This window comes from Mobula birostris, chromosome 8 (genome assembly GCF_030028105.1).
Source record: "Mobula birostris isolate sMobBir1 chromosome 8, sMobBir1.hap1, whole genome shotgun sequence".
Taxonomy (NCBI): domain Eukaryota; kingdom Metazoa; phylum Chordata; class Chondrichthyes; order Myliobatiformes; family Myliobatidae; genus Mobula; species Mobula birostris.
Genome location: NC_092377.1, coordinates 30309968 through 30411760, shown reverse-complemented (window position 1 = coordinate 30411760; position 101793 = coordinate 30309968). Strand labels below are relative to the sequence as shown.

General features: G+C 40.1%; 1 protein-coding gene across 1 annotated transcript; it reads right to left on the bottom strand.

The window, feature by feature from the left end:
- Positions 1-18624: 18624 nt before the first annotated feature.
- LOC140201992 (lutropin-choriogonadotropic hormone receptor-like) lies at positions 18625-94915 on the bottom strand. The gene is made up of 9 exons (XM_072266859.1): positions 94863-94915; positions 87717-87788; positions 67874-67948; positions 58222-58296; positions 51663-51740; positions 38519-38587; positions 29815-29889; positions 26284-26472; positions 18625-19897 (listed from the first exon to the last, which is right to left on the bottom strand). The coding sequence occupies exons 1-9, from the start codon at positions 94913-94915 to the stop codon at positions 18625-18627; spliced, it is 1959 nt and encodes a 652-aa protein (XP_072122960.1).
- Positions 94916-101793: the final 6878 nt, after the last annotated feature.

Below are 101793 nucleotides of genomic sequence, written 5' to 3'. Positions count from 1 at the left end.
CTTCCCCTAGCTTATCCTCTGATTTTAGTGTGCCATGCTGCCAAGAGGGCATATTGCCCATCATCTGTGCTAGATCAAAAAAAGCAGGAATCTAATAGTTCAGGAGTCCCAGTACTTTTTTTGTTATAGTGCCAGGAATTAATTTCCTATGAAGGTGTGGCATACATTGATATTTTGCTTATCTTACAGATTTGTTTTTGATTGCTCTTGACATAAAATGATGAACATATTTGCGATTTTCTTTTTGTCCATTTAGAAGCAGTAGTGCTGGGATCTTGCATTGAAAATGTCATTAGAGTTGTGATGCGTGTTGATTGTTTGCCATCCCTCCATAATTCGCTGTTTTTTTCCCCCCCCCCAACATAAATACTATTAATGTTAGGATCATTTTGGTTTTGATTCATTTCTTGAGGATCATTTGTAAATCATTGACCTTAGGAAATATTTAAAATAAAGTTATATTTGTGTTTTATTTTAGTGAATAAAGTACTCAGTAGCAAAATAAAAATGCAAATTTCTTCACTTGATATTGTGCTTAATTCTGTGAAAAATCAAATAATAACAGGTAGCAAAGTAGATTCACTCTTGGTTTTGCAGCTGGGATTTGGGTGCAAATCCAGATCATGACAGAACATGTATTTGGAGCACAATTACAAACTGAGAAATGGCTGCTTTGCTTATTTAAGTTGATCTTCTACTTTCATAACAAGATCCACTTGCAAGGCATGGAGCTTTCAAGAAGAAAATGTTTGAATCTTACCAATATGATGTAGTGTATTTAAATGAACTGCTTTAGTGCAACCCATAACTTCATCCAAAATCCTCATAAAATTGGAGCCATCTGCAAATTTGTTTGAAATCTTTTATTAATCAGAATTTTAAATAATACAAATCTATATTTAAAATTTATCCTTGTATCTACTCCACTGAGCATGATATTTATTTCATCCTTGGATGTGGCTGAGGTTATTAATTTTATAATCTATCTTTCATTTGGGCTATTTTATTTTAATGTCAAATGGACTATCCCTTATTAATACCCTTACTGAATTTTCAAAGTTAGTTTGATTAAATCCTATTGAAAACTGATTCTTATACACCTGAAGGCTGATGTATTGCATTTTCCAATTTGATTTTTTTTTCCATTGTTTAATCTTCTCTGCCCTTGATCCTTTGATACTATTTGGATGTGGATAGGGTTGGCTGCTGTGGGGAGATCAGTTTTGAGATAACCCTACATGAACGCATGAATTATGTTATCTTCAATATTTCTGTGGTTTGGGAATTCTGCTGTGTCCATTTCAAAATGTATATCATGTTTGATGCATGATCATTGAGGACTTGAGTCACCCCGACTACAAACTGTTCCAGCTGCTACCATCTGGGAAATGGTACCGCAGCATAAAAGCCAGGACCAACAGGCTCCAGGATAGCTTATTCCATCAGGCCATCAGACGACTTAGTTCGTGCTGATACAATTGTATTTTTATGTTGTATTGACTGTCCTGTTGTACATACTATTTATTATAAATTACTATACATTGCACATTTAGGCAGAGATGTAACGTAAAGATTTTAACTCTTGTATATGAAAGATGTAAGTAACAAAGTCAATTCAATTCAGTATTTATTAACGTTTACAAAATGGCAATAATATGTTATAAGAGTTATACTGAAGCTTAAATTTTTTAGACTAGTATATTTGTTTAGTTCAGATTTCTTTGAATGTTCTCCACTTCAATAACAAGACTGTGGAACGGTACCACAGGACTTGAAGACCTCAGATGTAATACGGTCATTCAAGAAGAGTGTAGCGGGAAGCCAGAAATCAAGGGGTATTTAATCTAACAACAGGATTAAATTTAATAACAGGACATTTCAAAAGTGATGATTCGAGTAGGATCAACATGGTTTTATTGTGCTTGACAAATTTGCAGTTCCTTGTGGATGAAATAAAAACAAGATATAAATGTTAGACATAATATATTTGTACTTCAACGATGATATTACAAAAGGAGCTGGGCAAGAAAGGTGGATCGAACACAGGATAAGACTGTATAGCATTTGGGGGCAATGTAGTCATCTGGATAGAGATTTAGCTAACTGAAAAAACAGTTGGAATATATTATGATGCATGGGTTATTATCAAAGAAAGAAAATGCAGGAGTCGCTTAGTACTTTTGTGCAAGGCTATTTATTTGGTGCATCAAAAAATGAAACTTACAAAAATTAGGACAATAGCAAAATGAAAACTACCAATACTTACAAGAAGGTATCTACCAGAAAACATTTTTACAGAAAAGTATCATTTTTAATTACCCACAAAGTTAACTTGAAACTACACATGTATTAGAATATGATATACTGTACCCCACAATGTAGTTACAATCATATTATAAAATACTATGTAAACAATATATGCATGTTTACACATTGTGGCAACCCACTTTCTACACAAGCGAACTGGCTCACAAAGTAGCCCGCGTGCAGGGTGAGACTTTTGTAATGCACCTCTGACGTCATTTCCACCTGGAGAGGGCTGGAAGGGAACTGCTTATAAGCCAGGGCCGTGAAGTTTGAATAAACGAGTCTTGAGTGTGATTTACAGACTGCTATCATTATTTCCAGCTCTGTGTGTAGCACATCGCTACACTGGTGACCCCGACGGTCCAAATGGGATTTGGACAAAAGATGATCAACTCTTCATCTGTTCGCGCAGTTTTCCTAAAACTGCCAACTTTCTGGATGCTTTGACCACGCGTGTGGTTTGACCAAGCAGAAACCCAGCTCCAGATTTGGCAGATATCTTCTGATGCCACGCGTTATTATTACGTGGTGAGCTCCCTTGACCAGGAGACAGCCGCACGGGTTGGGGATTTCATACAGTCTCCCCCCGAAGAAGGCAAATATGCAGCATTCGAAGCACTGCTGATAGTGACCTTTGGCCTCTTACGACGTGAGCGAGGTGCCCGCTTGCTGCACCTGGACAGTTTGGGAGACAGGCCGCTGTCAGCATTAATGAATGAGATGCTGGCCCTGGCTGAAGGACACCAGCCCTGCCTCATGTTTGAGCAGGTGTTCCTAGAACAACTACCCGAGGACATACATCTACTGCTGGCCGATGCAGATTTCAGTGACCCCCGGAAGGTGGTGGCCCGGGCAGATGTGCTGTGGAAAACCAAGAGGGAGAGCGGGGCGGCCGTTGGACAGATTACCAAGCCACGCGCCCAACAGCAGCCCAGACCAGGCCCGGCAAAGGAGTGCACACAACCCCCAGAGGCAGGAGAGAGGAGGGCAATGAACAGTGGTGTTTCTATCACCAGCGGTGGGGCACAGAAGTCCGCCGATGTTGCCCGCCCTGCAAGTTCCCGGGAAATGCTAGGGCCAGCTGCCGCTAGTGGTTACGGCAGCTGGCCATCAGGACAGCCTCCTGTACGTCTGGGACAAACAGTCGAGACGCTGCTTCTTGGTCGACACCAGAGCAGAGATCAGTGTCTTACCCCCGACGGGGTATGACACCCGCAACAGGGAGCTGGGACCCACCGAGGGCCACAAATGGCAGCACTATTCGGACCTACGGCACCCACACAGTGCAGCTACAGTTCAGCGCCAGCCAGTTCACGTGGAACTTCACACTGGCTGCCGTGGCCCAACCACTCCTGGGGGTGGACTTCTTGCGAGCTCACAGCCTGCTGGTTGACTTGCAAGGGAAAAGACTGGTCCATGACAAGATTTTCCAGATGTTCTCCCTGGGTGAAGCCAAGTGGCCGGCCCCACACCTGGACTCCATCACGCTGTCTGACAATGAATTCACCAGAATCCTGGTGGACTTTCCATCAGTTCTGGCACTGCAGTTCACGGCAGCCATGCCCAGACACGGAGTACGGCACCACATTCCAACCCAGGGACCACCCCTCCATGCCCACGCATGAAGGCCCCCCCCCGGACAAGTCCGCCTGGCGAAGGAGGAGTTCAAGAGGATGGAGGAATTGGGGATTGTATGGGCCTCCCCCCTGCACATGGTGCCCAAAGCAGCCGGGGGCTGGAGACCATGCGGCGACTACCGCAGACTGAACAAGGCTACAACTCCAGACTGCTACCCTGTGCCGCACATACAGGACTTTGCAGCAAACCTGCACAGGGCAAGCATCTTTTCCAAAGTAGACCTCGTCCAGGGGTACCATCAAATTCCGGTACACCCTGAAGACATCCCCAAAACAGCACTCTTCACCCCATTCGGCTTGTTCAAATTCCTCCGAATGCCGTTTGGCCTGAAGAATGCTGCACAGATGTTCCAGCGACTAATGGATGCGGTGGGCCACGACCTGGACTTTGCATTCATCTATTTGGACGACGTCCTCATAGCCAGCAGTAGCCGTCAGGAGCATCTATCCCACCTCCGCCTGCTCTACTCCCACCTGAATGATTTCGGCCTCAAGATCAACCCGGTCAAGTGTCAGTTTGGACTCGACACCTTCGACTCCCTGGACCACAGGATTACCAAAGACAGGGCAACACATCTGCCCGCCAAGTTGGGCGTGATCCGCCACATCACCCGGCCCAACACAGTCAAAGGCCTGCAGGAGTTCGTTGGTATGGTGAACTTCTACCACCACTTCCTCCCCTCAGCAGCCCGTATCATGCACCCTTTGTTCACCCTGATGTCCGGTAAAGGCAAGGACATTACTTGGGATGAAGAGGCCGCGGCCACTTTTGTTAAAGCCAAGGAATCCTTGGCAGAAGCCACGATGCTGGTGCACCCCAGAACGGACGTTCCAACTGTCCTCACAGTGGACGCATCCAACATAGCAGTCGGTGCGGTGCTGGAGCAACTCATCGAGGGGCGCTGACAACCCCTGGCGTTCTTCAGCAGGCACCTACAGCCACCCGAACTCAAGTACAGTGCTTTCGACCGGGAGCTGTTGGCACTATATCTGGCAATCCGGCATTTTAGGTGCTACTTAGAAGGCAGGCCGTTCACCGCATTCACGGACCACAAACCGTTGACCTTCGCGTTCACGAAGGTGTCCGATCCCTGGTCGGCCCGCCAGCAGCGACATCTCCGAGTACACGACGGACATCCAGCATGTCTCGGGAAAGGACAACATCGTGGCGGGCGCACTCTCCAGACCAGCTATCCCGGCGCTGTCCCAGGGGGTGGACTATGCAGCACTGGCGGAGGCGCAGCAGGCAGACGACGAGATGCCCAACTACAGAACCACAGTCTCTGGTTTGCAGCTGCAAGACTTCCTTGTAGGCTCAGGTGAGAGGACCCTCCTGTGTGATGTGGCTACCGGCCAACCTCGCCCCATCGTCCCGGCAGTCTGACAGCGGCGAATTTTTGACTCCATACATGGCTTGGCACACCCATCTGTCAGGACAACCGTCCGGATGGTCTCCAGCAAGTTTGTGTGGCACGGACTTCACAAACGGGTCAGCGAATGGGCCAAAACATGCACTCAGTGCCAAACAGCCAAGGTGCAGCGGCATTCCAAAGCCCCACCGCAGCGGTTCAAACCCACCCGCCGGAGGTTCGACCACATTCATGTGGTTATCGGGGGGGGGCCCCTGCCATTGTGCGAGACGGTGCACGAGATGGCCAGAGGTGGTCCCGCTCACTGACACCACCTCCAAATCCTGCGCCCGAATGCTGATTGCAACCTGGGTAGCATGCTTCGGGATACCGGCCCACACTACCTCTGACAGAGGTGCCCAGTTCATCTCCAGCCTGTGGTCGGCTGTGGCCAGCCTGTTGGAAACACAGCTACACCACACAACTGCCTACCACCCACAGCCGAACAGACTAGTGGAACGCTTCCACTGTCACTTGAAGTCAGCTCTCATGGCCTGCCTGAAAGGGCCTAACTGGGTGGATGAGCTTCCCTGGGTCCTGCTTGGAATCTGCACAGCGCCCAAAGAGGATCTGCACACCTTGTCGGCTGAGCTGGTGTACGGCACATCCCTGGTCGTCCCAGGAGAGTTCATACGAGCCCCAAGGGGGCAAGAGGAAGAGCCCGCAGCAGTCCTGGACAGACTACGCAAAAGGCTCGGCAACCTGCCCCCCGTACCGACTTCACAGCACGGACAGATCCCGACCTGCATACCCAAGGACCTGCAGAACTGTAAGTTTGTATTCGTACGAAGGGGCGCACACCGGGCACCGCTACAGCGGCTGTACAAGGGGCCAGTCAAGGTGATCAGTAACAACAGATCCATGTACGTTCTGGACATTGGGGGGAAAGAGGAGGTTTTCATGGTGGACCGACTCAAACTGGCCCATGTGGACTTGGCGCAGCCGGTCGAGGTTCAGGCACTGCGGCGCAGAGGCAGACCGCCCAAACAGAGACTGATCCAGACTGGACATTGGGGGGAGGGAGTGTATCGCTGGATCTGGGGGCGGGTTGTGGCGACCCACTTTCTACACAAGCAAACCGGCTCATAAAATAGCCCACGCGGGGGTAGAGACTTTTGTACTGCACCTCTGACGTCATTTCCGCCCGGAGAGGGCTGGAAGGGAATTGCTTAAAAGCCAGTGCCGTGAAGTTTGAATAAACCAGTCTCGAGTGCGACTTACAGACAACGTGTCGTTATTTCTAGCTCTGTGTGTAGCACATTGCTACAACATCCCCATTACTAAGGAAATGGAATATTTGAAGTGTATGGTGGGAAAGGCACCATAAAGCCTTTAGGATTAGGATATACTGGGGAAGACATTGAAGTGTTCATACTTAGTGCAATGACATCAGAATGACGTGTGTATATGTGTGTACATTTTTCTGTCACAGAATAAATAGGCAATTTTTGGATTCTCAATCAGTTGCTGGTAGGACCTCGGCTATTTATTTATAATTTGAGTGAAGATACTGATTGTCACCAGATTTGATGATGATACATAAAGGTGGTTTTAGCCAGAGGAGCACATCCTACAAAAGGATATAAGTGAGTGGATAAGCAGTTTGGAAATTAAATGTGAGAACATGTCATGTTATTCATGTTGGAAGGAAGAATGAAAAAACAAATTGTTATCTAAATGAAAGTCATATGATTAAAAATTGCAGTATACAGTGGTCTGCAAGTCTAGTGAAATACAGAGTAACCTTCCAAGTATGAAAAATAATTGGGAAGAATCATATGATGTTTGCTATGACTCTATTATACTCCATTACAAGCTGCATGGAATATATATTTTTAAAAAAAGCTAAATCCTGATACACCCTTGCAGGGCAAAGCTGAGACCACTAATGTACAGGTTGTCTCCAAAAGTAGCACAGTGAAGGTTCACTTGGTTAATGCTGGGATAAAGAGATTTTCATATAAACAGGTTAAGGGGTAGAGCTTAGAAAAATTAAAGTTAATTGAAACCTAAGATTCTTAGGGTTATTTATGTGGATGTTGAGAGGGTATTTATCTCGTGTCTGTATCTGGAAATGGGGTACATGATTTTAGAATAAATAATTGCCTGAGTATTATGACTCTTTGGAATTCTACATTCCAGAGAGCTGGTGAAGCTCAATTATTGAATATAATCAAGGAAAAAAAATTGACAGATATTTGAACTATAAGATGGTTGATGGGTATATGAAGAAGTGTGGCAAATGGTGTTAAGGCTAAGACTGGATAGGTCATAATTTTAATGAACGATGGAGTATGTTTGAGGTGCTGATTGACTTATTCCTATTTCTTGTATTCCAAGGCCAAATAGATGATACTATGAGTCATTTTTTTAATATCAGGCACAAGTTAAAGCAGAAAGTGTGTTTTAAACCTGCACCAAAACGTGTTGATATAGAAGAGTACTCATTAGCATCCTGTGTGACTCTAGACAAATTCTTCCTTCTCGTCTTATGCATTTTTTCCCCTTTTTATTTCCCCCAAAAGCAGCAATACATGTTAGGATATAGTCTTGTAAATCTTTACGATCACTTTATTTCATGTCAATTGAAATTGCAATAGTTAGTAACATATGTTTTTATCTAAGCAACAAGATGTGCTATAAATGAGTGCCTCGGAAAGGCAGCATTTCTCATGAAAATATCAATTACATTTTTTATAGACAGTGGATATTGCCAATTAGCTGCTTTGTTCCCCTGGCAGGATTTAATAGTGGACTTTATTTTTTGCTGAGTATATGAAAATTTTTTAACTTAATACACAAAGTGTAAAATTTAAAAAGTATATACTTTTTAAAGTAAAAGTGCTAAATGTGTTAGATTGCATCCATTGAAGGCGTAATCAAATTGTGAACATGTTTTTTGTGCCCATGGATTCTTTAACCAGATCATAAAATAATTCGTGACGGGTCAGTTACCAGAGAATAGTTTCACTTCTGTTACTAGTTAAAGACAGTATTGTTTCATTTCTTTCACCTCCATGTCTGCTGACCCTTAAAGCCTTCCTTGATTTTTGAAGTATACCACATTGTTGTAGTTTAAAAGTTTGTCTTCCACTTTGAGAAGGATATTGATAAACTTATGAATAACAGCTACTTGGCTGAAATGTCTCCCCTACTAAACAAACAGTAGGCTGCCAGTAAACAATGCTATTAATGCTGGTAGTTTGATTGGGTGAGGCCCAACCTGTGAAATTGATTGTACGCTGATATTACTATGCTCATAAAGTCCATTATTATTTCAGCAATGGGACAAACCATCATTACCTCATACTGATATGTAAAGTGACTAATTATGATATTGTATAAATTGTTTGGATTTTAAAAATGACAATTGTTTAATTAACAAATTCACACTTTAATGTACAAGTCTGCCACTTGATCACCTTTGCAAAATTATTTTGCTTTTTAAAAAAACATGCAAGCTTTTTAAAAAATCTTCACAAGAAAAAAGCAACAAATTTCAACAAATTTTATCTAGTTCATTTGTTAGGTATTACACACTCACACTCTGTAGTCAACGGTAATGATAAAATACAATATATACAGGTTTCATATCAAAAATGTTGATTTGTAATCCAATAAATTTCACATCCTGCAAATCAAAATTAGTGTTGCTCCAAAGGAAATTGCAAAGTTCATTAGTTATAATCTGTTAACATAACCAGCTCAGTATTTTATTACCCTGATATTATTTTGGGGATTTCTGTTTTGCAAATTTGTTCTTGGTGGGGAAAAAAATTATTAACATTGCATGAAATGAATGAGAGGCATGGGTATAGCTGTAACAGCTGTTTTATACTGATCACTCAATCAAGTTGGAATGTTCCAGCTTGTCATGCCAAGCTGCATTACTAAATAGTAATACTACGTAATATGGAATGGATTATGTCACTTCCATGATATTTATTCTATTTTGTTATTGACATTCTTTGATTAATGCTTAATTTTTAGTATGTGTATAGTTAGGAATTGGGAAACTATGACTAATTTATTAACCTTTGATACCATTTCTACACGTATTTTAAAGGCATTCTTCATGATCTCAAATGAAAGTCAATGGGGGGTACGCAATACTGTCACTGACTGATTCTAAGAGTGAGACTCTAAAAGCTGCCCTTATATTGGCATCATCGCTGCTCCTGATATCCGGAATACATGTACACAGTCATATCTAATTAGGTGGAGCTGATGGCTCAGAAAAACTGAACTTCACCTTGGTCCTCATCTGGCATTTTACTTTAATGACTGTGAGCTTTGTGAAATTATTCTTTGGATACCAGCTGCACCAGCTCAGCATTTGATAAGCATTGATCATCTAGGAGTTAGAAATCTTATGATAATTCCAACACAAGGAGGGATTACTGCCAAAATTAAGCTGTCTGCTGTGACTCTTAAAATTTAAATCTGTGCCTGCTAATTATAATGCTTGAACATAAAGAGACATGCAACATTAGGCAATCTCAAATTCAAATTACACTACAGGTTAAGGAGCTATATATATGCAGAAACCTAGACTATTATGAATGTAAATATAGATGTAACTATAAGCCATTTGCACCTTCTGGTTGATTTACCATTCAGCAGAGTCATGGCTGATCTTCCCCCAACTCCATTTACTTAACACGAGAAAATCTGCAGATATTGCAAACACACAAAATGCTGGAGGAACTCAGCAAGCATTTATAGAAATTAATAAACAGTCAATGTTTCAGGCCGAGACCCTTCTTCATGACTGAACTTCCTCCAGTATTTTGTGTGTTCCGTTTACTTAACTCCATTTATTCCACTAATATTCAAAGATCTATTGACAGCTGACTGGAATGTACTCAGTAACTAGGCCTCCACTGTCCTCTTGGGTAGACAAACCCAAAGATTCCCTACCCTATGGATCATGAAAAACTGTTACATCTCATTATTGAATAACTGACCCCTTATTTTGAAACTGTGACCCTTGGTTGTAGATAACCCAGTGAAGAGGAATAATCATTCCCATACATACACTGTCAAGCGCCATAAGAATTTTGTACATTTCTCCCAAACTTCAGAGATGGTAGATCCAGTCTGCTTACTCTCTCATAGAATAACCTCCCTATTAATAGGTTATCAGTCTGAAGAACCTTTAATTACAAGCTTGTCTTTCCTTAGATAAGATGCCCAAGCCTGTACATGTGGTCTACCAGAGCTGTAAGTAACTCTGCTATAAAATTTTACTCTTGTATTCAAATCCTCTCAAAATAAAGGTTAACATATCACTTGCCTAATTGATTATTGTGCATGTTAGTTTTCATTTCTTCATGGATAATGATGAGCAGGTCCCTATGAATACCAACACCTTTAAATTTAACTCTTTTTAAGTATACTTTTTCCATCCAAGGAGATGATATTGTTCATATTTTCATCAGCTATGATGTTTTCATCTAAATTCTTTAACCCATCTGTGTCTCTTTGCATACTCCTCAGAACATACACTGCTACCTGGCTTTGTATTAACACAATGATTAAGTTTCACTAGTGAACTATTAGAACCCTGAAATAAACAAACTGACAGGCATCATAATATTCAAACTTTGGGGAAATAGAATTATGCATTGCAAGAATTTTTTACAAAGAAATCTGAAATAATTTCAGAATGACTGACTTAGGATTTAAAAGGCATGAGACAGACACACGAAATAGAGGGATGCAGGCACAGTGGGCAATAGGGCCTGTTCCTATGCTTGCTGTTCAATGTCTATTTTGAAAATAGAGATCACATTTTTCAAGCAATTTTTGTATTCCTACTTGAACCATAAGTTAGGGAATCTTTGGGTTTGTCCACCCAAGAAAGCATCTACTAAATTTGTAATAGTAGTATTTCTGTTTTACAAAGTTAGTAAATACTTTCTAGTGAGTAGGTAGAAAGCGTAATAGTCACTTTAGTAATTGGAAAATCTTTACATGAGAGACTGTCACCAAGATTTTTCTCTTGAGCCCCTTTCCATATTTAGCTTAGTAACCCTAGTAATTTCTAAGGTAGAGACATGTTCGGCACAACTTTGTGAGCCGAAGGACTTGTATTGTGCTGTAGGTTTTCTATTTTTCTATTGTTGTTAATATCTTGCCAGTGGATCAAAAAGCCTAAAACAAACATATAATATGAAAATCTTGAACAATTCCTAAGGAGTGTTGCCTTGTTACAGTTGTTAGCCTCAGATAAGATGTTAACATAGTATCCTGTTTGGCCATTCCAGCTAGTTCAAGTGACTGTCAAAGAATTTGACTCAAGGGTAGCACAGAACTCTCCATGCATCCTGGATAACATTCCTCCTTAAACCAACATTAAGCAGGCTTCAATTATATCGGTGCTCAAGAAGAGCGTGGTAACCTTCCTCAATGACTATCACGTGGTGGCACTTACATCCACAGTGATGAAGTCTTTGGAGAGGCTGGTGTTGTAGCATATCAGCTCCTGTCTGAGTGGTGACTTGGATCTGCTCCAATTTGCCTACCGAAGCAACAGGCCTACAGCAGATGCCATCTCATTGGCTTTTCCCACAACCCTGGAATATCTAGATACCAAGATGCATACATCAGGATGCTCTTTATCGATTACAGCTCAGCATCTAATACCATCGTCCCCTCAAAACCATTCAGTAAACTCCAAGACCTGGGACTCTAACCCTTGTACAACCAGATCCTGGATTTTCTCACTTGTAAACCCCAGTCAGTTTGGATTGGCAAAAACGTCTCCTCTAGTCTCCATCAGCACAGGGGCACCACAGGGATATGTGCTTAGCCCTCTGCTCTACTCGCTTTACAACTATAACTGTGTGGGTAAGTACAGCTCCAACACCATATACAAGTTTGCTGATGACACCACTGTTGTGGGCTGTTTCAAAGGTGGTGATGAATCAGCATACAGGATGGAGACTGAAAATTTGAGTAGTGTGATAACTTCTCATTCAATATCAATAAGACCAAGGAACTGATTGTAAACTTCAGGAGAGGGAACCCAGAGGACCATGAGCCAGCAATTATTGGAGGATCAGAGGTGGAGAGGGTCAGTAAATTCTGGGTGTCTCCTACAAAAGGTAGTGGATTTGGCCTAGTACATCACAGGTAAAGCCCTTCCAATCATTGAGCACATCCACGTGAAACATTGCCATAGGAAAAACAGCATCTACCATCAAAGATCCTCACCAGCCAGCCGGGCCATGCTTGCTTTTTTTTTTTTTTTTTTTGCTGCTGCCATCAGGTAGAAGGTGTAAGTGCTTCAGATCTTGTACCACCAGGTTCAAAAACTGTTACCACCCCTCAACCATTAGGCTCTTGAACAAAAATAGGGGGATAACTTCACTCAGTTTATTTCTGGTATTCTCACAACTGATGGTCTCACTTTAAGGACTCTATCTTGTTATTTCATACTCGTTATTTATTATTTATTTATATTCACATTTGCACACTTATTCAATGATCCTGTTTACAGTTACTGTTCTATAGATTTGCTAAGTATGTCCACATGAAAAAAGAATCTCAGGATTGAATGTGGTGATATGTATGCACTCTGGTAATAAAGTTTACTTTGAATTTCGAACAAACAATGGATATGGCTCAAAGATGTGACTTTTCACCATTACGGACCCTCACTATCTGGGACATGCCTCCCTAATTACTATCAGGAACTGGGTACAGGAGCCTGAAGACCCACACTCAAAAGATTCAGGAGCAGCTTCTTTCTCTCTGCCTTCAGAATTCTGAATGATCCATGAACAATGCCTCATTATTCCATTTTAGCCCTATTTATTTATTTATTTTTAAGTTTTACTTATTTTACATCTTTGGACTATACTGCAGCTGCTAACAAATTTAGTCATATAAGATGAAAATAAACTTGATTCTTATATAAGTCGGCATTCAATTGCATGGTGCCTTTTGTTTCTTTGTCTATTCTAAGCAAAACTACTTTCATATTCTGTTTGAGATGTCATGCTGTCTTCAAGTTTCAGCATTCCAAAACCACTGCCTGTATTCTCCATGGGACAAGCCCACTCCCTATCATCCGCCTTCCAGACTCAACACTTCCAGCATTTCTCTTTACGTTTCAGATTTACATCATGTACGTTTTTTGTTTGGAATTTCAATGATTATTCTGGTTGTTCTAATTTAGATTGATCTTTCTTTTCCTCTTCTAGTTCTGCAATTTCTCACTTAATCTCAAATGCAACCAATCCATTTGTTTTGTTCTTATGCCCCATTTCTGTTGTTAAAATCCTTATCTTAATTTTACCCTCAGCATGATGAACTGTCATTGATCCAAACTACTGTTAATTTCTTCTTTCACAGATCGTTTTTATTTCAGATTTCCAGATCCATATTATTTTGCTTTTGCATCACCTCACTTTTTCCAGCCTATAATTCTTCATGCACCTAATCTAAACTGCTTAACAAAATAATGGTATTTTGTTATTTGCATAAACTCTTTCAAGCTTCTTGAACTTTTTTCTAATTCTGATTTTGTGTTGAAGATCTTGAAACTATTATTTCTTTTGTCTAAACATGCAGAATGATTGGTACATTTGTCTACTAACCTGTCAACACACTTCAAGACTAGTTACTTTATACAAAACCTTTTCAATCATTTCTTAAGTGCAGAATCCATTCCCCCTGTGAGTATCATTATAGTGTACTGTAAACTGCTGAAGAATTGTTTCTAAATGTATTTAAATCTAAAGAAGTTGCCTATTTGTATTTAATCTGAAAGTTATTGATTATAGTAAATTCTACCAGCAACATTATAGTTGTCAATGTTGGAAATCTCAAATAGTCAATCTGGCTTTGGGGCAGGACTTCCAGCTGCCTGTTTGCCATTGAATGATCTGTGCTGGGACCTCTGCTGTTTCTGATGTATATAAATGACCTGGATGAAAATGTGGGTGTGTGGGTCTTAAGTTTGTGGATGATACCAAGATTGGTGGAATTGTGGATAGTGTAGAAGACTGGCAAAGGATACAGCGCGATATAGATCAATTGCAGGTATGAGTAGAGAAATGGCAAATGGAATTTAACCCAGGTAAATATGATGTAGGGAAAATGCAAGGAGACAGTACACGATCCTTAACAGCGCTGCTCAGCAGAGACATCTTAGGGTCCGAGTTCATAGCTCCTTGGAAGTGGCTACACAGGTCACTAAGGTGGTTAAGAAGGCTCATGGAATGCTTGCTTTTATTAGTTGAGACATTGAGTTCAAAAGTCAAAGGTTATGTTCCAACTTCATAGAACTATGGTTAGGCCACATTAGACACTAAAATACTACAGTGCAGTACAGGTCCTTTGGCCCTTGATGTTGTGCCAACCCATATAATCCTTTTTTTAAAAAAAAGTACTGGGAGTATTGTTTACAGTTCTGGTTGCTCCACAATAGGAAGGATGTTGAGGCTTTGGAGAACGTGCAGAAGGAGTTTACCAGGATGCTGCCTGGTTTAGAGGGCATGTGCTGTCGTGAGAGGCTGGATAAACTTTCTTTTACTGGAGTGGTAGAGGATGAGGTGAGATCTTATAAAGTTTTAAGATTATGAGGGGCATAGATAGAGTAGACAGGGAATATCTGTTTCCCAGCTTTGAAATGTCTAATACCAGAGGGCATGCATTGAAGGTGAGAGGGGGTAGGTTCAAGGGGGATGTGAAGGTAAAGGATTTTACCCAGTGGTACATGCCTGGAATGCACTGCCTGGTATGGTAGTGGAGGGAAATGGATTAGAGGCTTTTAAGAGATGTTTGGATAGGCACATGGATGAGAGGCAGGTGGAGGGACATGTACATTCTGTAAGTAGGTCGGATAGTGTTTGGGTGTTTTTGATTTGCTTATTAGCTAGTTCAGCACAACATTGTGGGCTGAATGGTGTGTTACTGTGCTGTACTGTTCTATGAGTTCCACCCAAAACCTGGGAGAAGTGTCATTTATGTAGTTATGCCAGTATTCCATGACATTTATGATATTCCTCATGATTCTGCTCTGTGGACCAAGCAATACATGTAATCCAACATTCCCATTTGTTACTCTTACAGTAATGAAGGACTACACTGTTCATGAACATCACCTGGTGGACTTATCGGCAAGTTTTCTTGTTGGTGTCATGGTTGTGCACTCTGGAGGAGTGGGCTGCTTACCAGGAGGTTCTTGATTGGGGTGTAGTAATTGATCAGCTCAGAGGGAGTTGGTATGTTTCATGGTATCCTTGCTGGCTCAGGAAGAAAACTTGTGTGTCTTCTGGCCTGTAAGGAATCATTCCAAACTTGTAAAAACAAACAACACCTTATCTCCGTGACCTGAGCCATGCTACTGCCAGCTTTTGACAGATTGAAGCCTGTGTATTCCTTAATTGGATCTGGATTAAAATGGAATGTTCATTCATCAGGACTTCCAAAAAATGAATTTTAAAGTGTCGCTAGTTAATCAAAATCTGTTGTATTTTGGTTCAACTGTATCATGTTCTATTAGTCAATTAACTGCAGTAAATCAATTTCTAGAGATTATCTTAAAAACACTGCAGAATCTGGAATTCGGAAATAAAAATAGGAATTTATTGGAAACACAGCAGGTCAGGCAGCATCCATGGAAAGAGAAATAGAGTTGATGTTCAGGTCAGCATTTTCTGTTTTTATGTTAGTTGAAACACCTAGACTAGAACCAGGAGACACCCTGTAAAGCAAGTAAGAGTATTAGTACTTATGTCAGGAAATTCCACACACAGAATGTCAATATGCAGAGTAGATTTGTTGGAATAATAAAAATTAAAAGCAATCAGTAATTATGTCAAATTGGGTTCATCTGAATGAAATAACTAAACTATTGGAAAAAGACAGCTTCCATGATTATCTTGTGAGCGGTGCCTCAGAAAGGCGGTGCCTATTATTAAGGACCCCCGTGCCCTCTTCTTATAGTTACCATCAGGAAGGAGGTACAGAAGCCTGAAGGCACACACTCAGTGATTCAGGAACAGCTTCTTCCCCTCTGATAGCTTATTTCTAAACGGACATTGGAACCCATGAACACTAACTCACTTTTTAAATTTCTGTTTTTGCACTACTATTCCCAATTTAACTATTTATTAGACATACTGTTATTTTTTTTATATATTATCACATATTGCATTTACTGCTGCTGCTAAGTTAACAAATTTGATGATATGCTGGTTATATTAAACCTGATTCTGAATCTGACCTTGTGATTTTTAGCTGTTCTTGGAATAGCAAGTTCACCTATCTTCAACAGCAAAGTCAGAATTAATATATAAATATTATTTTGGTTAATTAATCAGTCATTGAATCCAATTCAAATTCCTGCCTCTTCATTCCCACTGCAAGTAAATTATACCTCTTTAAAATTCCAGAATTTGGTGGTGCGTATATGTTTAACCAAAAGGATTCCATGGACCTCCCTTTAGACCACCAAATCCCATATTATGTTTAAGAGTGTAGTTAAGAGTAAAACTATATTAAATCTAATATGATCAGGTCTTCTAACTTCTTAATATACAACATCCATTAAAACTGGAAGCTTTCTCAATCCAAAGGTGGAAAATAATGTTCCTTCAAAAACTTTTACTGTGGTTATAATGACTGTAGTTCTGAGGTTTTTTGGTTAATATTCACAGAACTATGACTTTAAAATTGTGACAATGTCAATGATGCACTTACGTTTGTAATTAAAAGATCCAATTATGGTATCCAATTAAATCTATGTACACTAGTCGAAGTTACGCAAAATATATCAGAGGATGGAGAAAAACCTATTCTAATAAAGGGACACTAACCTAAAATATTAACTGTTTTCTCATTGACGCTGTCTGATCAGCTAAGCACTACCAGGATGTTTTTTTCAAACCACACTGAAGCAAGTTGTACAAAAATTAAGATGCTGTGTGGTTTGGATTTCTCATCCATTCTGGCACATTTCAAGTTGGAATGAATATAGACATTCTACAGTAGTATTCTCTACTGTCTTTCATTGTGAACACATTGTTTCATCCAAATTCATTACCCTCTTCCTGCTTTCTTTCCACCAATCTAAGGCTAATACCAATTTCCTTTTTAGTGTTCACAGAAATAGATAGGAAAGTAACCATAGCAATTGTATTGCCATTTATATTAATTACATTTAACTCGTGCTGAACAAGGAATTTGCAACCTCTTACCCCACAAGGCTCATTTACTCCCTTACTAATATATCTACTGGAGAAAATTATTTTATTACTTCTGGTATTGGAAAAACATTGAAAACATTTAATTGTGCCAATTAAAAACCTCTTCTTGCAGTTTTAGTGTTCCTAAAAACAAATTTAATTAAATCTTTATAAAGTAGCTACCACATCAATAGAAATGCAAAGCTGTTTTACACTGCAGGAAATTTAGTACCTTTCATTTTCCCCACTCCTTTGTTTCTTTCAGTACCTTTTAATATGTCCCATTTGTTATATGTCATTGCCAGGACAGTCAGAATCACGTGTAATCATGAGGATATTATAAGAGCAGGTAAAATCTTTTGTTCAAGGGATTAGAAAGAGCAAGAGTGCTTCTCATGTGCCCAGAAAGGAAGTGTCAACTTAAATTTGTACTGATATCCAGAGCCTTGCAGCACTGATAACTGACCCCTCCACAGACCCCACTCAGTAACTTACCATGGACGTAACTGCCCAACTCCTGTGACAGACATAATTCTATCAGGAGATGATAATGAGGTTCAGTTAGGCATTCCACCTTACCCTGCAGGACAGGGCAGTCTACTTGCTAAACTGCTTTACCAGCGAAGGGTGAACATTTCTCCCTTGAGTGTAAAATGCATTAAAATAATATTAATGAAAAAATATTTCCTTATTTTTATTCTAAGTTTTCAGTTAAAATGTGCATGTATTTTTGTAAATTATGTTGATGTCAAATTGGGAATGGATTTAGTAGTGATTTCAGACTTGAATGTTTTATATTTGGTTGATAATCTTCACTCACTCTGCCATCTGGCAAATTGCTCTCCTGGGTTAGGAACTGAAAAATCAACCAGGATTCCTTTCTCTCTTTGCTACATCAATTTTCAGTTCTGGAACCCTTAACTACTGTACCAATATTTACTTCTAAGGCTCACATTGATAAAATGGACACCAAGGAGAGGGACCAGATTGTTGCTGATATCTGTGGATGTAGCCCACATGAGATAGCACCTTCAGCGGTGAAAGACAGAGACTGTAAAATATTAAATGTTACTAACATTCTTTGCAACAATATTTAGCAGGTGTGTTGGCTGGCAAATCTCGTTCATTAAATTTTGCTAGCTTGATTACTGCACCTGAACTTTCTTTAGTGCCGCTCCTTGAATTTGAGTTGTCAGTTTTATAAACTTGAGCTTTTATTTCACAATAGCCAAACTTGCTCAGCAAAATGAAGAAATCCCTTCTGAATGCTTTTGTAAAGATGGCATAGAGAAATGGATTAGCACATGAGTTCAATGGGTAAAACAATACCAGTAGAATTTTAGCATTGGTAACTGTAATAAGTGGAGACTTAAAAGCTGCTGAAATAGCAAAAAATGATATAGGAGCCATACAGACAAAGTCTGTAAAGATTAGTATTGCCATGCGTTTGGCAATCTTTGTGTCACTACTTTTAGAAACGAAATCAGGATTTTGCACAGCTATATATATTTTGATATAGCATATACAAATGATAATAAAGGCTATAACATTCAGTACTAATAGGAATATAACATAGCCCTGGGAAACTGGAGTTTCTATATCCATTGGCAAGCAGATGCTAACTTTCATGTAATTGCTGATACCAACAAGTGGCAATATTGCTACAACTAGAGAGAACACCCAGCCTCCGAACATAAGCATAACAGCATGCCTCAAACGTATTTTTCTGTCCAATTGCATAGCGTGGGTAATTGTATGCCATCTTTCAAAAGTGATCACCATTAGTGTATACACAGAGAGCTCACTTGCAAAGACAGTGAAGAAACCAGCACTGGCACACCCCGCACCAGTCTGCCAGTCTATTGCGTAGTTGTAATACTGACTCTTAGTGCTCAGGTCAACAGATGCAATGAGTAGCAAATAGAGACCCATACAGAGGTCTGCAAAAGCAAGATTACACATAAGGAATCGCGGAACTGTAAGCTTATTCTGACTAACCACCAAAACAATAAAAACAACAAAGTTACCCACAATGGCGAGAATGTTAATGAACCATATCAGAACTCTTAGAAAATTGTATCCCATTATATCTTCACAGGGATTGAAGGCATCCGGTTCTGGAGTGCAGACAAGCTCTACCTTGGCATGGCAAAATCCATAATCAAATGATACTCCATTTTCATAAATTTCTTCTAACTGTTCATATTCATTGTCAAGATTGTTGGGGAAATATGAATAGTTCTGTGAGGAAGAGTATTTCTTCATGCCAGCAGAAAAATTCTGTATGTTCCATTGTTCCATTTTCTGTGATGGTGGATTAGAATGAGAATAGTCATCCCCAAAACTAGAAGCAGATAAGAAGAGATAGTTTATTACTAAGTAAATGTTATTTGAAGAATGGAAAGACACAGTAAAACAAATACATCTTGCAGTTCCATATCAACATGTCACTAAATTACAGAACAACAAATAATTTCATACCTTTCTCCATCCACAGTATTCTAATTGAAAGACTCAACATTTTGCTCACCATGCAATGAACGGACAAAAAAGGCCATAAATTATATGTTCTTGTGAAGATGGCCTCAATATAACAAACCGGAGCAAATGCTTTTGCCTCTTTGGCTGCTTGTTTATTTCTTCAAGTCTTCCTCTCTCTAATTCCATATTTGCTTTATTCAACTTATCATTTTAAAAGGTAATTATTATTCTAATATGACAGATGATCTAATCACATACTGCCATTGTTACTGTGTCTGTAATGTTGGAAATCTAAAGCTGTTTTGATATTCAGCTGCATAAAGTTAATATTTAAGTTTCTTTGCACTTCTCAACCTTTTTTTTAAATAGATCTAGGAAAAATTAGAGTAACGTTAAAAGCAGTAAAACTATAAATACCAGGCTCAAGCAATGACCTTTTTAATGCTTCTTTTCTTTAGTAGTAGTAGTAGTAGTAGTAGTCGTCACACTTTATTGATCCTGAGGGAAATTGGTTTTTGTTACAGTTGCACCATAAATAAATAGTAATAAAACCATAAATAGTTAAATAGTAATATGTAAGTTGTGTCAGGAAATGGGTCCAGTACCAGCCTATTGGCTCAAGGTGTCTGACCCTCCAAGGGAGGAGTTGTAAAGTTTGATGGCCACAGACAGGAATGACTTCCTATGACGTTCTGTGTTGCATCTCGGTGGAATGAGTCTCTGGCTGAATGTACTCCTGTGCCCAACCAGTACATTATGTAGTGGATGGGAGACATTAAAGCTGGACTAACCACAGAGAGAAATAGTCCCTTTGCAAAATTCTGACATTGCTGTTCTCCATTGTGCCATAGGGTCACAAAGCACAGAAGCAGGCCCTTCAGCCCCACATGTCCTTGCCAACTAAGGTTTCCATCTAAGCTAGTCCCATTTACCAACATTTGGCCCGCTGAACTGTTCTCATCCATGTACCTGTCCGAGTGGTTTTTAAATGTTAGTATAATTTCCTCTGGCAGCTCATTCCATTAACTGTCTACATCCTGGGTTAAAAACATTGTCCATCAAGTGCCTATTAAATCTCTCCCCTCTCACTTTAAACCTATGCCCTCAAGTTCTTGATTTCCTTACCTTGAGAAGAAGCTTGTGCACATTCACCTTATCTATAGCCCTCATGTTTTTGTTATGGGAGGTGTTAGTTCAAGTGTGAATTTAGTACTGAAGTCTTGGCCATTCTAGGTACTTGCTTAGCAATAACTTGCCGAGAGGAACTCAATTTGGATCCCACTTGACTTCAGACCTTCTTACGGCCTTGGAACAAAACGTGGACAAAAGAGCTGAACTTGAAGTGAGCGTAACAGCTCATGACATCAAGGCAGTGTTTGACATAAAGGAGCACTGGCTAAACGGGAGTCAATGGGAATCAGGGAAAACACTCAACTGATTGGAATCACCTCATACAAAGGAAGATGGTGGTAGTGGTTGGAGGTCAATCATCACAACCACAGGACATCTCTGTAGGAGTTCCGCGGGAGAGAGTCCTAGTCCCAACCATCTTCAGCTTCAATTCAAAGGTCAGAAGTAGCGATGGTTACTCATGATTGTACAATGTTCAGCACCTTTCACGACCCCTCAGGTAACAAAACAGTCCATTCAAATGTAGCAGGACCCAGGCTGACAGGTGGCAAGTAACATTCATATCACACAAGTGCCAGGCAATGATAATATCCAACAAGAGAAAATCCAGCTATCACCCTGAGAGTCAATGGTAATACCATTGCTGAATTGTCCATTATTAATATCCTGGGGGGGTTACTATTGACCGGAAACTGAATGGAGTAGCCACGTACACTACGTGGCTTAAAGAGCAAGTCAGAGGCTAGGAGTCCAGTGGAGAATAACTCACATCGAAACTCCTGTCCATCATCTACAAGGCTGATGAAATACTCTCTGCTTGCCTGGATGAGTGCAGTTTCAACAACAGTCAATAAATACAAAATCATACAGGACATGGCAGCCTGCTTGATAGACACCCTAACTACAGCCATTCACTCACTCCACCACTGATTATATTGTAGCAGCAATTTGTGCTCATTGGACAACACCTTCCAAACCCACAAACTCTACGTATTATAAGGACAATTGCATAGGAACATCACCACCAGTAAGCCACCCTCTGAGCCAAATGCATCCTGATTTAGAAATGTAGCACTTCACTATAGCTGGGTCAAAACCTGGAACTGCCTCCGAGCAGCATTGTGGGTATATGTACATACACCTCAGGGATTGCAGTAGCTAACACCTTCTCAGGGGTGATTAAATGGTAGCTCAACCTCGAGTGCTCATCCTTTGAATGAACAATAAAAAATGAATACAAATGAACTGACTATGCAAATAATTTCACATTACAGGGACACAAGCTTCTCACAAATGAGTGTTTTAACTAAGACACCCAGCATGAACTTTACACTATTCCATTTCTTCAGCCAAATACTGTGAAGCATGGACATCTCATCTGTGAACTGTGTCATAAATTCAGTTCCTTAGTCATCAATTTAAATGCTGTCAGAATAACCATCTGATGACTGGCTCGTGAATGGATAATTCAGACTTTCAAGCCATATTTCACTGCAGGATCAGATATCCACATTGTTAGCAAGATAACAATTTTCTTTGACTTATAGAACTCACCTAACTTGATTCCTGCCTCAGCTCGCATGTGGCTGAAGCCCTCATCAATGTGAAGCGTGATAGAATCTGATTATACTGAAAAGATGCTTCCAATATTTGGGGCACTCCATAGACATCCTGCAGTATTTTGCAGACTGGATGCCCAAAATCATGGTAGTCTGATGCATACTGCAGTTACTCACTGATGTCAGATCATACCTGGCAATAGCTATACTGTGAATAAAAGCAGAGTCTGAGGTGGTGAAAGAGGAAGAAGGAGAGGAAGACAACTCAAGCAGCTCCTTTCTGTTTGGATTGCATTGGAAGGCATCTAAGTGTACAAGCAGTTACCTAAATCCCAATTTGCCAAAGGTTCATTATCTTCCCTTTCCATCTGTCATTTAACATCAGTGTCCACATGCGAAAGTAAAAGATAGCAAAAAAAAAAAAAATTCAAACCAGGTGTCACCCCAAAATGCTTTACACCCACGGATGCCATATTGGAGCTATGGACATAAAGGGTCCAAATATAAAGAGTACCTTCAAAGTAAGGGTGGCCATTGCTTTTCCAGGGGGCCTCAGCCAACTCTGTAAGCTGTAGGTGGATGATTATGGGACTAGTGTGGCACCCAGAAACATACATTGTGTATGTTAATCAGATATAATGGCAGTAAACTAAGGGTGAAAGACAGAACCTGAGGTTCTATTGTTGCACCTAGATTTGGGGCAGATGTTATTGTTTTTTTTAATCTATTGATTTACTGAAATGCAGTGTGGAATAGGCCCTTTTGGCCCTTCAAGCCACACCACCTCGCAGTTCCCTGATTTAATCCTAGCCTAATCATGGGACAATTTACAAAGACCAATTAACCCAGCAACCAGGCCAACACACACAAAATGTTGGAGGAGCTCAGCAGGTCAGGCAGAATCTATGCAGAGGAATAGGTGGTCGATATTTTGGGCTGAGTCCCTTCTTCTGGACTGAGAAGGAAGGGGAAGATGCCCGAATCAAAAGGTTGGGGGAGGAGAAAGAGGCTAGCTGGAAGGTGATAGGTGGGTGGGAAAGTCAAGGGCTGGAGAAGAAAGAATCTGATAGGAGAGGAGAGTGGACCATAGGAGAAAGGGAAGAAGGAGGAGGGGACCCAGGTGGAAATAATAGGCAGGTGAGAAGAACTAAAAGGTCAGAGTGGGGAATAGAGGAAGGGGGGGGGGCAGGATTTGTTCACCAGAAGGAGAAGCCGATATTCATGCTGTCAGGTTGGAGGGTACCCAGATAGAAAATAAGGTTTTGCTCTTCCACCTGAGGGTGTCCTCATCTTGGCACAAGAGGCGGCCATGGACTGACACAACAGAACCTACCAATCAGTGTATCTTTTGATGGTGGGCGAGATCAGAGCATCCAGAGGAAACTTATGCAGCCACAGGGAGAATGTACAAACTCCTTACAGGCAGCAATGGGAACTGAACTTGGGTCTCTGGTATTGTAAAACATTGTGCTAACTACTGTGCAGCTTCAGTATAAAGCAAGTAGAGAGAAAATTAACAAAACTAAGAAAGGATTTCATGCAAAGTATTATGTTTTTGGGTCTACAAAGAGTCATACTGGTATCCATTTTGTTGTCCACACACTTGAAACTGGCAAGTGTGCTTTCCATAGTTGGTGCCTTGGTAATGGGCACTCACATCTTATTTATCCTACCACCTTTTGCCATCCTCTAAATTAGTCTGCTACTCATGGAGTTCTTCACTTCTGAAAGCAGATTATACAATTTGCATATTTAAAAAGAGTGTCATCTGGCATTCTTGATATTAATCTAGGCAACCTTTTGATTAACATGCAAAAAGAAGTTTATGAAGTTGAAGATGACTGGAAGGCGAATGTAAATTCTGCCTGAAATGCACTGTGAAAGAAAAAAATGCATGGATAGCAGTGGCACCATTTCTGAAGCATACTGCTAGACAGAGGGCATGCAGCTGCAGTATGAAGCAAAAAAATGGAAAATTAACAAAAATAAGAAAGGATGTCATGCTTGTATTATGTTTGTGTGCCTACAAAGAATATCACTGGAGGTCAGAATGATCCAATTAAATATGTTTAGAACAATACTTACTATATTTTATTTTGTTCTTGGCTGGTAATGAAGTCATAATCTGTAGTTACTTTTCTTGTTGGAACTTCACATGACTTCGAAAAGTTGTATAAAAATATGGGTATGGAATTCTGTCTGAAGGGAAAGTAACAATCAACTATGTTCAGAATGATCTTCTTTCCCCCTATCACTTCCTTACTAGTAGATATCAGGTTTTTAACAGATTATGTTTCTGTTCCTGACCACATTATTGAATCAATCCACCTGCAAGAAACTTTAGTGATGGCATGCAGTGATGGCACAGCCAAATTTATCCAAGTTCCTCCCATCTTCACACATGGACTCTTTCTGGAGAATGACTTACAACATAAATTTTAGTCAGCCTTTCTTCTTAGAGATTAATTCTGCTTCTTCACTGGCTGAGGCTATCAATTCGGATTGAATTTGATTTCATCAGAACATATGAGTCAGTTGTTTAGCACCTAAAATCTCCAAGTACCTGGAGGTTTATCAAGGATTATTTGTTTAGGCTTCACAACAGAACTTCTTTATGCAACACAATAAAATAGGAAGAGCTAAAACAAATATCATCTTTGTTTAATTACTCTTTACTACTCTGGACTACTCAATGCAGGTACTCATATTTTAAGATTGTAGGTGGGAACTCGCAACAGATTAAAAGAAAAATCTCCAAAACTCTTCTCTCCAATTTGATCCAGTAAAATCACAGGATTCTAAGTTAACTACAAACCACACCCACAGGACAACTTGTATTTCCTTGATTATATCATTTAGGAGGATACAAATAATTTAAATGCCTCTCCCTTGAATGCCAGAAAACTCTAGTTAATATACCTAGGTAATTAGATCCAAGTTAGTTGTTTACACTACCAAAGGCTTGCATTTTATTAATTGTAGTTAAAGTTACTATATATTTAATTACTTTGAAAAGCAACCAGCACATAATTCAAAACAACACCACATGACATGTCAGAGTATATTCCTTTGAAGAGAAAACAGATATGCTGGATAGAAGAAAGGCACTGTATTTGGTGTACTTGGACTTTCCAAAGCCCTTTAAGTTATTTTGCAAGAATTTCTTGAACAAAGGTAATTTTAATTTTAAGGATGGAGAATAAGATGCATGGCTGATGGAACAGGTACTTTCTAAAGACTCAGTTGGATTTACAGTACTCCTATCTTAAATAATTCTACAATGTATGGCACTATACAATTAGTCACTTATGAAGAAAAAAACAACTAAAAAGAGAAAGGTTTGAAGGGCAAAGAAAAATTATTTAAACTGGATGAATACCTGAGTTTGTAAAAACTAAGTATGGAATAGACCTATGATGTCACCCATGGCACTCCTGATATGATACGTTTTATTTGATAAGCGCTTTCTCTGAAAGATGGTTAGTTTTTTTATTATCATAAGAGACACATTGGTGAGGGATTGATGAGGGGTAGGTGATAGATAGACACAAAAACTTACCCGTTTGATTTCTCCCAGTTTTTGAATGCACAGCAATGGCTGGGATACGTCAAATTTGCTTCCATCAAATTGACAAACTTTTCCAGAGCTGGGAATCTTTTCAGTGAGTACGTAAAGCGCGCAGTAAGTTTTTGAATAAACTCCAACCCATTAGATGGAAGGTACTCAAGTGCAGTTGAAGAAACATCTCTGTAGCAACAAAAATAGTTCAGATGCTTCACTTTCATTTATCTGGGCCCGATCACGAAAAAAAATCTAATATTTGCTGTCTTGGTCTCCTGCATTTCCTTGCAACATTTTTGTTCTCATTTAATAACATGGGACTTTTGTAAGTTTACCCCTTATTTCTCCTCTACGACAGCTATGGTTCCTAAACAGCCAGGAGCTAAATGCTTGGGTATACTTACCCTAGAACTTCCTTGTGACTTTCTACTTGTGCAATACTCCCTTCATTTTTATCTCCAATGTGCAGTATAATTGCAATGTTGTGTGCCATACATGTCATTATTCACCATAATTTTTATTAGAGTCATTGGCTTGTTTACTGCCAAGAGATTGTTTGGAATAGCATTTAGAACAGGAAAGGGAACACAGAGCATGGGATGTGACCTTAAATTAGAATATTCTAAGTACAAACATATCCAGAAAATAGAACTCATTATTCTTCTCTACATCTGCAAATTATTAAAATTCATTAGTGTGGTACTCCAGATTATTTTCCCAGAAGAGTTTCAATGTTCATTTCATTCCAGTTAATAATGAAAGGCTTTAAAAACTAATTTGGTGTAACCTTGCCAATATTTACTTTTTATCTTTTGCTTTTCTTTTCCTTTCAGAAATCGAGTATGTCTATTTACCCGGATTTCTAAATGCACATGTCCAGAAAAGCTCCAATGAGTTATTTCATAGATGAGAACAATGGTGTGTGCTATGACTTTATATACCCGAGAGATTTCAAATACTAAAATTTGCAACATAGCAAATTGAGAACAATGTAATTCTATTTTAACTGCATAGTAAACCAGCCCAAGATGCTTAGCAAAAGCAAAAGAATGTCAATCATTCTCTATTTTTAGTCCTAAACACTTGGTTACAAAAGGGAAGCGAACATACTCTATGTGAGTATAACTAGCAGCTGATACTTCAATATTTGTTTAGTCCTGTCAGACAAAGACAAACTTCTCCCCCAACGTGAGCATAATCTTGTACACAACAGCTACTAGTCAACTAAGCTGAAGCTGCAAGGAAGCAAAGGCCTGTTTCTTGGTTTTATCTATATAGTATGATGCTTTGATAGGAAGATTTCTGGAAGGATCCAAATTCTACTAGCTGAGTCAAAAATTATTCTGCATGCCTTTCCTGATTAATGTAACTGTACTTGGAACCACTAGCATTAAGTGTAAGAGTCCTTCTGCCCTTCATGTCTCTTAGTTATTATTACATTAGATAGGTAATAGTAATAGATTTTTTTATTTGCTTAAAGTGGGTTAGGACTCAATTCAGGATTTTTGGATTTGATCCCTGAAACTCATACCTTAACAGCATCCCTCAGCTCCATGTTAAAACTTTCAATTTAATGACTCAGGAGAGAGTTTCAGTTTACAGTGATTTTGTTGGAAGATTACTTTCTGGATATATTTGTATTTAGAATATTCTAATTTCCAGGTCACATTCCATGCTCTGTGTTCTCTTCCCTGTTCTAATTTCTGTTCCAAACAATCTCCAGGTAATAAACAGACCAATGAATATAATACAAATTATTGTGAACAATGACACCTCTAGCACAAAACAACTTAATTACACTCACACTTGGGATTAAAAAACAGCATTGCACAAACAGTACAGATAGTTACAAGACAGTAGCCACAGTAAGTATATCAAATCATGACTGTGCGGAAACCAGAGCTGATATCCATCTGATAGTAAGTTTATATAGCCATTGAATGTGATGGTGGAGGCTAACTCCTTTGGCGGGCGTCAGATAATTGTGAGGTAACACCGATGCCTCATTGACTGAATTACCATCATAACAAGTTTACTATTTTAAGGCATTAGAATTAATTAATTAAGCAGGAAACCATACCACCTTCATTAAATTGGGGATGATGTTAACTATTTCCCACTATATTACATTGATGGACGCAGATAGTTTTTATTAGGTTTATTTAAATGTTATATGAAATATTTTTAAGTATATAATTAAATGTGGAATCTCATTGGGTCAGAACATACTTACTCAGGTCTGCCACTCACACCTGGTTCTTGCAGTCCTGATAGAGCTGCATGCCTAGATTGTGTGGCCATTATGTGAATGAAGGCTACCTGCAGGTTGTGTCAAAAGCCTTTAAAATATTTTTAAATTTCTGTGACAAATAGAATTATATAATCAAAATAACCAGGAATATATAACTTAAACCCTGAGAAAATAATTAACAGTATAAATCCACTTGGAGTACTGTGCTCAGTTCTGGTCGCCTCACTATAGAAAGGATGTGTAAACCATAGAAAGGGTGCAGAGGAGATTTACAAGGATGTTGCCTGGATTGGGGAGCATGCCTTATGAGTATAGCTTGAGTGAACTCGGCCTCTTTTCCTCGGAGCAACGGAGGATGAGAGGTGACCTGATAGAGGTGTATAAGATGATGAGAGGCATTGATCGTGTGGATAGTCAGAGGCTTTTTCCCAGGGCTGAAATGGCTAGCATGAGAGGGCACAGTTTTAAGGTGCTTGGAAGTAGGTACAGAGGAGAAATCAGGGGTAAGTTTTTTACGCAGAGAGAGATGAGTGCGTGGAGTGGGCTGCCAGCGACAGTGGTGGAGGCCGATACAATTGGGTCTTTTAAAAGACTCCTGGACAGGTATATGGAGCTCAGAAAAATAGAGGGCTATGGGTAACCCTAGGTAATTTCTCAGCTCAGGACACATTCGGCACAGCTTTGCGGGCCGAAGGGCCTGTATTGTGCTGTAGGTTTTCTATGTTTCTATGTTACTATAAAGTAAAATAAGGGAAAATAAACAAAACATATCCTCCTTTCAATCAAATCTGGCAACACCATACAATTGAATTAAGTCATGCTGAACATGCCAGACATCCCTGACTTAAACTGAAGGGCTAAGACGTGAAATTCTGCCATTGATGAGTCCAGTCATAGAGCAAAAGTTCAGTTATGTCTACATCTGGCCTTCAGCAAATTTCTGAGCTCTCTGTTGCAATGCACACATGTTGAACTTGGAGATAAAAATTATCTATGCAAAGGACTTTGCTGGCAAAATGCACATACATCCAAGTTTAATCCCTGGATGCTGAATCTCAATCAAGATTAGGAAAATGAAGCAGGGGCAAAAGAGACAATAGAAAATAAAATAAAGACGTACAGTGTTAAAATTAGGGATTTCTGCTGTTCAAAAAATGTTAATTAGCAATTTTAATGTAATTTACTTTGCAAACAATAATTAAAAATATGATTAATATAGTTAAATCTGTTGTTTAATATGTGTATTCCATATGTAATGAAAACTTGCTATAACTTACAATACATCTGGTCCAATAGCTCCCTTGAAAGCATCATTGTGTATTATTCTTAGATTTTTATTATCGTTAAGTTCTCTGGGGAAAAAATAACATGATTTTTATTTTTTTAATTTTCCAATACTTTTATTATTAATTTACATATAAGAATACAGAGTGCAATAAAAATATATATATATCAATGCATTATACTAAATCGCATATAAAGACTCCTTACCCTATATTCATACAGATTAATGAATTCATAACATTGAAATTTAGTAATTTTATTATATAAAAAAACTAACCCATTACCAAGACCGAAGCTAATTAGTAAAGAAAAAAAGGAAAAAAAATTATTAGTCATCATCTGTGCTTTAATAGCAAATCAAAGGTTTTGAAAATAATTCAAAAAAGGTCCCCACAATGTTTTAAAGTCTTGGCTAGATTCAGAGACTGAACATCGAATCTTCTCTAAATTTAAACATGACATCACATCACGTAACCATTGAGCATGAATAGGAGGGGCCGCATCTTTCCATTTAAGCAAGACTGTCCTTCTGGCCATAACAGAAATAAAAGCCAAAATGTGCAAGTCAGATGGCTCCAAAATAATATCCTTTCCTCCAACAATACCAAATAAAGCAGTCAAAGGATTAGGCTTAAAGTTTACTTTGAAAAGTATTGAGAAAGTTTGAAATACTTCTTTCCAATATTTTCCAAGACTCAGGCATGTCCAAAACATATGAATGAGTGAAGCTTCTCCATTATTACATTTATCACAATACGGAGATATATCTAAATAAAAATGAGACAACTTATCCTTGATCATATGGGCCCTCTGGACCACTTTAAATTGTAGGAGAGCGTGGTGAGCACATAACGATGAAGTGTTAACCAATTTAAAAATTTGATTCCAAGTTTCCTCAGAAAATGAAGTCTGTAAATCTTGTTCCCAAAGATTTTTAATTTTATCTAAAGGAACACTTCTCATTCCCAACAGCATATTATAAATATTAGATATAGATCCATTATAAAAAGGTTTCAAATTAAAAATTACATCTAATACAAACCTCATTTCTAGAAAAGTTGGGATATTTTCCAAAATGCAATAAAAACAAAAATCTTCGATATGTTAATTCACGTGAACCTTTATTTAACTAACAAAAGTACAAAGAAAAGATTTTCAATAGTTTTACTGACCAACTTAATTGTATTTTGTAAACATACACAAATTTAGAATTTGATGGCTGCAACACACTCAACAAAAGTTGGGACAGTGGCATGTTTACCATTGTGTTACATCACCTTTCCTTTTAATAACACTTTTTAATCGTTTTGGAACTGAGGATACTAATTGTAGTAGATTTGCAATTGGAAATTTTGTCTATTCTTGCTTGATATAAGACTTCAGCTGCTCAACAGTCCGTGGTCTCCGTTGTCTGATTCTCCTCTTCTTGATGTGCCATACATTTTCAATAGGAGATAGATCTGGACTGGCAGCAGGCCAGTCAAGCACACGCACTCTGTGTCTACAAAGCCACGCTGTTGTAGCCTGTGCAGAATGTGGTCTGGCATTGTCCTGCTGAAATACGCATGGACGTCCCGGGAAGAGACGTCGCCTTGATGGCAACATGTGTCTCTCTAAAATACACCTCAGAGTCAATGGTACCTTCACATACATGCAACTCACCCATGCTGTGGGCACTGATGCACCCCCATACCATCACAGATGCTGGCTTTTGCACCATTCATTGATAGCAACCTGGATGGTCGTTTTCATCTTTGGCACAGAGAACTCGACGCCCATTTTTTCCGAAAACTAGCTGAAATGTGGACTCATCTGACCACAGCACACGGTTCCACAGTCTTTCGGTCCATCTGAGATGAGCTCGGGCCCAGAAAATTCGCCGGTATTTCTGCATAGAGTTGATGTATGGCTTCCTCCTTGCGTAATACAGTTTCAAGATGTATTTCTGGATGCAGCGACAGACTGTGTTGAGTGACAATGGTTTTCCGAAGTACTCCCGAGCCCAGGTGGCTATAATTGTCACAGTAGCATGACTTTTCTGTGCACTTTTCATTCTCATTTTAACTCTGTCCCAACCTTTGTTGAGTGTGTTGCAGCCATCAAATTCCAAGTTTGTGTATATTTACAAAATACAATTAAGTTGGTCAATAAAACTATTGAAAATCTTTTCTTTGTACTTTTGTCAGTTAAATAAAGGTTCATGTGAATTAACATATCACAGATTTTTGTTTTTATTGCATTTTGGAAAATATCCCAACTTTTCTGGAAATGGGGTTTGTAAATTCTTGTCAGGACTTTTAGGAAATGTACTTATTTGAGACCGTAAAAAATCTCTTATTTGTAGGTATCAAAAAAATGAGTTTTGGGTAAACTATATTTAGTTGACAGTTGTTCAAATGAAAAGAGACTTCCCTCTACAAACAAGTCCTGAAAGCATTTGATACCTAATCTATCCCATTCTTTAAAAGCCATATCAATCATAGAGGGTTTAAAAAAATTAGAAAAAATGGGACTTGAAAGAGAAAATCTCAATAAGCCAAAGTATTTTTGGACTTGTATCCAAATTCTCATAGTATGTTTAACTACCAGATTATCAGTTAGCTTACTCAGAGATAAAGGAAGTGAGGATCCATGAAGAGAAATAATAGAAAATTTAATGACAGAGTTAGCTTCTAAAAAAATCCACATCGGGCAATGCTCACGATTAATGTAATATAACCGAAATGTAAGATTTCTTATATTAACTGCCCAATAATAAGATCTAAAGTTTGGTAAGGCTAATCCTCCATTCTTTTTATCTTTCTGAAGATGAATTTTATTTAATCTAGTACGCTTATTCTTCCATATATAAGCAGGTATAATACAGTCAAGAGTATCAAAGAAAGATTTAGGAATAAAAACAGGCAATGCCTGAAAAAGATATAAAAATTTAGGTAATATATTCATTTTAATAGAGTTAATTCAGCCAATCAGCGATAACGAAAGAGGCGACCAATTTGATAGTATCCTTTTTACATGATTCAATAAAGGTAAGAGAATTTTCTTTAAATAGACGCTTATCGTTTTTAGTAATTGTTACACCTATGTAGGTAAATTGGTTTCTTACAATTTTAAAAGGAAGGTTAGAATTTGTTAGTATCAAATTATTCAAAGGGAAAAGTTCATTTTTATGTAGGTTTAATTTATAACCTGAGAACTGGATAAAACAGGAGAGTAAAGAAAGCACATGGGGTAACGAAATCTCAGCATTAAAAATAAATAGCAGCAGATCATCAGCATACAGCAAGACTTTGTGAATAGTGTCTCTCCTTAAAATACCGGTGATATCATTAGATTCTCGAAAGGCAATGGCTAAAGGTTCTAAGGCCAGATCGAAAAGCAAAGGGCTCAACGGACAGCCATGTCTAGTGCCACGTTGAAGGTTAAATGGTTTGGAATTATGAGAATTAGTGATAACCCTAGTGGAAGGAGCTAAATGAAGTAATTTAATCCATTGGATGAGAACGGGTCCAAAACTAAATTTTTCTAAAGTTTTAAATAAATTCTATTCAACTCTGTTGAAAGATATCTCAGCATCTAGGGATACCACATATTCTGATATCATGTTAGAAGGAGAATAAATAACATTTAATAACCGGCGAATATTAAAGTAAGGTATCGATTTTTGATAAATCCAGTTTGGTTATCGGAAATGACAGATGGTAAAATATTTTCAATCCCATGGGCCAAAACTTTAGATAGGATCTTAGTATCAACATTAAGTAAAGAAATGGGTCTATAAGAAGAGCATTCAGTTGGATCCTTATTCTTTTTAAGGATAAGCAAAATGGAAGCCTCATAAAAAGATTGAGGGAGTCTGCCCAACTTGAATGAATCCGAAAAACTGAACATAAATGAGGTATAAGCAGTGAGGAAAAGATCTTATAAAACTCTCCAGAAAATCCATCTGGACCCGGAGCTTTCCTCAAATGTAATGAGCACACTGCCTCAACAATTTTCTCAAAAGAAATAGGTTGTTCCAACAACTTTCTGTTGTCGGCAGAAATTGTAAGAATGTTTATTTGGTCTAAGAAATTGTTCATTGCAGTGTTATTCTTAGAAGATTCAAAACTATAGAATTTAGAATAAAATTCTCTAAAAGTATCATTTATTTCCAAATAATCAGTTGTCCTATCACCATTAGCTTTGCATATTTCTTTAATCTGCTATTTAGCTATATAATTTGATCAGCCAATAATTTACCTGTTTTATCTCCATGAATATAAAATTGACTTTTATCTTTTAGGAAACAACACACATCAAAGTTGCTGGTGAACGCAGCAGGCCAGGCAGCAACTTTGATGTGTGTTGCTTGAATTTCCAGCATCTGCAGAATTCCTCGTGTTTGCGTTTATCTTTTAGGAGTTGGGTTTCAATTGGATAGGTTAAAAGGAGATCATTTTTAGTTTTAGTTTCAACACGTCTTTTATATAAGGCAGGTTCTGGACCCAAGGCATACTCTTGGTCTAATTGTTTCAACTGATTAGCTAAATCACTTCACTCTTTATTAGCTTTTTTCTTAATAGTTGTAGTATAAGAAGTAATTTGTCCTCTAATATATGCCTTAAAGGCATCCCATCTGATAAGACTAGAAGTCTCCTCTAATATATTCTCTTCCAAAAAAAAGAGTAATTTGTCTCTCCATAAAATTTAAAAAATTTAAAGTTAAATTAAATCACCAAAACCTATTTGTTTGAAGAAGACCAGGGAGATTTAAAGATAGGAGCACAGGAGCGTAATCTGAGACAGCAATCTCTTTATATTCACAGGATCAAACTGATGGAATCATTTGGCTATCAATAAAAAAAATCAACATGATTAAGACAATAATAAATGTTCAAGAAAGTAAATAAATACATTTGTTATGAAATGTAGAAATATGTTTTATAAAGTATTTTTCTTATTCTGACATTAGGTCCTAAGCAAAATATATAACTCATACATAATCCTCGGGAAATCAAATATACTGGATATAAAAGGAGTAAAATTTGGATACATTCTGCAGGCAGGGAAAGGAATGGCCCTTGCTGATCATTTCCAACATACTTTATCTTTATTTGACAACAATTATTTATGGGAACAGAGCACTTCCTGTTCTTAATAATCAAGCATTCCTGAGTCAGCTAAATACAATTATGTCTGGACTTTGCATCCTCCTTCAACAGTGTTCCTGACCTCACTTTAGAAGAACATCTTCATTATCTTCAGGTAATGTTTTCAGGCCAACCATGCCTGTAAACCATATCTACCGGATATGGACTCTAAATTTTCAGCAGGCTCACCCAGCATTTTTTCGGTGATTGTGCACAGGCTTTCTCAGCCAGATACTGGGAGACGGAAGCTATTTTCTTCACTTGGTGACATAAACTTTGTTTCATAGGCACAGCACCATCTCTCTCCCTGATTATCACTGAGACTAAACCTAATGTTCACAACTTTCATATACATTCAACAATGCCTTCCCCAAGTTGAATAACAAATATTATTGACAAATCCATAATTTACCCATGAACAATGGCTTGGTAAGTCATTTCAGATGACACCCAAGAATCAACCATGTTTCTGTGTGTCCAGAGTCACTAACAGGCCAGGCCAAGTGAGAGCATCAGATTTCCTTCCAGAAAGGACCTGAGTGAACCAGACCTTGCACTGATTTTAAGTCTAAAGTAATATCACATTTCACAAGAACAGATTTTGTCTTTGAATACAAATTAAATCCCTTATTTCAATATTAATTATAGTTTTGCTATTTTTAATTTTCCCTTGTGAATGTTTTTGGGCCAATGCCTGTTTAAAGATAGGTCATGATGCCATGTGTCGATTATTAGAATAAAACCTGCCTACTGTGTAATTCAAGAATCCACACTCCAAGTTTATTGGTAGCAAAATAAGTTGGCATAAAAATACTTCAAGAAGTTTTAACATGTTGAATAATATTGCATGGGCTCCTTGACCAGTTTGTTGTAAGGCTTCTGGGGGTAGATACAGTAACACACAAAGCATAAAAATGCACCCAAAATGCTGGAGGAACTCAGCAGGCCAGGCAGCAGCTATGGAAAAAAGTACAGTCGACGTTTCCAGCCAAGGTCCTGCCGAAGGGTTTCGGCCCGAAACGTCGACTGTATGTTTTTCCATAGATGCTGCCTGGCCTGCTGAATTCATCCAGCATTTTGTGTGTGTTGCTCAGATTTCCAGCATCTGTAGATTTCTCTTGTTTGTGATTTAAAAAAAAAACACACCCTTTTGGGTTTCAGCTGATGATGCTGAATGTGTGCATAAACAGGCAAAAGTTACATATGAAGGTGGGTTTAGTTTCATGGTCTTCAACCAATGAAGACTGGAGTTCAGGGAGAGTTGATGGGATATATGATGAACTCTCCACCCCAGCATCAATCCTGTTGCATTCCTGTACTGAAAATCTTTCTCCAGTAGAGAGGTTAGAGTTGTATACAATATTCCAGATTCAGGTCTCATCGATACTCTGTATTATTGGAGAAAAGTATCTTTACTTGTGTACTCAAACCATATTGAAATATATGTTAACATGGTGCTTGCTTTCTTAACTGCTTTCTGAATCTGTCTATTATATTTCGGTGATACATGTGTGAATTCACACACATCACTCTGAACATCAGCAACTTCCAATTTCCCACCTTTTAAAAATACTCTACTTTTCCTAACACTTTTTCCTAGATTGTTTTCCATCTGCCATTTCCTTGCCTAGTTACGTAGCCCTCCTGGGGCCCCTTAAAACCTCGCTGTATCATTCTCACTTCCAAACTGTCACCTAGCTTTATATTACTGTATCAGGAAACTTAAGACATGTGATACCCGATCCCCTCATCAAAGTTATTCTTTTTTCTGAACTGCTGGGAGTTCGGTACTGATCTCCATGGGAGTCCACCAGCCACAATCTCCCACCCCGAGAGTGACCTGCTTATTTGAGTATTTTAACCTCCAATATCATATGCATTAATTTTTAAATCTCTTGGGATTTTAAAAGTATATCTGCAAGTTTAATTGCATCCACCAATGATTCACTTTATCCATTCCATTAGCTACAAACTGAAAAATGTTAATAGTCCATATCAACTCTGTCCAGTCTTTCCAAGTGCCCTGATACCACTTCCTTCATAATAAATTCCATTTTTCCCCTTCCTCTGATGTCAGGAGAACATTGGAATCACTCCAGGAGTTGAACCTGGGTCTCAAAGGCAAGAATTCAGCACTCTACTCCCCAGTGTTCATGCCTGCAGCCTCCAGGCATCAGTACATCATAGGCACAGTACTACTGCAATCCCTGCAACAGCACCTTGTATGCAATGTTCACAATCACATTTAACACTTGATTTTTAGATTAAATCCCTTCTAGAGCATTATCACTTGACAATGTAAAACAGCATTGACAGTTAAGACTGGGATTTATTTTCCAAACTGTGTTAGTTGATTTTAGATACCTGGTTAATAAGTCATTTGAAGAAAAAATTTAACTGGATTTTCTACTGGATGGTTATCAAAAAGAAAGGACCTGAACTAATTAATTCAGAGTGCCTTTGATGTTGCTTTTCAGGAAAGGATGATGATTGCTTACAGGAAGGTCTTTTGAGACTCCAAGGAGAGGGAACTTCCTTTAACCTTGAATGTTGAAATGACTGCATTCACTTATAAAATAACCTAAAAGATCCATGAGGTTATGTGTTTCAATATTCATGTTGCTGAACCAGATCGAATACCAGTTGATTTTGCTAAAAAAAATAGGTGTTGAGTTCGACTGCACAAATCTCCTAACACTGGTGAATAGACTGGACAGTACTTTCTTTATCATCTTTCCAACCCTTCGTTCATTGATGCTGCCTGGCCTGCTGCGTTCCACCAGCATTTTGTGTGTGTTGCTTGAAGTTCCAGCATCTGCAGATTTCCTCAATGTTTACATTTGATTAAGATCACCTTTTCTCAAGTACTGGCCTCCATTACTGGAGATTTTTTTTGTACAAGCAAAAATAGAAAATGCATTTTTAATAGTACAGTGAGATTTCCTGTTTGATAAATGTGACAAAATTGAAAACCCTTTTATAAATAAGATCTTCAAAGATTTTGCACGAACAAAATCTTCACCTGGTGTAGTCTCTAATTCTGTAACATTCACCAGATAATAATATTAGCCGAGGCTAGTTCTATTTTGGAAAGTTCATAAGATGTGATACTTATTTTTCACAAGCTATCATAACCTTTTGCAAAAACTTATTGATAGCAAGACACTAGTTTTTTTTCCCCTGCACCTTTTCAAATGATAAATTTGTACTTTCTCTGATCATGGCATCAATGTTTTTCTTAAATTCAAAATAAGAATGGTTACAGTTAGAATTCAGAAAATGAGTAATTTTGTAATGGAATTTAATGTATAACACTTGCTTTTTTCATTTTAGTTATCTATGATTAAGAACCTTGGAGTTATCTTGTGGTTTACAAGTTCCATGGATTAAGGCTCTGTTTTTCTGTATTGTCCTTCAAAGACGCCAAAATGAAATGCTAAATGTGTGCAACAAACTAAAAGTATTACTGTTTTTGACTTTACTTATTTAAACAAGTATTTTAAACTATTCCATACATGGCATAGATCAGATCAACATTGTATAATGATGTAGTAAATAATCGTACAACTTATCCAGTTTTGTTGCATTGAATGCATGACTCCGCACATCTTCAAATCCATTTTTATACAGCTTCCTGAAAAGGCAACATTATTAGAATAAGTTACTTTATTAATTAAATTCAAAATGAAGTGAAAACCTATAAAGTCAGGGTGTGTTTGTTTAGATTATACAAGGCAACATTGACAGTATAACAACATCACATAACAGTTGTCTTATCGACTGGTTCATGTTATTTTGAAAGCCAGTGAATGGATACAATGAGAATTGTAAGATAATTGTAAAATTTCATCAACAAGTTGAAACTATTATAAGCTAGTTAATATTTTGTTTTCTATGCTCATTTTAAATCAACTTTTCATTCGTTTCTAAATTTTCTGCCATGCTGCATAGATTGTTCAATTGTTTTCCAGAGGAACTTTTGGCAATGAAGACATTTTACTAAAGGTTCTTAGGTGGACAACAGTTTTATCGATCATGAGTCCGAGAGAGTTTCAAGAATGTCAACAGCATCACACTGAAATTGTAATATTCCATGTAAAGTGGTACAGCAACATAATATTTTGTTCTGCTTTTCCACAACTCCTGTCACTCATGTCACAGCATAGTTTCCTTCAGGGGAAATCCTGCCTGATGAACCTTTTGGAATTCTATGAGGAGATTACAAGTGGGATAGATAAAGGGGATGCAGTAGATGTTGTATATTTGTACTTTCAGAAGGCCTTTGACAAAGTGCCACACATGAAGTTGCTTACCAAGTTAAGAGCCCATGGTATTATAGGAAAATTATTAAGATGGTGAGAGAATTGGCTGATTGGTAGGAGGCAGCGAGTGGGAATAAAAGGACACGAGGGCACAGCTTCAAGATAGAGGGGTGCCCTTTCAATACAGAGATGCGGTGAAATTTCTTTAGCCAAAGGGTAGTGAATTTATGGAATTTGTTGCTGCATGCAGCTGTGGAGGCCAGATGATTGGGTGTATTTAAGGCAGAGATTGATAGGTTCTTGATTGGATATGACATCAAAGGTTACGGGGAGAAGGCTGGGAACTGGAGCTGAGGAGGAAAAGGATAAAGGATCAGCCATGATTGAATGGCGGAGCAGACTCGATGGGCCAGATGGCCTAATTCTGCTCCTATGTCTTATGGTCTTATGTTTAATTCTGACCTGGTGTGCTGTCCGCCTGGAGTTTGCACATTTCTCCGTGTGGTTGCAAGGCTTTCCCACACATTCTCTGATTTCGTCTTACATCCTAAAAGAGTTGTGGGTAGATTAACAGGCTACTGTAAGTAATGTCCAATATAGGTGATTGGCAGAAGAATGGATGCATACGATAGAATAGACTACAAGGAAATGAGGAGAATCGGATTAATGGGGATATTCTAACAGTCAATCTAGATTTGAAGCTTTAAGCAGCCTCAATCTATGTCATGAGAAACTATGATATTAGTAGTACTAGTTATTGGAAAACAGTACTGTATAGATGAGTCTGACAAACCAAGAAACAAACCAGCCATTGTTAATGGACTAATACTAATGTGGACATGTAAACTAATCTACGGAAGCACTTGACTAACAGCTTGCACTCAATTTCCAAAGACACAGATTTTTTCTTGAAGCCTCAGAGTTGTTTACCTATATGAGTAACTTCCCTTATTGCACCTGAAATGTCACTGAAGAATTCTGAACACAAGGCAGAAAATATAAACACAACAAAGTTCAGTGGAAAATAGTTAAGAATTGTCAGAGATTTTTTATTGTTGATTTAAAAGCTTTTTCCATATTTTTTTCTTGCCATTAACATCTGGGAGAAAAATGAAGAGAGCACAAAACACATGAAAAGTCAGTCTTCATTTGTAATCTTGCCAAATACTTAGGAAAACAGTAATCTTGCCTCTTGATTGTGGGTCCCTCTTGCTTTCAAATTGTCTACTGTTCAAAGGAACAGCAACAAGCTGCCACACTAACAATTAACAGGTGTGTCACTTATCAATATCTGAAATGATGCAGTATCGATAATGATATAAATTAGCTGTTTTCTGGTACCTGGCTAATAGGTTTTGGAATACTTTGAAGGCTTATTATACCCTCTTCTCCTTTAAGTAGCAGAAAAATAACCTAGTTACAGTAGCCAGTCCATGTGCCAGCCTGCATCTTTTGGGATGTGAGTTTCATTAGCCTGTGTCCCAAGCCCTATGAGCTGGAAAATCCCAAGGCAGTTGTGTGAAATCTTCCATCCCTTGAAACTGTTAGCAACTCTTCCTTACCATAATGCAAACCCTATGGAGTTCTGTCAAATTAATCATTCCTTTACCCCAGCCCTTCTGTGATTAATGGAAGGATATATACACAAGCCAGGCTCCAGCTTAATGAAACTTGGTAATTTAACTCATTTCTTTGCATTATTCATTTTTCATGCATCGGACACAGGTGACACTAAATAAGTATTCTCTAAAAAACTCCAAAGCATTAATATTTTTGATATTATAGACTGGAAAATTGGTGATTTTGCAGTGGAACACAGTAAAATTATTTTTCATGAGGAATCATGTCGCTCTGGATTTTCATCCAACCAATTCCTATTCTAAAATGACATGCAGAAATAGGGGACAAGTGCTCACTTAAGGCATATTTATTTGTACAATATTCATTTGGACGGTTGCAGGGGGAAATTAGGTCAATAGGCTCCAAACCACACCAATCATTAGTCATTCACGAGATAACCATTTGTTGGCTATGCAGCAATGTGATTTAAAAGATCACGTTTTACTCAGGTACAGCAGTCTGCTGCTAAAGGCCTTGAAGCCAACAGCTGATTCTGAACCCCGTGCTCACTAACAAGAGTGACCTTGCTTGAGGTTCACACTTGAACCTGCCTTGCTGTTACTCGCTGCTTCCCAGCCTCCAAATTATTTGAGATGGCGGCAGTACCTGAGCCAGACCATGCTTCACCTCACAGCTGAAAGGCACTCACCAATACTCCCTGTTCAAAGAAAGGAGACCTCCCCCTGAGTATGTCAGTATGCTGGCACAGTATTTAATGCTGCTCAGCATCACACACAAAATGCCGGAGGAACTCAGCAGGCCAGGCAGCATCGATGGAAAAGAGTAAATAGTTGATGTTTCGGGCTGAGACCCTTTATCAGGACTTCATCACACTGCAGGGGCCCACTATCAAACTGTCCATGCAAAGTTTGCCGGTCTCTATGTGAAGGCATGCATTTCTGAATGGTGACACAGCACCTGGTGTTGATGTCTCATAGCTGTATAAGCCCAGGTTCAATCTATCCATGCATGTTCTCTTTGTGAATGCACGGGTTTCTACTAGATGCTGCAGTTTCCTCACATGAACCAAAGATGTGCTGATAGGTTAACCAGCCATTGTGGGATTCAGAGTAGGTTAATGGCAAAAAGAAAAATCAAAGAGGAACTGATAAACCTATGTGAAAGAAAATAACATGCAGGAATGCAGCGGGAGAAAGGAGTGGGGAAACTGGACCAATAGAATTAATCATTTGTGAGTTGGCATGGGCCTAATGAACCAAATGGCCTCCTCTAGTCAATTGGAATTGGTTTATTATTCTCACATGCACCAAAATACAGTGAAAAGTTTATGTTGCATACTGTTTGTACAGATCAAATCATTACACAGTGCTTTGAGGTGGGCAAGGTAAAACAATAACAGAATGCAGAATAAAATGCAATGGCTATAGGTAGACAATAAGGTGCAAGATCATAATGAGGTAGATTTTAAGGTCAAGTTCCCATTTTATTATACTATGGAAGCATTCAATAATCTTATAAAAGTGGGGTAGAAGCTGTCCTTTATCTTGGTGGTACATGCTTTCAGGCTATTATATCTTTTACTTGATGGGAGAGGGGAGAAAAGAGAGTACCCAGATTGGATAGCTGCTTTCAAAGTTCAAGTGAAATTTATTATCAGATTATACATATGTCAATATATAATACCCTAAGATTTATTATCTTGCGAGCAATAGTAAATACAAAGAAACACAATAGAATCAATGAAGAACTGCACACAGCAAGATGGACAACTAACCAATGTGCAAAAGACAACAAACTGTATAACAAACTATATAAATAACATGAGACAATGTGTTAAAGAGTCCTTGAAAGTAAGATAATTGGTTGTGAGAACATTTTAATGATGGAGCAAATGAAGATTAGTGTTATTATCCCCTTTTATTCAAGAGCCTGACCGTTGAGGGGTAGTAACTGTTCTTGAACCTGGTCCTGTGAGCCTTGAGGATCTTCTACCTTCTACCTGATGGCAGCAGTGAGAAGAGAGCGTGACCTGGGTGGGGGGGGGGTTGGAGATCATGATGATGGATGCTGCTTTCCTACAAAAGAGTTTCGTGTAGGTGTGCTCAATGGTTAGGAGGGCTTTACTCATGATGTACTGGGCGGAATCCACTACTTTTGCATGATTTTCTGTTCAAAGATATTGGTGTTTCCATACCAGGCTGTGATGCAGCCAGTCAATATACTGTTCATTCCACATTTACAGAAGTTTGTCAGTGTTTTAGATGCCATCCTGAATTTCACAAACTGCTAAGAAAGTAGAGGTGCTACAGTGCTCTCTTCATGATTGTACTTTTGTGCTGGGTCCAGGACAGGTCCTCTGAAATCAGGAATTTAAAGTTGCTAACCCTTTTCATCTCTGATCCTCCAGTGAGGACTGGCTCAAGGACCTCTGGGTTCCCTCTCCTGATATCTATAATCAGTTCCTCGGTCTTGTTGATATTGAGTGAGAGGTTGTTGTTATGACACCACTCTGCCAGATTTTCAATCTCCCTCCTATATGGTGATTCATCACTGTCTTTTGATTCGGCCAGTCACCATGGTGCCATCAGCAAACTTGAATTTGGCAGTGGGGTTGTGCTTAGCCACACAGTCATAAGTGTAAAGTCAGTAGAACAGGGGACTAAGCACACAGCCTTGTAGTGCACCTGTGCTGATGGAAATTGTGGAGGAAATGTTGTTGCTAATTTGAACTGTCTGGGGTCTGCAAGTGAGGAAATTCAGGGTCCAATTGCAAAAGGAGATATTGAGGGGAAGATGGTATCAAATGCTGAGATGTCATCAATAAAGAGCATCCTGATGTAGGCATCTTTGCTGTCCAGATATTCCAGGTTTGAGTGAAGACAAGGCAACTGCTGTGAATTTGTTGCTCCGGTTGGCAAATTGGAGCGAATCCATTTCACCTCTCAGGCAGGAGCATATACGTTTCATCAACAACCTCTCAAAACACTTCATCACTGTGGATGTAAATGCAACTGGGTGATAGTCATTGAGGCAGGTCACCACACTCTTCTTTATGCACCGGTATAATTAAACCCTGCTTGAAGCAGGTGGGTACCTCACGCTGCCAAAGTGAGAGATTAAAGATCTCAGTGAACACACCAGCCACTTGGTCAGCACAGGTCTTTAGTAGGTAGCCAGGTACCCTGCCAGTGCAGATGCTTTCTGTGGATTCATGCTCCTGAAGGCAGCCTGCACATCAGCTTCAGAGATTGAAATCATAGGATCATCAGGTAATGTGGGAGTTCATGATGGCTCCTCCATGTTCAAACCTTCTAATTTCTCACAGAATCTTCTAAGCACACCGACATAGGTTGTGGATCCAGTTATGTACTTCCACAAGAGGGGCACAAGCACCTTCCGTTTGTGCTGTGAGGCAGGTGTGAATGGCCAGGGGTCACGGTGGCATGGTCATCCTGCCTTTGAAATTCATTCCACTTACATCAATGCACCAATCACCGTACTGCGCACACATAACAGCTTTCCCATAGCTTGAAACATTCTCTGAAGGTTAACTTTTAATCTAGTTCCTCTTAACAAACATCAACATTGCACTGAGCTTTCAAGTTTTGTTAAAATTTGTTTTATTTAAGATTCAAGATTGTTTAATGTCATTTCCAGTACACAAGTACAAACGGTATAAAGGAGAATGAAATAATTATTAGTCCAGATCTGAAGCAGCATAAAAAACACAATAATACAAATAACACAATAATTAAAAAGTAATAAATAAATACATAAGACAACTTATTGACATAGATTGATTGCACATCCATAAAGTGATGTTGGGCACAGGAGTGGCTATACATAAGGTGCCTGAAGGAAATAATAAAGTAGTGGTAGTTGGGAATGTGGAGGGCTGGGTTAGTGGGTGGAGGTGTTGATCAGCCCTACTGTTCAGGGAATGTAACTGTTTTTGTATCTAGTAGTCCTGGTATGGATGCTATGTAGCCTCCTCCCTGATGGGAGTGGGATAAACAACCCATGAGCAGGGTGGATGGGATACTTCATGATGTTACTGGCCCTTTTCCAGCACCTTTCTGTATATAGAAAATGGTGGCGCGACGCAGCACGCAGCGGCCACTCTGGTGATGAATATCTGTTATTTGTCAAGTAGGATGCTGTGCACAATCCTGATTTGATGGAGGCAGACGTGAGAAGCACTGAGGAACATCTGGTGAAACTCCTGAAATGCCTGTTTCGCTGCCGCTGCTACTGTGTGATCCAGAATCTCCGGAGGGGAAGGCCCCAAGTCCTCGGCTTTGCTTGTTGCTCGGCGGCTGGGGTGGGGTCGAAGCACTCGGCAGAGATGGTGCTTGGTATCGGAGGCTCGAAGTTTTTGGACGGACTCAGAGTCGGCTGTGGTCGGGTGGTCGGGTGCTTCATCGGCAAGTTGGCAGCGCTGGAGATTCATGGCAGGGAGAGTTTCTCCCTTCTACCATCTGTGTGAGATGATGGGGCTATCAGGGCTTTGAGACTTTTTTTAACGTGCCCATGGTCTGCTCTTTATCAAATTAAGGTATTGCTTTGCACTGTTGTAACTATATGTTATAATTATGTAGTTTTTGTCAGTTTTAGTCTTGGTCTGTCTTGTGTTTCTGTGATATCATACTGGAGGAACATTGTATCATTTCTTAATGCATGCATTTCTAAATGACAATAAATGAGGACTGAGTGTCCTCATAATCTAATCTAATCTAATACAGAATGTCCTTGATGGTGCTGCCATCAGTGACATCATCACAATAGTTCAGCCTTGTGTTTGGCATCCCCATCACAGTTGAGAATGCCACACCTTGCACATGCTTCACTTGCATCTGACTGACTTCACAAATAGCTACTTATCACATGGGGAAAATGACGGAAATAAATCAGGCAACACACATAAAAGTTGCTGGTGAACGCAGCAGGCCAAGCAGCATCTGTAGGAAGAGGTGCAGTTGACGTTTCAGGCCGAGACCCTTCGTCAGGACTAACTGAAGGAAGAGTGAGTAAGGGATTTGAAAGTTGGAGGGGGAGGGGGAGATCCAAAATGATAGGAGAAGACAGGAGGGGGAGGGATAGAGCCAAAGGCTGGACAGGTGATAGGCAAAAGGGATACGAGAGGATCATGGGACAGGAGGTCCGGGAAGAAAGACGGGGGGACCCAGAAGATGGGCAAGAGGTATATTCAGAGGGACAGAGGGAGAAAAAGGAGAGTGAGAGAAAGAATGTGTGCATAAAAATGAGTAACAGATGGGGTATGAGGGGGAGGTGGGGCCTTAGCGGAAGTTAGAGAAGTTGATGTTCATGCCATCAGGTTGGAGGCTACCCAGACGGAATGTAAGGTGTTGTTCCTCCAACCTGAGTGTGGCTTCATCCTTACAGTAGAGGAGGCCGTGGATGGACATGTCAGAATGGGAATGGGATGTGGAATTAAAATGTGTGGCCACTGGGAGATCCTGCTTTCTCTGGCGGACAGAGCATAGGTGTTCAGCAAAGCGGTCTCCCAGTCTGCGTCGGGTCTCGCCAATATATAAAAGGCCATATCGGGAGCACCGGACACAGTATATCACCCCAGTCGACTCACAGGTGAAGTGTTGCCTCACCTGGAAGGACTGTTTGGGGCCCTGAATGGTGGTAAGGGAGGAAGTGTAAGGGCATGTGTAGCACTTGTTCCACTTACACGGATAAGTGCCAGGAGGGAGATCAGTGGAGAGGGATGGGGGGGACGAATGGACAAGGGAGTTGTGTAGGGAGCGATCCCTGCAGAATGCAGAGAGAGGCAGAGAGGGAAAGATGTGCTTAGTGGTGGGATCCCGTTGGAGGTGGCGGAAGTTACGGAGAATAATATGTTGGACCCGGAGGCTGGTGGGGTGGTAGGTGAGGACCAGGGGAACCCTATTCCTAGTGGGGTGGCGGGAAGATGGAGTGAGAGCAGATGTACGTGAAATGGGGGAGATGCATTGGCGCTGCTTCCTGCACGCATGCAGAACTCGTTGACTTTATTAACTTTGCCTCCAACTTTCACCCTGCCCTCAAGTTTACCTGGTCCATTTCCGACACCTCCCTCCCCTTTCTAGATCTTTCTGTCTCTGTCTCTGGAGACAGCTTATCCACTGATGTCTACTATAAGCCTACTGACTCTCACAGCTATCTGGACTATTCCTCTTCTCACCCTGTCTCTTGCAAAAACGCCATCCCCTTCTCGCAATTCCTCCGTCTCCGCCGCATCTGCTCTCAGGATGAGGCTTTTCATTCTAGGACGAGGGAGATGTCTTCCTTTTTTAAAGAAAGGGGCTTCCCTTCCTCCACTATCAACTCTGCTCTTAAGCGCATCCAGTGGCATTGCAGGAGTTGCCAGTCAGCAACGTAGGACTGCCTTGGGGCTCCAGCTCTGTACTTTTCCTTGAGGTTTCCTCTCGAAGACTCCCCCATGAATGGGTGTAGCCACAAAGCAGCGGAGGTTTGAGATCAGAGTTTTAATTCTCCTAATTGAGCTGCCAACCATAGCTGATGAGCCCCATATGCCTGAAGTGACTAGTTTTACGGCACCAGTAACCTGCCTTTGCTCCTTCTCTTGTCAGTAGAAACAGTTCTGCCGGGCTTAGCATCTAAGCCACACATGAAGGCCAGGAAGTGGACTTAGTTGTCAGAGGCTATTTGAGGTGCACGCCACTGGGAGCATTTAATTGGTAGTGAGATCTAATCCCCACTACAACCACCAGTTATGACAACCTTGAAGAACCACATCCTGAGTCACCCTTTAGGTACTAGATTGCTTACCAAGAAGTAATGTGATACTGATTAAATTCAAATTCTGTATCCTTAAACCAATAAGCCACAACTAAGTTAGTAAACACTAATTAATCAAATGTATGAGGATGGATCGATGTGAAGGTGGACCATGTTTCATTTACATTCTTAAAATGCTAACAATATCTCACTTGTAAGGGGCAACCTGAGTCATTCACCCTGCTTAATATCATACCTTCTCCCTGAATCTTTTTAGTCATTCTGTCCATTCTGCTTTGCTCTGCCTCATGGCAAAAGCTGCACTGTTTCATTATTTACAGCTAGTGTTTTTTAGGTATTTGTTTTTAAACAATTTTCAAATACCCAGTGAGACCAGAGATTGAGAAATAGTTTGCAATAAAATAAATGCATAAATTACTCAGGACCTGGAGCAAGAGTTTAAGGGTGTGAGTCTTGGTGCTTGAAGGTGAGATTTACTTTACAGCATTTGGGACTTAGAGAGAGCAGATGAGCTCAAAAGAGATCGAGTCTCAGTGCCTACAGGTGAGTTCACTTTACAGGTCTTCAAAAAAGGTAAGTCACCTAAATGTTACCTAATAGGTCATTGGCTAATTAACTAATTCACAGCAGCCAATAGAAAGAAGGATGCTTCAAGCAGAGCAGCTATTGCAACAGTGAGCAAGTGTAGTACAGAAGGCTTCAAGAAGTTCCAATGTGATGATGGGGAGTAGGAGGCCTAGGTGGTTTGCTTAGAATGAGAGCAGGAACTTTAATTGCAAGATAGCTTATGCAATTAAAAAAAGGTAAGATTAAGTAGTGGCCTTTTGGAGTAGAATTTGTGAGATGTGAGGAGTTGAGACTTCAGTGAGGGGGCAAAGGTAAGAAGAAGTAAAGTTTTATTTTTGCTGTTTATAGTTAGTACTTGATTCAGTATAGGCAGGATGGTAGTTAAGACAGTGGAGTACTCCTGTAGAATATGGGAAGTCAGGGAACCTCACAGTCTACCTCAAAGCCTCCCTGATCAAATGGAATAGTGTTGGGAAATGTATGATAATGCATTTCGGTGAAAGGAACAATAGTGCAGACTATTATCTAAATGGGGAGAAGGTTCAAACATCAGAGGTGCAAAGGGACTTGGGAATCCTTGTGCAAAACTCCCAAAAGGTTCACTTATGGGATAAGTCTGTGGTAAAGAAGGCAAATGCAATGTTGGCATTTATTTCAAGGGGAATAGAATATAAAAGCAAGGAGATAATGCTGAGCCTTTATAAGATACTAGTCAGGCCGCACTTGGAGTATCGTCAACAGTTTTGGGCGCCATATCTCAAAAAGGATGAGTTGTCATCTCCTCCATTTCATGAACATCTGTGCTCATTCACCTTCCTACTGCCTTAACAGAGCCAGTCCTTACCTACCACCCCATGAACATTCAACATATTATCCTCCACCTTCTGCCATTGCCAAAGGGATCCTACTACTAAATACATCTTTGGCTCTTCCCTCTCCCCCCCCCCCCAATGCAGGGATCACTCCCTCAATGATTCCCTTGTCCGTTCATCCCTCCCTGCTGTTCGCCTTCCTGGACCTTATCCCCTGCAAGTGGCCTAAGTGCTATACACCCCCACTCAGAGCCCAAACAGTCCTCCCAGGTGAGGCAACACTTCACCTGCGAGCCTGTTTGTTTTGTCTATTGTGCCCAGTGCTCCCGATGCAGCCTCCTCTACGTCGGTGAGGCCTGTTGAAAATTGGAGGGAAGAACCGCTTCACTGAGCACTCTACTCCATCCACTAAAAATGGAGCTTCCTAATGGCCAAACACTTAAATTCTTATTCCCATTCCAACATGTCGGTCCAAGGCCTCCTCCTGTGCCAAAATGAGGCCCCCTGGGAGGTCTATCTGGGAGGTCTCCAATCTGATGCCATGACTATCGATTTCTCCTTCCGGTTTAAGAAAACATCCCTTCCCTTCCCTCCCCTCCCCTCCCCTCCTCTTCTATTCCCCATTCAGGCCTCTCGTTTCTTCTTACCTACCTATCACCTCCCCCAATGCCAAGCCTATTTCTCTTTCTCATATGGCCCACTCTCCTCCCCTATCAGATTCCTTCTTCTCCAGTCCTTTATCTTTCCAACCCATTCGGTTTCAGCTATCACTTAGCTTGTACTCCTTCCCCTCCTTCCACATTCTTACTCTGGCATCTTCCTCCTTCATATTTAGCCCTGAAGAAGGGTCTCCGAAATGTCGACTGTTTGTTCATTTTCATGGATGCTGCTGACCCCTGAGTTCCTCCAGTATTTTGTGTGTGTTGCTTTGGGTTTCCAGCATGTGCTGACTTTGTTGTGTACTTGATGAGGGGCATTGCCTTTTTGATGTGAAGGTGTAACACCACAACTTGGAGATGACATTCTTGGGGGATTTTTCCAGTGGGGCCATGTGGGTGGCACATAGAAACAAAGATGGTTACTCTCATGTGGCTCGATTATAGACCACCCCCACGTAGTCAGTGGGAACTTCAGCAGGTATGCATGGCAGTCCCATGAAGGGTTTCAGCCAGAAACATCAACTACTGATTTTCCTCATTAGATGCTGCCTGACTCACTAAGTCCCTCCAGTATTTTGTGTGTGGATATAGGTTCCACAATAATATTAAGAGTGCAAAACAAAGGTGGCAATGGAGAATTGGTCCCCTTGGAGATCTGTAGGGCTGCCCATGTCTTGAGCTGCAGGGGATGGGTGAAGGTTTTAATAAATATTTATCTTTGGTTTTTGTGGAGGAGAAAATCATGGTTGCCCAAGAGATAAGGGAAACAAATTGGGATGTTTTGGAGGACCAATCACAACACCAAAGAGGAGGGGGTATTTGCGGCCTTGCAGAATATTAAGGTAGATAAATCCAGAGTTGGGCAAAGTGCATCTTCAGACTTAGTGGGAGGCTAGAGAGGAAATTGTGCAGGCAGAATGAACAGCATAATTCTTCCTCAATGTTGCAGTGTTCAGTCTAGACTTTGCATTCCAGTCTTGGGATTTGAACCCAAAATCTGATTGAGAAGCAAGAGGGTCAGTGCATGGCAGACACATCAGGTTGTTAGACAATTGAATTAAACAAGTATTAAACTCAGGAAAATCTAAAGGCAAAGACAGTGAAAAACGTTTGCTCCAGTATATCAATCTGTGCCCAAGGCAATTGTTAGGGAATTTTGTAAACAAATTCATAATGTTGATAAATGGACTTCAATCTCAAAAGGTACTGAATTCAATGACTACAAATGATATTATTGAAGGGCAGGATAATTTCATGCTGAAAAAGAAAAATATTAATGTAATTTAAGTTCACATTTCAAAAGTGGCAAATATTAAGGTGAGGACCTGACTGGAAGGAATACTCCAAAGAAGCTCATTTGATTCCGGTTCTAAAGTTCACAGTAAATTTATTATCAAAGAAAATATTACCCTTAGATTCATTTTCTTGTGGGTATTCGCAGAACAAAGAACAGCTCCACACAAAGACTGACAAACAACCAATCCCTAAAAGATGACAAACTACGCAAATACAAATAATAATGATTAATTGAGTAAGTACCACTGAGAACATATAGAGTCCTTGAAAGTGAGCCCATAGGTTGTGGAATCAGATCAGTGTTGACGAGGAAACAACTGCAAAAGGTCAAAGTTATAGAGGCAAGTCTTTGAAAAATGATGGTAGCATTTCTTGGAATAGTCATGTTTGAATCCACAATCTTTGTTGTCCCAATCTAAAGGGAATTGTTTCAGAATTTTGAAAATAAGAGCATAATTTTTCTTAATGAATCTACTGATCTGTTTCAGAACTTATTGAATTCAGTTTCTATGAGTAGTATGATATTGAAGAGGCAGATTGTAATTGTACTTTACTTCAACACTGGAAAATATTAACATTTCCATTTCTTCATTATTTAATTAGCCTACCCCTTTGTAAATGAAATATCACAAGGTCAAATTCCCAACCTCAACCCTCTAACAAGACACATAAACATAACATTGCATCATGCAATTTAAATTTCAACTTATTGTCAATGATATTGTCAATGTCCACATGCAAGGTGGAAAAGTTATACTTACAGTGTCAAGGATTCATTGTTCATTCCTTGAAATGCATTTTCTGGGATTGATAAAAGATGTAAGTTGTCACATATTTCCCTGAAAATAAATGAAAAGGAGAGTGAAGGACACCAATCTACAATGTCTTATTAATTTGTGAATGTCAGGATTAATATTTATAGATGAATGTATAAATTATCACTTAAAAGAATGCAACCTCTAATATCTGCTGGTATGATTTTTTTTTCATTTTCCACTCCTGTCTGAATCTAGTTGGAGCAGATTTTCACCAATGTCACAATGGTAGGAATGGATGTTCCTGTGCTAATTTTACAAGGAAATCTGAACATCAAGCAAAAAATGTGTATTCTTGGAGATATGACCCCTCGCTGCCAAAGTAAATAAATTCTTCCTGAACAACTCAATTAAATCCCTTTCAGCCTTTGCTTCCCTAAAATTTGCCAGCCCTGGCAACATCTTTAAGTCTCGTCTGCAACCTCTCTAATGCTATCACATTTTTTATGTGAGATAGTGACTCAACGTCACACAAATATTTCACTTAGTCATAGCACAGCCTCCCTATTTTTGCATTCTGTGCCTCAGACAATATAGGCAAGTATTTCATAGCTTCTTAGCAGCCTTCTGATTTAACTGCTAACAATAGTACATTCTGTTGCCTTATTTCCTTTCCTCAAATATTTCAATTATTTTCTATCAACCCAATAGTGGATGCAGACATGTTTCCTCGAATTTGACATTTCTGAAGTCAAATATGCTGGCTGAGTGCCTTTACTTTGTTAATGGAAGTTTTATTTTAAAATCCACATATTGATGTTTTTATTAGCAAACTGATTTTTTGACTATATGATTCATTCTCTAAGCATTTTGTAATGGGAACTCTGGTTCAACTTCCTTCCCCAGCAGCTTTCACAACCGTTGAGTCCCTTTGTCATCAGTTGACTGATGAAATTTGCAAAATATTTGAATTAAAATTGTATATTAGTTGCCATACATGATGTTTAACATGCATGCCATTTAATATATAGTTTTGTCCTTCTGTTTTTCAGGATTTCAAATTGTTCATCATCCTTTAGTACAAAAGGGAAAAATAAATACAGTAAATATAAATGTAACAGAGATCCTATAAAACAATGTACAAATAACTTGTATACAAAGACTGATCGTATGTCATACAGTGATATGAATGTAGTGGTGGTGGGGCAGGTTGATGGGCAGATGTGTTGATCATCCTGATGGCTTGGGAGTAGTAACTGCTTTTGAATCTGGTGGTCCTGGCATGGATGTGACATATCCTCCTTCCGAATGGGAGTAGGACACACAGTCCATGAGCAGGCTGAGTAGGATCCTTCATGATATTGCTGACCTTTTCCCGGCACATTTCTACACGCAAGTCCTTGATGGCTTGTAGACTGGTGCTTATACCAAGGTGTGTGAGATCAATTTGTCTCCTGTGGTACAGACCTGCAGGAACTCTTTGACCTTCATGATACTTAACAAATTTAATTCAATGACTTGATGAAATTCATTAACCTTACCATATGTCACTTCAATTGCTATTTGTAATTGCACCATTTTGTCCAATATATTGGCATGAATACAGTGCTCTCGGGTCTTCCAAGCAACATCCCAACACTTAGTTCTCCTTTCGCTCTTTAATGCAACTCCTGAAAGCAGATGCTCACACAACCCTCTGCCTTTTAACTCCATCTATTCCCAGCACCAAAGCAGGTAGTTCTGCCTCAAAGGAAAGATTTAGGAATTGAGGAAGGAATAAATTTAGAGGCCCATTGAGAGGCTTCTGTCCAAAGATCTTGTTCACTTCCATGGTTTTAAAGACTTCACAAGACATATGGTATATATAACATAGAAACATAGAAAACCTACAGCACAATACAGGCCCATCAGCCCACAAAGCTGTGCCAAACATGTCCCTACCTTAGAAATTACTAGGGTTACCCATACCCCTCTATTTTTCTAAGCTCCATGTACCTATCCAGGAGCCTCTTAAAAGACCCTACCATATCCACCTCCACCACCGTTGCTGGCAGCCCATTCTACGCACTCACCACTCTCTACGTAAAAAACTTACCCCTGACATCTCCTCTGTACCTACTCCTAAGCACCTTAAACCTGTGCCCTCTTGTGGCAGCCACTTCAGCCCTGGGATAAAGCCTCTGACTATCTACACGATCAATGCCTCTCATCATCTTATACACTTCTATCAGGTCACCTCTCATCCTCCTTCGCTCCAAGGAGAAAAGGCCGAGTTCACTCAACCTGCCTTCGAAGGCATGCCCCCCAATCCAGGCAACATCCTTGTAAATCTCCTCTGCACCCTTTCTATGGCTTCCACATCCTTCCTGTAGTGAGGCGACCAGAACTGAGCACAGTACTCCAAGTGGGGTCTGACCAGGGTCCTATATAGCTGCAACATTACCTCTCGGCTCCTAAATTCAATTCCACGATTGATGAAGGCCAATACATCGTATGCCTTCTTAACCACAGAGTCAATCTGCGCAGCTGCTTTGACGAAAATAAAGTAATTCTTTGCACTGAATTATTTCCCAGAAAAAGAAACCTGGATAATTCGCTTACAAGAATGGAAGAATCCTGTAGCCATAACTGTGCACCAGTTAAGAAAGTTCTAAGGAAGTTTATTGCCTTTGTAGGGCATCAAGGACTATGCAGCAGCCTCTATCAGTAATAGAACACCCAGTAGCAAATGTTCCGGTTGCAGTACTACTTGTGAATGTTCAAACCGCTGTGAAAAAAAAACTTGAGATCTAATTTTCTAAAGGTCACCCTACCTAAATTCGAGAAGCTAGGAGATGGGATTGACAGAACATTACAACAGGACTTCATTAAGGTTGTGCCTTTCCAAAGATTACAGAGCACATTAAGGTCATATCATCTGTCTTCCAAGACGTTGCGACATTCTATAAAACTCTTCTTGATTTTACTTTGCTCAGACATTATAGAGGGAGCAGAAGTGGAGAGAGTGAGCAATTTCAAGTTCCTGGGTGCTAATATCTCTGAGGACCTAATCTGGTCCCAGTATATTGATGCAGTTCTTTAGAAGGCAAGATATACAGTCGGCCCTCTGTACCCGCGGGTTCCGCATCCGTGGATCGAAAATATTTGAAAAAAAGTTCCAGAAAGTTCCAAAAAGCAAAACTTGAATTTTCCGTGTGCCGAGCACTACGCTGAATTCACGCGAACGAAGTGATGTGTAGGCATACCCTGCTGTAGCCTCCCACCATTTCACAGATCCTCAGTCTCTCTCCAGCACTCGTTGTTTGAGCATTGTTCGCCTTGCGTCTCATTCGTTCGCTACTTGTGTTGTGAGCGAGAGGAAGGAGTTTAAGGCTAGTAAGGGACGGCTGCTAGCTATGTAAAGCCTCAAGAACTTAATGATCACGGGAGAATTGGCATTGGCAGCTGAGGCAGCATCAGTGTTCCCAGAAGAGCTGCGATGGTTGCGTCTGTACTGAACATGTACAGACTTTTTTTTTCTTGTCATTATTTCCTAAACAATACAGTATAACAACTATTTTACATAGCATTTACATTGTATTAGGTATTATAAGTAATCTGGAGATGATTTAAAGTATACGGGAGGATGGGAGTAGGATATATGAAAAAACTATGCCATTTTATATAAGGGACTTGAACATCGTGGAGATCTTGGAACCAATCCCCCGCTGATACCGAAGGACGACCGTATTTCATTAGGTGTTTGAGAAGATTAGGAATATCACCTCAAACACTCAAGTATCTATGGATATACCATGGAGAGCATTCTGACTGGCTGCGTTGTCTGGTATGGGGGTGGGGCGGGGGAAGAGAACTACAGGATCAAAGTAAGCTGGAGAGAATGGTAAAATTAGTCAGCTCCATTATGGGTACTGGACATGTTGTATTCAAGACATCTTTAAGGAGAGGTGGCACCCATCATTAAGAACCCCACCATCTCGGACCTGCCCCCTTGATCAGGAAGGAGGCACAGAAACCTGAAAGGACACCCTCAGCGACTTAGGAATAGCTTCTTTCCCTCTGCCATCTGACTCTGAATGGACCATGAACACTACCTCACTATTTTTGTTTTTATTTAGGTTTCACAAGGTTTCAATAAGTGCATTTAATGTCAGAGAAATGTATACAATATACATCCTGAAATTCGTTTTCTTCGCAGACATCCACAAAAACAGAGGCGTGCCCCAACGAATGAATAACAGTTAGAACATTAGATCCCCAAAGGCTCCCAACCCCAACTTGGCCTCTCACGCAAAGCAGCAGCAATGACCCCACCCCCACAAAAGCATCAGCACCCTCCACCGAGCACTTAAGCATGCAGCAGAGCATCAATAAAGACACAGACTTGCTCTTCACCCGGAGGGTTGCACTAAATAAGTGCAGCTCTCTGGGCACACAACCCCCGGCAGCTAACCTGCTGCTCCTGATGTTCTGTGTTCTCCCGCGTCGCTTCAGTCAGGAGCACCGGCCTAGAATTAGCACGTCCCCAGAGCGACGAAATGCTGGAACCCTGAAGATGTACTCATTTATGTTCTTGCACTACTTATTTCATTTAACCATTTGATATATGTGTGTAATTCAGTTTTCCCCCTATATTATCATGTATTGCATTGTACTGCAGCCACAAAGTTAACAAATTTCACGACCTATACCGTAAGACATAGGGTCAGAATTAGGCCATTCAGCCCATCGAGTCTGCTCCATCATGGCTGATCCTGGATCCTACTCAACCCCAAATATCTGCCTTCTCACTATATCCTCTGATGCCCTGACCAATCAGGATACAGTCAACTTCTGCCTTAAATATATGCACGGACTTGGCCTCCACTGCAATCTGTGATGCCAGTGATATTAAACATGATTCTGATTCTGCTGTTTAGCAAAATATGGGTATTAATGACAATTGATAGCAAAAACAATGTGGTGAAAGTAAATGAGTGCATATGGTATAGTGATATTAAAAGGGAAGATCAGTCTCCTAAATAATTAATTTTCTTACATCCAGATCTGATGCAATATTCTTTACTGCTTGGATTCTCTGAGTCCTTGACTGGGAGGTTCCTTTTAATTCTTCAAACCAGTTCAAGTTTCTTTGAAAAGCAAAGTGAACAATAACCTTGGAGTAACACACACACACAGATACACACACAATGCTGGAGGACCTCAGCAGGTCAAGTAGCATTTATAAAAATGAATAAACAGTCAATATTTCAGGCTGAGACCAACCTTGGAGACTAGTTAAACTATGATGCAAAATACATCTAATTTATTAAAGCATCTGAAATGTTGCTCCAAGTTTCTTGAATGCTTGGGATCTTTCTTAAGTATGCCAGTTTGATTCAGCAGTATAGTTTGCTTAGTCTGGCCTACATTTAACACCAGAACTGCATCAATCTTACCTGGCTTTGAAATGGACTTGACATTCAGTTTAAGGGTATTAAAGATTGGCGACAAATTCTTAAACATTCTCATTTCCACCTTGGTTTTCTCCACAAATAATTCTCCCTCCTTTCATTACCTTGCCTTCACAGTGTGTTGACTCGATGCTTAATTCACCTTACCGTTGTTTCCTGATATTTTTGGAGCTTCTTTCATCATTTTTCTTGGGTAATGATAAACTTCGTGGTCTAGTTTAGCTATGGTGATTGTTTATAACTGCCAATTTCAAATCATCCTTCCATTCACGATTCACACATGGTGATATGTTTTCTTTTTGTACGTTAGATTTATTTTAGACTAACGATTCCCCAATCATCCTCAATTCCTTTTGAATACAAGGACAGAATTTTAAGTAACTTAAAGAAACAGCAGACTGTCTCTCCCGTCAGCAACTTAACGCATGAGATCTCTGAACTAATGGAAGGATTTCTAACCACTGCAACTAATTTATTTTCCAATACTTCTTTTGATACTAGGATCTTGATCTTAATACTGCCCACTTTCTCTGACTATGAGATAAACTCAAGTGAAATGAATCTGCTTAATTTCAGTAGTCTTGTATTTTCAACACAAAACTTGCTTTTAATTTGACAATTTCGCTGAAGGCAGCCAGAAAAAAAGATGGTGCAGAAATTGCACAGACATGGGGAACAATTTTCAATATGGTACGTAGCTTGGATCACCTCCCTCTGGCACTCCCCCCCCCCCTTCCTTTCTTCCATGGCCTTCTGTCCTCTCCTATCAGATTCCCCGTTCACTAACCCTGTATCTCTTTCACGAATCAACTTCCCAGCTCTTTTACTTCACCCCTTCCCTCCTCCTGGTTTCACCTATCACCTCGTGTTTCTCCCTCCCCTCCCCCCCCCAACTTTTTTAGTTTGACTCCTCATCTTTTTTTCACAGTCCTGATGAAGGGTCTTGGCCCGAAACATCAAATATACTCTTTTCCATATACTCTTTGCCTGGCTTGCTGAGTTCCTCCAGCGTTTTTACATTCTCACCTGGATAATAAAAACAAACACTTTTTCCCTCCCCTCTCCCATCAAATTTATTTCAATTATACTGATAAGGTTGTAAGGATACTTACAGAATAAAACTGGATGCAATAGAGTGGATGTGGGTCAGATCAGGAAAGAATCCTACCCCAGTATTGCAAATGCTCCTGGTTTAAAAAAAATAATGAATTGATCATTAAGCAAGCAAGTAGGACAGTTATTTCTTTTTAACTTGCAGGTGACTATGTTGAAGTTTAACAAATTTATGAGTCTACTATAGCATCAAACAGGTACATTTAGTAGGAAGTATTTTTAAACCAAATCCTAAGTCAGGGGAATATAAAATATTGTTTAATCAGAAGTCATTCGCACATTCAATGGCATTTTCCCTTTCTTTGATAACGTTCATAATCTGAGGGAATTAGCATTATTCAACTGATTCTATGTATAGAAACTCCAAAGGAAAGTTTCATAAGAGATGCCTAGAGTAGAAAATACCTGCATGATAATGCAGCTAGTAAAGAGTACGAGGCATGGATACTTATTTTCCATGAAGTTACTTACTGCGTTGCAGAGGAAGAGCAGATAGAGTGCTACATACACAAGGTTTACTAACACTTTATGCTTTTAATATAAAAATACCTGTGTGCAATCTGTCCCTCTATAATTTTGTAAGCTTTTACATTATTGAGGTTTACATTCATGATTCTCATTTGTTTTGAGTACATACAACTTTGTCCTGGAATACGTACAGGGAAAAATATATCAGCCTAGAAATGTATAGACTCATAGAGAAGTATAACACAGAAACAGACTCTTTGGCCCAACTAGTCTGTGCTGAACTATTAAACTGCCTAGTCCCATCAACCCGCACCAGGCCATAGCCCTCCATACACCTACCATCCATGTATCAATCCAAACTTCACTTAAACATTAAAATCGAGCTCCCATGCATCACTTGTGCTGTTCAACTCCTTCCACACTCTCACGACCCTCTGAACGAAGAAGTTTCCCCTCATGTTCCCCTTAAACTTTTCACCTTTTACCCTTAGCCCATGATCGCTGGTTATAGTCCCACACAAGCTAGTGGAAAAAGCCTGATTATATTTAGCCTATCCATAGAAGTATAATTTTTTAACCCTCTGTCAAATTTCCTCTCAATCTTCCACATTCCAAGGCATAAAGTCCTAACCTATTCAATCATTGCTTTACAACTCAGGTCCTCCATACTAAGCAACATCCTTGTCAATTTTCTCTGCACTCTTTCAACCTTATTTACATCTTTCCTGTAGGTACAGTAGATAACCAAAATTGCACATAATTTACCAAATTAGGCTTCACCAATCTCTTAAACAACTTCAACATAATATCCCGTATCCTGCACTCAACACTTTGATTTATGAAAGCCAATGTGCCAGAAGGTTCAAAGGTTCATTTTGTTAGTACAACTCTGATACTTGTCTTCTCCAGATAGCCATGAAATACAGAAAGACCGTGGGAGTTGATGAAAGAAAGGAGATCAACTCCTCTCCCCAGGTACAAAAAGCAAAGAAACAAAACTCACAGGCCCCAAAGTCCCCCCCAAGCTCAAACAAAACAGCAACAATACAATCCCCAACTCCCTCACTCACAGAAAAAAAAACCAGCAACAATCCCCGACCCCATCACCTGCAGAAAAAAAACAGCGACAATAACAATACCCAACTCCCTCACTCAATAACAAAAGCTTTCTTTACAACCCTATCTACCTACTAATAGGTAAGGTAAGGATGGAGATGATTTTAACAAAATGACTAAATATATGCAGTAGATTCTGTGTGTAGGTACATTATTTTCAAAAAGCAATTTATTACATGGTATATTGAAAGCTTGCTGCTAATATTAACATGCCTAAAATTACCAAGAGCTTGGAGCAAATTAGTTATAGGAAGAAAACTGAATGTACTTCTTTCTAGACTGGTTGTTTTCCCATAACAATCACACATGAATCAGACTTGGGTATAGGAGTTATAATGGCAAGATCTGATGAAATATCTAAATGGTGCAACTTTAAAAAGAGTAGTAATTCAGATACTCAAAGAAAATTGGATAGAGTGAGATCATGAAAGGCATCAATTGGATACATTTTTTAATATGACTCCTATGTGTCCGTAAATTTCTAAAAGACTGCAAATAAGAATTCAGAATTTGTGATTAAGTAACTGATGGCAAAATTGCTTATTGCAAAGAATTAAATTCAATAATGCAGAAGAGAGCATAATTGGAAGATTGCAGGGAAATTTTAAATGTGACTGTAAATTATAGAAAGTTACAAAGATAGGGACTAGGTCATGTCAGATCTGAAACAAGAATAAGAACCTTAAAAGCAATTTAAAATCTAAGAGTATACAGATGTGCAAATATAGAGAATGGGTTAATTGCATGGCGCAATTGGGATACTGGAAACCAAGGACATCACATAAGAGAAAGAGGTTAAGAGGTCATATTTAAATTGTTGTATAGAGCATCTTGGATGTGGAGAGCTTTGCTAGAAAAATTTGTGCAAGAAGAATGTACAATTTTCATTTGTGGTTAAATATGTTAGTTTATGAAAACTGCTGAACTGATAATTCTTTGAGAGGGTGTGAAGGAACACTTGGTAAAATAACTGCACTCTCTGATGCAGAATTTTAACTTTTTGTATCTTAAAGGCAGAAACAAAAAGCAGATTTTTAGGCCATGAATTAGATACTTTTGACACTAGTTATTTCTGTTGGTAAGAAATCAAAGTGAAGACCCAACTTTCTTTTTGTGGAAGATCAAGCAGCATAAAATAGTTAGTCCCAAATCTTACAGCTTATACCATCTAACTGCAATAGACTATAGACAATAGGTGCAGGAGTAGGCCATTTGGCCCTTTGAGCCAGCACCACCATTCACTGTGATGATGGCTAATCATCCACGATCAGTACCCTTTTTCTGCCTTCTCCCCATATCCCTTCACTCCGCTATCTTTAAGAGCTTTATCTAACTCTTTTCTGAAAGAATCCAGAGAATTGGCCTCCACTGCCTTCTGAGGCACAGCATTCCACAGATCCACAACCCTCTGTGTGAAAAAGTTTTTCCTCAACTCCATTCTAAATTGTCTACCCCTTATTCTTAAACTGTGGCCTCTGGTTCTAGACTCCCCCAACATCGGGAACATGTTTCCTGCCTCTAGCGTGCAAAGGTAGATTGGAACCCATTTAAAAAGCCTAGATAGAGTGGACGTGGAAAGAATGTTTACAGTAGTGGGAGAGTCTAGGACCAGAGGGCTACGGCCTCAGGATACAAGATTTGGTACCCATAAAAAGAATAGAAAAAGAACATCTTTCATTAAATTTGGCAATGATTTTCAGAAAAATGTTTTTGAAGAAAATTGTATTACATGGATTAATCTTCCAGGTATATTATTAGAGGAAGAATTGTGAAATATCTGCATAGGTCCTGCAGTGGAACAATGGGAGAACACTTAGGCAAAATTTTTTAAAAAAAGACATTTCCCTGGGAATTCTGAACATACTCCTAATTTATGAATGAAAGGAGGCCCTATAACCATCTGCTGGAGTACAGGGGCTCTATTTCTATGAAAAAATGAAACAGCTGGATTAGATTACTTTTCTTATCTGCATTTACTTTTACAATCTTTAGGAACCAATACATAAATTGTAATAAAGATTGAATAAAAGATAATGCTACAAAAACCACGCTCAAAAAATTAAATATAAACAGGGCTGTATGAATCCTTCTTTTCAAACTCTATTGCAAATTAAGGTCCTCTCACAAGTATCTCAGCTGTGGTAGATTCCTGAAAGCTTCTTGGTCAATTTTCACCAGGTGCTTTGTATTCTGAATCGAACTGGAAAGAGAAAGATGGAATAAATTTGAATTAATGGAGAAATAAGTGAGAGAATAGATGTTATTCAAAGAAGCAGACAAGAATCTGATTAATTAATAGCTTAATTATTTGTAAGTGATCTTTGGTTTGAAAATACAGTCGATTTGGACAAAATAAGAACTTACTGAATACTTCTCCCACTTTTCACATTGACCAACTGTACCCCTATCATCAGCTACAAGTATTGACATTTTGTTTGATGATCTGCAGACACGTCTAACTGTCCATGCTTTAGATATGAGGCTGAGCCCTAGGCACAAGTCAAGCTTCATTCCACCACAACAAATTCCACACATGTATACTTTTCATCTCAAATTGCTGAGTTGCTGTCAAGAGTGGAAATATGGGCTGATATAATTTTTTAACCTTGTTTAATTAAGGAACTGAGTCGATTATAGAATCCCTACAAGTTGGTCCAATGATTCACCGCAGGTTTGGAATCAAACGTGGACCACATGAGGACACTGTTTTAATTGTGATTTACTTGTCTCAAGGCCATTACTTTCTTCTTGATCACTTCAAACTTCAAAGCCTTCAGGGTATTTGTTTGTTAAGCCTTGTGTGTGTGCCAGATATCTTCTGTTGATTCCAAAGGATGTTGCAATGATTCAAGCAAGCAAATCTAATTTATACAAAACTTGAAAGATTAAGGGTTTTGTTGATCTTCTGCAGTATTCCTTTGAGAGATCATCAAAATGAACCAGAAAATGGCAGAGACCCAGTTGAGATAGATTTCAGCCATTTCTGAAGTTCATCTCTGTAAAACACCGCTATACCAATTTTCTTTTAGGTAAATAATACCAAATGACCATGAGACATAGGAGCAGAATTAGGCCATACGGCCCATCGAGTCTGCTCCACCATTCAGTCATGGCTGATTTATTATCCCTCACAACCCCATTCTCCTGCCTTTTCTCTGTAACCTTTAACACCCTGACTAATGAAGAAGTTATCAACCTCCACTTTAAATATTCCCAATGACTTGGCCTCCACAGTCTCTGTGGCAATGAATTACACAGATTCACTACCTTCTGGCTAAAGAAACTCCTCCTGACTTCTGTACAAAATGGACATCCTTCTATTCTGAGGCTGTGCACTCTGGTCCTAGACTCTACCACTACGGGAAACGTTCTCACCACATCAAATCTATCTAGGTCTTTCAATATTTGACAGGTTTCAATGAGATTTCCCCCTCATTCTTCTAATCTCCAGAGTATAGACTCAGAGCTGTCGAACACTCCCCATACATTAATCCTTTCATTCCTAAGATCATTCAAGTTAACTCGTCTGGACCCTCTCCAATGCTAGCACATCTTTCATTAATAACGGGCCTAAAACTGCCCATAATACTAAAAATGTGGTGTGACTAATACCTTATAAAGCCTCATATTCTAGTCCTCCTGAAATGAATGCTAACATTGCATTCTTACTACCTACTCAATCTACGAGTTAACCTTTAGGGATCGTGCACGAGGACTCCCAAGTCTCATAGCACCTCTGATTTTTGAATTTGCTCCGTGTTTAGAAAATAGCCAATGCCTTTATTCCTTCTACTAAAGTGCATGACCATACACTGCATTCCATCTGCCACTTCTCTGCCCATTCTCCTAATTTGTCCAAGCCCTTCTGCAGACTCTCTGCTTTCTCAGCGCTGCCTGCCCCTGCCCCTATCTTCGCATCATCTGCAAACTTGGCCGCAAAGCCATCAATTCCATCACCCAGATCATTGGCATATAACATAAAGAGAACCAGTTCCCATACTGGCCCCTGTGGAACACCACTAGTCACTGGTAGCCAACCAGAAAAGGCTCCCATTATTTCCTCTCTTTGCCTTTTGCCAAAGAGAAAATTAGCGGGGATGGGCATTCATGCCCAGAGTTCCTACTCTACTGGTTAAGTTGGAGCCACGTCTATCAACAGTGGTGGGAAACCTAGTACACAGAGTAAACCTCATGGGCAATTATCTGAATCCTCAAAAACATTATTTTATTTAAACACAAAATTCAAACTCAGGAGCTCTAATTCATTTGGTGAGCAGATGGTAGAAGTTACAAACTTTTGCAGCGGGCTTAAGGATGCAAACTAGTTTGTCTACTCTCTTCTTGCTGGAGAAATGCATTGCCACTAATGCTACTAATTGGCTAATCACCTCAGGCAGGCACCAGGTAAACATTTGAGATCAGCCCAGGGGATCAACGCTGGAAATTGGGCTAATTTTTCTGAAAGACAAAATTGCTTTTACTTTGCCTTCTAGCCCTTTTTCTGTTCCTCATTACAGAGTTCTGGAAGCAAAATTTCCCCTGCACGCTGCAAGATTTGGTAGAACATGCAATATAATATGGAACGGCCAAGAATTTAGACACCAACAGCATGCTAATGAAAAATGCTCCTTCAATTCAGTTCAGTCCAGTGGAGATAGTTGTTTAATTATCGAACGATATATCCTTGTCTGTATAAGTGTGGCACAGTAGCGTAGCAGTTAACGTAACGCCAGTATGGTGCCGACAATCACCAATTGGAGTTCAATTCCTGCTGCTGCCTGTAAGGAGCTCATACGTCCTCCCGTGACTGTGTGGTTTCTTCTGGGCACCCCAGTTCCTTCTCACATTCCATAGATGTACAGTTTGGGTTAATGAGCTGTGGGCATGATATGTTGGTACCAGAAGCCTAGTCCTGATTTGATCTGACATAAATGGCAGATTTCACTGTATATTTTGATGTGCATGTGACAAATAATGCTAATCTAATCTAATCCCACCATTTGCCCTAGATTAATATATTCCACCATTCACCTCGATCACTGCCATGGTATATATAGTCCCAATTTGCCTTTCATGGAAAATGCTCAATACCCATTGAAATTATATTTTTATCACTGTGTAAATAACCTGGAATTCAAAACTATCTTATGTGGTTAGTTCACAAGGGCCATAAATTTCTAACAGAAGGATACAGTTATGCCAGCAGAGCAATTAAATGTGGTCTCGTAGGTCTCCATGCAAAAAGGTCTGCAAGCTTCACTGCATCCTCATGGCTGAAATAATAGGTTGAGAAGGTGGCTACCTATGACTATTTTGAAAAAGGAATTGAAGTGTCCCTCAGAGGTCATACAACATGAATGTAGACCTTCACATGAGGTGGATGGTACTAAAGATGGTGCCCGTAGACGACTCCCCCCAGCTCATTCCAGGAGCTCGCCAATCGGCCTTGTTTCGATATGTCCAGGTTCGGCCTGGTCAGGTGACTTTGAGGCCTGGGTGGCCTTGTGGACATGAATTCTTGCTGGTGTTGCAGACTGAAGTGTAGTGGGACCCGGTAGATCGTAGACAGCAAGAGTGGCTGTCAGAGGGCTCTGCACTTGGTAATCGATCGATCGATCGCTCTCTCGATGATGAGGGAGAGTTTGCTGCTGATTCTCGAGTTGGGAACTCAAAATAAAAAGCAGTGTTTCAGACTGCAACATTGAAATAGCAACTATTGTCTCCCCTGTCTTCAAACTGTCTGAAGGAATGGCTCCCCTTGTATGTGAGAGAGAGTGCCTGTGGGATGTCGAAGATGTTGGAATGAATACCTAGTTTTTGATGTACTGTGGACCACAGTCTGTCTTTGGGGACCTTGCTGTTGCTTGCACAGTGGGTGGCAGGAACGTTGATGCTGTATGCTAAACATTTAAATACAGCATCTTCAGTCCTGCATCCTCACCCTGTTGAATTTTGCCTCTGTGGTACAATTTAACTTTGTGCTTTCTGCATTTGTACTTAATCATTGGCTTGTCCTTCCTTACATTCATGTTACATCCATCATCTGCTTGTAAACCTGCTGGCTCACCCTCAGCTCTATCATCCTGCTTCCCATCCCCCGCTATATTACTGTAGTTTAAACTATTAACCACAGATAAGATGAATGAACTTATTCTATTTCCCTGAATTAAGAAGTCAAGAACTAGAGGGCACAGGTTTAAAATAAGAGGGGAAAGAGTTAAGAGGAACATGATGAGCAATTTGTTTTACACAAAGGGTAGCACCTCTGTGGAATCAGCTACCAGAGGAAGTGGTTGAGGGAGGGACAGTAACAATTTTCAAAAGACAGTTAGAAAACAGATAGAAAGTATAGAAGGTTATGGGCCAAATACTAACAAAGTGAATAATCTTACTAACTTGGACGGGGCATCTTGGATGGCATGGGCCAGTTGGGCTGAAGGACCTGTTTCCCTGCTCTAAAACTCTATGGTACTATGGTTCTCTTAGCATTAGCAACACCTGCGCTGATGAGGTGAAAGACCAGGCCACAAAATTTAGAAATTGAGCTGCAAAGTTCACAAACCTAGCACCAATGCTTAAAAAGTTAGATCTTCTCTGTAAATTTTTTTGAACAAAGATTTATGTGAGAAAGCAGCTGCGAAGTTGCAGTAAACATTAATGGATTTGCTTGTCACATCTTCAGCCCTGTCCATCACCACTTTGCTTTCACTGCTAAGCTCAGGAAACAAACTGGTAAAATATTGAGGAGGAACTCAGCATGTCAGGCAGCATCTATGGAAAACGGTAAACAGTTGACATTTCAGACCAAGACCCTTACTCTTTTCCATAGATGTTGCCTGACCTGCTGAGTTTCTCCAGGATTTTGTGTGTGTTGTTTTTGATTTTCAGCATCTGTAGATTTTCTCTTATTTGTAGTACAGGTGCCCCTCAGGGCTGTGTACTAAGCCCCCTCCTTTACTGTCTGTATACCCATGACTACATCGCCACCCACAGCTCCAGTTAAATTTGCTGAAGACACTACACTGATTGGCCTAATCTCAAATAATAATGAGGCAGCCTATGGAGAGGAAGTCATCACCCTGACACAGTGGTGTCAAGAAAACAACCTCTCCCTCAACGTCGCAAAAACAAAGGAGCTGGTTGTGAACCACAGGAGGAATGGAGACAGGCTAACCGCTATTGACATCAATGGATCTGGGGCTGAGAGGGTGAACAGCTTTAAGTTCCTCGGCATAAACATCACCGAGGATCTCAGGTGGTCTGTACATACTGGCTGTGTGATTAAAAAAGGCATAACAGCACCTCTTTCACCTCAGATGGTCGAAGAAGCTCGTCATGAATCCCCAAATCCTAAGGACTTTCTGCAGGGGCACAATTGAGAGCATCCTGATCGGCTGTATCACTGCCTAATATAGAAACTGTACTTCCCTCAATCGCAGGTCTCTGCAGAAAGTGGTGCGGACAGCCCAGTGCATCTGTGGATGTGAACTTCCCACTATTCAGGACATTTACAAAGACAGGTGTATAAAACGGGCCCAAAGGATCATTGGAGGCCCAAATCACCCCAACCACAAACTGTTTCAGTTGTTACCATCTGGGAAACAGTACTGCAGCATAAAAGCCAGGACCAACAGGCTCCGGGACAGCTTCTTCCACCAGGCCATCAGACTGCTTACTTCATGCTGACACAACTGTATTTCTGTGTTATATTGACTATCCTTTTGTACATAATATTTATTACAAATTACTATAATTGCACATTTGAATGGAGACATAACAAAGATTTCTACTCCTCTTGTAATTGAAGAATGTAAGTAATAAAGTCAATTCAATTCAATTACCATATTGAAATTAGAAGCCCTTCTCTCCAGAGGGAGAGGTGTCCTTGCACACAAGTTAGATGTGGAAGCTGGCAAATTGTAGAACTGCACCCCTTCACTTCCAATGTTTTTAAACTCACATGCCCAAGGAGTTAAAATTTAATTCTTACATCTTGACTCCTTTAATCACATTAGTTTCAAGGTTCTATTAGATTGGCATTTGTAAAGTGATATTTACATCACTTACAGTTCTACTAAGTCCTGAAGATCGACAAAAGCTTGAGTTTCAATTCTCTCCAAGGAATCACTCTGCGAAATATCACTGAAATACAAGAAAATAATAAGTGAAATCAACCATTCCATGGATTGGGTAGTTGTAAAACTGTGACAATAAACAATAATTTTCTTGTTCTACTTCCAGCAGAGTGAAACTAGGTCTACGAATTGAGATTTGTACCAGTACCCTTTTATATGAGGTTAACATTGACATCAACATTGAGGTCACACTTCAGTCTCATTCTTTCCTTTCTACTTCCTTATCGCTACCTTCCAGTACATCTATCACATCCAGAACTGCGTAGGAATTTCCTTTATAGGGAAGACCAAAACTGTCTTTGCAATCATCACAAATTCTGCACCACAGCCACCTGTCACATCCATGTCAACAATATCTAAACCTGATCCAGTTTAAGATTGCATTGCTGGGTTTAACATTATCCCCAAAGTAATCTTACAAAATTGCCATTCGTAAATCTGCCAAATAACCTCCATAACAATGCCTAATCCTATTCCTGGTTTGCACAATCTGCTGCTCATGCCTTTGTTATCTCCAACCTTGAAGCCTATCTTCTCTCACTCTACCCTCTGTAACCTTGACGCTACTCAAAATTCTGCTGCCAAAATCCTGACTTTTGATGAAGTTACATTCACCTTTAACCACTTTAGTGACTTCAAACCTAAATTGGTGTCTGATTAATTAGCAAACCAATTTAAAAATTCTCACCTGTAAACTAGACAGTTTAATGCTTTCATTTATCATTTATTCAGGTTTATCCACTTCACCACAACCACATGGCAGGCAACATGCGATTTTGTAATACACGAAACTTTAGTCGATTCACAATAGCGATTGTGAAACCATCACTATTGAAAGCTGGTCTCTTCTTTGAACCTCAGTTGATCATGCTGCATTTGTAGGAAGTGAAATGGAGTAAGTGTTTCTAGTCAAAGGCCCTATATCACAAAGGTTTCTCTTTCGACTGATACTGCCTGACCTGCTGTAATATTAAGTGTTATTTTAGATTTCCATAATCTGCAGTTTTAAATTTTTGTTTGCTTATCATCCCTCCATGTAACAGCAAGCAGTGGAAAGTTAAGATCAAGTTTTAGAACTCTCATGGACAGAAAATTGACTATTTTTACTTTGGAGGAACTACTATAATTGTCATTAATTACAGGCCATAGAGTTGCAAACTCAAAGCTAATATTGAACCATACCCTTTTGGTAATTCGGATATTTCAAAGTCAAAGTAAAATCTATTACCAAAATATGCATATGTTACCATATACTACCTTGAATTTTATTTTCTTACAGGCATTCACTGGTAAATAAAGAAATACTATAGAATTTATGAAAAAAATACATAAATAAAGATAGAAAAACAACCAGACACGAGGAAATCTGCAGATGCTGGAAATTCAAGCAACACACACAAAAAATGCTGGTGAATGCAGCAGGCCAGGCAGCATCTATAGGAAGAGGTACAGTCAACGATTCGGGCCGGGACCCTTCGTCAGGACTCAGGGTCCCAGCCCAAAATGTTGACTGTACCTCTTCCTATAGATGCTGCCATAGAAAAACAACCAAGGAGCAAAAGACAAATAGTACAAATAAAAAAAATACAGAGAACATGAGCTGTAAAGAGTCCTTGATAGTGAGTCTGTAGGTTGTAAAATCAGTTCAGAGTAGTGGTGAGCAAAGTTATCCACACTATTTAAGGAGCTAGATGGTTGTGGAGTAATAATTTGTATTGGTCATTACAGGTTTAATGTCATAATTGTTTGAAAAGATAGGTATTATTGACTCTTACATACAATTAAACAATCTATTCCTGGAACATGTCCTTTTGCTGTGATGATTAATTTTTAAGATTTCATGATGGCCCCTTCTTGAGCAATATCAATCATTCCCGTATAACACAAAACCTAAGGATGCAATTACAGGATTTGTGCAAGTCCAACAAATTATGTTCAATGTCATGAGAAAATGTTATTCCCATCTTTGTAACTGAACTGACATGCACAGTGAAAGAGCCATATCTCACTTTACTGCAGCTTTGATTTTGCTCAATGTCATAGTTTTGAGCACCATTTCAGGCTTACACAATGTACGTACAATTTCACAACCACTTCTTCATGACAGATAGGTTCATCTGTAGGCAAGGGATGGCAAAAAAGGATAAAACTTCCTAAATTGAAATCATGCTCTTGGGGGGTCTAAGTAATAATTACATGATGTGACCGAGCAGATTAATTGCGACTTGTTAAAAATTTAAAACCTTGTTTTTTTAATGTTACCATGGAAGCATAGTGGTTAGCATAACGCTTTACAATACTGGTGTCCTGGTACAATTCTCACTGCCAATAAGGAGTTTGTACATTCTCCCCATGACCGTGTAGGTTTCCTCCGGGTGTTCCAATTTCCTCCCAAAGTCCAAAGAGGCACCAGTTGGTGGTGTAATCACTGTTAATCACTGTAAACTGTCCCATGATTAGGCTTGGATTAAATCAGGGGATTGTTGGGTGGCGTGGTTCAAAGGTCAGAAAGGGCCTATACAGCGCCGCATCTCAATAAAAGAAAAAAATACTGAGGTACAGATGAAAGTGTAAGATGGCCACATTACAGTGTATTTCTTGATCTAGCCGTTGGTACTTCTTGGGCGTAAGAAAAAGGCTGGCTAATCAGTATTTGTATATTTTTATTCAGCCAGAAAAGAAGCAAGACCAACTCTGTGTTTGTGTTTACATTGGTTGAGTAGCTTTTTGTGTTTAGTAAGTCACAGTATATCTTACAGTTAAACTCAGTTGGATCAAATGGTCTGCAGATCTGCGAGTGTTCTTTGCATTTTCAGGAGGTACATATTTATTGCTCCCCACTGAATGCCCACTCTTCATTCCATGCTACATATTTCTTCCAATACCATGGACTCTTGGGCACTAGACTTTTATGTGCCACCTTGTCAAATCATTAAACTCTGTACATTGGATTTACTTTCTGCTACACACATTTGCTGATAGTTTTGGCCCCTTTCTGTTTTGCTCTTCATGCACCCCCTCACTGTTTAGTGCCATTCCTCTCTCATCCTTTTTGATTTATTCAACTAGAATCTTCTCCATTCCAGTTAGTTCAAAGCCCCGTCAATATTCTAGTTTATGCAAGAAGAAGCTGAGAAAGATCATTCACTCAGTGGTTCTAGCTGAACATTCGCAGTGTGTTTAATATAACTAAATCAGTGATGTATCCATGCAGTAAGTGAACTTTACTGATATTGGAAGATTTTTCAAGTTTGCCATTGGCTAAATTTGCTGTTTGACTGAGAACACATACAACCTTTGCAGATATGACAAATAACTGAAGAATTTGACACTATAGTCATTGAAAATTCACTTGTCTCTGTTCAGTATGAGACTAATTTCATTTCAACTTGAAATGATGTAAACATGCTTCGAATCACATTTAAATTATTCCTATTCCTTGATTTCTTAATCCATATCAGCATATTACTCTCCATCTCTACAAACTCTAACCTTGTTGATCAATCTGTGTGCAACTGCATTGAAAATCTTCTGAAAACCAAATGTCCCACCTCCACTGGCTCTTCCTACTTATGACATCATCAAAGAACCCCAGTTTATTTGTCAAATATAATCTTCATTTCATAGATCCATCCATCCTTAAAAAGAGGGGTCATATTTGCTAACTTCCAAAGTACAGGGACAATTCCAGAACCTGTGAAATTTTGGAAGATGATAAGCAGCAAATCCATCATCTCAGAAGCCACCCTACATCCCTTAGGACTGATCAGTTTTTGATCTCACCTATTATCTGGTACTTTTTTCTAAACAATACTTATTTCCTTCATTTGTATACCTCCAGATCGCAGGTATTTCAGGCAGGTTTATTGTACATTCTTTGATGACAGGCACAAAGAAGTTGCTAATTCCTCGACAATTTCCTTATACCACAGTATAAATTTTTGTCTCTGACCATAAAGGATCCACTTCTACGCTTGCTTGTATTTTTTTTTAAGAGTCATAGAGAACTACAGCACAGAAACAGGCCCTTTGACCTATGTAATCCATACCGAAAGCATTTAAACTGCCTACTTCCATCAATATGTACTGGGACCATAGCCCTCCATAACCCTACCGTCCATGTACCTTTTCAAACTTCTTAAACATTGAAATGAGCTCACATGCACCATCTGTGCTGGCAGCTCATTCAACACTCCCACAACCCTCTGAGTGAAGAGCTTTCCCCTCATGCTACAGTTAAACTTTTCACCTTTCACCCTTAACCCATGACCTCTGGTTGTAGACCCACCCAACTTCAGTGGAAAAATCCTGCTTGCATTAACCTCACCTATAGCCCTCATAATTTTGTATGCCTCTATAAATCTCCTTTCAATCTTCTTAAGTTCTAAAGAATAAAGTCCCATCCTGTTCAATCTTCCCTTAATCTCAAGTCCTCCAAACCTGGCAACATCCTTATAAACTTTCTATACACCCCTTCAACCTTGTTTTCATCTTTTCTGTGGGTAGGTGAGCAAAACTGCACACAATACTCCAAATTAGGCCTCACCAACATCCCATCTCCTGTACTCAATACTTTGATTTATAAAAGCCAATGTGCCAAAACCTTTCTTTATGACCCTATCTATTTGCGACACCACTTTCAATGAATCATGGACCTGTATTCCCAGATACCTTTGTTCCACCACAATCCTCATTTCCCTACTGTTTACTGTGTAAGACCTACCCTGGTTGGTCCTACTGAAGTTCAAAATCTTGCATTTGTCGGCATTAAATTCCATCTGCCATTTCCCAGCCCATTTTTTTCTGGCTGATGCAGATCACTTTGCAAGCTATGATAGCTTTCCTAGATGTCCACCACACCCCCAAACTTGCTATCGTCCAGAAATTTGCTGATCCAGTTAACCATATTATCATCCTGATCATTGATATACTGCAGATGACAAACAACAATGGATCTGGCACTGATTCCTGCAACACACCACAAGTCACAAGCCACAAGCCTCCAGTTAGAGAGGCAACCATCTACTACCACTCTCGGGCTTTTCCTACAAAGCCAATATCTAATCCAATTTACTAACTCATCTTGAATGTTGAATGACTGAACCTTTCTGACCAATCTCCTATGTAGGACCTTGTCAAATGCCTTGCTAAAGTCCATGTAGACAACATTCACTGCCTTGCCTTCATCCACTTCCCTGGTAACTTCCTCAAAAAACTATAAGATTGGTTAGGCATGGCCTATCCCACACGAAGCCATACTGACCATCTTTAATCAGTCCATGTCTATTCAAATACTCATATCTGGTCCCTTAGAATACCTTCTAACAACTTTCCCACATCTGACATCAGATTCACCGGCCTATAATTTCCCGGTTTATATTTAGGGCTTTTTTTAAACAGTGGAAGAACTTCAGCTATTCTCCAATCCTATGGTACCTGTCCTATTGGTAAAGGTGATTTAAATATGCCTGCTAGGCCCCTGGCAATTTCTTCATTTACCTCCCGTAGGGTCCAAGCGAAAACCTTGTCAGGCCCGGGGGAGTCATCCGCCCTGATTTGCCTCAGGATAGCAAACACCTCCTCCTCTGTAATCTATACAGAGTCCATGAATAATCTATACAGAGTCCATGAAGTTAATGCTGCTTTGTCTCACTTCTATAGACTCTGTGTCTATCTCCAGAGTACATACAGATGCAAAAAAATTATTTAAGATCTCCCCCATCTGGTTTTGCTGCACTCATGGATTAACATTCTGATCTTCCAGAGGACCAATTTTGTCCCTTGCAATCCTTTGGTTCTCAAAATATCTGTAGCATCCCTTAGGATTCTCTTCAACATCTGCTAGAGCAACTTCATGCCTTCTTTTAACCCTCTTAATTTCTTTCTTAAGTGATCTCTTGCATTTCTTATACTCCATAAGCACTTCATTTCTTCCTACCTGCCTATACCTGCTATGCATCTTTTTTTTTCTCTCAACCAGGGCCTTAATACCTCTTGAAAACCAAGGTTCCCTGCACTTGTCATCTTCACCTTTGACTCTCACAAGCACATTCAAGCTTTGTACTCTCAAAATTTCACTTTCGAAGGCCTCCCACTAACCAAGTACACCTTTGCCAGTAAACAGCCTGTCCCAATCCACACTTAGCAGGTCATTTCTGATACCATCAGAATTGTCCTTACTCCAATTTAGAATCTCAACCTGCAGACCAGACCTACCATTTTGCATATTTACTTTGAAAATAATGGCATTGTGGTCACTAGGTGCAAAGTGTTCCCCTACACAAACTTCTGTCAGCAGCCCTCTCTCATTCCCTCACAGCAGATCCAGTATCACACACCCTCACATTGGGACTTCTACACACTGATGAAGGAAACTTTCCTGACCACATCTGACAAACTCTATCCCATCTAGTCCCTTTACAGTATGGGATTACCAGTCGATATACGGAAAGCTAAAATCACCTACTGTAACAACCTTATGTTTCTTGCAAAAGTATGTGATCTCTTTACAGATTTGTTCCTCTAAATCACTAGGACTGTTGAGTAGTCTGTAATAAAGCCCCATTAACATGGTCATACCTTTCTTATTTCTGAGTTCCACCCATAACGCCTCACTGGACGATTTTCCAGTCAATCTTGATGGAGCACTGCCATGACATTTTCCCTGACTAGCAAGGCCACCCCTTCTCATTTAATCCCTCCCAGTCTGTCATGTCTAAAACAACGGAACCCCAGAATACTGAGCTCCTAGTTCTATCACTCCTGCAGCCAAGTCTCACTAATGGTTATAATATCATAATTCCAGGTGTTGATCCATGCCCTGAGCTCAGCTGCCTTTCCTATGATATTTCTTGCATCGACATATATGTATTCCAGGACATTAGTCGTACCATGCTCAACCTCTTGACTCCTGACTTTGTCTGAGGTCTTATGAACATCAGTCTCCAAAACTTCCCCGTGAACTGTTCTGGCACTCTGGTTCCCAACTCCCTGCAGCTCTAGTTTAAACCCCACCGTGCAGCATTAACAAACCTTCCCACCGGGATATTAGTCCCCTCCAGTTCAGGTGCAAACCGTCCCTTCTATATAGGTCCCACCTTCCCTCTAAGAGAGCCCAATGACCTAAAAATCTTATACCCTCCCTTCTACAACAACTCCTTAGCCACGTGTAAAACTGTATAATTTCCTAGTTCTGGCCTCAGTAGCACATGGCATGGGTAGCAAACCTGAGATCACAACCCTGGGGTCTTGCCGTTTTACATAGCACCTAATTCCCTATGAAGAACCTTGTTTTCTTTTTACATATCTATTAAAGCTTTTGCAGTCTGTTTTATGTATCATCCTAGCTTACTGTTACATTCTGTCTTCCTTTTCTTTTTCAATTCCTTGGTCCTCTAAACCCTAAAACGTTCATGACCCTCAGGCCTATTGTCAACTTTTAAGCCTCTTCATTGCATATACTACTATCTATCATTTCTGCTGTCAGCCAGTTATGCACCGTTTTCCTTAAAGGAATATAATTTCTTTGTGAATTATGCATTATTTCCGTAACTGCTAGTCATTTCTTTGCCTTTCAACGTATTTTCTCAGTCGCTGTAAAATAATGTTGGGGTCACTTCATGCTGAAGACCCATTTACACCATGAACATCAATTTATTCCTATTTTGTTGCTCAGAAAGAGATCTAAAATATTTTTTCTCTTATCAATTGTTTCTTCCTTAAAGCACAGAATGCATCAGTCACATGCACATATTCTGCTGCGGAGTGAAATGTGCAGTCTGTGCAGAGTTTGCCACAGTCATCAGAAGTAGGTGATATTGCTCCATAAATACCCTGGAATTCTTCACCACCGTAACATAATAAGAGAACTTCTTTTCTCTTTCAGTCTGGAGAATCAGCTTATATACATTCCATGAATTTGACTTCTAGCTTCTCTCTGCTAATTGGACATATGTAAAGTTCCCCATGACTATCGGTACAGTCCTAAAGTAAATTAAATCATATTTACAGGATGCACTAGTTTGTATCGGTTGGTAGCTGCATATCTGACCGAACAAAAATGACATGCAGAATGCCTCAAGGGGCGATACTAGGGCCTCCTCTCTTCAACACATACATACTCCCTCCAGCTCAAATCACGGGAAGCAACAAAATACTTTACCTTAATAATGCGGATGACACTCAGATTTATGTAACAGTGTCATCAAGTGACTATAGAATCACTAAAACAAAAGGTACTGAAAGATTGGTGATTGGGTGAGCCAAAATTTCCTCCAGTTAAACAATGAGAAAATTGAAATAATTGGTTTTGGTGCCAAAAAAGAATGATTAAAAGTCAGTGCTCACTTAGAATCCATGTCATTACAGACCATAAACCAAGCCAAAAACCTTGGTGTTGTGATGGACTCCAATGTAAATTTTCACTGCCACATTAAGACAATTACAAAGTCAGCCTACTAAACACCTTAAAAGTATAGTGAGAGTTAAAGAGCTTATGTCTCAGCAAGATCTAGAAAAACACATTCATGCATTTTTTAGTAGTCTTGACTACTGTAAGTGGAGAGTCCGTCATTGTGCCTGACGCCAGCCCCCTAGGCCTGAGTCGACGTAGTAGTAGTGACTACTGTAAAGGCGTTTTCACAGGTCTCTGTAAAAGATCTCTCAGACAGCTGCAGCTGATTCAGACCACTGCTGCTAGAGTCATCACTAAGACCAAGAAAGTAGAACATATCACTCCAGTTCTCAGATCACTAAACTGGCTTCCTGTTCACCAGAGAACTGACTTTAAAATATTACTGCTGGTTTATAAGGCACTGAATGGTCTACAGCCAAAATACATCTCCGATCTCTTGCTGCATTATGAATCTTCCTGAGCTCTCAGGTCATCGGGGTGAGGTCTGCTTACCGTCCCCAGCGTCAAAACTAAACATGGTGAAACAGCTTTTAGTTACGATGCTCCACGTATCTGGAATAAGCTTCCACAGGATCTGAAGTCAGTCCCAAATTTAAGCTCTTTTAAAGCTTTTCTTTGCACTGTAGCTTTTAATTAGAATCTCCTGCACTGTATTTATCATATCTATTTGTGTGATTTTTTTCTTTTATACATTGTCTGAAATTAGATGTTTGATTTTTATATCTTGTTCTATGTTGAACTGCCTCATATTTGAAAAGTGCTATACAAGTAAACTTGCTTTTTTGCCTACCCAATTATATACGCCTCCAATCAACTGAGAAGCCGGTGGTGAGAAGCTACAATTTGCAGGATGATGCCTTTAAATCAAAATTCAGCCTGTAGGTAGTCAATATCACAACCCCAATTTGGTAGCCTAAAAATAACACTTACAAATGTTTTCAGGTTCTTCTCACAGTTGTATCTTGTGGACTTTCATCATGTGGACACACAATCATCTGGAAGTGACAATGATCTGATAGAGGTGTATAAGATGATTAGAGGCATTGATCGTGTGGAGAGCCAGAGGCTTTTTCCCAGGGCTGAATGGCTAACACAAGAGGGCACAGTTTTACGATGCTTGGAAGTAGGTACAGAGGAGATGTCAGGGGTAAGTTGCTTTTTTTTTTAAAAAATGCAGTGAGTGGCGAGTGTGTGGAATGGGCTGCCGGTGACAGTGGTGGAGGCAGATACGAAAGGGTCTTTTAAGAGATTCCTGGACAGGTACATGGAGCTCAGAAAAATAGAGGGCTATGGGTAGCCCTAGGTAATACAGGTAAGGACATGTTCGGCACAGCTTTCTGGGCCAAAGGGCCTGTATTGTGCTGTAGGTTTTCTATGTTTCTATGATCTTAATTCAAGCAACTCAGGCAATTTTAAATCCTTTTTATGGGCTTTCCAGCCAACCATATGCATGGTGACCTTTTTTTTAAAAAAAATCAAACTACACTAATCTCCTTTGATCTCATTAGGATTGTATTCTTCCTTGCCTTGCCTAATACAGCATTCCCTAGCGAAGCTGAGGCACTTGTGTGTGTTCTTCATGGTTGCATCAATATGTTTGCCCTAGGACAGAACCTCTGAGATGTTGATGTCCAGGAACTTGAAACTGGTCACCCTTTCCACCAGTGACCCTTCAATGAGGACTGGTGTGAAGTCCACAAGTTCCTTGGTCTTGCTGACATTGAGTGTGAAGTTGTTGTTGTGACAGCACTGAATCAGCTGACCTATCTCACTTTTGTATGCCTCCTCATTCCTCCTTAAACCTCTGCACCTTTTGTCTCTTCTTTAATAATAAACACCTCCGTTGGACCAATCTTTAGTTCATTTGATCTATTATGCGTGGCCTCTCAGACCATCAGCTGTAGTGCATGTATCAGAATATTCTAGATGCTCATGTCTATCTACTATTGCACAGAAGTACAAAATGTGCTGGAGACAAATGGCAGCATTTTTTACCTTGTGCCTCTGCTCTTAGTTGGAAACCTGGACAAGACTTATGCATCTACTGCAGTGTCAACACATCTGCACGGAGAAAATGACCTTAATTATACTGCATGTGAAGTTATTTATTTAACTTAATACGTAATATTAAGTAGAATACAGTTTTTAGTCATTTAAAACATTAAACTATGTGTTCTTTGATTGTTTCTATGCACCTCTGAGAGACTTGGAAGCATTCTAAAAGGCTTTTCTTAGCACAAACTGCCTTAAGACTGTCACAAGCTTGAGCATCTATTACCTACTCTTCTGGTAGTGACCACCGCAGAGGGTAGAGGCCCATGCAGGAGCTGTGTGGCCACTGAAGATTAGTTTGGCTTGGACCTTCCAAAAGGCAAATACTAGGCATAGGCTTAGTCAAGCATAAACATCCCAAATTACGTCTTTTCGTGGTTAGATGTTAACTTTTGTTTGATAATTTTCCTTGAAGCACCTTGAGGCATTCTGTTGAGTAAAATAAGCTTTATTAAGTTTTGTGAATTATTTGCCTTGGTCACTATTCTTTGGAAGGCATTGAACATTATATACAGATGAATATTGAATAAAAATGCCTGAAATAAATGTTTTATTATAATAATTATTTTATTTATGTAAAACACTGAAAAGATATACTTTAACACTGAAGGAACAAAAATCTGGAACAAAAATGTGAAATTAACATCAAATACATCTGAGGTAAATAGGCACTATACGTTTAAGCAAAATTTTCAGTATTTGAATTCACTGAAACTGCTGCCACAGAAAGTATTTCAATATAAAGTTTTAGTACTGGTGAGAAGGAGGAGCAGTAATAAATAAAAAGCTCCAATCTACAGATGCTGCCTGGCCTGCTGAGTTCCTCCAGCATTTTGTGTGTTTTACTCTGGATTTCAAGCATCTGCAGAATCTCGTGCTTACGTTTTCAAATGGCCATTAGACATAGTATGTCCACCTGAAATTTTAGGAGAAAATTTATAGCTTTTTAAATGTGGTAAACTTGAGGAAATTTGTAAGCTCTTCCTTTGGAGCACCTTGTCATGTTAATGAGAGGTAACGATCTCACCAGAAGTTCCACTAATAAACAACTCGCACAAAAGATCAATTAAACTTTGGTATACTTGCTTAAGTCATTACTTACATGAAAATCAACTGACCTTCTATGCTGAATTTAACACTACATTGCAATTTCAATCCTTCCTGCTTTTTCAGGCTGCTCCAAAACATTTAATTTTATATTTTGATAGACAGTATCATGCTTGCTTATCTGACTCAATTTGTTCTGATCTCATGCAGCAGTACATGGTGTTCAAAGCGAGTGGTGACATATCTATTTGAATATAATAATCTACATGAAAGTAAGATAAATCTTTTGCTATATTAAGGCTTCTCTGGTCATGGACACCAGCTGGTTTGAAGAGTTCAGATCTAACCATTGAATTCCAGTCACTCAAAACCACACAGTGAAATAGGAATGGAAAGGGTCAGGAGTTTAAAATTCCTTGGCATTAACAAATCAGAAGATCAGTCCTGGGACCAGCACACAAGTGTCATCACAAAGGCAGCACACCACCAATTCTCCTTTCTCAGAAGTTTGCTTAGATTCAGTATGTCACCAAAAGATGTACAGGTGCAGAGTGTCAAAGTTGAAAGTACATTTATTATCAAAGTACACATACTTTGAGAATCATCTCCTTACAAACCAAAGAAACCAAATAGACCCATTTAAAAAAAAAGACTGTCAAACACCGAATGTGCAGGAAAGAAACAAAATCGTACAAACAATAAAAGTAAGGAAATAACATTCAGAACTGAAGTCCATGAAAGTGAGCCGGCAGCCCCAAAACCAGTCATCACTGTATCCGATCCAGGAGCCCGAGAGCTGCAGGTCACAGTGCAGAGATGAGTAAACCTCTCGGAACACCGGACCGCCCCTCTCCTCTGGCCCTGACATCCTGACCTTTTGGCCCAACCTCAGGTTGTTCCCCTCACTCTTGGACTCGGGCCCCGCTGTTTTTGATATGCTCTCAGGCCTGGGTACTGCCACCTTGTTTTGGCCTAAACACAACCTTTCCAATCTGGCCTGGCACTTAAATCATCCAAACAGCAGGTTGAGCCTCACGCTCAGGCCCCAGTGCCTCACCTTGTTTCTGCTGCGTCAAATCGCCTCCAAATCTGCCGCGGCAATGTCCAAACACTGGCTCATTCCTGGTTCTTGAGCCTGGGCCCTGCCGCCTTGACTCTGCCACATCGGATTGCCTCCGAGTCCGCTCCAGCAATGGCCAAGCACTGGCTCATTGAGTGTTCTCAGGCCTGGGCCTCGCTGCCTTGATTTGGCTTGTACTCGCCATGCTACAACCATCCTGCACCTTTGAGATTTCAGTTCACACTGTAAAAATATCATATAGGTGGTTCTAAAGCTCAGCTCCATTGGGAAAATTACTGGCTATTGATCGTAGTGATCATATCTGAGAAAAAGTGTGTTTAATACAGTAATTTCTAGTTTGTTTGCTGCCAGTAAGTCAGCACTGCGCTTCACCAGCGCAATCCTCCACCATGGAGTTAGGATACTGGTTGTATTACAGTCTGGTATAGAACCACCAATGCCTGGGAATGGAGAAAGCTGCAGAAAGTGGTGGATACAACCCAGTCCATCACAGGCAAAGCCCTCTCCACTATTTACGTGGAGCACTGCCACAAGAGAGCATCAAAGACCCTTGCCATCTAGGCCAAGTCCTCTTCCTGCTTCTACCATCGGGAAGGAGGTACAGAAGCATCAGGTCCCACACCATCAGGTTTAGGAACATCTATTACACTATAACGATCAGACTCCTGACCAGTGTAGATAACATTATTCTCCACCACTCTGAACCTACCGATTCTACAACCTTTACAACTCATGTTCTCAGTATTATTTTTATTTCCACAGTGCGTTTTCTTTTGTGCATTGGTTGTCAGTCTTTGTCCCTCTATGTGTAGTTTTTTCATGAAATTCTATTGCATTTCTTTTTTTATCCTGCAAATGCCTGCAAGAAAATTAATCTCAAGGTAACATACGGTATCAAATTCATCCTTTGATAATAAATTTACTTTGAACTTTGAATATTCAGTAATCCCAAGCATAGAATTCTAAGTACACTCTAATCCTTCTGAAAGTATAGAGTTCTAATAGACAGAACTAATTCTTATTCAAGCCCTGAACATAAAATTCCAATTGATTATATTTTTCATTCTATTTCAGTATACTGAATTAAAATGTACTATGAACCTTGTTATTCTTCCTTCAATATACCAATAATATCCCAGTTTTTCATATCAATCAAAAGGTGGTGATCAATCAGCATATAGGAAGGAAATTGAAGATATGGCTGAGTGGTGCCACAACAACAACCTCTCACTCAATGTTAGCAGGACCAAGGAGCTGATTATTGACCTCAGGAGAAGGAAACCATAGGTCCATGAGACAGACTTCATCGGAGTATCAGAGGTGGAGAGAGAGTGTTAGAAACTTTAAATTCCTATGTGTCTTTATGTTGGAGGACCTATCCTTGTCTCAGCATGTGAGTGCAATTATGAAAAAAGCACTTAAGGTTTCCTAATTGTTTCTATACTGGATCATACCTTTCACTCCACTGTAATCGTCGGAGAGCAGTTCTCCTTTAGAAGGCCGACTGCCAGCTCATCAGGGAAGCCGAAGACACTGCCCTGCACATTGTTTAGGGCTTCTCCCATTGCAACTGGATGGCTGCGGCATCTGAATAACTTCGAAAATCGATGAGGCCCAGCTTAACGATTTCCAAAGCTGAGAATTAAAATGAGTGTCTTTAATATTCACAAATGCTCCAAGTCACTTGGAAGTAGCTGCCGCTGCTACTGTGTGATCCAGAATCTCCGGAGGAGGAGGCCCCGAGTCCTCGGCTTTGCTTGTTGCTCGGCGGCTGGGGTGGGGTCGAAGCGCTCGGCAGAGATGGTGCTCAGTGCTCGGTGTTGGAGGCTCGAGGTTTTCGGACGGACTCAGAGTCGGCTGTGGTCAGGTGCTTCCAATGCATCGGCAGTTGTCAGTGCCTGGAGGTTTATGGCAGGGAGAGTTTCTCCCTTTTGCCGCCTGCTATCGGTACTATCAGGAGTCGATGGGAACTTTGAGACTTTATTTTGCCGTGCCCATGGTCTGCTCTTTATCAAATTATGGTATTGCTTTGCACTGTTGTAACTATATGTTATAATTATATGGTCTTGTCAGTGTTAGTCTTTGGTTTGTCCTGTTTTTTTTTGTGATAGCACTCTGGAGGAACATTGTATCATTTCTTAATGCATGCATTACTAAATGACAATAAACGAGGACTGAGTGTCCTCATAATCTAATCTAAAAAAAAGTCACAAGCCCCATTAAAAATAAAAATGTCAAAAAAGTAAAAATATCATTTTTTAAAAACTAAAAGTACATTTGAATTGTCAAAAACAATTAAAAACATTTTCCATCAAACGAAAATCAGAATCAGAATCAGGTTTATTATCACTGCCACGTGACGTGAAAATTTTGAACTTGGCAGCAGCAGTTCAATGCAATACATAATCTAGCACAGAGAAAAAATAATAATAAATAAAATAAAACATAATAATAATCATTAAACAAGTAAATCAGTTATGTATATTGAATAGATTAAAAAAAGTGTAAAAACAGAAATACTGTATATTAAAAAAAGTGAGGTAGTGTCCAAAGCTTCAATGTCCATTTAAGAATCGGATGGCAGAGGGGAAGAAGCTGTTCCTGAATCGCTGAGTGTGTGCCTTCAGGCTTCTGTATCTCCTACCTGATGGTAACAGTGAGAAAAGGGCCTGCCCTGGGTGCTGGAGGTCCTTAATAATGGATGCAGCCTTTCTGAGACACCGTTCCCTCAAGATGTCCTGGGTACTTTGTAGGCTAGTACTCAAGATGGAGCTGACTAAATTTACAACCTTCTGCAAGCTTCTTTCAGTCCTGTGCAGTAGCTCCTCCATACCAGACAGTGATGCAGCCTGTCAGGATGCTCTCCACGGTACAATTATATAAGTTTTTGAGTGTATTTGTTGACATGCCAAATCTCTTCAAACTGCTAATAAAGTATAGCTGCTGTCTTGCCTTCTTTATAACTACATTGATATGTTGGGACCAGGTTAGATCCTCAGAGATCATGACACCCAGGAACTTGAAGCTGCTCACTCTCTCCACTTCTGACCCCTCTATGAGGATTGGTATGTGTTCCTTCCTGAAGTCCACAATCAGCTCTTTCATCTTACTGGCGCTGAGTGCCAGGTTGGCTCAGTGTTAGCTCTTTCTCCCTCACAGGTGTTTCCTACTAGTTAAGTGTTTGTAATTTTATTTCAATTCAGTAGAATGGTGCAGATAATGACCAATTTTTTCTTTTAGAGATACAGCACAGTAACAGGCCCTTCTGGCCCAATGAGCCTGTGCACGGAATTATACCCATGTGACCGATGAACCTGCTGACGTGTACGTCGTTGGGATATGGGAGGTATCCCATGCAGTCACAGGGAGAACATACAAACTCCTCACACACAGTGGCAGGACTTGACCCTGGGGTGCTGGCGCTGTATTAGTGGTACGCCATCCACTATGTGACCAACACCACTCCTATTGAAATATTAATGAAGTTTAATTGAAGTAAATCTGTCTATCAGATGAATGCATTCAGAATATATGAACACTGACCAATTCTTGTGACTTTTTTACTTTGAAAAACATTTCAATCAATTTAATTAAATATAGTCAAAAGCTTTTCTTATCCCTTCTTGGCAACTGATTTCACCTGCACATTTCAATTGGCCAGTGGGTGAGTTCAAAGGGCTCTATAAAGAGTCCACCAGCCCAGTACAAATGGGTAGTGCCCTGATTGAAAGTTGCCAGTTATGGGCGAATGAACAAACCGATCACACAGGAGTGGCCTCTCAGCCCTTCAAGCCTGTTCTACCATATCATAGATGATTTGAACTTAAGCTCAATTCCACTTCCCAGTCTCCATGGTAAAATTCCATTCCCGGCATATTGAAAATGTGGCTACATCGCCTTTAAAACACTTCACAATTCTGCTTCCATTGCCCTTTTAGGAAGAATCATGATCCTCAGAGAGGAAAAACTCTCATCTTAAACAGCCTACCTCATATTTTTTTTTTACTATTCCTATGTCCAAAGTTACTTTTAATATTGACAATTGCTCTATGTTTAAGATAATTTGGAATTTTGACAGAATGAAAACAATACTAATGTGAACTGTCTGTAATGGAGAGGGAAAAATTTTTTCACTTTGCTGAGATGTCTGCATATTTATATTTTTTAAGTTTACTGGCAGATACATCATGGAACTACCAACCCAACGCTGCCCAACAACCCACCTATTTAACACTAGCCTAATCACAGAACTATATATATATATATATATATATATATATATATATATATATATATATATATATATATATACACACACACACACACACAAATGGTTATTATATATATCTACACACACACACACACACACACACACACGGATATTTTCTCTTAAAGTTGAATTCTCTGAGTAAATGATATTTATGAACCATCCATGAAAAAGCATCAAGTGATAATTATACATTCAATACATATACCAATTACTGATTCAGAGAATAACAACCACCTAAATGAACCTAGATTATTAAGCGAGTTTATTTTAATGCCTTAATAAGGGCACATTTAATAGCTCCAATGCAGAAAACATCCCAAAATATAGAATTAGAAGCTCTGAAATGATAACACTCAGGAATTTAAAGTTGCTGACTCTCTCCACCTCTGATCCCCTGATGAGGACTGGCTCATGGACAAAATTTGTCCTCTTGAAGATCAGCAAGGTCATCTATGCATAGAATAACAACCATCTAAATTATTAAACCCATTTTATTTTAATGCCTGAATAATGGCACAATTAAAAGCTTCAATGTGGAAAGCATTCCAAAAATTTGACAAAGAACTGTATCAAATAAAGATGAAAATGTTAAGAAACTAAACGTAGTGTTTTAGTGACAGAGAGAATATGGAGTTAGAAGCTCAGCTCTGAGAGGAGGCAGGATATTGATGTATACAGTAATTAATGAATGATCAGATACACAGTGACAGAGGGGACAGCATAATCAGAGGAAACAATATGTGTCATTAAAATCAATGACTTTAGTCCTCCCAGTGCTCATCTGTAGCCAAGTACAAACCAGTTGGAATTCGATTTTTGACAAATCAAAATTGACAAATGCCAATTAAGAGACGTGATTAGTCTGTAGAGTCACTAAGTCAATTCTCTGACTGGAGGCCTGTGACTAGTAGGGTGCCCCAGGGGTCAGTGTTAGGGGCTCTGTCATTCAATATTTATCTAAATAATTTGGATAAGAATGCACATGGTAAGATTAGCAAGTTTGCTGATTATACTAAATGAGTGTGTCAATCATGAAGCAGGTTACAATGAGAGCTTACAAAGAGAACTTGATCAGTTAGGGAGAGGGGCTGAGGAATGGCAAATAGATTTCAACTTAGATAAGTGTGAGGTGATGTATCTTGGATAGTCAAACCAGGGGTAGGGCCAGTGACAACTGTTGTGAAGCATAGGAACCCAGGAGTACAAGTGCACAGTTCACTGAAAATGGCTGTACAAATAGACAGAGTGGTGAAGGTGGCTTTTTGCATGCTGATTTTCATCAGTCAGGACTAAGAACATTATGTTGCACTTCTATATGTCATTGGTGAGGCTACACTTGGAGTATTGTGTACAATTTTGGTCACCCTGTTATAGAAAAGACATTGGCAGGCTGAAGAGGGTGCAGAAGAGATTTATGAGGATGTTGCCTGGACTAAAGTGCCTGAGTTAAAGGGAGAGATTGGCCACACTGAATCTTTTTTTTCCCAATGAAGTGCAGGAGAATGAGGGGCATCCTCATAGAAATTTATCAATCATGAGGAGTACGGATAAGGTAAATGACCTTAGTCTTTTCACCAAGGTTGGAGAGTCCAAAACTAGAGAACACGGATACAAGGTAAGAGGGGAGAGATTAAAGAGACCTGAGAGGTAACTTCTTTATGCAGAGAGTAGTGAGTACCCGGAATGAGGTGCCAAAGCAAATGGTGGAAGCAGGAACAAATGCAATATTTAGGAGGCTTTTAGGTAGGTAACTAAAATAACTGACATGCAGAGCATAAATGAAGAATACAGAGAATGACTGGATTACAGGAGTAGAAGGACAGTGTGGTAAAAGAAGTCACTAGAGATGTAAAAATGCAATCAAGAGAATTTAATTCATGAAACCCCAAACAAAGTTTAGGTATTTCTTGAAATGCATGTACATTTGATATTTAAACCCAAAATGATTCAGGATTCATTTATTTATTATCAAAGAATGTGTAAATTATACAACCTTGAGATTTGCTTACTCACAGGCAGCCACAAATTAAAAAACAGAAAAGAACCCAGCTAAAGAAAAAAAAAGAACAAAAATAAAAATAAAAGACCAACCCTTGAAGCACAAGAGAAAAAAAATAACAATCATACAAACAATTAAAGTGAACAACAGCATTCCGAACCAAAATTGAGTTCTCAGATCTAAATCCCAGAGCACCCTGGAGTAGGCCCAAAGCCTCTCTGATCAGTTCATCATATTAGCGGGGACAGGGCACAGCAGCCATATCAGTCTTCATACCCTCAGGGCTATGGAGATAACCATCATGGAGAATGAGCAAACTCTGCTCTCACCTCTGATCCTGACACCCTCTCTCTTCAGTCTGTCTAGGCCAGCACTTAAATTGTCCCAACAATGGAACAGCAAAAGGCTCCACACCTTGGAGAGAGGAGCGAAGATTGTGGCGACTGAGTGAAATCAGCTCTTGCCTCTGAATTCTGGGCCAGCATTTAAATTGTCTAAACAGCGCATTGTACCTTGCACCAGGACCCAGGCACTGCTACTATGAAAAGCTCTGGGCCTAAACCACGCTGTCCAGCGGTGCACTCCAGGCCCAGATTTTACCACCTAGCTCAAAGCCACCCTCAAGCTCTTCAAATCAGCTCGGCGCCCAAAAGCGATCTAGCCTTGCACCCAGGTCAGTTCAAAATGCATTATAATTTCTCTGCTCAGGCCCCAAATTCTTTCAGCGCCCAGAGTGACCCAACTTCGCTCCCAGGACAGTTCAATAGGCATTGTAATTTCTCTGCCTGGGATACCACAACATACTATCTCGGCTCATCCCCTGAACTCACCTCACTTTCATTCGCCCCTTCACTGTTTGCATCAATAACTTATCACAATTTCAGACTCAGAATTCAACTTTTATTAAACTTACATTCTTATGATATCTCTAAGTCCTTCAAAAGAATGTCTTTGGATCTTTTTCAGGGGCAGGTGAGTAAACCTCCTGGGAAAAAAAAAGAAAACAGCAATGTTAGTTATGTAACTGAGCAGACTGAGGAAAACAAATGTGTGAAGATATCTGGCACCTGGCATAATGCCCTCAGTCTTTGCAAGTCTCCAACATCACTTAAGGTAGCCTGGAAAGCCATAGGTGGTAACTTTGTGTCATGCACAATTTACTGTAATTATTCACCCCATTAGTTAACCCAAGCATAAGGAGGCACAGCAGTTAGTGCAATTGCTTTACAGATCATCGATCGGGGTTCGATTGCTGCCACTATTAGAAAGAAGTTTGTCCGTTCTCCCCATGACTGTGTGGGTTTCTCCGGGTGCTCCCACACTCCAAGTACGTATGGTCAGGGTTAGGCAGGCATGCCACGTTGATGCCAAACACTTGCGGCTGCCCTCAACACAAAACGATACATTTCATTGTCTATAGATGTGATAAATAAAGCTGATTTACTTTTTTTTTTAATTTTATTTTTATTTGGATAAGGAATTCACAAATATCATGTACTTTTTTCACACATATAACCTTTTCCATTTTTTTATATGTATAAAACTACAATTATTTATACATTCTTAAGTACACATTGAGGTGATATAAAAGGAAAATAAACATTTAAGTAGATAATTATGTACTGTGGTAAATCTAACCTATTAGGCTACGTAATGGAATTAGTTGTTAAGAAAAATGGTAATAATAGTTTCCATACAACCCTTCTGGACCATTTCCACTGGTCCAAAATGTTGTATATAAGCCTATGTATCAACCATTGTAGGTGCTTATATCCTAATTTGTTCATGCTTGCTCCTGCCCGCAGACATAATTATCCAATCCCTATGTACTTATTTACTTAATTTTTTCATTTTTTTATCCCTTTCCCAAATCTTTCCCTTTACTTGTGTTAATTCTCTATTTTCCAAAAGAAAACAAAAAAAAACAAACATTTAGACTAGGGATGTTGATGAGAAGAGCAGTATAAATCATTAGGAGAGTCATCTAAAGTCTGCTCGCATTGGGGTTATATATTCAATCCATTTATTCCAGATTTGATAAAATTTTTCTTTTTGAGTTCTCAGGGAGTAAGTCAACTTTTCCATTTTAAATATTTCCAAGATAATTTTGTACCAATCTTCTAATGTAGGTGGTATTGGATTTAGCCATTTTCTAGTGATTGATTTCTTACTTGCTGCTAAGAGGGCCTGCAGCAACTTTATATCTTCCTTCTGTTCAAGAAACAATACATGCCCCAAATAGAGCGTCTCAAAGTTCAGAGGTATCTGGAACCTAAGTACCTTAACTAATGTTCTATGAATACCTACCCAAAATAGACTTAATTTAGGGCAATCCCAAAAAATATGAAAATGACTTGCCTCCTTGGAGCCGCACCTTCTCCAACACATCACATTTGTATCTTTATATTTTTCCTGATATGGGGTCTTGAAGTATCTTATAATGATTTTCCAACAATGTTCTCTCCAAGTCAAAGAATTAGTCAAGGACCATTGAAAGCTGCAGATTTTCTCCCAAGCCTCCTCTGAAAGTACCAACCCCGCTTCTTTCTCCCACTTCTCTTTAATATACAGTGTATTTACATTTTTAGCATGGGAGAGTGCATTATATAATCGAGAAACTGATTTACTAGGTATTGAACTGCAAGCCGAATTCAGAATCTTGAAAAATTCTAATTCTACTGTTGATAGGTCTGTATATCTACAACTCTGGTTAACATAGTTTCGTACTTGAAGGTACCTAAAAAAGTCATTATGTTCTAGGCCATGTTTGTCCTGCAGGATTTGGAAACTTTGTAATACTCTTTTATCTATAAATGAGAGGTAGGTTGTAAGACCTTTCTTCATCCATAGCTCAAATCTTTTATCTCCTCTGTTGGGAAGGAATTCGGTATCATATGCACACCATCTAAAGAGTTTTAACATGTTATTAATTCCACATGAATTAACCACCTTCTGCTATACTTTTAATGTAAGATTTATCCAAGCGTTTTTAAATTTTTCCAACAGGGCCATCAATCCTTTGTCAGCTATTGAGGCCTGAAGAGGAAAACTGTCAACTAATCCAAATTCTATTTCCTTCCATCTAGCCTTATATTCCCTATTACACCAATATAACAGAGGGGTTATCTGTGAGGCATAAAAATAATTTCTCATAAAGCTGATTTTCAAACTATTTTAGCATATGATAAAAGCAACCAATACAAGGTGAATTACGATATATCAGGTCATCGGTTATGCCAAAATAAACTTGTGATGTCAGGATCATTCTGAAGCAATCATAAATATCATAATTTGCAGTAGTTACTTGCAGTTGCACAAATTTATGCATAAGCTGAACACGGAGAAAAAGAGATATGAAGGAAGCAACCTAGAAAAACTGACTAGCTAGGGTCTGTAAACAACTCAACTGATTGCAATAGTAAAAATATTGTATTTATACAGTATAACTTGACAATATTAGTCCCAGTAAAATCCGAACAGTTTTCCTAAGTGAAAGGTTGATTTGACTTTAGAAATAGAACAAACTTAGAATCAAGTGATTCAAGTTAAATAAAAGAATGCTATCTTCTTCTTTTGTTGAACTGAAGTTTCAATGGCACAAAATAATTCAATTATATTGCAATAAGCATTTTATTTTTAATATTTGAAAACAAATTCTATAGGAAGAGAAAGAATGCATCAGATAAACAAGAGATTAAAATCCCCATCTAATTAATGTATTTTAGCTGCCTTCTTGGTTGTTACAAAATTTTACCAAATTATTTGAAATGTTAACGCTATTGATGGCACAGTTTTACCACAACCAAAGTTCAAAAGATTCAGAGTTTGTTTATTATTAAAGTCTGTCCATAGAAAACATCTCTGAGATCCATCCTCCTGCAGGTAGCCATGAAACAAAGAAACATCATGGAGCCGTTCAAAGAAAATATCAAACACACAATGCATGAAAGAAAGAATTGCGCAAACGATGAAAAGTGGGTGAATAACATATAGAATATCAAACCAGGAGTCCAGGGGCATTCCGTTTAGTTGTTACTTACTGCCCATTACGCCACTGGCATTTAGGGCAGCAATGAAGGTCCATATAGAAGGCTTCTTCATTGCTGTTTCTGAAACAATTGTTCTTTGACCAGTCAGGGTTGTTATCCCTGAGTTGAACCCTCAAATCTGGAGGACTGGTGGACCACTCTTAGCATGGCCTCTACCCTTTGACCTGTTTGTCATGGGTGACCCTACCAAGAGCCAAAGCACAAGGTCTTGACTTCAGCTAACATAGCTCTCCGGGTCATTCGAGGCATGCAAGCCTTCAAACCCCACAACAAGGTTGTGGTCCTCTTGGAGATCAGTTTAGTTCAACTCAATTCAGTGTCGCATCACTAGCCAACTGCAGGCCACAGAACCACCATCTCAAAGAGCTGGCAAATTAGGCTTAATCCAGACCTTGAGTAATAATCGTGTGAAGCTTGCATGTTCTTCCCGTGACTATCTGTGTTTCCCCTAGGCAATCTGGTAAACCTCCAATTCTAAAGATGTATCGGTTGGTATGTCAATTCAGCTGCACAAGTTGCTCCAAACACAGATGAGTATCTGCATTCTGGGAGAAAGGGCAATGCAAGAGGAAGAAGTGAGATCAGTGTAGCTGGGTGCTTGATAGTTGCTGCTGATCTGATGGGCTGACAGACCGGTTGCCATGTCTCTAGTCCAAGACTAAACAGCTGCCAGTACTTCTTTTTCAAAAATCTGGGCACGATATTTAATTCCCAAATCTGCAGCAATAATTTCTCTGGATCTATAATTGAACCTGTTCATTCACGTTTATGCCCCGTCACGGTTTATGCCCTGCCTATTCACATCATTCACATGGCCAAGTGGTTAAGGCATTGGACTACAGATCTGAAGGTCGTGAATTTGAGCCCCAGCCAAGGTAGCGTGTTGTGTCCTTGAGCAAGGCACTGAACCACACAGTGCTCTGCGACGACACTGGTGCCAAGCTGTATCGGCCCTTGCCCTTCCCTTGGACAACATTGGTGTCGTGGAGAGGGGAGACTTGCAGCATGGGCAACTGCCAGTCTTCCATACAACCTTGCCCAGGCCCGCGCCCCAGAGAGTGAAGACTTTCTAGGCGCAGATCCATGGTCTCGCAAGACTAATGGATGCCTTAAATTCCTATCTTTCAACACTTGTCTAGCATGCCATGTTCCTCCAGTTCCTTTCCTGCATCACCCATCTAACTGGGACAACTCTCTGGATTCATTTCCCTTCATCCTGTTATCCCAGAGGATCGCCTGCAATGACATCTTTTCCCTTTCCTGTACCATTACCTTTAAAGCCAACTCTTTGTGTACATCCCTTCCCCCCACCACTATTTTTAATGGACATACCATGGTTGATGGCATCAATTGAAAACACAGATTGAACATGAAGCAAACGATAAACTGCTGGAAGAAAGCAGATGGAATAAGGTGGGAGAGGGATAGGAAGGGCGAACCAAGACAGAAGAAATCCAGGAAGATAGGCAAGTGGGTGAAAGGCAGATGGAATGAGGTGGGAGAGGGTGAAGAGTTTTGGTAATGAGAGGGGGAAGGAAGGGATAGAAAAGGTGAACAAAGAGAGAGAGAACCAGGCTGAACTGGTAGGAGTGGGATAGAAACATGGGGAAGTGGGTTACCTGAATCTGGAAAAGTAAAAGTTCATGCCATTGGGCTGTAGATGGAATATCAGGTCCTGTTCTTCAAGTTTTTGTTTTGTTTCACCGTGGCAATAGAGAAGGCCAAGGTCAGGTAGGTTGATGTAGGAATGGAAAGGGAAGATGAAATGACATACAACCAGACGTGTCTATCTATGTCTTGGTTCCAGCTGTGGTGACCTGTCAACTGTGACTGTTATTTCAATAATGGCAATTCCAATTCACTTCAAAGCAAAGTACTACAGATACTGGAAATGTGAAAGATGGAATTGCAGGAACTACTCAGCAGGTCAGACAAGACCACTGGAGGGAGTCATGAAAGAAACATTCCCAGTGGATGACTTTGTGAACTGGAAAAAACTGGGGAAGGATTTGAAATGAAATGTTTTAATTTGCAGAAAGATAGGGAAGGGGCAGCGGGAATAAAACAGAATATCTGCAACCTGGCGGGGATGAGGAGTCTGAATAACCTGCAAGGTGGTGCTACCTACTGAGTCAATGATCAGAGTGCGTTTACAGGAGGTGCACATAGGAGAAAATATCTGCAATGTCAAATAGTTGAAAAGAGGAGAGGAAGTATACAAACTGAATATTGGAAATGTAAAATGCTATCTGATCCAGTCAGTGTTTCAAGCATTTTCTATTTTAGTTTCAGATTTCCAGCATCTGCAGCTTTATTGATTCTTCTTAAAATCTCCCTGTTCTATTAAGACCATACACCATAAGACATAGTAGCAGAATTAGGCTCCGCCAATCATGGCTGATCCTTTTTTACCCTCCTCAACCCCAGTCTCCGGCCCTCTCCCCATAACCTTGATGTCGTGGCCAATCAACAACCTATTAATCTCTGCCTTAAGTACACCCAACAACCTATTAATCTCTGCCTTAAGTACACCCAACAACCTGGTCTCCACAGTTGCCTGTGGTTGCAAATTCCACAAACTCACCACCCCCTGGCTAAAGAAATTTCTCCACATCTCTGTTTTAAATGGATGCTCCTCTATCCTGAGGCTGTGCCCTCTTGTCCTAGACCCCCGACCATGGAAAACATCCTTTCCACATCTACTCTGTCTAGGCCTTTCAACATTTGAAAGGATTCAATAATATCTCCCCATCATTCTAAATTCCAGTGAGTACAGACCCAGAACCATCAAACATTCCTCATATGACAAGTCTTTCATTCTTAGAACCATCTTTGTGAACCTCCTCTGAATCCTCTCAAATGCCAGCACATCTTTTCTTAGATAAGGAGCCGAAAACTTTTCACAATACTCAAGGTGAGGCCTTACCAGCGCCTTATAAAGCCTCAGCATCACATCCCTGCTCTTATATTCTAGACCCCTTGAAATTAATGCTAACATTGCATTTGCCTTCCTCATTACTGACTCAACCTGCAAGTTAACCTTCAGGGTGTTCTGCACAAGGACTTCCAAGTCCCTTTGCATCTCAGAGTTTTGGATTTCCTTCCTGTTTAGAAAATAGTCTGCACATTTATTTCTTCTACCAAAGTGCATGACCCTGCATTTTCCAAAATTGTATTTCATTTGCCACTTTCTTGCCCATTCTCCTAATCTGCCTAAGTCCTTCTGCAGCCTTCCTGTTTCCTCAACACTACGGTCCCTCCACCAATCTTCATATCATCTACAAACTTGGCAACAAAGTTATCTGTTCCATCATCTAAGTCATTTATGTGCAGCATAAAAAGAACAGTCCCAACACAGACCCCTGTGGAACACCACTGGTCATGGATCCTTTTATTCCCACTCGCCGTCTCCTACCAATCAGCTAATGCTCCAACCATGCCAGTAACTTTCCTGTAATACCATGGGCTCTTAACTTGGTAAGCAGCCTCATGTGTGGCACCTTGTCAAAGGCCTTCTGAAAATCGAAATATACAACATCCACTGCATCCCTTTTATCTATCCTACTTGTAATCTCCTCAGAGAATTCCAACAGGTTCATCAGACAAGGGTTTCCCTTAAGGAAACCATGATGACTTTGTCGTATCTTGTCCAAAATTCACTGCTCGAAATAGAGTCGTAGAACGCTACAGCACAGAAACAAGTCCTATGGCTCATCTAGTCCATGCCAAACTATTATTTTGTCTAGTTGCATCAACCACATTCACCACCCTCTGGCTTAAGAAATTTCTCCTGTTCTCTTTTCTAAATGGACGTCCCTCTAATTTTGAGCTGTGCCCTCTGGTCCTAGTCATCCCCACCATAGGAAACATCTTCTGCACAACCACTCTATCTCGATCTTTTAATATTCGATAGTCTTCAGTGAGAACTCCCCTCCCCCTTTCTTCTAAACTCCAGCAAGGCCCAGAGCCATCAAACACTCCTTATGTAAATGTTTTACTCAGATTATTACCGAGTAAAGTTCTGCAGTGATGGGAGCGCCAGCTCTTTTTGCTTTTTGTGCATTGTTTCCGATCCTTAGTCATTATCAATTGCTCGTGTCCCTCAGGGAAGCAAGTATGTTTGTAGCTTGATGAAATTTGGTGGAAAACATCTGATAAAGATAAAAAGGTACAGGGTTTTTCCTGAATAAAAGCATCAGAGATGTTGACTGCTATTTTATGGATAACTAGGCAGATGCTGATGCTATTCCATATTCTAGGGAGACACAAGAACCTCGGGGAATTGAGGGACTTGATGACCACTCACAACTAACATCAGGAAGTGCAAAGTTGGTTGGGTTTCATAAATGACAACACTCTAACTGCAATTAACACTGTAAGCAGGAATAAAATTAATATACAGCATATCTGCTGATATCTTTTATAACATATAACCATATAACAATTACAGCACGGAAACAGGCCATCTCAGCCCTTCTAGTCCGTGCCGAACTCTTACCCTATCCTAGTCCCACCGACCTGCACTCAGCCCATAACCCTCCATTCCTTTCCTGTCCATATAGCTATCCAATTTGACTTTAAACGACAACATAGAACCTGCCTCAACCACTTCTGCTGGAAGCTCATTCCACACAGCTACCACTCTCCGAGTAAAGTTCCCCCTCATCTTACTCCTAAACTTTTGTCCTCTAATTCTCAACCCATGTCCTCTTGTTTGAATCTTCCCCACTCTCAATGGAAAAAGTCTAACCACTTATCATATATGGTAAGACTTATATAATGTAATGTATATGTTAGTGGCAAAAGGAGAGTGAGGGATAAAATTGGTCCCTTGGAGAATCAGAGTGGCCGGCTATGTGCGGAGCCAAAAGAGATGGGGGAGATTTTGAACAATTTCTTTTCTTCGGTATTCACTAAAGAAAAGGATATTGAATTGTGTAAGATAAGGGAAACAAGTAGGGTAGTTATGGAAAGTATGACAATTAAAGAAGAGGAAGTACTGGCACTTTTAAGGAATATAAAAGTGGATAAGTCTCTGGGTCCGAACAAGATATTCCCTAGGACTAAAGATATATATCTAACCACTTATCAATAACAGCTTATCTCTTGATATCTTTTGTAACAGCTTTATCTACTGATATCTTTTATAAACCCACTGATTCTCACTGCTACCTGGACTATACCTCTTCCTACCGTTACTTGTAAAACGGCTATCCCCTTCTCTTAATTTCTTCATCCCCACTGCATATGCTCTTAGGATGAGGCTTTTCATTCCTGAACTGAGGAGGTGTCCTCCTCCTTCAAAGGAAGGGTCTTCCCTTCCTCCACCATCAATGCTGCCATCACGCATCTCTTCCATTTCTCACACATCTGCCTTCACCAGCTCCTCCTGCCACCCCCCAGGGATAGGATTCCTCTTGTACTCACCTACCACCCCACCAGCCTCCACACCCAGCACATAATTCTTCGTAACTTCCGCTATCTCCAAGGGATCCCACCACCAAGCACATCTTTCCCCTCCCCCCTACTTTATGCTTTCCCCAGGGATTGCTCCCTATGCGACTTCCTTGTCCATCTGTCCCTCCCCACTGATGTCCCTCCTGGCACTTATCCTTACACGTGGAACAAGTGCTACACCTACCCCTACACCTCCTCCCTCACTACCATTCTGAGCTGCAAACAGTCCTTCCAAGAGAGGTGACACTTCACCTGCAAGTTTGCTGGGGTCATCTACTGTATCCAGTGTGCCTGGTGTGGCCTCCTGTATATTGGTCAAACCTGATGTAAATTGGGAGACCATTTAGCTGAGCACCTACACTCCATCCGCTAGAAAATGCAGGATCTCCCAGCGGCCCCCCATTTTAATTCTACTTTTCATTCCCATTCCCACATGTCAGTCCATGGCCTTCTCTACTACCACAATGAGGCAACACTCAGGTTGGAGGAGCAACACATATTCTATCTGGGTAGCCTCCAACCTGATGGCATGAACACTGGTTTTCTGTAATGGCCCACCCCCACTTTTCTTCACCATTCCCATTTCCCTCTCTCACCTTATCTCCTTACCTGCTCATCACCTCCCTCTGGTGCTCCACCCTTTCCCTTTCTTTCATGGCCTTCTGTCCTCTCCAATCAGAATCCCCCTTCTCCAACTCTATTTCCTTCACTAATCGACTTCTCAGCTCTTTACTTCACCCTTCCCTCTCTCCCAGTTTCACCTATCATCTACTACCTTGTATATCTTCCTCCACTCCCCCACCCTCTTACTCTGACTTCTCATCCTTTTCCTCCAGTCCTGTAGAAAGGTCTCGGCCCGATACATCAATAGTTCACTCTTTTCCATAGATGCTGCCTGGCCTGCTGAGCTCCCTCAGCATTTTGTGTGTGTTGCTTGGATTTCCAGCATCTGCAGATTTGCTTGTTTCTGATAAGATTAAAAATTAATAACCAATTGTTTCTAGGATCTCAAGCAGAAGGAAGCAGGTTCAGCCATAACGCTTGATTTTTACAACTGATCACAAGTGCTGGATATTTTCCCTAAAAGCAGTGAATCCGTGACATTCATAATAAAGTGAACAGACTTCATACAGAAATGGATGTAGTCTTAATGCTGCCTCGCGTATTTACAGAAACCATACAGGAAATCTGAACTCAGCAAACAACTTTTAGGTTTGGCTGCTGGTATAACAACAATTTTGAGGATCATTACATCTGTACAGTCTGTTCAATCCCCATCTTGTGTCTCAGGTGCCTGAGGCAGATTCTCAATCTGTAACAAGCCAGGGACAGAATTTGTTTTGTGAGCTCATATCCACTTCAAAGTTGAGTTATTGAGCTACAATTTCTCAACTTAACTTCTGAAAAAGAACTCAGGCTACGTCCACACTAGACCGGATAACTATGAAAATGCCGGTTTCGCGTAAAAATGATAGACGTCCACACTAGACCGGATATCTATGAAAATGCCGGTTTCGCGTAAAAATGATAGACGTCCACACTAGGCATTTTTGAAAGTACCTCCGTCCACATTAAAACGGGTATTTGGGCGAATCTCCTCCTACTGGGCATGTGCAGGACACATCTACAGAATTCACCCGCTTCGACGAGTACGCCCGATTCCAACAATTTGGACCAAGCAACCCTAATGCACATTTGTCCAGTTACAGACTAGAAAAACTTAAAAGGAAATTGCCAAACGATGGACAGCTGTTGGCTCTTGTGCAGGAGGACTTAAAACTAAAAAAACAAATACTGGAGCGTATGGAGGCAACCGACAGGGAGTTCACGGACAGTATGACCCAGCTGACGACGAACATTGAAAAACTGACTAACTCTGTTGCAGAGGGATTTGCAATGATGAGGAATATGATGGCTCCCCCCCACCCCGCCAGTACTTTTCACTGCCACAATACCAGCCTCACAGCCACTACAATAGCTACACATACGGACACACGGACACCCGGGTGGCTCCATCAACATCTTCCCCACTCCCACAGAGGGGTCACCCTGGAAACATTTCCTACAGCCATAGTCTCTTCACCGATGAAAGGGATGACAGCTACAACTAAATGCAATAAGGCTTGTTACTAGGCAAAAGTGAAATTTGCTGTTACCTCATTTGTTTGCCTTTACTTTTGCCATGTCTTTCGGTATTATTTTGCTGTATTTAACATGTGCAATAAAATGAGCTACTGCGCAAAAGTGATTTTATTTTTACCTGAGTAAAAGTGAAACTTACAATTTTCCTTTTTTGGCCTTAACATTTTCACATCTATGCCAAACATAGATACTCCGGTGCTCCTGGTGCAGCCTCCTCTACATCAGTGAAACCCGACGCAGATTGAGGGACCGCTTCGTTGAGCACCTCTGCTCCATCCGCCACAACAGACCAGGATCTCCTGGTTGCCACCCGCTTCAACTCTGCTTCCCATTCCCATTCAGATATGTCCATACATGGCCTCCTCTACTGCCATGAAGAGGCTAAACTCAGGTTGGAGGAGCAGCACCTCATATACCGTCTAGGTAGTCTCCAGCCCCTTGGTATGAACATAGAATTCTCCAACTTCCAGTAATTCCCTCCCCCTCCCTTCCCCTAATTCCCTCCCCCTCCCTTCCCCTATCCCATTTCACTCTGCCCCCTCACCCAGCTGCCTATCTCCTCCCTCATGGTTCCGCCTCCTTCTACTACCCATTGTATTTTCTCCTATTCCTTCTTCACCTTTCTTGCCTATCACCTCCCTGCTTCCCCTCCCCCACCCCTTTATCTTTCAAATTACTGGTTTTTCACCTGGAACCTACCAGCCTTCTCCTTCCCACCCTCCCCCCACCTTCTTTATAGGGCCTCTGCCCCTTCCCTCTACAGTCCTGACGAAGGGTTCCGACCTGAAACATTGACTGATGGTTTCCATGGATGCTGCCCGACCTGCTGAGTTCCTCCAGCGTGTTGTGAGTGTTGCTATGCCAAACATAAGCTACTACTTAAAAATTACATTTTGGAAGTAGTGACAATGGCATCTACTGAATGTTTGCACAAGCAATACATTAATAAAGCATCTTGTTAAATGTATAAAACATGTCTGCATCAGTGTTATCTTGTATTTCCATACAATGTTACATTAGGCTGTTACACATCTATTGTCAGAGAAGTACTTGCATAAATAGGTAAACCACCTCCATTCAAGCAAGGACAGAAAACAGGGCAAAGTGAGTATACTTATTTATTCAGTATTCAGTAAGTTATGGGTCAAAGTATTTGGTGAGTACATTTCTAACCCTTCTGGCTTCAGTCTCATTGCCATCTGTTCTGAAATTGTTAGGTTGTAAGGGGGGGGGGGGTGAAATTAACGTAGACAATAAAGTAAACAACACACACATGAAGCCGTCCGCCATTGTTATTGTGGCATTGGAGGTTGCATTCAAAAAAACACTGAAATGCCGCGCTGCCACCACCATCTGTTCCAGCACGTCATGACAGCGGTTTTAAAAAGAGCCGGTTACCCTGTACACACTACACCGGCCATTAGGCATTTTCAGATTTATTCACTCTGGAGAGCGTTTTTGAAAATCTCTGTGTTCGGGGGAGAAAAACGCTATTGCAGTGTGGACGGAGGGTCAAAACAAAGAGAAAAAACCTTGGTTACAGATTTATCCAGTCTAGTGTGGACATAGCCTCAGATAAAGAGATGCTGATCAAAATCTAGTCCCGCAGTTGTGTCTTCTTCCGTCTGTCTGTATACCGTGTTTGTATACCGTGTGGTATATTTAGACAATACAAAATGTTGTAACATAAATGACAGCTTCAGCAGTTGTTAAAATAGTCCATGCTCTCCATTTCTTTTCCAAACACATGGCTGCCTTTCAAAGAAGTCTCAATGCCATTCTCTTAGACTATTTCCATTCAGTTTTTCTCATGATGAGAACATGCTCGGACCATTCATCCGGATCGTAGTTATCACCTTAAAATTATTTTCCAATCCTCACTATCCCCAAATTCGGTGATTCCCTTAATATCTAGAGTTCTATCAGTACTGGTTTTGAATGAACTCACTGAACACTGCCTTCCAGAATAGTCAAAGTCTGTCCCGAGCCTTGTGGCCCTTATGCCAGTTTCTGTGGCGTGAAGCGACTGACAGTACGAGACTCCCCCCCCCCCCCCCCCCCCCCCGGATAGGATGCCAGTCTATCGCGAGGTTAACCCCCAGCATTTGCCGGTACCCATTTTCAGCAGGGTAGACTGGAGTAGTGTGTGATTAAGTGCCTTACTCAAAGACACATCACGCTACCCTGGCCAAGACTCGAACCCACGACCTTCAGATGGTGAGCCCAACTTCCTAACCACTTGGCCACGCACCATGCCTTCCACAAACAAAATCTGGTGCAACATATTTCAATTGATTCACAACTTAAACATCTTTTTAAGTCATTGCTCAGGAGAAGGGAACAGGATGTACCACCCTTAACAACCATCCATCTTCATCTCACAAAAAAAATAGCATATACCTCTGTAACATTATGTTTCAACAGAAAAATATAATTGCCACAAAGTGTGAAAGAAACAACCAGGACTTGAAGTCATGGTCAAGAATTTTGGTGGTTGGAAATGTGCTTGTTAAAAAAAAAGATTTTTTAAAAGTCTATTTCTATGTTACTAATATAGAATATATAATGTTAATATAATTAACATAGAAAAATAATGGATTTTTTTAAAAAATGGTTTGGTAAATGATAGACTTTAGATGTATGGAGCGGAGCACCAAGATTTTATTCTGCAATGTCTCTCAGTTACCAGAATTGATGCCATTACAACAAACAAACGAGAGAAATCATAGAGCCATAGAGCAACAGAACAGACACAGGCCATTCAGCCCAATGAGTCTATGCCTATCATGGTGCCTACTCATCCAGTCCCAACTTCCTCTGTTCGGCCCGTATCCCTCTAAGCCTTGCCCCTCCAAGTACCTGTCTAAATGCTTTTTAAATGATATCATTCCACGTATTCACCACCTCCTGCATGAAAACGTTGCTGCTCAGAACCCTTTAAATCCTCTGTTTCACCCTAAATCTATGCCGCCTCGTTTTGGACTCCTCTACACTAAGGTACAGAATGTTATTATCCACCCGAAGTATGACACTCATCATTTTATTAACATAAGATTACCCCTCATTCTCCTATGCTTCAGGGAATAAAGAACTAGTTTGGCCAACCTCTCCCTCTAACTCGGGCCCTCCTGTCCTAGCAACATACTCAAAAATCTTTTCTGCACTCCACTCTTTCTAGTTTAACCACGTATTTCCTATAACAGGATGACCTAAACTGTACACAGTACTCCAATGTAGCCTCACCAGCAACTCGTACAACTGCAACAGAATGTCCCAATGACTGTACTCAGTGCCCTGGCCAATGACAGCCAGCTTGCTAAGTGCATTGTTCACCACCCTGTC

Excerpts from the sequence above, each read along its gene's own strand:
- LOC140201992 (XM_072266859.1), bottom strand. The coding sequence starts at position 94,915 with ATGCACAAAAAGCAAAAAGAGCTGGCGCTCCCATCACTGCAGAACTTT. Across the intron at positions 58,297-67,873 it reads CTTCAGGACTTAGTAGAACT|GAGCATTTGCAATACTGGGG; the intron begins GTAAGTGATGTA and ends TTTTTAAACCAG. Across the intron at positions 51,741-58,221 it reads ATTGCATCCAGTTTTATTCT|GGAAATATGTGACAACTTAC; the intron begins GTAAGTATCCTT and ends ATTTATTTTCAG.